Source organism: Uloborus diversus, unplaced genomic scaffold (assembly GCF_026930045.1).
Source record: "Uloborus diversus isolate 005 unplaced genomic scaffold, Udiv.v.3.1 scaffold_13, whole genome shotgun sequence".
In the NCBI taxonomy this organism is placed as follows: domain Eukaryota; kingdom Metazoa; phylum Arthropoda; class Arachnida; order Araneae; family Uloboridae; genus Uloborus; species Uloborus diversus.
The window spans coordinates 1,597,997-1,719,898 of NW_026557987.1; the positions used below are offsets into that span (position 1 = coordinate 1,597,997).

General features: G+C 35.0%; 2 protein-coding genes across 2 annotated transcripts; both read left to right on the forward strand.

Moving 5' to 3' along the window:
- Nucleotides 1–19,368: 19,368 nt before the first annotated feature.
- On the forward strand, nucleotides 19,369–84,894 carry LOC129232592 (lysosomal acid phosphatase-like). The gene is made up of 9 exons (XM_054866725.1): nucleotides 19,369–19,759; nucleotides 30,753–30,848; nucleotides 32,139–32,219; nucleotides 45,200–45,352; nucleotides 54,387–54,482; nucleotides 58,453–58,542; nucleotides 62,677–62,797; nucleotides 71,855–71,937; nucleotides 82,317–84,894. The coding sequence occupies exons 1-9, from the start codon at nucleotides 19,586–19,588 to the stop codon at nucleotides 82,593–82,595; spliced, it is 1,173 nt and encodes a 390-aa protein (XP_054722700.1). The 5' UTR covers nucleotides 19,369–19,585; the 3' UTR covers nucleotides 82,596–84,894.
- Nucleotides 84,895–103,387: 18,493 nt separating this feature from the next.
- LOC129232616 (testicular acid phosphatase homolog) lies at nucleotides 103,388–121,482 on the forward strand. Its single transcript, XM_054866748.1, has 4 exons — nucleotides 103,388–103,466; nucleotides 115,105–115,200; nucleotides 116,497–116,577; nucleotides 121,315–121,482. The coding sequence occupies exons 2-4, from the start codon at nucleotides 115,105–115,107 to the stop codon at nucleotides 121,480–121,482; spliced, it is 345 nt and encodes a 114-aa protein (XP_054722723.1). The 5' UTR covers nucleotides 103,388–103,466.
- Nucleotides 121,483–121,902: the final 420 nt, after the last annotated feature.

The window sequence follows — 121,902 nt, forward strand, 5'->3', positions numbered from 1 at the left end:
TAAGTATGGGAAAGCTAGTGTCATTTTTGATGGGTACAAAGAAGGAGAAAGCACCACAGAAATATCTACGTCCTATTACAACAGCCAAGCCTGCTCTAGAAGACTTTCTGCGTCTCAGATCTGTGCTTGCTCTGAGGGGTTCATTGGATATAGTGAGTGTTTGAAAAGTCTGAAAGTGGACTGAAGTGCGCAACTATATGCGCAAACTGTGTTAGACATAGCTGCAACAATTACGATTTTGCCGAGATCTTGATAACGAAGACTTTTTGTTACAGGCTTAGGAGAAATCATTTGAAAACTCCAGTTCTGATGGACATTTTCCCTCAATCTGATGACGTATTTGAGGCATGCATGTTGTAACGCAAACTAAAAATTTTTATTTTTAATGCTGGTAAAAAGGAAAAAAAAAAACAGTTCAGCTTAACTTTTCCGACTATTTAATCGAATGTGCCATCAGAGGGGGGGGGGGAAGGATCTTGAAGTATATTATTTCGTTTTGGGAGGTGAGCTACTGTTCTTGTGGTGTGGACAGTCCTGATTTAATGCATTTTAAATTTACATGGAATAATACTTCTACTTGAAATGGAAAGGAGGGGAGATGGGATTGTTGTATTATTTTATTTCGGGGGGAGGGGGGGTGCAGCTTTGGGAAGAGCGGCACCATCGCACTTGGAGGATGAACACACTTGATTACTAACTTTAACTTTGCATAAAATAATATTTCCACTGGAAATGTATGGAGGGGGGGGGGAGGAGGTACTGCCTTGTTTTACGGGGATAGGAGGACTCTGTAGCATTGGGGTGTGGGTGGGAAGTGTCAACCCTCTTGGGAGGTAAACACCTTTTTTTTTCATGCTTTTAAATTTAGTATGACATAATTTCTTTCTTGAAATTTACTCTAAAAATTCCGAAAAAATGCTCAAAACAGCAATTTTTTAGATGCCCCCCATTGCGAAACCCGACGCACAATGGGGTGGGACCTGTTCTTATTGGGAGGGTAATAAACAATTTGCAACGGGTTTAAACTTTTTTTTTTTTGGATGTTTGGGTCCAACCCCTATTTTTACTGTACTATACAGTTGTGGGGTTATTTTATATTTAAAAGCTACTGTTAATGTAATTTAAATTTTGTATTCATTTGGTGAAATATTTTAACCTGCAAAGAGCTGTCTTTAGGTTTTTTAAAAGGTGTTTACGCATTTTATGAAAGAAAATGATTATTTTACCTCAGAAAGGAGGGGAGGGGTCGGGATTATCTTCTGTTCAAGGGACTGTTTTATTTTCTTTTTCCTTTACTCAAACGACAGCTTTTCGACAGCTAAATTATTTTTCATGCCAGGGACTGGGGAGCGGGATTTCCCTTTCGTTCTAGATATTGTTTTAAATAACGTGTTTTTTCTGCTGGGGGAGGAGAAAGAGCTGGAAATTTGTTTGAACGTTCGGTTCACGTCAAAAATGTCGTAGTCGCTTGGCGATTAAAAAAAAATCGATCTGCAAGACATTTTTACGTTTCAAAGCAACTGTGAATTTTCAATTTCATGTTTTGTCGAATTATTTTTAATTTAAAAGAAACTTTATGCTTTTTTAAAGAGTATATACGCGTTTTAGTAAAGAAAAATGATTATTTTACATCAGAGGGGTTTTGGATTTTTATTTATTCAACGGACTTCTTTTAAATGCACAGCACGGGCATCGCTGTGTAGGTACTGTTAGTTATGCAAAATATAATTGAAAAAAAAAAAACCTCTCATATTTTTGTGTGCGGTGTTTTTTTTTTTTTTTTTTTTTTTTTTTTTTGAGCAATCACGAGTGCTGATTGTTCTTATTTGACTGTTTTTGACGTTCCTATCATTTTATTTTCCCACCGCCACCCTCCGCACCATCACCGTCGACGGGCTCCTCACGATGCTGCTCCTATAGCGAAAGCCGTCTCCAGGTTACATCCATGTCCTACACACACGCACACACACACACAAACACATACACACACGCATACATACAGACATCCACACATACACACACAAAACATCAAAACATACACACACATACACACAACTACCCACACATTCATGCCTGCACACAGACACAAACACATATGCCTATACACACATACACATACCCCCCACCCCACACACACACATTCATACACACAACTACCCACACACTTATACCAGCACACAGACACAAACACACATGCCTACACACACATACACATAACCCGTACACACAAACACATACCCCCACACACAAAAACACACGCCTACATACACACACTCGTGATTGCGAAAAACATAATTTGAATTCAAGATGTCAAAATTCAAATTATTTTTTTTTCTTTCTTTCTTTTACAATTTGTAATTTCGGTTTCATTATGATGCTCAATTATCCCCCCCCCTTCCAAAAAGGAACTCAGCTACTGCTATAATCATGATGCAGCCCGACACTATAGAACTCTGTTTTTAATTGTGTGGCCCTTAGACACTTAGTAGTTGGAAACCCCTCCTTTAAATGAACGGGACTTCCAGATTCAACTTGAAACAGTAAAGACATTTTTTACTCGTATTTACTCACTCTACATCTTTGAAGGTTGCTTCAGACATTTCCTACGTCGGGGGAAAAAAGTTTTTAAAGCGGTCTCTCAAAATGTGTCCGATTACCAAATACCTGTTAGTAGAAACTTCGCAGTTTTGGATTAATATTTGAAACGTACTTCGACAAGAGCGTACTCGGCAGAACATGCTATTTGCAGTTCGCAGATGCTAGAGATTACGTAAGGAGAAGAAGCTTGCACAAACTGAAATTGACACATAAGTCCAGATAATTCGTTTACTTTTTCGATACTTGAAGTTACTACCCAAGCTGCGTAAACACATTGCTCAAATACATAGAAACATGCGAAGGACTTTTCTCAAAGGGCTAGCTTATGGATTGTTTGGCGAAAGGAACTTTGACAGTTGAGAATTCTCTTGAAAAAGCAAGGGCTACCATAAGCGATATCCTGATGTTTTTCTGTTATCGGGATCGCATCAGCCGCCAAAGTCGTCATTCGGCTGTCTCCAAATGATGACGACTTTGCGATATTTGAATTTGTTCCCTATTTACAGAGCTTATAATCTTTTCTTTATCTTTACTAATAATAATGCTGAAAGTCTCTCTGTCCGGAGGATGTCTGGATGTCTGTGACGCGCATAGCGTCTAAACCGTTCGGCCGATTTTAATGAAATTTGGCACAAAATTAGTATGTAGCATGGGAGTGTGCACCTCGAAGCGATTTTTTGAAAATTCCATGTGGTTCTTTTCTATTCCAATTTTGAGAAAAACAAATCATAAGATGGACGAGTAAATTACGAAATTATCATAACGTGGAACCGTAACATGGGCACAAGTCAATTGGCGAGATACGAAATTATCATAACGTGGAATCGTAAGATGGGTACAAGCCAACTGCCGAGAAAACTCACCATACATTATTTGTAAATATACAGGCGAACCAAAAGACCTTTTGATTTTTCTATTACGGGCAAAGCCGTATCGTTATCACTAGTGCTTTTATAAAGCTGTTTCGTTTACATCGGCCAACACAAATACAACACAATGTCGATCGTGTTACTTTTTGTCCAGGGGTACCCACCTCCCCTAGGTGCAAGGGCGCAACCCCCCCCCCTTGTAGATATCACAAAGACCCCCCAAAACAAGAGCTCCCCAAATGAGAAAAATGCCCCTCAAAACACCTCCCAACTAAAAATTTCAATGGCGCAGTCTGCGCCATGACCTCCCCCCCCCCTAAGTGGGCACCCCTGCATTTGTTATCAACATAGGGTAATCAATCATGAAACCGGCGATGTTGCGACCTGAGATCATTGAGACAATGGTCTAAGGTTGCGACAGCTAGATATTAAACATTAACCGCATACTAAGTCGCATATACACTATATGATCAAAAGTATTGGGACACTTTCAAAAATTCACATTTTAAAGGATTTCTCGAGAAAGATTTTTACCAATTCACTTTGCTTCAAATTGCAACAAGCAGAACAATTGTGATGAGTAATGAATAATTTTTTTTAAAAAAAAGTCTTAGTTAGAAAGCTTAGCTGATGTAGCTTCATACACTATATGACCAAAAGTATTGGGACACTTTCAAAAATTCACATTTTAAAGGATTTCTCGAGAAGGATTTTTACCAATCCACTTTGCTTCAAATTGCAACAAGCAGAACAATTGTGATGAATAATGAATAATTTTTTTTTAAAAAAGTCTTAGTTAGAAAGCTTAGCTGATGTAGCTTCATACACTATATGACCAAAAGTATTGGGACACTTTCAAAAATTCACATTTTAAAGGATTTCTCGAGAAAGATTTTTACCAATCCACTTTGCTTCAAATTGCAACAAGCAGAACAATTGTGATGAGTAATGAATAATTTTTTTTTAAAAAAGTCTTAGTTAGAAAGCTTAGCTGATGTAGCTTCATACACTATATGACCAAAAGTATTGGGACACTTTCAAAAATTCACATTTTAAAGGATTTCTCGAGAAAGATTTTTACCAATCCACTTTGCTTCAAATTGCAACAAGCAGAACAATTGTGATGAGTAATGAATAATTTTTTTTTAAAAAAGTCTTAGTTAGAAAGCTTAGCTGATGTAGCTTCATACACTATATGACCAAAAGTATTGGGACACTTTCAAAAATTCACATTTTAAAGGATTTCTCGAGAAAGATTTTTACCAATCCACTTTGCTTCAAATTGCAACAAGCAGAACAATTGTGATGAGTAATGAATAATTTTTTTTTAAAAAAGTCTTAGTTAGAAAGCTTAGCTGATGTAGCTTCATACACTATATGACCAAAAGTATTGGGACACTTTCAAAAATTCACATTTTAAAGGATTTCTCGAGAAAGATTTTTACCAATCCACTTTGCTTCAAATTGCAACAAGCAGAACAATTGTGATGAGTAATGAATAATTTTTTTTAAAAAAAGTCTTAGTTAGAAAGCTTAGCTGATGTAGCTTCATACACTATATGACCAAAAGTATTGGGACACTTTCAAAAATTCACATTTTAAAGGATTTCTCGAGAAAGATTTTTACCAATCCACTTTGCTTCAAATTGCAACAAGCAGAACAATTGTGATGAGTAATGAATAATTTTTTTTTAAAAAAGTCTTAGTTAGAAAGCTTAGCTGATGTAGCTTCATACACTATATGACCAAAAGTATTGGGACACTTTCAAAAATTCACATTTTAAAGGATTTCTCGAGAAAGATTTTTACCAATCCACTTTGCTTCAAATTGCAACAAGCAGAACAATTGTGATGAGTAATGAATAATTTTTTTTTAAAAAAGTCTTAGTTAGAAAGCTTAGCTGATGTAGCTTCATACACTATATGACCAAAAGTATTGGGACACTTTCAAAAATTCACATTTTAAAGGATTTCTCGAGAAAGATTTTTACCAATCCACTTTGCTTCAAATTGCAACAAGCAGAACAATTGTGATGAGTAATGAATAATTTTTTTTTAAAAAAGTCTTAGTTAGAAAGCTTAGCTGATGTAGCTTCATACACTATATGACCAAAAGTATTGGGACACTTTCAAAAATTCACATTTTAAAGGATTTCTCGAGAAAGATTTTTACCAATCCACTTTGCTTCAAATTGCAACAAGCAGAACAATTGTGATGAGTAATGAATAATTTTTTTTTAAAAAAGTCTTAGTTAGAAAGCTTAGCTGATGTAGCTTCATACACTATATGACCAAAAGTATTGGGACACTTTCAAAAATTCACATTTTAAAGGATTTCTCGAGAAAGATTTTTACCAATCCACTTTGCTTCAAATTGCAACAAGCAGAACAATTGTGATGAGTAATGAATAATTTTTTTTTAAAAAAGTCTTAGTTAGAAAGCTTAGCTGATGTAGCTTCATACACTATATGACCAAAAGTATTGGGACACTTTCAAAAATTCACATTTTAAAGGATTTTCTCGAGAAAGATTTTTACCAATCCACTTTGCTTCAAATTGCAACAAGCAGAACAATTGTGATGAGTAATGAATAATTTTTTTTTTAAAAAAGTCTTAGTTAGAAAGCTTAGCTGATGTAGCTTCATACACTATATGACCAAAAGTATTGGGACACTTTCAAAAATTCACATTTTAAAGGATTTCTCGAGAAAGATTTTTACCAATCCACTTTGCTTCAAATTGCAACAAGCAGAACAATTGTGATGAGTAATGAATAATTTTTTTTTAAAAAGTCTTAGTTAGAAAGCTTAGCTGATGTAGCTTCATACACTATATGACCAAAAGTATTGGGACACTTTCAAAAATTCACATTTTAAAGGATTTCTCGAGAAAGATTTTTACCAATCCACTTTGCTTCAAATTGCAACAAGCAGAACAATTGTGATGAGTAATGAATAATTTTTTTTAAAAAAAGTCTTAGTTAGAAAGCTTAGCTGATGTAGCTTCATACACTATATGACCAAAAGTATTGGGACACTTTCAAAAATTCACATTTTAAAGGATTTCTCGAGAAAGATTTTTACCAATCCACTTTGCTTCAAATTGCAACAAGCAGAACAATTGTGATGAGTAATGAATAATTTTTTTTTAAAAAAGTCTTAGTTAGAAAGCTTAGCTGATGTAGCTTCATACACTATATGACCAAAAGTATTGGGACACTTTCAAAAATTCACATTTTAAAGGATTTCTCGAGAAAGATTTTTTACCAATCCACTTTGCTTCAAATTGCAACAAGCAGAACAATTGTGATGAGTAATGAATAATTTATTTTTTAAAAAGTCTTAGTTAGAAAGCTCAGCTGATGTAGCTTCATACACTATATGACCAAAAAGTATTGGGACACTTTCAAAAATTCACATTTTAAAGGGTTTTTCGAGAAATAAAAGACCAATTGCGTTGTAATTTTCTGCCACATAAAAGGTATGTTCTAGCTGTTATTTTCCATTGAAAATTATATCACCATGCACTTAGGGGATCAGCAACAAATTGCGGAAAACAAAAATGTTTTTTGATCATTGTTCATCGCAAACAGCTGAGAATAAGCTGTAAATTACAGAAATTAGTTACCTTACTATGTACAATTATTTTACGTGCTTTCGGGAAAATATCACTGATATTCATGAAGATATACGCATTTTTCTCAGAACTACGAATTTTATTTGAAGGTTTTTGCTCATAACACGTAAAGTTTTCCATCAAAGCTCACCAAACTGTCAGAAACCTTGACAGCACACAAGAGAAGTATAACATTGAAATTTGAAAGTAAAATGTTGAAAATTTCATGAAATATGAACGTTTTGAAACAATTGATTTTTCTCTGCGCATGCGAGAAAGATAGCAAATTATAACTTTCATAATATAAACCCCAACTAGATTTTCCAACTCATAATAAAATTTCAGTTCAATATCTTTAAAAATCAAAAAGTTATCAGCGTTCTAATAAGCTGTATTTGAATAGCTCTTGAGCAGACTACAAATCGTGAGGAATCGTTTGCAAATAATCCGTTTTTACGCTGCTCGACATTGAAAATGCAACACCAAGAAGGAGTGGTCATAAAAGTGATGAAATTTGAAAAAAAGACAGAGACAGCAAGGAATAATAAATGATCTTAATTTCAAAATGATAGGCAGGATACAGAGCAAGAACGGCGTCGTCGGCTCAGTAGGATGTGGGACCATCGCGGACAGCGATACACGAAGAAACACGTCTAGGCATAGAGTCAATAAGGGTGCGGAATGGTGTCCATCTCCATTCCCTTTCAACCATTTGCCACAGTTCCTCTTTTGAACGAGGCAGGGACAGAGTCTGCAAACGGAGTCCAATCACATCCCACACATGTTCGATTGGTGACAGGTGAGGAGAGTATGGTGACCAGAGAAGCATCTGTGTGCCTTGGAGAGCATGTTGGCAGATACGAGCACTGCATGGTAGGGCGTCATCCTGCTGAAAAATTGCATTAGGTAGCCCTTGAAGGTAAGGAATTGCCACCGGCCGCAGCACATTATAAAAGTATCTTTGGGCCGTCATAGTGCCCTGAATACGAACTAGAGGTGATATGGAATTGTACGCAATTGCGCCCCAAACCCTTATGCCGCGTTGTCGTGCGGTGGGACGTTCCACAGTTACTGCCGGATTAGATCTGTCTCCACGTCGACGCCACGCACGTATGCGGCAACTATCACTGGATAAACGGAAGCGGGACTCATCTGAGAACAAGACATTTCGCTATTCTGTCATCCACGTCGCTCAAGTCCGGCACCATACTAAACGTTGCTGTCTATGTTGTGGGGTCAATGGCAGTCTTCTTAGCGGACGCCGTGATTGCAGACCACGTGCGACCAAACGACGGGAAATGGTTCTGGTTGACACTGGAACAGTCAGGATACCTTGCACCTGCTGCAGAATCGAGGAACAAGTGACTTGTGGGTCTGCTACAGCTTGTTGGTGGATGCGTCGATCCACGCGTTCTGACGTCACTCTGGCTGCCCCTGCACCCCTCAGTCTTACCACAATTCTCTGTTCCAACCATCTTCGGCACAGCCGATGCACCGTGCTCGCATCCATGTGGGTATCAGCTCGATTTGACGTACGAACCAACCTCCCCTACTCAGTCCGATCACCATACCCCTCGTAAAATCGTCTGTCTGCTGGAAGTGCCTTCGTTGACGGCGGCCTGGCATTCTCTCGTGTTAAACGTATCCTCCAAGACAAAAACAAAATTTCTTCGACAATTCTCCAGTCAGAAATAACGACACGAATATTGCCCATTCTGCAAGTTCCTTCCCTTATATCTTACTTCACGTGCGGAGGAGAGCTGCGCATTTCACATCATTTACATAACTCAGTGATGTACGTCTGCTCTAAAATTTACATAAATTTCTGAACACTCCTTCTTGGTGTTGCATTTTCAATGTCGAGCAGTGTATCATGAATAACACCGAGCGATTGCAAGCAAATGTTGCGAACTTGCGAATGACCCCTAACGTGTCATCACTTATCCAAGATCCATTCAAATTCGGCTCATTATATCACTGATAATTTTCTGATTTTTTAAGATATTGAACTAGAATTTTATTATGAGTGGGAGAATCTAGTTGGGCTTTAGATTATGAAAGTTATAAATTGCTATCTTTTACGCATGCGCAGAGAAAAACCAATTGCTTTCAGGGGCGGATCCAGACAGAATTTTCGGAGGGGGCCATTTGGAAAAATATGATGCTTTGGAATTTTTTTGAATTTTTCAAATATTAATAAAGCCTACCTTTTAAACTAGAGCAATTTTTTTAAGGAATTTTCACTAGGCGACGCAAGTTTAATCTAGAGGCTGTAATCTTCCCAATAATTTTCCGCTTTTCATAATAAACGTGTGCATAGAAATTTTTCGAATTTGTAGTCTTAAAAAAGCATTTGAGACGATCTTTGATAATGTTAGGGAAGAAGAGATTCGGTGGCGCTCCCCTGTCTATTTTTTGAAATAATAGCTCTAAGAATGAAGTTTTAGGCGATCTTTGATGATGTTAGAGGGAGGAGAGATTTGAGGGTCCATCTAAGGAAATTTTTCTTATTTGTAATCTTAGAAAAGCATTTTAACTGTCTTTCGTAATACTAAGCGGTCGGGTGCGACCCCCCCCCCTCCAACAATTTTTCGAAATTGAAACTTTAGAAACGCAAACATTATCTCCAATAATGTTAAGAGGGAGGTTCGGGGTTTCTCCGGCGGATTTTTTTGCAGCCGAAAACGCATTTTAATAAGATTTTTTCGTGATGATACGTGGAGGAGAAATTCGAGGGCCCACACCAAGAAATTTTTGCAGTCTTAAAGGTGCATTCTAATTATCTTTGGTAATGGTAAGGGAGAATAGGTTTAGAGCGCTAGCCCCCCCCCCCCCCCAGAAATTGTAGCTTTAAAAAGGCTGTTTTAGACGATTTTTGGTGATGTTATAGGGAAGAAAGATTAAAAGGTCCATCCCAGGAAAATTTACTAATTTATAGACTTAAAAACTCATTCTAGATTATGTTTGGTAAGGTTAGGAGTTGAAGAGATTCTGAGCTCTACTCCCAAAAATTTTTTTAAATTGAACTCTTTAAATTGCAAATGTAGGCAATCCATGATTCACGAGTAACTTTTAGAGGACAAGCAATTTTTCGAAACTGAAGCTCCGGAAACACAATTCTTGAAGACTTTCAATGATGTGTTAGGGAGGGAGGACCCCCCTAACATCAAATGTGTCCCCCGGAAACATTTTGAAACTCAAGCGCTTGAAACAAAATTTAGGCCAATTTTAAACGATGAAAGGAGAGGTAGGGGATCCTCCCCTAGAAACTTTTACAAATTATTTTTTGAAACGTGGTTTGTAGAGGATCCTTTGGTAATATTAACAAGAGGGAGGAACAGGAGTGTTTTAGAATGGGGTTTGGTCCCATATATTAAAAAGGGAGTGAAGAATAATTACACAGCACTGAATAAAGCCAGATTAAAACTTAAAAATCTAATTTTAACTTAATGCGCAATCATTAAATGTATAACTTTTTATCGGACACTTACTAACACATATTCCTTTTCTTTTCCCCAGGGGGGAAGTAAACTCATCTAACAAGACGAACCCATTATGCTAAATGAACCCAAATATTTGGTATACACTTGATATTGTTACAAATCCTGTAAATAGTAATTATTGTAGTAACGTAACCTGTAAATAGTTTCCCGTAATGAATATACAACCCCTTTTTCATATGGCTAAAGTATACGACCCCTATTTCCTTTTTGTTCATTGATAAAATTTGATAACGGTCTACTACTTTACAGAAGCGTGTGGAATATTTGAGAAATTTCTTTTCGGTGTCTATATAAGCCGTTAGCGATGGATAAACAGTGAGTTTCGATTGATATTTCGAACTGAGAGCGTATTTGCTCTGTTTATAGCGAGGCATTTCGCTGTGTTGTTTTCGTATTTGGAAGTAAATACGTGTGTAAACGTTGAGTTTACGGTGTTGTGTGATAATTGCTTAATTGCTGATGAATAATTTAGCAGTTGTTGACGATATTTCCTGTACATAGTGTGAATAAATTTCCTGTGTTTTTATCAAGAACTGTGTCTTCATTTCAAGAAAGTGGAAGTCGCACCGAATCCGTCACAATATTTTTGAAAGTTTCGTGGGGTGGCTATGCCTTCCTTCTTGCATTGTTTCGATTCTTGTTAGACTTCACGTGAATTACAATGTTTTTTTTTTTTTTCAATTAAGACTAGGAAAGAGGATTTAAAAAACTAGACTTGTAACCAGTGATGTTTCCATCAATTTTTCTGAATGTATACTCCCATTAATCCATTACGCACAATTTGTGTATGTAATCATATACCTAGTATGTCATAATATGAAAATTTATGAAGCTTGAGAGTATACGCTATATGTGTAAAAAATGTTTGAGAGTATACGGCGTATGTGCAGAGGAACACCACTGCTTGAAACTTCCTCAGTGTTGTTATATGGTTTCCCGGCGTCTTTTTTTATTCTTGTAAGACTTCTAGGAATAATAAGGATTTTTTAATATTTAGCTCTAAAAAAGGTTTTTTAATATTTTTGAATCTTTCTCAGTGTGGCCATGGCTCCATTCTCATTGTTTTCCTTATTGTTAGACTTTGTATGTATTATAAGGGTAATTTTTTGCATTTTTGCTCAAAACATGAAGATTTTAGCTATTCTTGAAATTTTCTCGGCCGTGGCCCGCATGGCCCCCTCCCTGTATCCGCCGATAATTGCTTAAATGTCCATATTTTTTCAAATTTTCAACATTTTACTTTCAAATTTCAATGTTATACTTCTCTTGTGTGCTGTCAAGTTTTCTGACAGTTTGGTAAGCTTTGATGGAAAACTCTACGCGTTATGAGCCAAAAACCTTCAAATAAAATTCGTAGTTTTGAGATAAATGCTTATATCTTCATGAATATCGGTGATATTTTCCCGAAAGTACGTAAAATAATTGTACATAGTAAGGTAACTAATTTCTGAAATTTACAGCTTATTCTCAGCTGTTTAAGATGAACAATGATCAAAGAACATTTTTGTTTTCCGCAATTTGTTGCTGGTCCCCTAAATGCATGAGTGATATAACTTTCAATGGAAAATAACAGCTAGAACATACCTTTTATGTGGCAGAAATTACAAAGCACTTGGTCTTTTATTTCTTGAGAAATACTTTAAAATGTGAATTTTTGAAAGTGTCCCAATACTTTTGGTCATATAGTGTATGAAGCTACATCAGCAACGCTTTCTAACTAAGACTTTTTAAAAAATGAATTATTCATTACTCATCACAATTATTCTGCTTGTTGCAATTTGAAGTAAAGTGGATTGGTAAAAATTGCACAGCCAAATTTTCGATTTTTCCTTTTCAGGGAGATCTTGAAACTGACGCCTTTACCAGTACCTTCTCTTAAGTTTTTATGTCGAGTTTCAACGAATAAATAGATAAATAATGCAAATTTACTCCCCCCCCCCCCACAAAAAGTTTTTAATTGGAACAAATGCTTCGGCTGGCTCCCAACTACATCAGGCACTGGGAAACTGATAGATACTAACTGGCTTGAAACATTTTTTATTTTATTTTTTATTTTTATGATTTAAACAAAACTTTGAAATTTTGTTGTGTGCTTAATAAGCAAAATACTCATTGTGAGTACTCATTTCATACAGGGTTTCAAGCTCTACTTGTTTTCCACATTTTCATGAGCATTGTCAAAAGATGTTTTTTAGACATTGTTGCATTAATGAATGCATAATTTAAATATTGTTGCATTGCTTTATCTTTACTAATAATAACGCTGAAAGTCTGTGTGTTTGGATGTCTGTTTGGCGCATAGCGCCTAGACCGTTGGGCCGATTTTCACGAAATTTGGTACAAAATTAGTTCGTAGCATAGGGGTGATCACCTCAAAGCGATTTTGTTCTTTTTCTATCATTTTATTTTTACCACCATTGGTGGATTTAATTCCTCTGCACCGAGCGAATTACCATAACATGAACAAGTAAATTACCATGAAATGAACGAGCAAATCATCATAACATGGACGAGCAAATTACCGTAACATGGGCGAGCAAATAGCCATTGCAAATTGGCGAGAAATTCACTATCCATTATTTGTAAATATACACTTCACTTCACACCCGAGGGTCCCCTGTTCGTATCACAATATACAGGCGAACCAAATGACCTTTTAATTTTCTACTAAGGGCAAAGCCGTGCGGGCCGCTAGTTACCAATAAATCTTTATTACGCTGTGACTAAGGCTCTCACGCACGATCGGGGCCCGATTAACCTCTAAAGTTAGGGGAAGCTAGGTCTCATTTCAGGCCCCCCCCCCACTTTTTGTTTCCAGTACATATTTTCTAAACATTCTACGCATATTGAAACAAAACTCCCTAATGCTATGGGTATTATATCCAAAAACGGCCAAGCACACTTCCAATTAAAATTTATCCCCCCCCCTCCCCGCATATTGAACTTTTGTACATCATGGTTAGTTGTTTCAGATTTATCACTTTATAAAATTTATCAAGCGTCATAAAAGTACATTGCAGCACGTTGGGGAAAATTCCACAGACAAAAATAGTTTGCTACCACATTTTATGAACTGTGTCCTCGCTTTTTAAAATTCTTCCAAAATTTTTATTAAGCGAGATCTAATGTTTGAGTACTTTTAAAAATACATTCAAAAGCAGAAACTGAAAATTTTAAGTCATTTTTGGGCCCCCCGTTAATTTTGAAGGGAAGCTCAAGCTTCTGAGCCTTTTGGGTGATCAGGCCCTGCGCACGATCTTGCTCTCCCTCTCGTAGAAGATTGAGCATAATTAAAGAGTTCATCGCAATTGGAACAACAAGTAAATCCCGCTCTTACCCAAAGAGAAAAGAACTTAAATAAAATACGCTAAACAAAATCAAAATATATGTATTTTTTGTTAAATTTTAGCTTAAAAATTAATTAGAAATAAAAACTAATTGGAAGTTTCATATACCCCCCCCCCCCCCTCCTGGTGCAAACTCCCGGGGATAAAATTTGTACAAAATTTGAAGGCTGTATACACTATATGACTAAAAGTATTGGGACACTTTCAAAAATTAACATTTTTACGTATTTCTCGGGAAATAAAAAACCAATTGCTCTGTAATTTTTTTTAACGTAAAAAGTATACTCTAGCTGTCATTTTCCAAAAACAGTTAAGTCTGCTTTTCAATTAAGGGGCCAGCAACAAATTGAGGAAACAAAAAAAAAGGTTTTCGATCATTTGGGATCATCAGCTGGGAATAAGCTTTAAATTCCAGAAATAAGTTAAAAACCTATCTAGAATTTATTTTTATATTTTCGTCAGTTTCTCTTATACCCACGGAGATATAAGCATTTCTTTCAAAAATGCAAATTTTTTTAAATTTTTTGAAGGTTTTCGGCTCATATCACGCAGAGTTTTCCGTAAAACGTTACTAAACTTTCAGAATATTTGACAGTATATTAGAGAGACATAGTAATAAAATTTGAAGTTAAAATATTGAAAATTTAATGAAATATGAACGTTTAAAGCAATTAATTTTTCACTGCGTTTGCGCGAAAGATAGCAATTTATAACCGTCATAATCGAAAGCCCAGATATATCTTACATCTCATAAAAAAATTCCACCTTGATATCTTTAAAATCTAAAAAGTTATCAGCGATCTAATGACAGCTCATTAGATCGCCGATAACTTTTTCGATAATTCTTGGATGGGCGACGAATGGTAAGGGGTCTTTCGCAAACTGGCAACACTTTCCTGCTATCCTTGCAGAGTAATTCATGATAAGAACGGATTATTTGGGAACGATCCCTCACGATTCGTCGTTTAACCAAGAATTATTAAAACTCGGCTCATTAGATCGCTGATAACTTTTTAGATTTTGAAGATATCAAGGTAGAATTTTTTTATCAGATGTAAGGTATATCTGGGATTCCGATTATGAAGGTTGCTATCTTTCGCGCAGGCGCATTGAAAAATTAATTGCTTTAAACGTTCATATTTCATTAAATTTTCAATATTTTAACTTCAAACTTGATTACTATGTTTCTCTAATATACTGTCAAATATTCTGAAAGTTTAGTAACATTTGACGGGAAACTCTGCGTGATATGAACCGAAAACCTTCAAATAAAAAAAATTGCATTTTTGAAAAAAATGCTTATATCTCCGTAGGTATAAAAGATACTTTCATGAAAATTTAAAAATAAATTCTAGACAGGTTTTTAACTTATTTCTGGAATTTATAGCTTATTCCCAGCTATTTACAATAAAAAATGATCAAAAATCTTTTTTTGTTTCCTCAATTTGTTGCTGGTCCCCTAAATACAGTGACTCCCAAAAGTGTTCGTACACCTACGACTCTCAATGAAATAGGCCAGTATCCATTGGTTAGAACTAATATTTCGGAATAGGTATTTAATTATAAGATCTAAGATCAATTTTTAACAAAACTACATGAAATTTTTTTTTAAAAATATTAAAACTTAATTTTTAAAAAATCAAAAACCAAAAAGTGCCGGAAATTTTATTTCACAAAAGTCTTCGTACACTTTGAAAAAGTCTATATATTATTGAATAATCTAACCTTTTATTCAGTTATGAATAAGTAGAATATCATGCAGTATCAACAACACCTTTTAAACGTCTGGGAATAGATTTCATTCTTTTTTCTTTCTTTCTTTTTTTTTTTTTTTTTTTTGCGTAATTTCTAAGTAAGTGTTCAACCACTCTTCGAGTCTTACTGTTTCTAGCTCTATTTTCGTTTCAAAGCCATTGTTTCGTAATCTAGCTTCCAGATATCTCTAAATATGTTACATTAAGTTCAAATTTGGAGATTGAGGGCGTATTTTCTTAACTTTAGAACAATTTTCAAGGGCCTAGACGCAAACGTTGAACACCGTGTGCTTCTTATCGTTATATTCATAAAAAAACAAAATTGTTTCCGATAACCAAATATTTGGCTAAGAGTTTAAAATTGGTTTTCAAAATAATTAAAGGAACAGCATGATTCATTATTTCGTCAAAAAATTCCTAACTACCAAGTCCTGATGCTGATATGCACCCTCACACAAGATGAGAACACCTTCACCGTCCTGATTAACTGAGCCAACTGAGTTCTTAAGATTAAGTTCCTAATTTTTTTCTTCTATTTACAATTATACAACAATTCAACCAAAAATGTTAAATCTATATTTATCTCTAAGTAAGACTTAATTTCAAAACGTTTTGAGCTTTGATTTTGCTTTTTGTTTTTCGCACGACCAAGAAAATTCCTGCTGGAAGAGGTCCCATTTAATCCAGCTAATCAGAGAACTTGGCGAGCAATTTTAGGTGAAAATTAAATGTAAAATATTTCATTTAACTCTGAAGAAACTTTTACATCACTCAAATGTGTATTTTTCATAAATTTTTTAACTTTAAATCTCCGATCATGCTTTGTCAACTTTGCCGGTTGACCTTTTACTGCCTTGTTTTCGGTCCGATTCTTTTCTTTAACGCATTTTATCAATCACTTTGCTATAGAATGGAATAAATTATCTAATTTAGAGACATTTCAAACCAATTTACCGCTACTGTCTACTGTGAGGAAAAAAATTCAAATTTCGAATGGTGTTTGTTGTTTTTTACGAATACCAGAAATTTCAAAGTGATAAGCGCAATATTAAGGAATAAATAAACAAAAAATTAAAGCCAAATGACATTTAAGGGTCAACACAAGGCAAAAATGATTTAAAAAAAAAGACGTATGATAATTTTAATCATTAATTTATTCGAAAATACTTGAGCGTATGATAACTTTTGTGACGCGTTATTTCTCTGTATCTTCGTTTTTTGACCCATTTCAAAAAGAAGAGCCATCAATATTTTGAAAAAACTACTGGGTTGTATTTAAAATGACATAGGAATGATATGGAAAAATATTGGACGTCATATTCGAATTCAGTTTTGCGTTATTCTGGTTTTACTAAAAAAATTCAAAGTGTACGAACACTTTCAGGAGCCACTGTAAATAGCAGACTTAACTGTTATTGGGAGATGACAGCTAGAATATACTTTTTATGTGAAAACAATTACAGAGCAATTGGTCTTTTATTTTTTGAGAAATCCGTAAAAAGTGAATTTTTGAAAATATCCCAACTTTTGGTCATATAGTATAGATGTTATGTGGTCTCTTGGGTGCAAGCGCGCCACAGACTTCCTGCCACACTCCGCCTATCCTGCCAGTGGCCTAAAACTATGTCGAGGTGACTAATTCTTTCAAACAAGAATCTTTCAGAAACCATGTTACACTGAATTTTCCTATATACTCTAAGAAGAAATTGTCTGGCGACGCCGGAAAAAAAAAAAATTTGAATTTTGTCATTTTTAATTCAAATTATGTTTTTCGCAATCACGAGTATGAGTTTGTATGTGTGTGTGTGTGGGGGGGGGTATGTGTATGTGTGTAGGCATGTGTGTTTGTGTCTGTGTGCAGTCATGAGTGTGTGGGTAGTTGTGTGTATGAGTGTTTGTGTGCGTGGGGGCGGGGTATGTGTATGTAAGCATATGTGTTTGTGTCTGTGTGCAGGCATGAATGTGTGGGCAGTTGTGTGTATTTGTGTGTATGTGTAGGTGTCTGTATGCATGCGTGTGTGTATGTGTGTAGAAGTATGTGTGTGTATGGTGGCGTTTGTGTATGTGTTGTTGCGTGTATATATGCGTGTGTGTGTTGGATATGGACGCAACCTGGATACGGTTTTCGCTAGAGGAGCAGCATCGTGAGGCCGGCCGACGCGACGGGTGGTGCTGGCAGAGGGTGGCGCCGCGCCGGTGGGAAAAACGATAGCACGCCAAAAACAGTCAAATGAAAGCAATAAGCAATCGTGATTGCTCAAAAAAAAATCTGGCTCCTAAAATTTGGGAATTTTTGTCCCACAAATCGACTAGTTCTTAAAGCACATCACACTGAATTTTCTTTTCAACTACAGGAAATAATTTCACCTGATGACTAAAAACTTCTCGCGGTCTCAAAGATCTTTCAATTTTTATCGGACCCTGTTGCTGTGAAAGTCCGTAATCTAGTAAACGGCGACGCTAGTCAGCATGGGGGCAGCCAGAGGGGGTTGTTCTACCAGAAGAGGTCTGTTCTAGGGAGAAGCAATCGCCCCTCCCTAAAACAGAACCTCAGACTCCCTCATTCTTTCCAAATGTCACCAAAGATAATTTGAAATTGCAATTTTAAGACTTCAATTTCGAAAATTTCCGGGGGAGAGCCACATAACGTTTTTTCTGCTCTCATCTGGCCACAAAGCGAAAAATAAAATGCTTTTTTAGGGTCAGAATCAGTGGCGCACACAAGGGGAGGGTCCAGGGGGTCCGGACCCCTCCCATAGCTCTTGAGTTTTTAATTGACTATAATCTTACGAATGTAGTGCATAAAATAATTCCTAGCAAATGTAGCAATAATTTCAAATTTAATCAGAAAAAAATAAAATTTATATCTCTCTTTGTTCTACTACAAAATAGAACTGTATGTGAGCATAAATTGTTCTAGAATAATGATTTTATTCCCCTGTTTCTTTTTAACTATGTAAAAAGTAAATACATTCATTCTTGTGCTTTCTGGTATTGTAATTAAGTGTTTGTTATTCATAAATTAATAATTTTATTAACTAATGATGAGTAATTGTTCAAAATATTTTTTTTAATGTTTTTTTGTCCCTGAGAATCAATAAAATCAAAGAATATTTTTATATGCATGTTAGAGTAAGATACGAGAATGATGGGCTTTCGATCTTGGACCCTCCCCTTGAGAAATTCCTGTGTGCGCCACTGGACTATAATTTCAAGCAATTTCCGAGGTCTGCACTAGGGGGGAGGGGGACTAAAATCCACTATCTTGTTGCGCTTATGATTATACCCCTCTCTAACAGGAATCCTGGCTACGCTCATGCTAGCCGATGAATATCAACATATCCTTCAATTTCAGACTCTCACTGTAACACACACCCAGGTGTCACGCTCCCAGCGTCTCACGTTTCTTTACACGCGAGTTTTATTCCCGTTCGTCCGAGATCAGCGCAACTCTTTTGTCACAGTTGTCATAATCCTTTTATGAATGTGTTCCAGAAGAACACATGGATCAGGAGGCAGTTAATCGCGAACGTTGTGTTACGATATTGGTTGCCTCATGTTTGCTTTACTTCAGTCGGCCATGCCAACCGAAACTGAAGAGCAGCTCAGTAAACATATACCCTTAAGCTGAATATTCCACTATCTGTTACTCCTCTGAAATTGATATTGGGGTTGGGAAATTCTTCCCGGCGTAAAGATTTGAGCTAATCTACTCCTCTGAAATTGATATTGGGGTTAGGAAATTCTTCCCGGCGTAAAGATTTGAGCTAATCTAATTTGTAGTTATTTTATTCAGTTCGTGATATTTTTTACTTGAACAATCATAGATGACTGGTGGTGAAGAATTTAAAAAACCTTTGAATGAAAAGTGTTGAGGTTGTTTTGATGGTGTTTTAGAATGGTGATTAACAAATGGGCTGTAATAATTTGTGTGATAGCTTTCTCTGCAAGTGATTTTGTGGTGTTTGCTGCCGTGGAGAAATCTGTAGCAGCTGATACTTTACAACAAGAAACGGAACGTTCTGAGGAATCTGGTTCGGAGGAAGGAAGGGAGCTGGTGCAACTGCAAATTGTAAGTGTTGAATTTTTTCAGAAATGTAAATATTACAATAAAGATATTTAATCCGGTGATTTTGCAAAATCAATACTAAAACAATTAAATGATAAATTTTTGAATATTTATCAGACCTATACCGGTTTATTAATCTAATCCGTAACTTGTTTCGGGGAATGTAAAAAAAGTCCATGATTTTACCAGAAATCAGTTCCCAATTTGGAGAAGAAAAAAAAAAAAATTCTTGACGATGCTCCACATCAAGAGTTAAGCTAACTTCGAGAATGTGTTAGAAAGTCATCTCATTCTTGAGGTTAGGAATAGCAACGTATTTGCAAGGGACAGAAAGGCAAATTTGAAAAAAAAAAAAAAAAAGTGGAGAATTTAGAAATTCAAAATGTCGTAACAGAATGAGTTGAAATAAATAAACTTATGAATAAAAATAAGTAGGGAAAGCTGCTGTACCCATGGACAAAATTTACTTTTCAATTTTTGCTGGTCTCTGGGAACAGATAATCGATCGGTAAATTTTTCTAGCAGAATCTACAACTTATTAGCTAATTTGCCAAATTTTGTCAGGTTTAAAATCTCAAAGATTTCAACTTAAAAAATATTTTCTTAAAATCCGTCTTTTTTGTCCGTGGGTACAACACCCCCGTTCACCCCGCGGACAGGTGCCTTTGTACCCATGGACATATAAAAAAAATAACACATAAATAGGTCTGAGGAACTCAATTATACTCAATACATTTTCATAAGTCATTTTATATTGAAATACTACAAACATCCGTTGAAAATAACATTAAACAAAATATCCAACAAAAATTAAACTTTGAAAATTAACCGAAGGTTTTTCCCCCTTTTTTTAGTTTTCCTTAATTTTTTAACGTCAGTGAACTTTTTTAAAAATATATTACTCTTAAGAGAGTTCATGATGCTATGAATAATTAATATGTTTTTAAACAAAATATTAACTAGATTCATGATAGTATGGCTCTCTATGTACCTAATATAGTAACTTCAATTTATATGCAAATTGAACACTTTAACAAAATTAACACATTACATAAAACTCAGTTTAGATTAAACCAACAAAAATCTAGAAACGTCGACTTCAAATGAAAACAGGTGAGTTTGACGGTCTGTAGATCTTACAACAGGTGGAGGTTACTTCAACACTAGATCTTCAAGCCCTACTTCAAATTCATCATCATTGTTGTTGAAAGCAAATTTCGGACGTTGATGACAAGGCACCATTTTGAGGAACTTCACTTTGTAAGAAGACTCAGGTCTGACCCAAGGAGACTAAAAATTGCCGTCCGTAGGTACGCACGGTTATGCGTCCTTGGGTACAAAGGTACGCCATTTTGGTTTTGCAAGCCAGTCACATTGACAAGCAGGGTTGGTAAAAAAAACCGGTTTTTTCAAAAAAAAAACCCGTTTTTTTTTGGTTTAAACCAGGTTTTTTTGGTTTAAACCGGGGTTTTTTTTTGGTTTAAATACTATTTGCGAGAAAAACAATTAATTTTCGGAAGGTAATTAAGGTTCCATGTAATTAACAGTTATTCAATAGTCACATTATACCTAATTTCTTGATTAATTAAAGAGATAAGAACAAAACCTTGTAACTAAATTAAATAATTAAAATAGCTTTCTGCGGGGAAATATTGATTGAAATGTTTGACTTGATTAACATATTAGTATGCATGTATATATAGACCCTTTATGATACGAAATACTGGCTTCATTTTTGATTTCATCAAATGAAAGCCAGATTAGGTCTTTTTTTCTACCAGAATTAGACATTCTTTTTAAAACAATATGAGTAAGTAACTTTTGTAAACTGCACAGGTTAGCTAAGGCAAAGCAAATACCAAAATCCCAATTCCAATGAACAAAAGGGGGGAAAAAAACTAAGAATTATCTGCACCCAATAGTCATAAAGCAGCATAGGTGTATAGCCAATCAAAATCTTTTGAGCACACAGAATCCAAAAAAAAAAAAAAAAAAAAAAACACCAATGGAGAGTGTAGTTTATATGTGAAAATTTATATATTTCTCAATCAATTTTTACGCATACATTTGCATTTTGTTCTGGGAATTTAAAAATTTATCTTTTAATCTTCCTACATTATAATATAAGGAACTATTATGTATCATAATATGAAGTATAAACTTTTTTTAAAAATTTGATTCAAAAAATATTATTTGTGTTCACCTGCAGAACAAATCTTAGTTTTTAGGTGCAAACAATTAAGTTGGACTGTTGATTACCTTACAAGCCGAAGTTAAAATTCCAGGAAAGTGCAAATAAATGGGCAAAAATGTCGCACCCCTGCAACAGGAGTGAGCAATATAATGAATTGCATCTACAATAAAAGATTCAATCCTTAGTAAATCTTAACTAATCATGCAAATTAAGCATAATGATGGAAGTTGACTGAAATCTGCTTTATGGCACATATATAAAATAAAAAATATATTAATTTTTTTTTTTTTCGATTAAAGCTTGTAATACATTTTGAAGAAGCAACTTTGCAATTTTAGTATTTATCTCTGCAACTTGGCATAAATGGAATTTCACATTTTTCAATATGTGTGGGAAAATCAATGTAAACCTGTAAAATGGATTTTTTTTTTTTGGCTTTTTTAAAAAAAAACATTTTTTAAAAAAACCGCATGTTTTTTTTTTAAAAACCAATTGGTTTAAACCATGGTTAAACCATAGTTTAAACCAACGTGGTTTAAACCAAACAACCCTGTCGACAAGACCACAGTTTCACAACATTAAAAATCAGAAACAAAACCTTCAAAATATAGGGAAACATGATACCTACAACAAAAATGAATAATACAATCCACGACGGGCGAAAAAAAAAGAAATTGTTCATGTTTTTTTTAAAGATCCTACTAAAACCGAAAAATTGTGACAGAATCTTAAAGGTTCGTTTCATGGCGTTGAAACTTCCTGGGGTACTTTTCTCCGCACACACCCCACCACACTGGAAAGGGCTGTGACACACACGTTGAACCCCAATTAGGACCTCCCTAGACGATACCCGGAATTTCCCAACCAACGTCCGTGGGTCAGCAGCTTCCCTTACATGCTTTTTACTCAAGAAGAATTTGGGCTCAGTTTGTGATGTGGAACTGTTCAAATGATAAAATTTTTACCTTCATTATTCAAGTCTTTGTTTCGACTAGACATAAAAGTTTCTAGAAACACTAGTTATTACGTTACTAGCTGCGTCGCCCGACTTTGCACGGTCCACCTCGAAAATAAAAGTTAATGTGACGCGAGTTCAACACTCAGGCTTGAACCAAAAAAAAAAGTCAGTGAACTTTTGCGGCAGATGCGGAAAACCCCCCCAAAAAGTAAAAATTTTAAATCCCCTGATTACAGGAAAAACCTCAAAACAAAAACAAGAATTTTACCTGTTCATAATAGAGAAAAGAAAATGGCAACAGATCTTTTATCTCAGTGATTTTCTTTACGCTATAAATTTTAGTAAAAGCATTGTTGCGGAAAGTTGAGATGAAGCACTGAATAATAATTTGAATGGAGGAAAGCCTTCGAAAAATAGGGATTTTATGTCGAAATCTTAAGTGTCGTGATTAATAGTTTTTTATTGATATCTCCGCTAATCATTATCGGAGGTTCATGTTAAATAGCCAAACATGAAGATGGGAAGATGACGAATCCATCGATACCTGGTTCGATGGTCAGTTCACTGTCGTTCGGGAGAAGAAGGTTGGACATACATAGATACATAGGTACATACGCTCAGTTTTTAATTAAATACTAGCTGCGTCGCCCGGCTTTGCACGGTCCACCTCGAAAATAAAAGTTATGTCAAGTGACGCGAGTTCAACACTCAGGCTTGAACCAAAAAAAAAAAAAGTCAGTGAAATTTTGTGGCAGATTGCGGAAAACCCCCATAAAGTAAACATTTTAAACCCCCTGATTACAGGAAAAGCCTCAAAACAAAAACAAGAATTTTACCTGTTCATATTCGAGAAAAAGAAATGGCAACAGATCTTTCATCTCAATGATTTTCTTCACGCTGTAAATTTTAATAAAAGCGTTCATCCGGAAAGTTGAGTTGAAGCACTGAATAATAATTTGAATGGAGGAAAGCCTTCGAAAAATATGGATTTTATTTTGAAATCTAAGAGTCATAATTAATAATTTTTAATTGATATCTCCGCTAATTATTATCGGAGGATTATGTTAAATAGCCAAACATGAAGACGGGAAGATGACGAATTCATCGATACCTAATTCGATGGTCAGTTCACTGTCGTTCGGGAGAAGAAGCTTGGACATAGATAGATAGATAGATAGATACTCAGATTTTATATGTATAAGACTAGCTGCGTGCCCGGCGTTGCACGGGCTACCTAAAAAATGTAAGAGCAGTCCAGTTGATGCTTTTGTAGTACACTGACACTAGTTTCTAACGCGTTAAGGAATAAATAAATGCGCGTAAAGCAAGGTTTGCAAAACACCAGTAAAACATATTTTTGCCAAAACACCTCATCAACGTTAATAATCGTTATCAATGATACAAGTTATGAGTACATTTTCAGTCAGCACAAAAGGGGAAAATATATGCATTATCAACTATAATCTTTACTCACGTTAAACTGAATTACATCTGATAGACTATATCGGAAATATTTATGCACAATAACAATCCGCTTTTTACATAAAATAGTCTACTACCCGGCGTTGCCCGGGTGTTTATTAATGCAACATACCACTCAGATAAATATTTGGATGGATTCTATCCACATGGTCGTACAAGAATTACATCAATCCGTTTTCCAGGTACAAACCCTCAAAGAACTCAAATAACTTGTAAATCACTCATTTACTTTACGACGTGCACGGTCCTCCTCGAAAATGAAAGTTATGTCATGTGACGCGTATTTAACAATCAGGCTTGAACAAAAAAAAAAACAGCAAAATTTTGCTGCAGATTACGGCAAAATAATCGAAAAGTAAACAACTTAAACACCCTGATTACAGGAAAAGCCTTAAAACAAAAGCCTAATTTTATTTCTTTATATTCGAGAAAAAAAATGGCAACAGATGTTTCTTTTCAATGATTTTCAAACGCTATAAATTTTAATAAAAGCATGGTTGCGGAAAGTTGAGTTGAAGCACTGAATAATAATTTGAATGGAGGAAAGCCTTCGAAAAATATGGATTTGATTTTGAAATCTAAGAGTCATAATTAATAGTTTTTAATTGATATCTCCGCTAATTATTATCGGAGGATTATGTTAAATAGCCAAACATGAAGACGGGAAGATGACGAATCCATCGATACCTGGTTCGATGGTCAGTTCACTGTCGTTCGGGAGAAGAAGCTTGGACATAGATAGATAGATAGATAGATAGATACTCAGATTTTATATGTATAAGATGATTTAAAATTGCTTTGTTTAAATAAAAGTGAAGCATTAATTAAGCTTGGCCTCGTTTTATTTTCAGCAGTTTTGAATATTTAGTATTTTGCAATGCATTTTACAACTTTATATTTGTATCATTATTTATGCTATTATCTCATTTATTTGTTCTAGACTAGAATATGCAATTAAAGTAAACAGAATCAGTACTATACTTTTATTAGTTTTTGTCCCCAAAATATATTGTTGTAAGTTTCAACAGTTAGCATGACATTATTTTAATTGTTGAAGAAATTTCAGAGTTTAAAATATTCATTTTTCGGAATTAAGTGCTCTTTAACCCACAAAGTAAATCGAATTTTGCACACTCCCGATCTAGTGATTGCAATACCGGTATTTTAAGCTATTTTGCAGTTCCGTAATACCGGTATTTGCTGAGGTAAAACACCGGCATTTTCGGTATTAGCTGAAAATAATAAGTTTTTGGTTAAAGATTTTTCTATTTAACTTATTTGATGTCTGCTGTTATTTTAAGCGTGCATTTCTTTTTTGATGGGATATTACGAAAATCAATCTACTGATGAAAAAAATTGACTTCAAAAACACGAATTAATAAAATATTTTATAAGTTTCGGAAAGATTACAAAATGATATTTTCATCACTGAATGATGTTATAAATTGCGAAAATGTGAACTATGTTTTTACTTCCTTTTACGAAGTAAAGGAAGTATTGTATTCACGAAAAAATTATGACACAAAAATAGGCCTTAATTTCCATTTTGCTCACCCCCGAATGAATGTTGAGTTTTTTTTTTTTTTTTTTTTTTTTTTAAACCCGACCACACGTGGATATATGTCAAACGTCGTATCGACACCCGAAATTTCCATTTTGAAGATCTCCGAATTAATTACAACGAGTTTTTTTCGTAACGTCTGTATGTACGTATGTATGTGCGTACATACGTATGTGTGTATGTATCTCGCATAACTCAAAAACGGCATGCCCCAGAAAGTTGAAATTCGGTACGTAGACTCCTAGTAGATCTAGTTGTGCACCTCCCCTTTCGGTTGCATTCGCATGTTCCTAAGGGGGTCTTTTCCACCTTTTTGGGGGGAAATCATTGATAATATCAATGCAAACTCAACAAGGCATTATAATTTGGCAAACACTTGCCGACATGTCGCCCAGCTTTTGGTCGCCAAGTTTTTTCGCCAACGTAGCGACAAAAAATTTGGCGGTTTTTTTTTTTTTTTTTTTTTGAGCAATCACGATTGCTTATTGTTCTCACTTGTCCATTCTTGATGTTGTGGTTTCTTTTTTGGTTCCTTTGGACCAGGGGCCTCTGCGGCGGCGTGGCTCCTCTGTTCCTGAGCACTGTCCCCCAGAATCCACTTCTGCCGGACGGTGGCGTCCATGTCCAGCACACGCATGCTCATACACATTCACACTCACACACGCGCGGGTCTTTACACACACACACACCTACGTGCACACACTCAACTTTACACTCTTAACCAACCAGGAGGAGGGATAAGCTTGGGGGGCGAGGGCGTTTCTAGAAACAATAACTCCAATGAGTAGGGTCTTGTCGCAACTCGTGATTGCGAAAAACATAATTTGAATTCAAAGTTTCAGAATTCAAATTAGAGTTGATTGGGGGGAAGTGAGAGTCACAGGTCTTTTTTATTTTTTTAATTTGGTTTCATTTTGGCCATTGTTGGCGATATTTAGAGAGTTAACCATTGAATCACATTAAAATGTCCAATATTGGGAAAAAGAACCTGTATAAAACGTTTTTTTTTTTTGAGCAATCACGATTGCTTATTGTTCTCATTTGACTGTTTTTGACGTTCCTTTGATTTTTCCCACCGCCACCCTCCGCACCCTGTCACCGTCGACCGGCTCCTCACGATGCCGCTCCTATAGCGAAAACAGTCTCCAGGTTGCATCCATGTCCTACACACACACGTGCACATACACACACACAAACACATACACACATACACCTATACACACATAAACCTACACACACATACATCTACACACATACACCTACACACAAACACATACACACACAAACACACACGCATACATACACACAACTACCCACACATTCATGCCTGCACACAGACACAAACACATATGCCTACACACACATACACATACCCCCCCCCCACACACATACACATACCCTCCACACTTATGCCAGCACACAGACACAAACACACATACCCCGTACACACAAACCCCCCCCCCCCCACACACAAACACACATGCCTACATACACACACTCGTGATTGCAAAAAACATAATTTGAATTCAAAATGTCAAAATTCAAATTAATTTTTTTTTTTGCTTCAGTTCGCAACAAACTTGGGGCAAAAATATTTAAAGTGTTTCTTTGCTTACTCCAAAGCACTATTATTATCATTAAATTGGCGTAAAAAGAAGTCATGCACATATCAGCTCGTTTTTTTTTTTTTTTTTTCGTATTCCTTGATCGCTCACTAGCCCTTCTGTAAAATTTAATTTGAAGTGTAATTACGAATGTATTTGTGCTATGAATAATCTGTTTCAACCATAGACTAATAATAAGAGTAGACCGAGCTTTCGCAGACTTGCTGATGAAAAAATTGGTTCATGGATACATCATGTGACTAGTGGGAGGCTTGGTGAAAACTTTGGCAGCATGGTTGCTAGATGGCAATATTATCTATAGTTTGGCACTCGACATATATTTTAAGACGTAATGTGTTTTTATTATAATTTTTTTCCAGGTGCAGAGATTGAACTGTTTTACTTTTAGTTATGCTTTATTTTGACATTAGTAATTAGTATTTGATCACAGTTTTCAGTAACTTTTATTTCATTTGGAACTGCTACGTCAGCATTGGCGTGAACGAAATGGCGTAAACGTTTTGCGTTAACGCAAAAATGTACTAATCGGTATCTTAAATTGAAATTGTAGGTAAAAATCTTACCGTTTGCCGATTCTTTTTGGGCGCTTGCATCTTTAATTGCTTAGAGAGTTATTCAAATTGACTAAAGAAAATGCACAGTACTATCTAAACGAAAAACTCACTATATTAACAAAATATTTACAGCCTAGAATAACAAATTTACAAGTCGGACTCCATAAAATATGATTCTTCCGTGTTCCATCAATTCTATTTATTTTATTTCTCGCGATCGTTGATCGTCTGCAACGATCAACGCTCGCTGTTGCTAGGATATCCACCAGTCACATGGTTTGGTTTATGAGCAGCAAAAGGGTTGCCATAGCTCGGTCTATTCTTATTATTAGTCTATGATTTCAACTATTAAGTACATTAAAACTTTATGATAGTTTTTAAAAAATATATTTTACCAAACTGTACTAAAGTTTGAGAAAAAAGCTTTTCTGGTAAGTGTAACAAATCGTAATTTTGTGTCACCGGTATTGGTGTGCTGTCCTGTCTCGCTATTTAGCTGTGCATTTGGAGAGATAATATTAAGCAAATATATACGGTACAAACATTTAGCATAGAGGAAAGGCATAATCAACTAGAAAATATTTTCAGACATTCACATGATTGCAAAGAATTTTGAAATGAAAACAGAAACGAATAAAATAAACTATCAAAGATCGAACTTAGCTAAGTTCCTCATAAATTTCAAATTAAAAAAAAATGAAAAACAAACACGCACACGCAAAAGAAATAAGAAATACTTATCTGAAACCAGCACGTAAGAGATCAAACTATTTAAAGACAAAGGACTTTCAGGCAGTTAAAGGAGGACCGACCTGAGTGAATTCAGAAAGCATATTTTTTACTTTTATTTCAAGTAGGAAATTATGAAAATGAATTCCAGACTTAGTGACAGTTCAATAGATGCATCATGTTTCTTAATATTTATTTATTTATTTATTGCGACATGTGTTATTTCATTTTATATTTATTGAAAATAAGTTGCCATAAATATTGCACTTGATGCACAAAATTATAAAAAAAAAATCTTAAAACCTAGAGAACCGTATAAAATCATGCGAACCGTAATTTGCTCATCAACTAGACTTAGTGATCAAGATCGCAAAACACAATCCAGAATTACAAAAGTTAGGAGCGTAGTATATGATCAACAATTAGGGATGAAAATATCAAAGCAGCAGACATTTTAAATTAAAAAAGGGGGAGAACAAAAATTATTGCGAGTTTCAGTTCTGCCAGTGTAAAGGCTAAAAATTTAATTTCTAGTTGAAAAGTATTTCCAGTAGTTAATTTAGTAGTTAGCGTATTTTAACTATGATTTTCATATCCTAGTACTGGTACATCCTTTCACTTTTAAATAATCCTTTTTAACCCTAAAGCAGTGTGTCTTGTCATCAGCGCCAGATCTATAAATTTTCTGATGCTTGGAAAAGGTTTGAAACTGCCGCCCTTATTATGCCGCCCCTATTATGCCGCCCCGATAGGCTGCTACATGCAATTTATTGCTTCACAAAAAGTAAATAGGAGAGTGTTGAAAGGCGGAGTTTTTTTAGATTGATGTCAAAAATCATGATTTTAGGACATTTTTGGTATTAACAGGGAAAAGTTGGGCTTCGAGTTTCCTCTCATTAAAACAACAACAAAAAAAAAAAAAAGGAAGAAGTGAAATTTAGGTGAAAATGTTGCTTGCCTTCAGCCAGGTGAGCCCATCCCCCCGCCCCAAGTTCAATGGCGCAAATCCTTCCCCCCTCCAAAAAAAAAAAAAAAAAAAAATTCTCAACCCTCTCTTTCTTTTTTATTTTTAGCTCTCTTTTTTATTTTATTTGTTGCTTTAAATATTTTTATTTATTTATTTATCTGTTTTTAATTGTTATTATTGTTATTATTTTATTAAAAAAGTTCTGTGTTACGCTAATCACACACACACAAACTAAATAAATAAATGAAATAAAAGATAAACAGAACAAAATAAAAAATAATAATAATATAAATAATTAATTAAAAATAAATCAATAAGTAAAGTCAGAAAAATAATTTTAAAAAATCCCCCCCCCCCCCAAATTTTGATGGCGCAACTTGCACCAAAATCCCCCCCCCCCCTGTGGCCTGTGCCTTCAGCTTTGAGGATGTTAGGGGAAGACGTAAAAGATTCGGGAACTTTCCCTCCTAGAAACATATTTTAAAGCTACAGGAAAAGGAGCGAGTAAGCGGGTTTTACTACGAAAAATTTTCGAAATTGAAATCTTAGAAGTTCAACTTTAAGTAAAGCTTGGATCAAATTAGAGAGGAGTATGGAGATCGAGGGCTCTGTAGTGAAAATTTTCGAAGAACCATGGCCTAAACTTTAATTTTGCGTTACATTTCTGAATTGACTTCTCAATGTCTGAATGGGTTTTTGTTAAAAGACCGTAAGTCAACGTATGCTCATCTATGACGTACGCCCTTTTGAAATAAAGTGGATAAATTGTCGAAGCTGTGGATTAATATTTCATCATTTTCACTTTTGCAGGATAGATTACCGTTGGGCTTTGAAAAAAAAAACCTTGATTGTATTATGCATCGTTGCTTGTTTTTGTATTTTTTGTCGACAAACATTTATGTAACTTTTTTTAAATTCTTTTTAAGCTCTTCCGCCATGGAATGAGAGCACCTGACCAAACATTCCCTGGGGACTTAAATCCAATAGACGTATGGAGAGAAGGAGTTGGTCGCTTAACACAAGTAAGAAAGAAAAAAAAACTGGAGTGAAAAATATTTTAAATTAATTTTTTATCTGTTTTTCCTACCTATATGATCTTCAAGTCAATCTGAAACATTATAATAATACAAACACAAATAAAAATGTGTCGACCAGCAACAGGTTCTAGGCCCAGATAGGTTGGTCCTAGTCTGTTTATTAGTCCCCAATGAAGATCAATGGCCCCTCTTATAGCTATCCATCCCCTTGATACGACCTATCCACCCCCACTGCATCAATATCAAGTAAAAAATTGGAGACCTTGGACCAAGAAGAGGAGAGACAGCTTTATCTCAGCACATAAAAATTTCAGAAATTACAAAAAAAAAAAAAAAATTAATTTGAATTTTGACATCTGGAATTCAAATTATGTTTTTCGCAAACACGAGTGTATGTATGCAGGCGTGTGTGTTTGTGTGTGGGGGTATGTGTGTTTGTGTATGTGTGTAGGCATGTGTGTGTCTGTGTGCTGGCATAAGTGTGTGGGTAGTTGTGTGTATGAATGTGTGTGTGGGGGGAGGGTATGTGTATGTAGGCATATGTGTTTGTGTCTGTGTGCAGGAATGAATGTGTGGGTAGTTGTGTGTATGTGTGTGTATGTGTAGGTGTATGTATGTATGCGTGTGTGTATGTGTAGGTGTCTGTATGTATGCGTGTGTGTATGTGCTTGTGTGTGTATGTGTTTGTAATTGGGTGTGTAGGTGAATGTGTGTGTGTATGTGTGTGTAGGTGTTTGTGTGTGTGTATGTGTGTGTAGGTATTTGTGTGTGTAGTTGTGTATGTATGTGTGTGTTTGTGTGTGTGTGTGTGTGTGTAGTTGTGTATGTATGCGCGTGTGTGTAGGACGTGGATGCAACCTGGAGACGGCTTTCGCCAGAGGAGCAGCATCGTGAGGAGCCGGTCGACGGTGATGGTGCGGAGGGTGGCGGTGAGAAAATAAAATAATAGCACGCCAAAAACAGTCAAATGAAAGCAATAAGCAATCGTGATTGCTCAAAAAAAAAAAAAACGTTTTATAATACATTTTTTAAAAAGATTTTGTGTTTACATTATGTTTGAATATGCCTCTACGAAATCTATTTCAATGACAGTTTAAAATATAATGTTATGGCTGTTCAAAAAATATCGAATCCTTCTTGAGATAATATGTATTTTAATATTTCAATTCAAAATGTAGAAAGATATGCTTAATATTGCGGCATTAAATTTGCTTAAAAAACAGTGATTTGAATTTGAAATCATTCTTTAGTAATTAATTATTTTCCTCTTTTCAGCACGGCAAGTACCAAATGTATTGTTTGGGGAGGCATTTGAGATGGCTCTACCGCAATTTTATTACAGCAAGCCCGGTCGAAGTAAGAATTTTCTTTCCGCTGATTGTCTTCGCAACTCTGTCAACAATTTTAAACCAATCTTAAACACTGCACACATACGGACCGATAACACTGCACGTATATTCGGGCATTGATTGAAGCAAATGTCGATATTGTTAATTTATATAGGGTGTCCCAAAACGACCGTATAAACTCTGCACAGCTAGATTCCTCGTTGAGGGTACATAAAAACTGCCCAAAGAAGCGGTCCAGTACGATCCATAGTTTACCGAAAAAAATACGAAAAACAAAGTGTGACGTCACTGCCGGTGCAAGAAAAAACACTTTATTAACCCGTGAGAACTCGCATCGTGCCTCTCAGGCCCGGTCATTACAAAACGACGCTACCAAAAATCACCTATTCAACGGAAATGAATGAGATCCACAGTAGCTGCATTCGAGGAGACCTACATACTGACCACATGCTTTTCAGGAATGTACATTTCCCTTTTTCCCCAGAAAACTCCGGTTCGGGCCTCAGAGGCCCGGAGCGAGCGCTCAAGCTTTTCATCAGATTGTGAATGTAAAGGAAATGGTTGTGAAATGCATCGCTATTTAAGCTACAAAGATGAAAGGAAGAGGTTGCAGACCTTGTTGGTTGAGGTTTTAACTGATGAGATCTCCCTTAATGAAGATGATGAAGAAGAAGTTGACACAGAACAGTAAAGCGATCATCAGTAATGCTCAGAAGAAGATTTAGATTTATGTATCATAAAACTTTCTTAAACCTTACTTTTTAAAACATATTATGGAGGCTGTTTATCAATTTATAATTCAGTGTTGAAAGCACATTTTTTTTTCTATTTTGCAAACTTAATTTACTGAAATAACCACTTCGGGCCTACGGAGCCCCCCGCGAGCGTTCGTGTGACGAAAAGTACCGCGAGTTCTCCCGGGTTAATCAACAGCAGTACAGTATATCCTCGTTTTACGCGGGTTCATTTTATACGGTTTCGATTATACGCGGTTTAAGATTTGAAATCTTTATTTTATTTTACTCGGATGAGTTTCGGTTTTACGCGGATGCGGCAATGCAAACAGATAAAATTTTCCCCTCTCTCAAAATCCAAACTCCTAAAGATTGCAGGTTACGCGTAATTAACTGCATTTTGGCGTGCTAATAATCGAGCTTGGGTCACTGGAGACATTTTATGCGATTGGTTCCAGAGCTCTTTCCAGAAGTAAAGCTATTAAACTCACACAGTTCAGAACTCTCTGGGAAAAGAGCTTTTAGGAGTGACAAAGGCGGTCAAAACCAACGAGGATATCGAGGTGGTTGACGCACAACCAAAAACGTTCACATTGAAAATTTTGAGCCATTCCTAGACAATAGAAATGATCCTTCTAAATTGTCAGTGAAGGAAGATTCTATCATGGAAATGACGCAAGTGATCATCGATGCGTTAATGCTCCTCAATGAAATTACAGAGAAAAATCTTTAATAACTGCCAATAAAAGACTATAATAGCAAGGGCGGTCATTCCAAGCTCGTCAGCTTGCGAGATCGTGATTTTTGCTCACATGATCGTTTGGGACGTAGAAATGTCGAGCATTTTAATCTAGCTTGCAGCTAGGTTCGAGTAGATTAGAAAACTACTTTGCGACATTTCTACATCACAAACGATCACGTGAGCGAAAATCTCGATCTCGCAAGCTGACGAGCTTGGAATGACCGCCCAGTTCCTATTTATAAACAAAACACGAAATTAATTTATGTTTTCTTTATGCATGCTGTGCATAAAAGTCGATATAAGTACACATTAAACTTATTATACAATTAGTCATCACTACAATGAAGTATTTTGTTATCTACGGAACCAATCCCCTATTTTAACATTAGTATTACGTGTCAATTTACGCGGCATTTCCGTGCATAACCCCCGCGTAAAACGAGGGTCTGCTGTATTTGCATATCTTTCCAGACGATAATGTTTAAAACGCGCATATATCGCGTCATGGAAAGATATGCAAATATTGTTGTTGATGTCCAATAAAGTGTTTTTTCTAGAATCCCTATTACTGCCCCCTCCACTACAGGGGCCTTAGTTTTTTCATTGCACCGGCAGTGACGTCATATTTTGTTTTTCGTATTTTTCTCGGTAAACTATGGATCGTACAGGAACGCTTCTTTGGGCAGTTTTTATGTACCCAACGAGGAATCTAGTTGTGCAGAGGTTACGCGGTCGTTTTGGGCAGGGCTGTGGAGTCGAAGAGTCGGAGTCAGACTGATTTGGGTTTAAAGGAGTCGGAGTCGTTCGAAAACATGCCGACTCCAACTCCGACTTCGGGTTTCTTTTAACTTCCTTTTACAAAAAAGGAAGTATTGTATTCTCGAAAAAAAATTCACTCAAAAATCGACCTTAATTTCCATTTTACTCACCCCCGAATGAATATTGAGTTTTTTTTTCGACTCGACCACACGTGGATAAGTGCCTCAGAACTTATAGACACGCGAAATATCCATAATGATGATTCCCGAGTTAATTACAGCGAATTTTCTCGTGACGTCCGTATGTACGTATGTATGTGTGTATGTATCTCGCATAACTCAAAAACGGTATGTCCTAGAAAGTTGAAATTTGGTACGTAGACTCCTAGTGCAGTCTAGTTGAGCACCTTCTCTTTTGGTTGCATTCGGATGTTCCAAAGGGGGTCTTTTGCCCCTTTTTGGGGGGAAATCGTTGTTAATTTCGATGTAAACTCAAGTGGTGATATAATTTGTCAGACACTTGACGATATATCGCCTGTCTTTTGGTCGCCAAATTTTGTCGCCAACTTGGCGACAAATTTGGCGATTTTTTTTTTAAATCTGATTTTAATTTGGCCACTGTTGGTGATATTTAGAGAGTAAACTATTGAATCACATTAAAATTGCCAGTAACGGGGAAATGACATTAAATTGGAGTAAAAGGAAGTCATGTGATGCACACATCAGCTCGTTTTCCTTTAATTTTCACTGGCTCCCATTGCATTTTCTAAACGAGCTGATGTGTGCATCACATGACTTCCTTTTACTCCAATTTAAAGATAATAGTGCTTCGGAGTGCGAATAGAAACACTTTAAATATTTTCACCCCAAGTTTGTTGCGAACCGAAACAAAGAAAACGTTTTATGCAGATAACTTTTCGCAGTATTGGCAGTTTTAATGTGATTCAATGGTTAACTCTCTAAATATGGCCAAATTGAAACCAGATTTTAAGAAAAAAGAAAAAAAAAGAACGCCAAATTCGTCGCCAAGTTGACGAAAAAACTTGGCGACCAAAAGCTGGGCGACATGTCGCCAAGTGTTTGCCAAATTATGATACCTTGTTGAGTTTGCATTGACATTAACAATGATTTCCCTCCAAAAATGTGTAAAAGACCCCCTTTGGAACATGCGAATGCAACCAAAAGGGAAGGTGCACAACTAGACCCCACTTGGAGTCTATGTACCAAATTTCAGCTTTCTAGGACATACCGTTCTTGAGTTATGCGAAATGCATACACAAATACACACATACATACGTACATACGGACGTCACGAGAAAACTCGTTGTAACTAACTCGGGGATCGTCAAAATGGATTCTTCAGGTGTCTATACGTTCTTAGGCATGTATCCACGTGTGGTCGGGTTGGAAAACAAAATCAATATTCATTCGGGGGCGAGCGAAATGGAAATTAAGGCCAATTTTTAAGTGAAATTTTTTTTTGCGAATACAATACTTTTTTTTTTTTTTTTGTAAAAGGAAGTAAAAACTGACTACCAATTAATTTGATTGCATGTATAAAAGCCTACTGATAAGGAAATAACTGTCATTGTGACAACCAGCTGGTTTGATTGTTTATCGAACTTTCTGTAACCTAAGCTGTCTACTAATTTGCTTATTTTCTCACTTTATTTAACTGATAGAAAAAGTGTCAGCAAACAATTTTCTTGCCTAGTATTTTCTAATCACCTTCAAATAAAAATAATAATATTTTTTTTTCTCGATCTCAGTTATAAAATAGTAAAAGGAGTGTATGTATCGCTTGAGCAAGTCGGAAAACATCTGAGGGTGCTTTGTAAATTCAAATAAGTGTTGGTGCGAAAGCACAAATCCAAAAGATAAATTCTTTTTTAAATCTAAAGACGTTATCTAAGAAAGCTTAGCTATCACTAAAGAGTACAAAATAAAATGAGAACATGATTTATTTGTTGCAACACTCGATAATTGTAGTTAATCCAAAAATCTTCAAATTAAGGTTAATTCTGAAGCTGCCAATAGAATTAAAATTAAAAATTGAGCCGAGAAGTGTATGTATAGTAAAAGCTATTCGTACATAACTGTATACCGCCGCATTTTGTGTAAAATTTACCCCAGACCTACATGTAGACGACCTTTCTCTGCAATATAGTGCAATTTTTTTGTTGAAATTTTTATAATGAAATTTAAGATTGATTATATTGGGGATTTTTTTAGAATTAAAGTATTTCAATTTTTATACTTTCTGAAATTAAGTTGAGGTGTCACCCACCAGATGAGAGTCCCCCCCGGATGGGAGGGGGACCGTCCCCTCTCAAGAAAAGTTTTTTGACTTTGCAAAAAGTTTTTTTTTTCCTCTCTCTCTGTCTCAAAACTCTTTCTCTAACTCTTCTCTGTGCTTTCACAAGTTGAAAGCACAGTATTTGATCAACATTTATTTTTTAAAAAATAAAGGGGAGCAAATTAATCCTTTTCATTTTTTTTAAATGGAATTTTTAAGTAATCTCACTTTAGAAATCGTAACGATTGGATAATTTGATTTTCAAATTGAATTTCTAACGCTGTATGCATCTTAGGTTTACAATAAAATACAACGCGAAAATTTCTTAAAAAGGAATTAATATTTCAATCTCTGTTTAGGGGTTTTCCCCCCTTCCCATGAGGGAGGGAGGTGATTTGAAAAAAATAAAAAATAGATAAAGAAACCGGAGTCGGAGTCGGACGTTTCAAAATCCTGGAGTCAGAGTCGGAGTCGGCCATTTTTCTTCCGACTCCGCAGTCCTGGTTTTGGGACACCCTATATATTCTAGATATTGTCACTTTATAACAAGTTACGACCATAACAAATGGCGGAAATTGCAACAGTAAAAATAAAGACTAAGAATTTGATGTAGGAGACGGAATATAAGGCAAAGTGAAATGGTAAAACATTTTCAGTTTTCAGCGGCACCTATCGAATAATATTTTAACTAATTTTGAAACCACATAGTTGATTCCAGTCAAAACAAATAGCTCTAAAGATCAAAGTAAATAATAATACAAATCATTTTCAAAATTTGATACACATATTACAGTATTTTGCGCTATATAAATGATTTTTACTGTTGCAAAATGATCAAGTTTTTGCAATTAACATTTTAAATATTAATAGGAATATACTAATATGTTACTTGTGTGCAGTACTTATGTGCAGTACTTATTTAGCAGGACTGCGGAGTCGGAAGAAAAATAGCCGACTCCGACTCCTGGATTTTTAAACGTCCGACTCCGACTCTGGCTTTTTTTATTACTATTTTTTTTCCGAAATCTTGATTCCTCATGGGAAGGGGGGAAACCCCTAAACATAAATTGAAATATTAATTCCTTTTTATGAAATTTTCGCTTTGTATTTTATTGTAAACCTAAGATCCCTACAACGTTAGAAATTCAATTTGAAAATCATATTATCCAATATTCAGTAAATTACAACCCATTAGCCAAGGCTAAAGCAGAAATACATAAAATACACCGCCAGCTCAGTCATTTCCAGCCGAGGACTGCAGTTTCGTGCTTATTAGCACTCATCAGCCCGGCATAGGAAAGTGACTGAGCTGGAGATGGAAAACCTCTGAAGGAAGCCAAGAGTGCCAAACAAACTGGTAGCTAAGATAATTAGCACAACCAGACGAGTGACCGAAGCAATGGTTCGGTTTAACTCGAAGATTGAAGGCAAGGCATGGTATATTCAGTAAATTACAACCCACGGTTAAAGCAGAAATACAGTCCGGTTGTGCTAATTATCTTAGCTACAAAATTGTTTGGCACTCTTGGCTTCCTTAAGAGGTTTTCCATCTCCAGCTCAGTCACTTTCCTATGCCGGGCTGATGAGTGCTAATAAGCACGAAACTGCAGTCCTCGGCTGGAAATGACTGAGCTGGCGGTGTATTTCATGTATATTATCCAATAGTTGCGAAAAAAAATTGAATAGTATTATTTTGCTCCTCTTTAATGTTTAACTAACAGATGTTGATCAAATCCTGTGCTTTCAATTTTTGAAAGCTGTAACTTGAGAGATTTTTTTTTTTTTTTTTTTGCTTAGTCAAAAAACTTTTCTTGAGATGGGTGTCATCCGGGAGGGCGGTCCTTCCCCCTCCCGGGTGACACCCATCTGATGGGTACCACCTCAACTTAATCTCAAAGTTTATAGAAATTGAAATACTTCAATTCTGAAAAATTTCCCCAATAATATCCCCCTAAATCTCTAAATCTTAAATTTCATCTTAAAAATTTCAGCGAAAATATTGCACTATATTGCGGGGAGAGGTCGGGTACACGTACGTCTGGAGCAATTTTTATCCTAAATGCGACAATATACAGCTTTATACGAATAGCTTTTACTATATCTACATTTCTTGGCTCAATTTTTAGTTTTAATTTTTGGCAGCTTTAGAATTAACCTTGATAAGAAGATTTTAGGATTAACTACAATTATTGAGGGTTTTAACCAAGAAATCATGTACTGATTTTATTTTGAGGTTTTTAGTGACAACCTAGCTTTCTTAGATAAAGTCTTTAGATTTAAAAAAAAAAATTGAATTTTGACATCTTGAATTCAAATTATGTTTTTCGCAATCACGAGTGTGTGTATGGAGGCGTGTGTGTTTGTGTGTGGGGGGGTATGTGTGCTGTGTGTAGGGGTATGTGTATGTGTGTGTAGGCATGTGAGTTTGTGTCTGTGTGCAGGTATGAATGTGTGGGTAGTTGTGTGGATGTGTGTTTGTATGTTTTTGTGTGTGTATGTGTGTGTGTCTGTATGTATGCGTTTGTGTATGTGTTTGTATGTGTGTTTGTGTATGTGTGTAGTTGTATGTGTTTGTGTGTGTGTAGTTGTGTATGTATGTGCGTGTGTGTAGGACATGGATGCAACCTGGAGACGGCTTTCGCTATAGGAGCAGCATCGTGAGGAGCCCGTCGACGGTGATGCTGCAGAGGGTGTCGGTGGGAAAAATCAAAAGACGCCAAAAACAGTCAAATGAGAACAATAAGCAATCGTGATTGCTCAAAAAACATTTATATTTAATCCGATCTTTTGGATTTGCCCTTCGGGCCAAACCAACACGTATTTGAATTTGTATAGAAAGCAAAAACATTTACCGACGGCCTATCTATGACAGTCAAAGACTATGATTTCTCCCTTGTTTTGCGCTCATTGGTCTGGAACAGCTGTAAACGAGTTGGATGCAAAAATTATCTCGTTGAAGCTGAGATTATCTTCATACTGGTAGCTAAAACCTGTTAAGCATGACTCATGAAAATTGCAGTTATTGCACTCACGTGTGGTAGAGGGCAACAAAGAACTCCTGAAGCATCTGTGGATTAAATAAGATGAAATTTTTGAGACATTAACAAAAGTTTGTTTTTTATATTTTTTTATTAATTTTTTTAAATTCATTTGAAGATTTAACCTTACCAATGACACAATCCTCATATATATAATAGCGAATGATCAAGTAACGCTGACGTCATCAACAATGAAACTCGCGCCACTACATGATAATTTAATAATATTTTTTTTTGGCAATGTTTGACACGCAGGGGAGTCTTTATTTTGACAGGGCTGAACTGGATCCGGTAACTTAACTATTTTACCCTACCTGCTGGAGTTTAAGGTTCATCCACTGGAGTTAGGGTTACCATTTTAACTATCAAAATGTCACCAAACAGGCAATTGGTGCGTTCAAACGTAGAAGCAATTTTTACCCGTCATACCTTGACGGGCAATTTTCTACTGCTAAAAAGAATAAAAAATATTGTTAAAAAGAAGAGCTTTCCGAAAAGCGTTTCTTCCGTTTATAAATGCGGTGAGATGCACGGGGCGTAGGTGACAAAAGAAAGATTAGGAATAAAACGTGTAAGTTCAAATCACATGAGCCCATCTCCCCCCAGGCTCAAGCTTGGTAACAGTCACCCTTAACAACTCCTACCATAAAACTGAATGCAAAACGAATAACGCGAATTGGCCATATTCATCTTCAAGTATTCATTCTTCTGTTCCTTTCGCGTGTAAAACTGAATGGAAAACTGAAATAATGTCAAAAAACTAATAACCGCTCGGCAATATATCGCTCGTTTCGAAAAAGAGTGCCACAATACGAAATTTTTAATTTTCTTTTTTGAGCAATCACGATTGCTTATTGCTTTCATTTGACTGTTTTTGGCGTTCCTTTGATTTTTCCCAACAGCACCCTCCGCAGCATCTCCGTCGACCGGGTCCTCACGATGCTGCACCTCTAGCGAAAACCGTCTCCAGGTTTCGTCAATATACTACACTTACACGCATACATACACGCACCTACACACATATTCATATATACACCTACACACACATACATACACCTACACACATACACAAACACATATACACACAAACACCTACACACTCACATACACACAACTATCCACACACTCATGCCTGCACACAGACACAAACACATATGTCTACACACACATACACATACCCCCCACACACACCTACACACATACACACAACGACCTACACACTCATGCCTGCACACAGACACAAACAAACATGCCTACACACACACACATACCTCCCACACACAAACACACACGCCTACATATACACACACTCGTGATTGCGAAAAACATAATTTGAATTCAAAATGACAAAATTCAAATTATTTTTTTTTATTTATTTATTTATTTTTTTTTTTTGAGCAATCACGATTGCTTCTTGTTCTCACTTGACTGTTTTGAATTCCTATCATTTTATTTTCCCACCAGCACCCTCTGCCAGCACCACCGTCGCGTCGACCGGCCTCACGATGCTGCCCCTCTTTCGAAAACAGTCGCCAGGTTGCGTTCATATCCTACACACATACGCATACACACACTCATGCCTGCGCACAGACTCAAACACACACTCCTACACACACACACACACACACATACACATACACACACTCATGCCTGCACACAGACACAAACACATATTCCTACATTCACACACACACACGAACGCCTACACACACACGCGCGTACACACACAGCACTGCATACACAATACGCACACACATGCATACATACACACACACACGCACCCACAAACATGCGTCTACACAAACACACACACTCATGCGCCTATACAAACACGCTCGTGATTGCGAAAAGCATAATTTGAATTCAAGATGCCAAAAATTCAAATTAATATAGATTTTGTAATTTTGCGAAAATATCGCCTATTACGTTTTCTTTTCTTTTTTTTTTTTTTGCCATAAAGGCCTTGAAATGAAGTTATCTTCTTTGGAAAACGATGACAGATTTTTTGTTCGAATATTAACCACTGGAGTGCACAGCAAACTTACGTTTCTTAATGCAAATTGCCTGAAGAGTTCCAACTTCAAACGCTTCTCCTATAAAATTTTATTTCTTTTCGTATTGTGGCACTCTTCTTCCGAATGAGCGATATTGCCATGTTTTTGTGCCACTCACTTGTTGCTAACTTCGCGATACATCTTGAAGTTGTGATACGTCACCAGATTTTGAACTGAAAAGTTAAACGTTGTTCGGTAACCGACAGGAGACCGGATGTAAACCGACTGTCCGGTTGTGCAGGGACTGATTTACGGCAGGACATTCGGGCCCCGGGCCCGGGACACCAAAGGAAAGGGGGCACCAAAATTTTTTTTTTTTTTTTTTTTTTTTTTTTAATGTCCAGTGTTCGGGGCCTCTAACAAAAGGAAACAAAAAAAATTTGTCATTTGACAATTTTTTTTATTAAATGAAAGCATATTAGCTAATTGCGGAGAACGATCATTTTCGCTATTGAAGAGAATTAAGTGTCCTTTGCGTACTCTCATTTCTGATGGTAAATTATCTTGATTAGCTCTGTTATCAATAAAAGTAAGTTTGACCTAAAACTTGATTATGAGGACATTATAGAATGATTTATTACAAGAAAACAAAGGATAAAATATGTAAAGAATCATTGATGCGCAGAAAGCACATTATGATTTACCTTTACCATTTGTATCATAGTTTTTCCATCTGCGACTGTAAAAAAATTTCTAACATGAAAACCATAAAATTATTTTAGATTTATAATAAACTAGCAAAAATACCCGGCGTTGCCCGGGTTAGCAATAATTATGAGAAGCAATCGTTACTTGCATTTGTTTTCTGTTTTAAGTGAAAGAACTTAAAACACACCTTTTTGACATGATTTAAAATCTAGTTTCTTCCTTACCCATAAAACTAAAGTAGCATTAAGTAAAAAGAGCAAAACAGTATTCATTTAGAAACGAAAACACAAAATTTAAGCGTATACAAATTTGAAGAATTTCCGAAATATGAAATTAAACTTCACATGTTTAAAAAGATTTATCAGTTAATTTTTTTTTTCTACATGGAGGCTTACCTTCTCTGTATGTCAATTGAAAAACGAAATGTTTAAAAAAAATGTAGCCGCGCGCCCGTGATCCCCTTAAACTTGCTTCAGTAATTTTGGAAATTTTCAATTATTGTGGGTTCTTGGTGCGATTTAAAATGTTACCGAATTTGCGGGAATCGTTTTGGATAATGCTCCCCCTCCTTACTTTGTAAAACGGCATGTTACTAATTTTTGTTAAACAGATATTGTCGCCATATGCTAAGATACTTTTGGTCACCATAAAATGGCGATAAACAATTTCATCCGAAATGTTTCCAAAATAAGTAGTAAAATTCGGCGATGGTTTGAATTTGTGCACTAAGTCACAGTTTTTGTGCGCTGTTTATGGATTTGCCTAATTTAGTTGCTAGATTATTTTACCGCAAAAAAAGTTTTTAAAGATTCTTTGATTGACGATATTTTGTTTACATGGTGAAAGCTGACAAACATTATTACGTAGTCTTTGACTTCAAAAACCGCGACAGTTGAAAAAACTGCCAAATGCATCCGCTACTAAAATCTTTCTGCATAAATTTTGTCGATTTTTCTGCTGTTAGATTGGATAATTATTAAAAAATCCAATCAGCACAAATAATAATAATAAAAACCCATTAATTACACTAAAGTTCCGTTTAAATGGAAAATAATCAACCAAATCTAGTTATTATTAGCCAATCTTGGGGGGGGGGGGGACGTTACTTTCAGTTTTGACTTGAGAAAAGCCTCAAACAGACAGACGAAACGCAAAAACATTCAACAATTCTAACTATGAACTGGGAGTTGAGATGATACACTAAATAATGAATTGGGTTGAAGAAAGCCTTCGAACATGGAACAAAAAAAGCTCATTACTCGTTTTTCATACAACTTAGAACTTTCTAACAGATGCCATCTTCAGCAGAAAAATAAGCGCTTTCGATGGACACATAATTTTAATATGTGCACTTATTTTTTCACCGTCATATTGGGGCATTTATGCGAAAATTTGGAAAAATTAGAATAAAAAAAGAACTATCAATCGGATTTTTTTCGAACTGATCTACAAACCTCCCCAGTACCAAAAAGAACAAACGGTGAAAGTTTCAGCCAAATCTGCCGGGTAGTTTCTGAGATCTTAGGGAACAAATTTACCAAACTCCTCTTTTATATATATAGATAATTTCTTTGCAAAACATCTTAATTATTAACTTTTTTCGTATGAAATCGATATTTTAAAGTTTTCTTTCTATCAAAATAATATCCAACACTTACCTTCATATTTTTTATGTGTGGGGGGCGGGGGGCACCATATCTGTCAGTGCCCGGGACACCCAGGTGTTTAAACCGGTCCCTGCGGTTGTGGCCTACACAGACTTCTGCTTTGTCCTCGTTATGGACTTATCAGTTTGGAATGGCGAATAACCGAGACGGAGGCTAATGTCGTATCATTGAAGCTCGGTTATTCACTATTCCAGACTGCTAAGTCATGAATCCACGACAGCGACGAAAGTGCAATCTTTGGATGTGATGACAGGGCTGTCGGTATATTGTATGTAGTTCTGCCTTAGCCCTGACTTAAGGGCGGTGACTTACTGCTTAAATCTAGTTAATTGTTGGCGACATCGGCAAACTGACAATGGATTCGGCATCTCACTTTTTGGCTCCAAATTTTTCACCACCTTGGCTATAAGTTACCAAGCTGGCGAAAATTAATTGGCGTCAAAAACCTTTTCGATACATCGCAAAGTGATCATCAGGGGTGCCCAAAGTGGGGGATTGGCGCAAGTTGCGCAATCAAAATTTTTGAGGATTTTTCAATTTTTTAATTTATTTATTAAATTTATTTATTAATTTATTTTTAATGAAAATTGTTTAGTTTATTTTGTTCTGTTTATATTTTATTTCATTTATTTATTTAGTTCGTGTGTGTGTGTGTATGTCATTCGCGTAAAACAGAATTTTTCTAACAATATAATAATAGTAGTAATTAAAAATAAATAAATAAAAATTTAAATAAATAAAATGAAAAATATTTTTTTAAAAATAAATAAAATAAAAATATTTAAAAAAATAAAAATAAAATGAAAATATTTTTAAAAAATAAATAAAATAAAAAAAAAGCTAAAAAAAAGGGGGAAAGAGGTTTGAGAAAAAATTTTGGAGGATGGGGGGGGGGGGGGGAGGGACTTCGCGCCGTTGAACTTGAGGGGAATGGGCACCCCTGGCCCCTCGTGACAGTATAACTTCAGTTTCATTTTCCTTGTACTCGCTCAGTCATGTCAGAGAACGTAAAAATGATATTTTATTGCAGTTATAAATCATTTCTTGCAGGTGGAAGTGTTGAGTTCGAAACGCAACCGGTGTTTGTTGAGCGCGTTGTGTCTCGCTTCCGCCATGTATGAGCCGACAGAAGAATGGGAATTTTTACCCAATTTTCGCTGGCAGCCCATCCCGGTGCAGTTCATAGCCCACGGAAAAGATCCGGTAAAGTATGATTTGAAATTCTTGAACAACACAAGAAAAATAAGAAGTTCCGTCTAGAACTATACAAGCCTACTTTCCCGTATACCCATATTACTTTCTAGTACCTGATCAATATCCTCAAAAATAGCTAAAATCGCAAATTGTTTCAAACATATTTTTGCTAATTTCTAGGAATAAAGTATTCCTCACACGTCTAAAAAAAAAAAAAAAAAAGCAGCACCTTTTAAACAAAGCAGCTAATACACTTTTTTCCCTTTAAAAAAATCTTTAACAGCTTTCAAAACGAAAAAATAATAATTAAAATTAATAAGCTTATTAAAATAAATACATCATATATATAAAAAAATCGTTTCTTTTTCCCCTGTTGCCAAAAATAATTTTTTAAATGAATTAATGCACTTACCAAAATAAATAAAAACAATAAAATGTCAACTTAACGAAATACTTTTCATTGTCAAAAAAAGAAAGAAATCGTCTGCGCATATCGTTATGTAGAAACATAAATGACTTCGAGTTTATTCGCCGAAAACTGAATACCTAAATTAAAACTTTAGCGTGAAAATAAAAACAAATCATATCAACAATAATTATTTCACTGTGAAAACCATAGCTGCGGAGTCGGAGTCGGAGTCAATCTCATTTTGGGATAAAGGAGTCGGAGACGAATATCCAAGAATCGGAGTCAGTCATTTGTCCTCCGTGTATAAATTTTTGCCAAAGCTACGAAGTCAGAGTCGAAGTCGGGGAGTCGGAGTCCGATTAATTGTCGGGCACAGGAGTCGGAGTCAGGTGCCCCTAAATTCTCGGAGTCGGAGTTTGAAGTTTGGCGTCAAGAGCTATTTCCAACAAAATTTGTTTGAAATAAGTCCGCCTTCAAGTACGGAATCTACATTGACTTTCAGTTTCCCCGTAGGCGCTAATGTTGAGTTTTTTTGAACTGTTCAAAATTGAACAAAAAATAGTTCAAATAAAAAAGTGAAATATGGGAATGAGGTGTCCTCGCCGAGATGTTTCGAACAAAAAAAAGTTTGTTCGAATCGGACTATTCATTCAAGAGTTATTAGGGGGGGGGGGGGACAGACAGACCGACAGACAGACATTTTTCCCCATCTCAATACCCTACTTTCCAATTTTTAATTTTTCGATATTTATTTAATTATTGAGCAATCACGATTGCTTATTGTTCTCATTTGACTGTTTTTGGCGTGCTATCATTTTATTTTCCCACCGCCACCCTCCGCACCATCACCGTCGACGGGCTCCTCACGATGCTGCTCCTATAGCGAAAGCCGTCTCCTGGTTGCATCCATGTCCTACACACGCGCATACATACACAACTACACACGCACACACATACACAAACACATACACACGCATACACACAACTACCCAAACATTTATGCCTGCACACAGACACAAACACACATGCCTACACACATAACCCCTACACACAAACACATACCCCCCACACACAAGCACACACGCCTACATACACACACTCGTGATTGCGCAAACATAATTTGAATTCAAGATGTCAAAATTCAAATTAATTATTTTATTTATTTATTTTTTTTTTCGTGATATTTTTAAGATGCATTAAGCCTTCTTTCATGCATTTTTCTTCTTTTTCTGACTTTTACTGGGAAAGTAGGCTAAAAAGTGAGAGTATCTCCGATAGGGCATAGATTATCTTAAAATAAATGCAATCTACATTTTACATTCAAGTTTCTGGAATGTATATAAATTGCTTCTGTCTTAAGCACTAAATTATGCATTTCTGTATGTAACAGTATACAGTATATTGTGTAACAGTGTATTGTGTATTATAGTATATTATTGAGTCTAAATATGGCCAGTTTGGTCATAATCTTGGAATTTTTCCTTCTGAGGTTCAAAAATATTTTTAACTGGACGTCGGCTAAATTTCTCTCTTGAAGTAACTGAACATTTGAAATGAGTATTTCGTACCGTAATAATAAAAAGGAAAGTAATTAGTTGATTGTTTAATACTTTTTTTCGCGGATGAAAAGAAAAAGTTATCCTCCAAAAAAAATTAACATTCCACTACCTAATTCATATCTAGCATTAAAGTTTCAGTTATTTTTTTTCTAAACATATACAGATTTTTATGCACCAACTACAAAAAAGAAGAAAAAGAAAAAAAGGGGGGGGGGAGGAGTCAGAATTGAATCTTGGAGTGCAATGCCGGCAAAAAAAAAAAAACTTTACACTTGGTTGGCAATTCAGAACTTTGCATGTGAACTTATTGTCATGATTTTACTTACTATGCTACCTAATGATTTGGCTGAATACCGAATATATAGCCCACAAACTATGTAGATTTTTTTTTCGTGAAAGTATCTGTTATATCCACCAAAATAGAAGAATTTCTTTCAAAAATACAAATTTTATTTGAAGGTTTTCGGCACATAACAAGCAGAGTTTTCCGCCAACCGTTACTAAACTCTCAGAATATTTGGCGGCATACAAGAGAAACATAACAATAAAACTTGAAATTAAAAGAATGAAAATTTGATGAAATATGAACGTTTAAAGCAATTTAATTTTCACAGCTCATGCGCGAAAGATCGCAATTTATAACCTTCATAATCCAAAGCCCAGGTAGATCCTGCAACTCATAATGAAATTCCAGTTCAATATCTTTAAAATTTAAAAGTAAACAGCGATCTAATGAGCCGAATTTCAATAATAATTGGATAGACGATGAATCGCGAGGGTTCGCAAATAATCCGTCTTTATCATGAATCACTTTGCACGGTAACAGTTTGGGAACGTCCCCTTACGATTCGTTGCCTATCCAAGAGTTATTGAAATTTGTCTCGTTAGATCGCTGATAACTTTTTAAATTTTAACAATATCGATCTGGAATTTTACAATGAGTTGTAGGATCTACTTGCGATTCGAAGTAGAAGGTTATAAATTGATATCTTTCGCACATGCGCAGCGAAAATTCTGCTTTAAACGATTCGTTACCTATCCAAGAATTAGTAAAATTCGGATCATTAGATGTCAGATCTCTTTCTAAATTCTTAAGAAATTGAACTGAAGTTCGATTATGAGTTTTGATATATATTTGGGTTTTAAATTATAAAAGTTATAAATTGCTATCTTTCGTGCATGCGCAGTGAATATTGAATATTGAAATATTGAAAATTTATATTTCATCAAATTTCAATATTTTAATTTCAAATTTTATTATTATATTTTTGTATGCTGTGAAATATTCTGAAAGTTTAGTAACAGCTGACGGAAAACTCTGCGTGCTATGAGCCAAAAACCTTAAAATAAAATTTGCATTTTTGAAAGAAATGCTTATATCGCCTTGGGTTTTAGAGATACTTTCACAAAAATATATTACTACTCTAGATATTTTGAGAAACCTTTCCGAAAGATATCAGTTCTTAATTTCCAGAATTTAGGAAAAAAAAGAGAGCTGTGTTAGCTGATGTTGTTTTCTCCGATATAGAAATATTTTTAACCCAAATTTACCAAAAGGATTTTAGCTGGAAAATTACAGACTGAAAAATATTACAAATCCAAAATTGTGCTTCAACTGGCAATAAATGTAATAAAAAATTGTGATTAAAATTTGAAGTTAGTTCAAACACTAAATACTGCAATGATTTAAAAAAAAAAATAAATAAATAAAAAGCTTTTAAACACTTTTTAAAGGGAACAAAAAGAAGACAAAAAATAGTCAAAAACTTAGTACAGCCCATCAAGACTCCTGACGTGGCAAACTAACTGTTTTTATTTATCATTATTAAATCATTTTGGGTATTGTTTTGCTCAATTAAGTCTTTTTAGGGCATTCCATATTTTTTCTATTATTTGAGTATTTAAAATGTTGATTACAATGTTATTAATGTAATTCCGTTTTATAGTATAATAATAGTGTATAAAAGTACATTATACAAATAGGTTTTAAACTTTATACATTATATTATTTTAATAAATTAAACGAAGATCAAAACTGTTATTTGTATAACAGTTTGGATCTATGGTAGATTAGATATTGGAATTTTCTGATTAAATTTTTTCGCTAGATATCAACTAATTTATTTTAAAAATGTACTTTTCAGTTTTGATTTAAAAAAAAAATCCATTAGTTAAAAAAATTATTATTTTTTTCATTTTAAATGTAATGTATTTTTTAAAACCTCTTCAATGAATTTCATTATGAACATGGATCATTTAGGTCGTTTTCTACATTAAAAATAGTTTAATGGATAAAATGTGATATTTTTCATTGTAAATAAAATCCTTCACTAACTCAAAATAATGTATTCAGATAATACTGCGATATGTTTTTAGTTAAAATTTTATCAGAAAATTGCTTTTTAGTACTTAGGTAGCGTTAAAGAATGCCCAGCAGCTCGAAAAGAAATAGACAAAATGCATAAGGCACCTGAAGGTGAGAGATTTTTGAAACAAAATAAGGTAAGTCATTTGCAGAAGGTAATATGAGGTCGAAACTTATCATGGCTATGTCATTATTTTATATTAAAAACCATAATAATCTCTGTTCAAATAAAAAAATTACCTCTGTAAAGCGAAAAGTACGATATACTTTTACTATTTTAACTACTATAAGAAACGCTTCCACAACTATGGTTTGAGAAATGAAAATTTGAATCAAAATAATTATTTTTGAATTAAGAGTAAAGCGGTAGAAAAAATATATTTTTAAATGTTACAATTAGTTAAAAACTGAAATTTTAACATCTGTGAGGTGACATTTTGCATTTTCTGATGTAAGAAACTATACGTACTGTAGCATCCGTAAAATACACTTCTATTTCAGGGAGTAAGATGATGTGACATCTTTTTTTCCGTTCAATTTTTAAGATCACTATTCTTTCTATATTTGTTTTGCATATACAACAGCTTTCGCTTTGCGCCGTTTAAGAACTCTGAAATTCCCTTTTAGAAAATGCTAAAAACTCTTTGCCGTTGTCACTCTAACCAGATAATCACACGATAGTACAATAATGGGAAAAATATAAATAGATAGCGATCGAAACAGCATAATTGAAACATGTTTTTGGACGCATAATTTATGTCCCGTTATCGAAATATGAGGTCTTAAAAGTCTGTCGAAATTTTAAGGAAATTACCCAATTGTAGACAGTTTCAGTGAAAAATGGTAGACATCTTTCACACGCTCTGCAGATGGATAATCTGCCATATGCAGACGGTTTCTTCCCAAGTCTTTAAAATTGGCAACTTTACCATAACTTTCGGAAGACTTCAAGATCTTATATTTTGATAACAGGAGAAGAAGAACGAGGGCATATTACTTATTTGTCAAAAAACACGTTTCGCTTTTTCCTATTATTGCTAAGCATTAAAATTTTTTTCATAAGTACAGTATTCGTTTGGTTCTGAGGAGTCATTTTGCTTTGAGACAGTTCCCGCAATCTACTAGAAACTTGTGAATGAAACCAAATCATTGAAACTTTTAACTTTTACCATGTCCCCAACAAAATTCGCCTACGCTTATAGGTCGTGACAATCGCTGAAATTCATGGCAATAAAGAGGGCGCTACAGGTGACCCCTCTTCCATTACGTTGCCATTGATTGGTGGATGTAAGGGTTCCGTTCAGCGCCTCTTGCGGTCAAAATGGGCGACGATTAATGAAAAATAAACAAAATTTGAAACATTGACATTGATTCGTGGATGCATGAGATGATCATAGTTGCATCGGTTTAACACAGAAAGGTCATAAATTGTCAAGGCCCGTTAAGCGTCAGCGCTATCTAGTGGGGCCTGAACATTTGAAAACAGAAAGAAGAAAAATTGATTATTTTATCTACATCAATAAATTTTTTTATTTGAATTTTTTCATTTTTCTTCAGCGAAGGCAATGCATTATTTTTAAACCTCTGAAAAAAGTAATTATTGTGCCCTTTCGACTCGCAACTCCAACAAACTATAGGGGGCACTGCAGCCATTGTCTAATGGCGGATGAAAAAGGTAAAACAAACGCATGCCGTAGCGTAGAAAATGCTCATAAGCCTAGTAAATTTTGTTCGTATGCATGATTTTTTCGCTTTATTCTTTTTTAATTAATTTTCAAAGTCTTGTGGATATTCTGGCCCACGTAGAAAGAAGTGAGAATTCAAGAAGCATTACTAAATGTCAAAAATTAATGCAAATTACGTAGTTCGTAGTTCTAAGCACCCATTTCCACGATGTTGAATTCGATATTTATCAATTCTTGATAAAACTAAATAATAATTGTGGCCTGACAAGAATAACAATGAATGCTAGATAATTTAATTATATGACATTACGAATTATTATCAAAAGAAGATGATACTTCTTTGCCTTGCTTGGCTAGCGCTCGTTGTTTTGCATTTGTAGCTGAGTTATTTTTCTCAAATTGCCGAATCGGTTCATTTTAAATTTTTCTGTTTCGTATGTTTCTAATTTCTTAGTTATAATTTAATTATGTCATGCTATGCAAATCATCAACAAAACTCTCACGGATATTTGGTGGTAGTTTTCTTTTCAATTGATCTACCATTATTTCTTTTTACTTATCGAATTCTGTAAGCTTTCTACCATTTTATTCCACTCATGATAAAAAATAAAAATGGTTTAACTGACATGCAAAATCTCGCCAAGGGTTCTTTGCTCGCATAATACTAAAACTATAACCCTAAATAAATTTGCCGAAACCTTTCAGCTGAGAATGTAAGCAATAAAGTAAATTCTTTCTCGGTTAAACACTTTTCATTTCGTTCAACGATAATATATTCAAGAAAATATTTTGCATACTTTCCATTCCAACTAAATGCTGCTGTAAAATATGGTTAGTTAAATTTAAGATTAAAAAAAAAAAAAAAAACATATTCTTACAAATTCACACAAAACAATAAAAAATTTTACCTGGTATAACGTTATCCAAGTTTGTTAATCCAGAGTTTTCTTGTGCTTACGCTTTCACCATTTAACAATCAACTCACCTTTTAGAAGGAAATAAGGAAAACTAACATTATTTTGAGAAGCTCGAGAATACTATTAAAGGGACGAAACAATTTCTGTAGCTGAAAGCAATCTAAGACACATCGAATGCGTTAATAAATACTCATAACAAACTACCTATGTTTACCAACAGACACACGAGGAGCGCAATGTTTTTCCTTTTTTTTAATTTTGTAACTCACCGCAAGGTAGCGTATTCGAGCGCTGGAGTTGCGAATACTAAATTTACTTCTCAAAATGCAGTTAACTCCCGATTATACGTGGAATTGGGTGGCACTAGTGTACCGGACTACTTAAATCGCGGATAAACAGCAAGAAACGTAAAATGAGGGTCAAATAAGATAAAAATTGTCCTTCCTCAAAAACCTAGCTGTATTGATGCGTTATACTTTCTGCAAAAAGTGCAAATATATACAGTACATTAAAAATGTTTTGTGTTTTGTACAACAAAACTTGACAACAATATAGAATAGACAAGTGTATAGATGATGAAGAAAGCACAAAAAATAAATAAATAAGACCAAAACAACTAAGTTTGATTTCACAATTTTTAAACAAAGAAACAGCCTTTGATTTTTTTTTTCTTTTTTGGCTGCGAAACTACGTATTCCTGATTGTTGATTGACTCGCGGATAATCCGCACCGCAGATAATTCACTCGTGGATAAGACAATCGGGAGTTTACTATACTCTCATTCTTGGTGTACAATTCTGCAATTCAAGTAATAATTTCGTTTATCATCAGAAAATCTAAAATTGAACGCATGATCGCATGTAAACTGAGACTAAATCAACTGCAATGGAAACTAAGTTTTTGCATGCATACAGGGTGTTCCGTTTTAACCTGCAAGACCTCTATTTTCGCCACCGTTAGTCCTAGATGTATACTTCCAATTGCAAAAATGTTCACAATCAGATGCAGAATTAAGATATTGAAAGTTTGAAGTGAAAAAAATTATGAGTCAAAAAATACAAAATGTAACTTTTCATACGGGCCCCGGGTCCCCTAATTTATTTTTAGGGAAATAATCTCCATTGAAAACAAAAACTGACACAAAAGTTTGAAATTAGTACGAGCAATATTCACATAAAACGCAGCGTTTTGTGATTTACACCACTTTTCACTCGCCGTCAATAACACCTTTTGGGGGTGGTTAACAAGTGTTTAAAATTACATGTGCGCATTGAGTGTTATTTTCAAATTATTCGAGGTTTTGTAGTGTGTTTCGGCGTATCACGGCATAACATTTTATTTATTTTTATTTTGCAATGAAAAATATAAATACCTTGTTTTTCTTACTTTGACGACCTGTCATTCTTCTAAAAGGGCGATAAGTTCCAATTTCATCTTCTGTATGGTCCCTTAAAACTTTGAAATGAAATATCTTCTTGAGTTTTGATCGCACAAATGTCAAGTTTTTTGCGTCAGTAATAGTTTTCAACGAAGATTATTTCTCTGAATATTAGTTAAGGGGCCTGAGGCACGTATAAAAAGTTATTTTTTGTATTTTTTGATTTATTTTCATTTTTCCTTAAACGCTCAATGTCTTAACTCTTCATCTGATTTTGAACATTTTTGCAATTGGAAGTATACATCTCGGACTAACGGTTGCGAAAATAAAAATCTTGCAGGTTAAAACGGAACACAGATTCGTTACATTTTATGTTTTACAAAATTAATCACGTAGCCATGATAAGGTGCCAAAAGTGTAATAAATTATATGCAACAGGTGACTTACCTTATGCTTTTCAAAAACTTCCAAAACAAATTATGTATTCACAATCCTCTTCTCTTAGGCTTAAACGAAGGTTCATTAATAATTATTAATTCTAAAAGTAACTTCCATCTTTTTTTAACTACATTAAATTCTAATGGAAATCGGTACGAATGTGTTTTATTTTTGAAGTTAAGTTTAAGTATTCCTATGATTTATAAACTAGTTGACTGTTTGTTTTTAAATGGAAAGGTTTAAAAGAAAAAGTTTGATTTCTCGCATTCATTTCAATTTTAACGATTTTCAGTATTTAGGTAAAGTTTTTGACTGCCCAGCAGCGCAGAGAGAAGTTGAAAAAATGCACGAGTCCCCGGAAGGCAAGAAGTTTTTGAATGAAAATAAGGTAAGTCATCTGACTTCAGTTTTATGCGTAGTACTAGTTGTACTCGCACGGCTTTGCCCGTAATAAAAAAATTAAAAGGTCATTTGGTTCGCCTGTATATTTAAAAGAAATGAATAGTGAATTTCTCGCCAATTTGCTATGTTTATTTGCTCTCCCCTGTTACTTCTTCGTTATGATAATTTGGTAATTTACTCGTTCACGTTACTGTTCCACGTTATGACAATTTGGTAATTTACTCGTCCATGTTATGATAATTTGCTCGGTAAAATGTTCTTAAAATTAGAATATTTAAAGAACAAAATCGAATTTTCGAAAAATCACTGCGGGATGCACACCCCCATGTTACAAACTAATTTTGGGCCAAATTTCAAGAAACTCGGCCGAATGGTCTAGGCACTATGCGTGTCACAGAGATCCAGACAGTTAGACTTTCAGCTTTATTATTAGTAGAGAAGAGAAGGATTTTTGTGGAAATGAAAGAATGCCATATAAGTGTTGTTTTCGCTGAAGCTGTGCACCTCGAGCCCGAATTTTCGATAAACTAAGTTTGAAAAAAAATCTTCTTTCACGCTTTTTTGAACTCTTTTTTCACCACAAATTCCAAATTAATTATACAGTAAACTCTAACTATCTGACGACCAAACGGCACGACCTTGAGGGGTCACGGATTTGGACAAAATACTAGCTATTAGGTCCATTTCCACTTGGAATGAGCCCAGGTAAAGCGGTTTGACTGCATAGGCCCTAGTTTGGCTGCAACGAGGGTCCAAAGTTGCTAGTTTGGCAACAGAAATGCAATGGTGTTTCCATTGGAACTCCATACTTCGACATTATGTTCAGTACCCCAATACCTTTGGCATTTTTTGTTTGTAAACTGAGTATTACGTATCTATTTATGGGCAATATCTAAGTTATTTGAAAAGTCGAAACGATCTTGTATTTTCGCTTTTTTGTGTGCCATGTGCAATAAATCAGAGCTTTTTCTCCTCTCCCATTTTTTTCTTATCAATGTGGAATATCCATAGACTAATAATAAGAGTAGATCGAGCTTTCCCAGACTTGCTGATGAAAAAAATTGGTTCATGGATACATCATGTGACTGGTGGGAGGCTTGGCGAAAACTTTGGCAGCATGGTTGCTAGATGGCAACATTATCTATAGTTTGGCACTCGACATGTATTTTAAGACGTAATGTGTTTTCATTATAATTTTTTTTCCCAGGTGCAGAGATTGAACTGTTTTTCTTTTAGTTATGCATTATTTTGACATTAGTAATTAGTTTTTGATCACAGTTTTCAGTAACTTTTATTTCATTTGGAACAGCTATGTCAGCGTTGGCATGAACGTAATGGCGTAAACGCAAAAATGTACTAATCGGTATCTTAAATTGAAATTGTAGGAAAAAATCTTACCGTTTGCCGATTCTATTTGGGCGCTTGCATCTTTAATTGCTTAGAGAGTTATCGAAATTGACTAAAGAAAATGCACACTAAACGAAAAACTCACTATATTAACAAAATATTTACAACTTAGAATAACAAATTTACAAATCGGACTTCATAAAAGATCATTCTTCCGTATTCTATCAATTCTATTTATTTTATTTCTTGCGGGCGTTAATCGTCTGCTACGATCAACGCTCGCTGTTGCTAGGATATCCACCAGTCACATGGTTTGGTTTATGAGCAGCAAAAGGGTTGCCATAACTCGGTCTACTCTCATTATTAGTCTATGGAATATCTTTATAATAGCAGACGATAAATATCCAGTCAAAGTAAATGTTTTTATTAGCAAACGATAAATACTTTTTATTGGCAGCAGATTAATATAAAACGAAAATAATTAGTTTTATTTGCAAACGATAAATATCTTGTAACTATGCTATTTTGGCATTCAAGTTATTGAAATTGAAAGCAATAGCCTATTTTAATTTGTGAACCGCTCATTAAAAAATAATATTCAACCTAATTAATTCAAAGTTAAGCATGCAAACGGCTCATACTGCAGCACAGTAGCAGAAAAAGGGATAACAATGGTAATTTTAAAGGAAACTACATTGCATTTCTGGGTCCTAATTATCAACTTTGGACCCCCGTTGCAGCCGAACTAGAGCCTATGCAGTCAAACCGCTTTACCTGGGCTTATACCTTGCGGGAATTGATCTATATCTAGAATTTTGTCAAAATCCGGAGACATTTGGTTGTGAGCTCCGACTATCCGACTCACTGATTATCTGAAACACTTTCAAAATTTCATTAAAAAAATTAATTTGAATTTTGACATCTTGAATTCAAATTATGTTTTTCGCAATCACGAGTGTGTGTATGTAGGCGTGTGTGTTTGTGTGTGGGGGGTATGTATGTTTGTGTGTAAGGGGTATGTGTGTGTGTGTGTGTAGGCATGTGTGTTTGTGTCTGTGTGCAGGTATGAGTGTGGGGGTAGTTGTGTGTATGAGTGTTTGTGTGCGTGGGAGCGGGTATGTGTATGTGTGTGTGGCATATGTGTTTGTATCTGTGTGCAGGCATGAATGTGTGGGTAGTTGTGTGTATGTGTGTGTGTTTATGTAGGCGTGTGTGTTTGTGTGTGGGGGGTATGTATGTTTGTGTGTAGGGGTATGTGTGTGTGTGTGTAAGCATGTGTGTTTGTGTGTGTGTGTAAGCATGTGTGTTTGTGTCTGTGTGCAGGCAATGAGTGTGTGGGGAGTTGTGTGTATGAGTGTTTGTGTGCGTGGGGGCGGGTAGTGCATGTGTGTGTAGGCATATGTGTTTGTATCTGTGTGTAGGCATGAATGTGTGGGTAGTTGCGTGTATGTGTGTGTGTTTGTGTATGTGTGTGTATGTGTATGTATGTGTTTGTGTATGTGCGTGCGTGTGTGTGTGTGTGTGTGTGTGTGTAGCTGTGTATGTATGCGCGTGTGTGTAGGACTTGGATGCAACCTGGAGACGGCTTTCGCTATAGGAACAGCATCGTGAGGAGCCGGTCGACGGTGATGGTGCGGATGGTGGCGGCGGGAAAAGAAAATGATAGGACGCTAAAAACAGTCAAATGAAAGCAATAAGCAATCGTGATTGTTCAAAAAAAAAAGGTGACAAACTTTTAAAAAGATAAGACGACGAGGCGCCTGCACCTAAAATTGTAGCCTACAACTACGACTTTAGGCCAGCGCGAGCATTACTGGGATGATGAGTCACCATCTCATGGTGCAGTTCTATTATTAGCTTCCTAATACACACACACTTAACATGTAAAAATTTCGATTGTTTTTCTAACAAATAGTTTTTCTCCAATTTTCAACACACATACAGTGATTAATTACAATGTGTTAATTAATTGAAACCCAACTATCCGAATTTTTGACTATCCGAATGGGGCCTGATCCCAAATGATTCGGATAATTGGAGTTCTACTGTATCAGGGAAATATTGACCTGATCACAGAAAATGTAATTTTTTCCAATGATGTTTTTTTCTTTGTTTTTTCTCTTTTAATTTAATTTAATTGATTTATTTATGTATTTTTTTTGAAATAAAACAGTTTGTAAATTTCTTTACATGAACTATTAAAAATTTATAAAATTTTGAAACTGGTTGACCGCAAAGTTGGTGAGACAATAACAAATTATTCCACCGAAGCCCAAGCAGCAACCGAATCTTATTGCCTAATTGGTGTATCTATTTGCTTGACAGTGGCCCGCTGAAAGATAAAGATTTCATAGTATGCCTGTAGTCTGCAGCCGTCTAAAATGGCTGCTTAGTAGACGCAGCCCGTTACTCATTAATAATTCATTTTGTTATTTATTAAAATAATTTATTCAGTAATTCTACTATTATAAAAATAGTCTATAATAAATATTGGTTGGGTATTGTTATTTTTATTATTTATTATTGTTATTTTTTACGCAACTTTTTTGAAGCGTGAGTATAAAGGAAATTTTTCGGTTTGAATCATAATTTTTCTTGTGATTTTCTAGGAATTGTTTGAATACTGGGCTATGCATAGTGGATTGAAAGTAAGGAGCTGGAAGGATGCGGCAACACTTTTTGATGCACTAAATATGGAGGTATGGTTACTCTTAAAAAATACAGTTGGCATCTCGTTTTACAAACTTTGAAGTTACACGCATTCACGATTTTAGCGAACTATTCGCTTGTCTCGAAAAATCTCCCATTAAAAACAATGTAATTTTTCCACTATTGTTTTTGTGTGCAGGCATGAGTGTGTGTGTATGTGTTTGTGTGTGTGTATGTGTGTGTGCGTGTGTGTGTGTAGTTGTATATGTATGCGCGTGTGTGTAGGACATGGATGCAACCTGGAGACGGTTTTCGCTAGAGGAGCAGCATCGTGAGGAGCCGGTCAACGGTGGTGCTGCAGAGGGTGGCGGGGGGCAAATAAAATCATAGGACCGTCAAAACAGTCAAATGAGAGCAATAAGCAATCGTGATTGCTCAAAAATCCCCGAAACCAGCATGCAATCTAAAGATGAATGTATAAACCGAAAATCTCGAGAAAACTTTATTCAATGTAGGAGATGTCACATATGAGTTTGCGAGGGGTGTACTAGAGGGTTGCCCATTTTCTTTGAATAAGAAAAATGCAATTTATGTGACGATATAAAATAGGCAAATGACCTTATGCTATGTATGCTAGGATTCACTATCATTTTATGTTATAGCCTACTAAGTGGATTATCTTTTTTTTTTTTTTTTCAAATTATTGAAGCATAAAAGCTAATATAACGTTTTTCGAAACACAAAAGTGTTTTCGTTTTTCAACATCTGCTTCTAAAATCGAATTTAAACTTTTTTTTAAATGGTGTAATACCTAATTTTAAAGAAATTACAATACTAATTTTGTTTTATTTTACTCATTGGTATAGGCTTTACTTTAATATTTAAAATATCCACGAGGCTTTGCGTCCAATATTCAAAGTCTATTTTGAGTTTTTTTCTCAATTTACTAACTTACTCCATGCTCTTCGCCAACCTACCCCGCCACGTGCAAACTTTGCACGGGTCCATGAAAAAATTATGCAAAATATATTCAAAGCATAGTAGTGTCAAAACAAAAATGTGACTTTATTGCTGATACTATACAGGTCACCCAAGTAACAAAAGAAAGTTTTTCTGCTTCATATACAGCTTGAAAAGAAAAGTTGAAAAGGTTCGCCAACATGTCTCGGTCTCCCGCACTTATCCATCAACCGTGAGATATTCACGGAAATGTGTAGGAAAATCAATTAGCTTCTAACGCCCACATTCACCAGACGATTCGGATTTCTGTCAACAGTGGTTCAAGTCAGACGCTATGTAGTTCAAATCGTAAAGTTGTGACAGTTTGTGACAAGGAGGAGTAACAAGAAGGGTGACACCACACACGATTTTTTATAGCAATATGCTTATGAGAAACGGCGGACAAGAGGAAAACAGGGAGAAAGGTGAAATATGACATTTTGTGACACAGGGGGACAGGGTCGAATTTGTTAAAACAAGTGTGATGTCATATATGGACAGCCTCATAGATAATCATTTTAATTTAATTTTGGGGTGTTGGTACCTTTAAACCTTTAAAATAAATTTCCATTTAACTTTTATGCATTAAAAATATTTAAATCAACGGCTTTCAAGCGAAACCTGAATCATGTTTCTATGTGGATTAAAGTGACTGAATTAAAATATTAATGGGGTGCATGAAAATGTACTTATGATTTTATTTGCAAACGCGATTTTCTCAAAACGTCACTTTTTAAAACTTATGTTTTTTTTTCTAGAAAACTACTTTACATATTACTTTGAAATATTCACTACATTTTACTTATATGTTCAAAATTATGCTCAAGTGAAAGTTTTGCTTTAGAACTCACACTTTTCACCTAAACGGTTGTTTTCACTGTCAAAAACGGACTTTTTTCCTTTAAAAAGTGACTATTGTTTAAAATTTAATAAGTTATGAAATTAATAGAAAACCTTAAAATTTCACTTTAGTAGACTTTTAGATATCTCTTGAAACTTGTAAGTTTATGTCATACTAGTGGTACTCTCACGGCTTTGCCCGTAATAGAAAATGAAAAGGTCTTTTGGTTCGTCTGTATATTTACAAATAATATGTGGTGAATTTTCTCGCCAATTGGCTTGTGCTCATGTTATGGTATGATAATTTCGTAATTTACTCGACCATCTTATGATAATTTTGCTCGGGAAAATGTTCTTAAAATTGGAATAGAAAAAAAAACCATATCGAATTTTCGAAAAATCGCTCCGACGTGCACACCTTCATGCTACAAACTAACTTTGTGCCAAATTTCATGAAAATCGGCCGAACGGTCTAGGCGCTATGCGCGTAACAGAGATCCTGACAGACAGAGATAGATCCGGACAGAGATACTTTCAGGTTTATTATAAGTAAATAAAAACGTTTTTAAGAAAGAGGTAAATTAATTTTAGCAATACAACATTACGCATATACAGGATACCGACTCCCCTTAAAGAAATCAAAATACAGTTACAAAAATAAATGTTTATGCTCCAGAATTCATATTGTAAACAATGCTTTGAAACGTAGCCTTCCCTCAACACCAATATTGAGATAAATCCCCATTTCCCTGGGGATCGTGGACCTTCCAAATAGCTCAAATCGGTCAAAAATATGATTTTCTTAATTCAGTGGAAGTAACAATATATGAAGTAAGCTGAATCGTATGAAAAAAATCTCTTGTTGATCAGATGTTTTATTGCGTAGTTATATGCGTTTAAAAAAGTAAACAGCGTGTTTTCGATTAATATGGCTGCAAAACATGTAAAAAAAATCGATAAACTAAGTAAAACTAAGTGTCAAACCTGTAAACTAAGTTTCAATAAATTCTTACATTGGTATTAATGTCAAATATTTAGTCATCGTGAAAATATCTTTCGGGAGGTATTAAAATACGAAGATCATGAAATGTAGGTGAAATTAGACTTAAACGTCATTTATCTCGGACTGGAAAATTTGATGCTGACACAGATTGAAAAAAGCTCCATGCGACTTGATTTTTTCTCGATATTCTTCAAATTTCAGAATATGGTACTTTGGTAGTAGTTTGATAAAACTGGGCATGCATTAAGGTTTAAGAGAACTTTATGTTGCTTAAAAATATTAAAGTTTTGATTTTTATGTAATATTCGCAACAAAAACTATTGCTTTAAGCGAAAAAAAAATACTGTGCAGTTAATAATGGACCAATTCTTAAATGGATGTCCAAAGTTCTTGGCAATGTTCTGTTCTCTGATAAAATGCAAATTGCTTGAGAAAAAAGCAAAAATTGAGTCACGTGGAGCATTTTAAAATTTTTATTTTAAATTTCAAAATTTTTAATTTTAGTTAAATTTTTATTTTGTTGCGTCTTTTTTGCTAGATATTTTGCATGCTAATAAACTTACTAACTTTTATGCCCAGTTTCATATTTCAAAATTAATAAATAAGAGAAAAAGCTTTCAAGGTCCACCGTCCCCTTACATATGACGTCTCAGGGGTGCCCACCTAGGTAGTGGGGTCATGGCTCAGGCTGCGCCATTGACATTTTTAGGGGGGAAAGGCGTTTTAAAGGGTATTTTCCTCTAACTGGGGAGGGAGGGGACTCGTACCCTTGGAGAGGTAGGCCAGTTGTGATATTTAGGGGGTTGCGCCCTTGCTCTTAGGGGGGGGGGACACCTCTGGACTTCTCATATCAAATTTGAGTTCTTGATCAAAGTTCCCCATAGTCTTCTGTTCAAAAAGGCCAGTTCACTAGTTCCAATTAGTTAACTGTCCGGATCTTGGTTTTCATTTGGAAGAAACAAGAATTTTGTAAGTAAAGTTGTACTATAAAAATTTATTTGACGGTAATTATAAATTATTATTCTTTTAATCCATACGTTACTGATGAAACGCAAAATGGTAAACTAATTATTGAACTTAAACTAACTCACCTTTTGATCATTAGGTCTCTCTTTTTTTCTGTCTGAGAGAATTTAAACTATACCAAAGAAGTATTACAGCACACAGAAGTTTTAAGCGAAGAATACTGATGCAAAATTTTGATTCGAAAAAAACTACAGAAAATTATAAGTTTATTTCATGTATTATATATGCGTTACATCTTATGCACCTAACGGGTTAAATCTTTGTATTTTTAAATCGGTAAAACTCAGTAATAATTCCTCCAAATTTTCTGTTTCAGAAAACTTACAACTTCCTTATTCCCGACTGGGCGGAAAAGCATTGGGAGGAGCTTCGCTACGTAAATGATATGTCTTATTATCTCTCTGGAAGAACGAAAAAATACCAGACTCTTCGAGCAGGTAAGAATTTTTTGGCGCAATGTATTACGAGGGACGTTTTTAAAGTAAGGTCCGTTTTGAAATAAAAAAAGAACGAGAACAGATAAAGCAAAGACATTTATTGCAAAAAAATCTACCACCCTTACGCTACATTTCGACACTGCTCCCGTGTTTTTCCAAGCATTTGTCATAGCGTGGTACAGGTTTTTGTATACCTATTCGTAGAAAATTGCCGCCTGTGTAGTCAACCATGGGGTAACATGTTCTCTGAGCGCATTATTGCTGTTGTGCCACAGACCACCTAGGAAGGACTTTAGATGCCGAAACAAATGAAAGTTGCTGCGAGCGAGGTGGGGGCAAACCAGAGGATGTTCAAAAACGTCCCAGCCAAAGCCCTGTAAGAGTTCTCATGGTCGTCTAAACAGGCGGCAAATTTGTACGAATAGGTATACAAAAACCTGTGCCACGCTATGACAAATGCTTGAAAACTCACTGGAGCAATGTCAAAATATAGCGTAAGGGTGATAGATTTTTGTGCAATAAATGTCTTTGCTACATCTATACTCGTTCTTTTTTTATTTCTAAACGGACCTTACTTTAAAAACAAGCCTCGTATATAGTTGCTCTTTAAGAAGCTATCTTGTAAGTGGGATAATAAAACGGAAATCAACTGGCGTAAATGAAAAGCATTGAAAATGGTTCATTAAAAAAAAAAAGTTTTTTTGCGCGTAGTATAATAAACGGAGGAGTAAAGTTTTACGCTTAATGTTGTTTCTTTGCGACAATTCACGTTGCTTTTACTTTTATTTTATTGTACATAGCCCGGTCAAAATAGACATTCGAGTTCGAAAAAATTCGCATAGTGTCAAAAGTCCCCTTCTATCCCGGTGGAGCTAAAATTTTATTCAAGGTCAAAGGTCAAAATTAAATTAAAAAAAAAAAAAAAAGAATGGAAACATTCGTACAGTGCTGAAAATTGGTACAAACTTTAAATGTATCACTATAAATAGGATATCAAAAATCCCCATCGATCCCTCTGAAACTAAAATTTTATGGAAGGTAAAATATCAAAATAAAAAAAAAATGATAAAATAAAAAATCGAAAAAATTCATAGATCTGAAAATTGGTACAGACACAAACTACACCATTATAAATGAAATATAGAAAATTCCCATCGACCACACTTAATAAAAACATTTTATGCAAGGTCAAAGGTTTAAAAAAAAATCTTTTTTTCTTTGCAACTATTTCACAAACGGTACGTGTTGTCATAAAAAAGTGCATATAAAGTTTGTGAATTATGCAATATATTCAAAATGTCTAGTTCAACTCTTTAGGGAACGAATTATGAGAAATTAAAGAATTTTTTTTTCTCATCATTTTACAGCTATGAGATGCCTCTGAAAGCAAGTGCAAAACATTTTTTTAGTACACTACACATTACTTTCTCTCTTTTTAGGATTCATTTTTCATTTAAAACAAATTTAAATGCATGCACACTATCTATGCACATACGACGGAGAATGACTGAGAAAATATTCTTACTTATTTCATATAAAAAAAAACATGTTTATTAAGAAGCTCATGTATTTTTGCCTCGCAGTCAAACATTACCAATTAATTGACAGTAAGATATTGGAATCCATGGAGCCATTTAAAGATGATTCTTGCACTCATTTAAAGGTATCTTTTTGCTTCGCATGGTCAAATGAAGTCGCTGCACACAAATTCAAAAAATTAAATTAATTTGAATTTTTGGCCTCTTGAATTCAAATTATGTTTTTTGCAATCACGAGCGTGTGTGTATGAATGCGCGTGTGTGTTTGTATAGGCGCATGTGTGTGGGTGTGTGTTTGTGTGTATGTATGAATGCGCGTGTGTGTTTGTATAGGCGCATGTGTGTGGGTGTGTGTTTGTGTGTATGTATGCATGTGTGTGCGTGTTAGGTATGCAGTGTTGTGTGTGTACGCGCGTGTGTGTGTATGCGTTCGTGTGTGTGTGTATGTAGGCATATGTGTTTGTGTCTGTGTGCAGGCATGAGTGTGTGTATGTGTGTGTGTGTGTAGGAATGTGATTGTGTTTGTGCGCAGGCATGAGTGTGTAGATGTGTGTGTGTAGGCGTGTGTGCGTATGTAGGATATGCACGCAACCTGGAGATGGTTTCCGCAAGCAGCATCGTGAGGCCGGTCGATGCGCCGGTGGTGCTGGCAGAGGGTGCTGGTGGGTAAATAAAATCATAAGAATTCAAAACAGTCAAATGAGAACAATAAACAGTCGTGATTGCTCAAAAAAAAAGTACTTTTGCGAGTAGTTTGAAACTAAAATATCTCTATATAAAATAGGAGTCTCATAGGAGGTGTAGACTGATGATAAGAGTTTATGACAAATATTATCATACAGTTTTCCATTTAGGTTTTAAAAAATGCGTCTTATTTTTGTTCTTCTAATTCTTGAACGGTGATATGAGCGGATCTTCGACTTATTCTTCTTCTCCTTAGTCTTGAACTTCTGAAGATTGCTCGAATTAAAAAGATGGATCATATAATGTTGATAAACAGCAGCAGATGTTGGAGGACGACGCGACGGGATAATAGGGCTCGACCGATGGCATTTTTTGGCTGATGGGCCGATGCCGATTGTTGGTTGTTGAAAGATGGCCGATTGTTTGGCTCCAAATGGCCGATGGTCAATGGCAAAAAAAAAAAAAAAAAAAATCAACAGGAAATAAATTGCTAAGATTGTCAGGGATTTGAAGGATCATTTATTCATTTCATTTTACTTCCTTTCTACGAATAGGGAATTGTAATCGCTTAATCTTCTTTACTAATAATAAAGCAGAAAGTCTCTCTGTCCGGAGGATGTCTGTAGGATGTCTGTAGGATGTCTGTGACGCGCATAGCGCCTAAACCGTTCTGCCGATTTTCATGAAATTTGGCACAAAGTTAGTATGTAGCATGGGGGTGTGCACCTCGAAGCGATTTTTCGAAAATTCGATGTGGTTCTTTTTTTATTCCAATTTTAAGAAAAAAAACTATCATAAATTACGAAATTATCATAACGTGGAACCCTAACATGGGCACAAGCCAATTGGCGAGATACGAAATTATCATAACGTGGAACTGTAACGTCGGTACAAGCCAATTGGCGAGAAAATTCACCATACATTATTTGTAAATATACAAGCGAATCAAAAGACCTTTAATTTTTCTATTACGGGCGAAGCCGTGCGGGTGCCACTAGTTGATAATATTTCGATAGTTGAAATTTTAACCCGAACACCAGTAAATGAACTTTAAACTGCAGTAGATAACGTTAATTGTTTTGGTTTCTCCGTTTATAAAATTAAAGTCTTACCAGTAAAACAGTTAAGTTACCGGATTGAGTTCAGCCTTGTCGCAATAAAGCCTTTCAATGCATGTTAAACATTATCAAAACATATTATCAAATCATCATGCCGTGGCGCGAGTTTCATTGTTGAAACACGTGGGTTACTCGATTATCGGCTATTATTTATCTGAGGATGAAGCACCCTAAACAAGTTCAAGTTACCTTTTTCAATTTAACAATAGTTTTCTGAAATTTAAAAACTTGCATAATAGAAAATCCTTGAAACTTCTCTATAACATGTAATTAAAAATATGATAACAAAAATAACTTTTTCAGTAAGTAATGACTGAGCTGACTGTGTATTTCATGTAAAAATAACTTTTATTCATTGAATTTATAAAAATGCATAAAAATAGTTACTTACAATAGAAAAAAAATATGTCGCTATAAATGATGCAAAAAAGATGACGCATTACGAAATATAGGTGAAACAAGTATGAGAAATACAACGCAAAATGATATTTCTTGAGCAAAATAAATAATCGCTAAATCTTTAAGAAATGCTTGAAAGGACGAAGGGAAGGGAAGGGGGGGATCACCCTCTGATTTTGGACTGTTGCCAGATGGTCAAATCCAGATTTCCCCAATTCCCTTTCAACTTTTCCCCAAAAAGCGATGTTTTCTATCAAAATTCCCCAAATTCAAAAATTATTTTTCCCCTAATATTTTCATAAAATGAATCGACTCCCTCTAATATTTTTGTCTCTTTAAAAAAAATTTTTTCCCCAAATAGCCAAATTTTCTTATAAAATTCCCCAAATTTTTTTTTCGTCCCATTTTCGCTTTTTTTTTTTTTTGGTCTTCTTTAGCTTTATTGAGCAATCACGATTGCTTATTGCTTTCATTGGACTGTTTTGATGTGCTATCATTTTATTTTCTCACCAGCACCCTCTGCAGCATCACCGTCGACCGGCTCCTCACGATGCTGTATAGCGAAAACCGCCTCCAGCTTGCATCCATATCCTACACACACGCGCATACATACACGCACGTACACACACACACAAACACATACATCTACATACTCCTACACACATACACAAACACATACACACACACAACTACCCACACACTCATACCTGCACACAGACACAAAAACACACGCCTACATGCACACACACACACTCGTGATTGCGAAAAACATAATTTGAATTCCGGAAGTCAAAATTCAAATTAATTTTTAATTTCTTTCTTTATCTTTACTAATAATAAAGCTGAAAGTCTCTCTGTCTGGATATCGTCAGAATCTCTGTGACGCGGATAGCGCCTAGACCGTTCGGCCGATTTTCATGAAATTTGGCAAAGAATTAGTTTGAAGCATGGGGGTGTGCGCCTTTAAGCGATGTTTCGAAAATTCGATTTTGTTCTTTTTCTATTCCAATTTTAAGAACATTTACCAGAGCAAAATTATCATAAGATGGACGTGTAAATTATCAAGTTATCATAACATGGAACCGTAACGTGGGCAAGCCAATTGTCGAAACATTCATCATGCATTATTTGTAAACATACAGGGGGAACCAAAAGACCTTTTAATTTTCTGCTACGGGCAAAGCCATTCGTTTACCACAAGTCATAAACACAAGCGCCTGACCGAGAGATAAGAAATAGCCAAGTATTTTTTGCTCTACTCGCATTTATTACTCTGCTTCTGTATGTACCTTAAAACTATGATTTTTGTATATATTTATCCAAGAACATTATTCATCACACTTATTTTTACCTTTTTCACGTACCAACTAGTTACTCACGCAGAACATTAATGCCAAATTCCGCAGCATAATATTCCACATAATACGACTTCCATAAAGTTAAGCAACACTAACCCAACGCTGTTTGATACAAACAATGTAACTATTACGTCTTGACGCGAATTTAAATACGAAAAAAAAATTCTTTTTTCCAGACATTTTTTCCCCCGGATTTCCCCAAGAAAAAAAAAATTTTCCCCATAGAATTTTCCTCAAAACCCATTTCCCCAAAATTTCCCCAGAGAGCACCAAATTTCCCCAAAATGGGGAAATTTCCCACAATCTGGCAACACTGTTTTGGAGTAACAACATTTAACTTTGGCCTCATTTTTATAGTACAGAACCGCTACCACCAACGCCTCGGAAGAGTTTCTGAATCTACTTCAGCACTTCTGAAGAAAAAATTCAAAAGTCTCTTGATTTTCGAATTATGTCACCATCCAAAACGTCTGTAATCAATTTCTTACATTTATGCTCTAAATTCTTCCTAAACATGGGATAAAGCTTGAAAAAAAAAAAAAAAAAACCCTTTAATTCTATGAATAGCGTTAGTTTTAAACAACTCGGAAGTACAACTAGAGTTCAATTTCAGAATTAGAGGGAGGGGGTAGGGGGTTGGGGCACGCAGGTGTTTTCAGAAATAAAAAAATAGTCTTAAAATATAGAGTTCAAGATAATCATAAACATTGAGCAAAAAAACCCTTTTAAAACTTGCACCCCAGTTTGTTTTGACGTGCAGTTGAGGATTTAAAATATCGCAAATGTTGCAATTGCGCGAGAGGCCCCATAGTCATAAGGGCCCCGCAGGGGTTACAAAAATGCTTATGATAAATGCTTTACAAGTTCCGTAAGAGAGAAAGAGGGCCCCAAAATGTATTTCGACGGGCCCCAAACTCCGCCGAAGCAATACAAAAAAGATTGCATTACTGTGATTCATATTACAAATATCGAAAAATTAAAAATTACTGCCAGTTCAACGGGAATCTAACAAAAAGTGACAAAAACCAGTTTCGCCATCTCATATTTAGTCTCCAATTCGTCAATATATCACCAAATGATCGTCAGTGTAAGACGCCATATTAGTTTTGCATTGAAATAAGTAATTAATAGCCACAAAAAAGAAACAAAAAAGTAAATAGGCCTTGTAGAACACCTGATTGAAAACAAAACAGGGAAGTGCACAACTCGAACGTACGCAAACCCCACATACGAAATTTTAACCTTCTACAGCTTACTATTTTTGGGTTATGACTTATGAGAGATTCATACGTACATCCAGCCGCAAAAAACAACGCAAAAATTAGCTTGTTTGTACATGTACCTGAATGCAGCATTAAAAATTCTTTCAGAGGTGACTAAAATAGAAATTCATACTGAAATTTAGGTAAAAAATTTTATATGAAAACAATAACTCCCTTTACTTTGTATTCAAAAGTAAAACAGCAAAGGTCCTTTTCTTTTCGAAAACATCGGCCAATTCCATTGGCTTTTCGATGTTTTTTAAGGCCGATAGGCCGATGTTTCCTACAAGTTAACATCGGCTGCCGATGCCGATGGCTCAATTGTTGAACCATCGGCGCCGATGCATCGGCAAGACCGATGTCGGTCTGATAGGCAATTAACCAGTAGGCCGAGTCCTACGGGTTAATTAGCACATTTATTGTTGCGCGTATTTTTCATGAAACATACCTGTGCTTGTCAAAGGAATCATTTTATTTATTTATTTATTTATTTATTCATTAGAGTTCCATACATAGCAAAAAAATGTGAATACCATTTGTGAGAATGATATTTAGAGAACAACTGATATTTTTAAATACTTCAGCAGTTAATTGAATTCTGATGTTTTTCAAATAATTTAAATACTTTTGTTTTACCTCCCTTGTAAAACACTGACGTAGTAACGTATCCAGTTATTTCATGTAAAAATAATATATGATCTTGACATTTTGGATATGAAGTTAAACTTTCTGTTGAATATAGTTTTGCTTCTTTTCCAGTTGGTACCAAGTTTTAAAAAGAAAATAATTCTGCCAGTAGGAGTTCTTGCAGTCAGTATTGTAAGCAAGTTGACATCTTCACCTACATAAATAGTTATATTTGTTAGAAATAAACAAATATCTTTGTACCGTGGAATAACAGGAAACATCCAACGTTGTTTAGCACAAATTAACAATTACTAAATACACATGTTTCGGGGTAAACCCTTTTTAGCCTACTTTCCCAGTAAAAGTCAGAGAAAGACGAAAAAAGCATGAAAGAAGGCTCAATGCAGCTTGAAAATACTACAAAAAAAACAAACAAAAAAAAAGTCAAAAATAAAAAAAAAATAATTGAATAAATATCGAAAAATTAAAAATTGGAAAGTAGGGTATTGAGATGGGGAAAAAATGTCTGTCGGTCTGTCTGACCCCCCCCCCCCCAATAACTTTGGAGTGAATTGTCCGATTCGAATAATTTTTTTTTGTTCGAAAGATCTCGGCGAGGTAACCTCATTCCTATATTTCATTTTTTGATTTGAACTATTTTTTGTTCAATTTTGAACAGTTCAAAAAAACTTAACATTAGCTCCTACGGCGAAATTCAAGGCCATTCCGAACTGTGAGGCGAATTTGCTTCAAACTTTGTAGGAAAAAGTTTTTGATGAAAAACTTGTATATAAAATATCTTTTTGATTTGATCAATTTTCTGTTCAATTTTGAACAGTTCAAACCCCTTAACATTAGCGCCTACGGGGAAACTGAAAGTCCATGCAGATTCCGAACTTGAAGGCGGATTTACTTCAAACAAATTTTGTTGGAAATAGCTCTTGACGACAAACTCCAGACTCTGACTCCGATAATTTAGGAGCACCTGACTCCGACTCCGACTCCTGTGCGCGAAAATTAGTCGGACTCTGACTCCCCGACTTCGACTCCGACTTCGTAGCTTTGGCAAAAATTTATATACGGAGGACAAATGACTGTCTCCGATTCTTGGATATTCGACTCCGACTCCTTTATCTCAAAATGACATTGACTCCCACGCCGCAGCTATGGTTTTAACTGTGAAATAATTATTGTTAATATGACTTGTTTTTTTTTTTTTTTTTTCATGCTCAAATTTTAATTTAGGTATTCAGTTTTCGGCGGATAAACTCGAAGTCATTATGTTTCTACATAAAGATATGCGCAGACGATTTTTTTTAATTTTGGACAGTGAAAATTTTTTCTTGAAGTTGACAATTTATTGTTTTTATTTATTTTGGTAAGCGCATTAAGTCGTTTAAAAAATATTTTTGGGAGCAGGGGAAAAAGAAACGACTTTTTTTTTTTTTTTTTGATATGATGAATTTATTTTAATGAGCTTATTAATTTTAATTATTATTTTTTTGTTTTGAAAGCTGTTAAAAAATTTTTTTTAATTCAAAAAAGTGTATTAGCTGCTTTGTTTAAAAGGTGCTGCTATTTTATTTGTTCGTTCATTTATTTATTTATTTTTTACGCATTTAATTTTTTAGATGAGTAAGGAATATTTTATTCCTAGAAATCAGCTTAAAATATTTAAAAAATGTTTGAAAAAATTTGCGATTTTAGCTATTTTTGAGAATATTGATCAGGTACTAGAAAGTAGTATGGATATACGAGAAAGTAGGCTCGCTTAGTTCTAGACAGAACTTCTTGTTGAATTCAAAAATGTGAGCTCACAACTTTAAATTTAAAAAAAAATTGGACTCTCCATTAATTTAAATTTATTTGTTTCCTTCATTTATCTACGCAGTGTTGTAACTATAATATGGAAAGCAAAGCAATACTTCAGTGTTATTTGTTTATTTTTCAATCGCAAAACGAATATATAATTTGCTCCTCAAAAATTAATTACTCCTGTTAGTCTATGCATGTGTAATAGACTTTTTTGTTGTAATTTTGTTCTTTTTGGTAATAATACACTTTTTTTTAGGTCCTTTGCTTGGCATGATAAGAGATAAGTTTGAAAACACAGTTAATGGAACTTTGCTGAAAAAAGTTTCTTTGTACTCAGGAGTAAGTTTTACTTGTTCATTTATCTATTTATTTTTTCTTAAATTTTCGAAAGTAAATAAAAAGCAAAACAAATATAAATCGAATTAAAAAAACAATATTGAGAAGCTCAAACTTTTCTTTAATTTGAATGCATGTTAAAAAAAAACCTGATTTTAGAGAAAGTTTTTACTCAATAAATACATGTATATTTCATAACTTGGCAAACAAAGTGTGCTTTACAATTCGCCAAAATTTTGCTTATGAGAAGTGTCATACCCTTACTGAAAGTAGGTGTAAAATTAAACTTAGTGATAAAAATTTATGTAAATATTCAACGAAAGAAATTACAATGTTTTCAAGAAATATATCACTTCTACAAATATAATTAGGCTCCTTATCAACTTTATCTCTATCGGATTTTGACAAGCGTTGAGGGAGCAGTTCTAACCGGCCAATGGTTTGTTTTATTTTCAAAGTTTTCATTCCGCTCACGCAAATAGTGTGTTGAACTGTGCACTTCGTAATATTAAGGTACATGGCCCTTTGAAGTTGATTGTAAAATTTCTTGAAGATTTAAACACTAGAATTACGTTTTCTGCCTCAACTGGCATCCTTTTTGGTTTTAAGTTAAGAATATTTTTCAGTTGAGCTATTAGTCTTCGAACGATAGAAATTGAATCTTCAAAACTTCTTTGCTTTATTTATTTATTATCCTTTTTTTTTTTTACAAAATAAGTATATTGTTAAAGTTGAATACATATCTTTGCGCTGAAAGGGTAAAAATAAGAAATTACAAAGTAAAATTGCACAAAAAAATTGCAGATTACTGCACACACACATTGTATATATATATACGTGTTTCGGGGTTACAAGGATCCCCTTTTTCAATGTAAAATATGTGTGCTTAGGAATTTTTGTGCAATTTTACGTTGCTATTTTTTTTTTTACTATGTTGTCTCGAAAAACTATAATTTAAAAAAAAAAAAATTATCCATACTCAAAAAACACACACACACACATTAGAAACTAACTCGTTATTAATTTTTATTGAAGTACAATTCTGTCGTATATCAACCACAACACAAAAGTTTTAAAAAATGAATCAATAATTTTCCGTTGTGAAGAAACTTTTGCGTTTTCGTCTCGACTTTGGAGAAAGACAGAAAGAGAATTAACGCATTGCACATTAATGTAGGAATTATCCACCAAAAATAGTTGCGTCAAGAACTATGATTGCTATAAAAATATTAGCCATTATACACGGTTCCTCTCTCTCTCTCTCTTTGCATTTGAAAGCCTATCGTCTGTCGGCATCTTGTCGCAAAAAAAAAAAAAAAAACATTAATTTAAATTTTTGGCATCTTGAATTCAAATTATGTTTTTCGCAATCACGAGCGTGTGTATGTACGAATGCGCGTGTGTGTTTGTGTAGGCGCATGTGTGTGGGTGCGTGTGTGTGTATGTATGCATGTGTGTGCGTGTTGTGTATGCAGTGCTGTGTGTATACGCGCGTGTGTGTAGGCGTTCGTGCGTGTGTATGTAGGTATATGTGTTTATGTCTGTGTGCAGGCATGAGTGTGTGGGTAGTTGTGTGTATGAGTGTTTGTGTGGGGGGATGTGTATGTGTGTGTAGGCATATGTGTTTGTGTCTGTGTGCAGACATGAGTGTTTGTGTAGGCGCATGTGTGTGGGTGCGTGTGTGTGTATGTATGCATGTGTGTGCGTGTTGTGTATGCAGTGCTGTGTGTGTACGCGCGTGTGTGTAGGCGTTCGTGTGCGTGTGTATGTAGGTATATGTGTTTATGTCTGTGTGCAGGCATGAGTGTGTGGGTAGTTGTGTGTATGAGTGTTTGTGTGGGGGGATGTGTATGTGTGTGTAGGCATATGTGTTTGTGTCTGTGTGCAGACATGAGTGTTTGTGTAGGCGCATGTGTGTGGGTGCGTGTGTGTGTATGTATGCATGTGTGTGCGTGTTGTGTATGCAGTGCTGTGTGTGTACGCGCGTGTGTGTAGGCGTTCGTGTGCGTGTGTATGTAGGTATATGTGTTTATGTCTGTGTGCAGGCATGAGTGTGTGGGTAGTTGTGTGTATGAGTGTTTGTGTGGGGGGATGTGTATGTGTGTGTAGGCATATGTGTTTGTGTCTGTGTGCAGACATGAGTGTTTGTGTAGGCGCATGTGTGTGGGTGCGTGTGTGTGTATGTATGCATGTGTGTGCGTGTTGTGTATGCAGTGCTGTGTGTGTACGCGCGTGTGTGTAGGCGTTCGTGCGTGTGTATGTAGGTATATGTGTTTATGTCTGTGTGCAGGCATGAGTGTGTGGGTAGTTGTGTGTATGAGTGTTTGTGTGGGGGGATGTGTATGTGTGTGTAGGCATATGTGTTTGTGTCTGTGTGCAGACATGAGTGTTTGTGTAGGCGCATGTGTGTGGGTGCGTGTGTGTGTATGTATGCATGTGTGTGCGTGTTGTGTATGCAGTGCTGTGTGTGTACGCGCGTGTGTGTAGGCGTTCGTGTGTATGTATGCATGTGTGTGCGTGTTGTGTATGCAGTGCTGTGTGTGTACGCGCGTGTGTGTAGGCGTTCGTGTGCGTGTGTATGTAGGTATATGTGTTTATGTCTGTGTGCAGGCATGAGTGTGTGGGTAGTTGTGTGTATGAGTGTTTGTGTGGGGGGATGTGTATGTGTGTGTAGGCATATGTGTTTGTGTCTGTGTGCAGACATGAGTGTTTGTGTAGGCGCATGTGTGTGGGTGCGTGTGTGTGTATGTATGCATGTGTGTGCGTGTTGTGTATGCAGTGCTGTGTGTGTACGCGCGTGTGTGTAGGCGTTCGTGCGTGTGTATGTAGGTATATGTGTTTATGTCTGTGTGCAGGCATGAGTGTGTGGGTAGTTGTGTGTATGAGTGTTTGTGTGGGGGGATGTGTATGTGTGTGTAGGCATATGTGTTTGTGTCTGTGTGCAGACATGAGTGTTTGTGTAGGCGCATGTGTGTGGGTGCGTGTGTGTGTATGTATGCATGTGTGTGCGTGTTGTGTATGCAGTGCTGTGTGTGTACGCGCGTGTGTGTAGGCGTTCGTGTGCGTGTGTATGTAGGTATATGTGTTTGTGTCTGTGTGCAGACATGAGTGTGTGGGTAGTTGTGTGTGTATGTGTAGGTGTCTGTGTCTGTGTTTGCGTGTGTGTGTGTATGTGTTTGTATATGTGTGTAGGCGTATGTATGTGTGTGTTGTGTGTATTTGTTTGTGTGTGTGTGTGTACGTGCGTGTATGCATGCGTGTAAGTGTAGGATATTGACACAACCTGGAGACGGTTCTCGCTAGAGGAGCAGCATCGTGAGGCGGCCGGTCGACGCACAGTGTTTCGATTAATACAGGCTAGCTGGACAAATGTCAAGTTCAGAATTCATCATTTCATCACACAGAATTAAAGTGTTCCTAAATTCATATGATTTAATTGTTCAAGATGGATATTATTTATACTGGTAAGTGCTTTTTTTTCCTGATTCAATTATTTTATCTGATAACTAGTGATACCCGCACGGCTTCGCCCGCAATAGAAAAATCAAAAGGTCTTTTGGTTCGCCTGTATATTTACAAATAATGTATGGTGAATTTTCTCGCCAACTGGCTTGTACCGACATTACGGTTCCACGTTATGATAATTTCGTATCTCGCCAATTGGCTTGTGCCCATGTTACGGTTCCACGTTACGATAATTTCGTAATTTATGATACTTTTTTTCTTAAAATTGGAATAAAAAAAGAACCACATCGAATTTTCGAAAAATCGCTTCGAGGTGCACACCCCCATGCTACATACTAACTTCGTGCCAAATTTCATGAAAATCGGCCGAACGGTTTAGGCGCTATGCGCGTCACAGACATCCTACAGACATCCTACAGATATCCTACAGACATCCAGACATCCAGACATCCTCCGGACAGAGAGACATTCAGCTTTATTATTAGTAAAGATTAAACAATATTTAAAAAAATTTGAAGATAAATGAAGGAGTTTTTACTCGTTTAAAACCTTTCAAGTGATGATAATGATTTTACGCGTTTGTACCCGGGCAAAATTTTCTGTATATAATAGCTGCACTTTTCCAATTATTAATAAGGCGTATTATAGTCAGCACACTCTAATACAACATTTTTTTTTTCTCTATAATACTTTCTTTCGAGTAGGGATTTCATTGAAGAATGATTGAAGCACCCAAAGCTTTGGGTAAAAAAAAATATGTTGACTCCAGTGTGCTGACTATAATACGTCTTATTATTAATGGGAAAGCTAAAGCTACTATATACAGAAAATTTAGGCCGGGTACAAATGGGTACAACTCATTGCCATCGCTTGAAAGTTTTGAAACAGGCAAAAAATCCGTGGTTCATCTTTAAAAAAAAATTTAATATTGTTTAACTATCATATAGATTAATTAAATTAGGAATAAAAAGCACTTACTAGTATAAATAATATCCACCTCGAACAATCAAATCATATGAAATTAGGAACACTTTAATTTTGTGTGATGAAATGATGTCTGGAACTCAACTGATTTATTCAATTCCAAATGGATACGTACCTTTGAAGCTTATTACTCACGTGACGGAAGGGAGTTAGACATAAACAAATAACTAATTATCATGTTTTGGTTTGTTGTTTGCATTATCCCAATACCAAAGTTTAGAATTTCGAACGTGACTTTTGTCCACCTAGCTTGTACTAATCGCAACACTGTGCGACGGTGGTGCTGCAGAGGGTGTTGGTGGGAAAATAAAATTATAGGAACGCCAAAAACAGACATATGAAAGCAATAAACAATCGTGATTGCTCAAAAAAATGACAACGTGTGATTAATAAGTTAAAGCATTGTTCTAAAAATTGGTTTTGCTTATGCTGACATGTCGCACGTATACTCTTTCAAGGATCTGTCCTGTTTGACCCAAATACTATCGGACCTAAAGATTAACTTCTCGTACAAGAAACTGTGGAAATCCCTCCCTATTCAACTAAGGAATCTACAAACCAGATCCACAGGGCCAAAAATACTTCATTCACTCTTGCCCCCCCCCCTGTCAAAAATTATTTATTTAGCAATGACCAGTTTGTCGATATACGCTAGTATTAGCCAGAATGTTGATATTGTGCTTACAGTAATAAAAAAACGAGCTGATGTGTGCATCACATGATTTCCTTTTACTCCAATTTAATATCATTTTCTCATTATTGGCAGTTTTAATATGATTCAATAGTTTACTCTCTAAATATCACCAACAGTGGCCAAATTGAAACCAGATTAAAAAAAAAAAAATTAAAACGCCAAATTTGTCGCCAAGTTGGCGGCAAAACTTGGCGACCAAAAGACTGGCGATATATCGCCAAGTGTCCGCCAAATTATAACACCACTTGAGTTTACATCGAAGTTAACAATAATTTCCCCCCAAAAAGGGGCAAAAGACCCCCTTTGGAGCATAGGAATGCAACCAAAAAAGAAGGTGCACAACTAGACCCCATTAGGAGTCGACGTACCAAATTTCAACTTTCTAGGACATACCGTTTTTGAGTTATACTATACACATACACACATACGCACATACATACGTACATACAGACATCACGAGAAAACTCGACGTAATTAACTCGGGGATCGTCAAAATGGATATTTCGGGTGTCTGTACTTTCCTAGGCTTATCCACGTGTGGTCGGGTTGACAAAAAAAAAACTCAACATTCATTTGGGGGTGAGTAAAATGGAAATTAAGGCGGATTTTGAGGTTGAAAATTTTTTCGCGAATACAATACTTCATTTTTTGTAAAAGGAAGTAAAAAATGCTGGTGGCTGTATTGTATAGTTGTGCGACGAAAAGATAGCGGATGAACTGGAAAGGGACACACGGTGTCACAACTATTGTAGACGTTGATGAATTCGTTCAAAAGAGTCGCAGTCTCCCACACTGAATCAGTTCAATATTTGGCAGTCTTTCCCAGAATTTGCAATATTTATGAGCTCACTTCGAAAATTTGCCTGCGGAAATTCTAAGTATGCATTCATGGTTTGCAGGAGAGCATGAAGCTGTTTAGGGTTCAGGCATTGAACCCTGAAAAAAGCCTCGCATTTTTGTGATGCTTATATTCTTTAGGTCAGGTAGGAATTAGATGTCATGGGAAAACACCAGATTGGTTAATTTTATTTTGTGTCGAAAAGAGAACAGATCAAATGGGAAGAAACACTCTTTCAACTAGAGTGAGTTTATTTAAATACATTCCACAAATTATGGTCAGATAAAAGATAAAAAAAAACAACGCGGATAATCGGCTAGCTGATAATCTGGATTTAACTGTACAATAAAGCCTAAGTAAATATACTTTCAGTACACAGTTCAGATATAAATACATTCTGTTAAAATGTTAATGCAAAATATTTGTTTTGAATGTAGTCAAAAAGTGCAGGGTGATCATAATTAAAATCCCACTTCCAAAATGCCGTAAGAAAAAGAACCACAGGTTAAAATCACTTTACGCCTGAAATGGGGGAATTCGCTTGAAGAAGGGGATAGTTGTATAAAGAAGAGAACAGTTGTAAAGTTTGTGAGTCTTTCAAAATGAAACATCACGCGCTGCTCGTCTTTAAAGAGGTCCAAGTCTTTAATAGGCATGAAAAAAAATCTATGGTGTGACATCATCCAATCCGAAGAAAATTATTAAGCTATTTAAAAACATCTTGAAGGGGTTCTTTTAACCCCTTCAGTCGGAATTATGAAATAATTGACCTAAAATGTTTATGGTAAAGGGTATCTTATAGACAAAATTTGTAGGGGATGTTTGTAGGAGAAAAATTCATCGAGATATGGCACATATTTTTGAAATTAATATTTTATATACAAAAACGATAAGATACCAAACAAACTTCATTATAAAATACTGTTTAAACAATAATAAAACATAATATAAGAGTTTGAAACGATTAATTAAAAATTATATATTTTTTTAAAAAATCAAGAAAAAAAAAACCTCGCTTTTCGGACGAGAATCCATGGTTGGAAAAATGAGCCACTCTCTATCTCCCAATCTTAATATGTCAGGGTACCGAAACGAAAAAATATTTCATAGATTATAATACGCAGAATGTAAAGAGTCAACTAGAAAAAAAAAAATTAATTTGAATTTTGACATCTTGAATTCCAATTATGTTTTTCGCAATCACGAGTGTGTGTATGTAGGCATGCGTGTATGTGTCTGTGTGCTGGCATAAATGTGTGGGTATTGTGTGTATGTTTTTGTGTGTGTGTGTGTGTGTGTGTGTGTGTATGTGTAGGTGTCTGTTTGTATGTGTGTATGTGTTTGTGTGTGCGTGTATGTGCTTGTGTATGTGTGTAGGTGTATGTGTGTGCATGCGTTTGTGTGTGCATGTAGTTGTGTATGTATGCGCGTGTGTATAGAACATGGATGCAACCTGGAGACGACTTTCGCTATAGTAGCAGCATCGTGAGGAGCCGGTCGACGGTGATGGTGCGGAGGGTGGCGGTGGGAAAATAAAATGATAGGACGCCAAAAACAGTCAAGTGAGAACAATAAGCAATCGTGATTGCTCAAAAAAAATCAAGTAATTTAATCAATTATTAAATGATTAGCAGCTGTTTAAAGTGTATGTCCGGTATACCGGACACCAGGTCTGAAGAGGTTAACGTGAAATCAGGAAGAAGGAAGAAATTAACTGCTTCGACATACGCAGATGTGGCGAAAACTCTAGATCGTAACTTAAGCAGCAACACGTCCGCCATTTTGGGGCTAAATGCCGCTTTCTTCCTATATCTGCTGTAATTAAGTATTGTGTGTTTTGCTTCTTGATCGTGGATTAACATGGAGTTAATGAGAAACCACAATCAAGGAGCAAAACACGCTACTTTACCATCGCCGACATAGGAAGAGAGCCGTATTTAGCCCCAAGATGGCGGACGTGTCGCTACTGATTCGACATTTCAGAGCTTTATGTGTGGCCACTGCATTACAAGAAGGACATACGGGTGGTCTTAAGTCAAAGTGAACTATGTGATTTTAAGTTCCGACTTCAACATGTAAACATGCAGCGAAATGTTGTTTTTTATCTTAAGTTAATCTAAAACATGTCAAGTATTACTTGTTTGGCACTCTTGGCTTCCTTAAGAGGTTCTCCACCTCCAGCTCAGTCACTTCCTATGTCGGGCTGATGAGTGCTAATGAGCACGAAACTGCAGTTCTCGGCTGGAATGACTGAGTTGGCGGTGTATTTCTGCCTTTGCCCTGGCTATTGGGCGGTAACTTACTGAAAATACATTGCCTTGCCTTCAATCTTAGAGTTGAACTGAACCATTGCTTCGGTCACTCGTCTGGTCAGTGCTAATTTTGTATGAGCTACCAGTTTGTTTGGCCCTCTTGGCTTCCTTAAGAGGTTTTCCACCTTCAGCTCAGTCACTTCCTATGCCGGGCTGATGAGTGCTAATAAGCACGAAACTGCAGTCCTTGGCTGGATTGACTGAGCTGGCGGTGTATTTCATGTATTACTTGGTAGTACTGCTTTCCAAGTTATAAAATACAAATGTGTTTACGAGTATTTTTCTACATTAATCTAACTTTGAATGCTCTCATTGAAAAATAAACATTATGGATGACGGTTCACTCTGGCATAAGACCATCTATATTTCTTGCGCTGTACTTTTCCTCTTTCTTCCAAGCTTATTACGTTCAAATTGGAAATCATCCTGACCGGTGATTCTTTTTGTTTTTTTTTACAGTATTTTGAAAGGGAGACTATAATTATAATCACCTTGTACATGACTGCAAGAAAAAACTTTATTTTAGAGCTACTGAAATATTATTATTCTATTTCTTGTAACGATCTTTACATTTAAAAAAATGTATCCAAGCTGAAACTTTTTGAAAATATGAAGTCATCAAAAGAAAAAAGCTCATTATTTATTATTTTTTTTTTTTTTGATAAAGGGGCTGTCTATAACTGATGTCCCACTTTTTTGAGCATAATTATGCCCCTCCTCCTTTTGTCGCAAATTGTTACATTTCACTTTACTCCCTCCTCACCCCCTTTATCTTAGGTTACGCCGTTTTTCATAAAAATATTTTTATTTAAAAAAAAATGCATGACGTCACATTTTCCCTTACCTTCTCCTAGAGCCGCTATATAGATGGGCCGACGCATCAGCTTAAGTTTAGCCATTTTGGATCGGATGTTTCATTGTTGCGCTGCTAGGGTTACCACAGAAAGTTTCGGATTTCGCCAAATTTGAAGAAAATAATATTATATTTTATAAACAACTCACGTGCCTCTAACGATTCTCGCAGTGAACAATCACCAACGCGATAACTCGCCAGAAAAGACAACCACTCAAATACGCGCTCCGATCCAAAAAGGCTGATCTTAAGCTGATGCGTCGGCTCGTATATATAGGGGCCTTACCTTCTCCTAGAGCCGCTATATAGATGGGCCGACGCATCAGCTTAAGTTTAGCCATTTTGGATCGGATGTTTCATTGTTGCGCTGCTAGGGTTACCACAGCAAAGTTTCGGGTTCCGCCAAATTTGTATAAAATAATACTTTATTCAATAAATAATCCATGTGCCACTAATAATCGCTCGCAGTGAAAAATCACTAAAAGTGATAACTTGCCAGAAAATACAACCACTCAAACACGCGCTCCGATCCAAAATGGCTGATCTTAAGCTGATGCGTCGGTTCGTACTGTCCAACCTAGGATTGCATGGAATTTTCAAACGTCCAGATGAGACGAATCTATGTGAATGAGGGGGAAAAGTAAAAATTGGATGAGCGTATTCCGCTCATTTGAATGAGACTCTGCTTCTGCAAAAGCTGACATCGCTACAAAAATAATAGATTCGTCCATTTCCGGCTGTAAAACGGATGTTTGTCTTTCCATACAATCCGTGGTCAGACAGTAAATAGATAGACCGACGCATCAGCTTAAGTTTAGCCATTTTGGATCGGATGCTTCATTGTTGCTCTGCTAGGTTTACCACAGCAAAGTTTCGGGTTCCGCCAAATTTGTATAAAATAATACTTTATTCAATAAATAATCCATGTGCCACTAATAATCGCTCGCAGAGAAAAATCACCAAACGTGATAATTTGCCAGAAAAGACTACCACTCAAACACGCGCTCCGATCAAAAATGGCTGATCTTAAACTGATGCGTCGGCTCGTATATATAGGGGCTTTACTTCCTCCCTTCCCCATGTCACAAACTGTCACAATTTCTTCAACCCCCTCCCCCAAAAAAGAGACATCATTCGTAGACAGCCTCTAATAAATGTTACGAACAAACTTTTATTTTAACTTTATAGTTTCAGCCTTTCGATTTTGATTTTCTTTGATTTTTTTTCTTTTTTTAGCACAGCAAAAATATGGTAGCAGTGTTAAGCGCTCTGGATGTTTTCAACATGAAAGAGCCCCCCTTTGCCGCAACAGTCATTTTCGAACTGTATAGAGAACCTGGCGGCCACAGTCACAGTGTTCGCCTCTTGTTTCTCAACTCCACCACCCCCGAAGCGGAGGATCAAACGCCGAACGTTCTAAACATTCCCAAGTGCGGAGAGTTCTGTCCGTTCGAAATGTTCAGCACTATCGTGAAAAGCTTCACTCCAGAGAACTGGGAAAAGCAGTGCAGATGAATTTGTTTTTGAGGAAGGATTTTTGAATTCATGTGGTGGCGCTCTGTGTCATGAAGTTCCTTCGAACAAAGCGTTTTTCGAAAATGGGGTCGTTTCCAAAATTTTAAAAGTAGTTTTTTCTGAAAAAGCATGCTTAAAAACATAGAATCTGACTATTTTTTAAATAATTTGTTTAAATTTTGTATTTAAAAAAAAGTTACTTAAATCGGTTTCGCTTTCATTCTTTACGCTTCTGCCGATGACATCACAAATGATGAAATACCATTATTCTGTGTTGCCATTCACAGAGCAAAATATTTAATTCACATATTTACTCACTTGTATTGGCAACGATAGGGTTGATAGCAAGCGTAGGGCGCAATTTTAACTCACTTCTTGATTATCATAACATGGAAACGTGGTAGAAAGATGCGCCAAAGAGCATCATTTGTGACGTCATCAAGACCGCGCCTTGTTTGAAAAATCAGACATTTAAAAAAATTAATTAAAAAAAAAAAACTATTGAGAATATCCAAGTATTTTCTGGGTCCATGTATTTTCTTTTATTTATTTATTTATTTATTTTTTGCTTATTCTATCAATTTCAGTGACAAAAAGTACTACTTTTGACTGAAGGAAACAGCCCCATTGTGAAGAAAGAATTTCCATTTTTCAGACTTTCATTTCATTTTCTGTGGTGGTTGAAAACGGAGAGACCCATAGTTCATACGCGGTAGCCTAAGTAATAAAATAATAGTTTAAAAAACTAAAAACAACACGCTTATGAACTAAAAAGTGAAAAATAATCTTTGGATGATAGTAGTTGACCAATCACTTAATTTTAATGTAACACAAAAAAGCGTGGGGTGCTGTCTATTTACATTTTTGCTTGGACAACAAATGAAAGAAATTCAAGACAACTGATAAGAAGCCCCCCACGCTTTTTGTATTACATTAAAATTAAGTGATTGATCAACTACTATCATCCAAAGATTATTTTTCACTTTTTAGTTCATAAGCGTGTTGTTTTTAGTTTTTTAAACTATTATTTTATTTTTCTGTTTTTTAGTCTTATATTGTTATCAGGCGACGAAATTATTTATAAAACGAGTGCGAGGTAATATCTTAAAGTTAAGACAAGGGCACCCCGATGGGAAGCTACTGTGAGTCATCGAAGTATGTTTGAGGAAATCATATTTATAATACTTTGAAAATTTGAGATGCATTTGAATAAAAGTTTTCTTCAACAATGGTCTGATCAGCAATGAATTTCCAATTGAAGGCTCACCTAAATTTTGGCATGAAATTAAATAAAGACAATTGTATTTCATATTCTAATTACCTTGGAACATTGGAACAAATTTTGTCTGATGTAGAAAAATTAAAGGTTTTTGTAGATATTTTTAAATAATTTTTGCGAGCATTTTTTAATTTATTTTTTTAATTTTTTCCTTTTTCACATTGTTGGATTTATGCCAAAATATTGATTAAAATTGGAGGAAACTAACAATTAAAATAGTTAATTAATTAATTTGATTACAGAATATTGCATTGTCATCGGGTCTGAGGTCGCGTGCCAAATTTCAAAAGAATCCGATCGCAGGAAGTTGGGGGAAATTTGAGCTGCAAGATTCCGTTACAAGATACATACATACATACATACATACATACAGGTGAAGCTAATAAAAGCGTGTTAAAAAAGATATTATGAATACAGGAATTAAAATATTTATTATCAAAACCAGCTCAACCCATTATTAAAATTTTGACAGGAGAGACGGAAAAACGCTTCACGCTCTACTTGCTTCATTGTTCCTGATTTATATAGGAGCCTTAACACAAACGGAGATGGTTTGAGGCAAGAGGTATGACGTCATATCGAAGAGGAAGACTACCGATTTTTTCTGGAATACGGCCCCGGCGCTAGTGCTTTAATTGTTTTTTTTTTCTTTAAAGAAATGATTACCACTAAAATAAACAAAGAACGCAGATGAACTATAATAGCATTTACCATTAGTATGGTTAAGTTTAACATAACATAAACGGAGATAATTATTTATTTTAAAAAATCCTCGAATTTCTTGTATTTTTTCCTCGTAGAGGTTTTTAAAATTTTCTGCAAAATAATTGTTGCGAGATTATCTCTATTTCTAAGCAGATTCTGAAGTAGAGAGATTTATTGAGTGTAAGAAAAACTTCCTACCCGTGATTGTCTACTTTTGTTTTTACAAAATGTTTATTTAAATGATGTTTTAATCATATAATTTATTTACATGTAAAAGTGTGTTTTAGTGAAATAAAATGCATTATTTTATAACACCAGAAAGTTTTGAGTTTCTCTGATTTAGTTTAGTGTAAGTTTTAAGTTTTCTCTGCTTTAGTACTGCAAAGTTTAGCATTTTTCTGAACAGGTAAAAATTCAATGCAGTAGACCTTCGTTTTACGCGGGGGTTACGTTCTACGGAAATGCCACGTAAATCGAAACCGCGTAAACTGATGCCTAATAATGGTGTCAAAATAGGGGTTTGGTTCCGTAGATAACAAAATACTTTATTCTGATGCTGACTAATTGTGTAATAAAGTTTAATACGTAATTATAATGACTTTTATGCACAAAATGCATAAAGAAAACATATTAATTTCGCGTTCTGTTTATAAAGAGGAGCTGGCTATGTTAGTCTTTTGGCAGTCATTAAGAATTTATCTCTGTAATTCTTTGCAGAGCATTAACGCATCCATGATCACTTGCGTCACATTTCCATGTTAGAATCTTCCATCACTAACAAATCAGAAAGATCATTTCTATTATCTAGGAATGGCTCAACATTTTCAATGTGGACGTTTTTGGTTGTGCGTCACTGACGTCGGTATCCTCGTTGGTTTTGGTCTTCTTTGTCGCTCCTAAAGGCTCTTCTTCCTGTGAGTTCTGAACTGTGTGAGTTTAATAACTTCACTTCTAGAAAGAGCTCTGGAACCAATCGCATAAAATGTCTCCAGTGGCCCAAGCTCGATGATTAATGCACCAAAATGCAGTTGATTACGCGTAGCCTGCAATCTTTAGGAGTTTGGATTTTGAAAGAGGGGAAAATGTTATCTGTTTGCATTGCCGCATCCGCGTAAAATAAAATAAAGGTGTCAAATCTTATGCCGCGTAAAGAAATGTTTTTGCATTTTTGCAAAGAAAAAAATACTAAAAGCAAGGACGATTTAGTTTCTAAGGGAGGGGGCTTGAGCCCCCACTTGTCCTCCCCCCATATGGGCGCCCATAGTTTCTTGTGTTAACACGTGTTTTTATAAGCTCTCAGACTTTTATGTGTTGAAGCAGTTCTATATCAGCTAAGGGTTTGTTAAGTACCTATTTATGTACAATTTAATACTTTATGTAGTAACATAGTTGTACTTCTCATTTCTGCTAAGGTTTTAAAAAAAATCACAATAACAATACATTTCTTAACCTAAAAATTACGACCTACTTTGGCCAAGTATAAAAACTTGAAAAATCCGTCAGAGAGATTTGGAAAAGAAAAGAAAAGCTAAAAGTGAACCTGTAAACAGGAAACACACACACACACACACACACACACACACACAAAAAAAAAAAAAAAAAAAAACAGGAATTTTCAGCAACGGATTAAGAGAGCGCTTACAGACCCAAATCATCAGGGCTCAGTCATAAAGCTTTTATTATTGACTAGTGGTACCCGCACGGCTTTGCCCGTAATAGAAAAATTAAAAGATCTTTTGGTTCGGCTGTATATTTACAAATAATGTATGATGAATTGTCTCGCCAATTGGCTTGTGCCCACGTTACGGTTCCACGTTATGATAATTTCGTAATTTACTGGTCCATCTTATGATAATTTTGTTCTTAAAATTGGAATAGAAAAAGAAGCACATCGAATTTTCGAAAAATCTCTTTGGGGTGCACGCCCCCCATGCTACACTCTAACTTCGTGCCAAATTTCATGAGAATTGGCCGAACGGTCTAGGCGCTATGCGCGTCACAGAGATCCAGACATCCTACAGACATCCTCCGGACATCCGGACAGAGAGACTTTCAGCTTTATTATTAGTAAAGAAGATGAAGAGGAACTGAAATTGGCAGAGCAGGTTTAGAAAACGTTGACGCAGTTGCATTTACTTCTTTAAAATTTTGTTAAATTTGCTGAAAAGTTTCCGGAATTTTATTATTGTTGAACGGAATAAGCCCAGGTTTCCAATGTTGAGAGCAAAATGGATCACACCAAAAAGTTTCGGAAGTGACCGAAAATGTAAGACCATTTGTTTTACGAATGGGTGTTATCTTAATAAATATATTCAACCTCCAAAACTCATGAAAAGATTACTGTTCTCCGTCGGTAATTTCTGACACAATAATTAGGTATGCACACACATTACATTATATTTTTTAAATTTTCCTTCAAGCAAATACATACAACAAATATATAAAACAAATACCTTAAAACAAATACTCAAGCTTCTTGTAAAATGTATTTTTCTTTTAAATAAAAAGTTTTCCCTATGAGCACACGTCTTTCTTTTGCTGTACTTAGTTCGACAATGATTTTAAATAGGGAAAACCACTTTGGGCTAAAGAAACCCAAACGTAAGGGTAACATTGGCCCAAATTAAAAAACAATTTAAAAGGGTAATAATATTTTGAAACAAAGTGACCAGTATTCAAAAACTAATTCAAGAGAGCTCTAGATGTGTAAAAAAAAAGTTTCCACAACTTGTAATATGAATAGTTGTAAAATTATTGAGAAAAGATGTGAAAAGTTCCAAAATGTGAGTCAAAGTAGCCCGCGTTTACAGTAATGTACGCATCAAATTTTTTTCTTAATTTAATAGACAGGTCATCTTTTGCACTTGCTCATGTTAATGGCCTTAAAGCAGTCTCTCCCCGTCTTTTCATTAACCTAAGAGAATAAAAATCACTAGAATAGGATGAATGAAGTCAAACTTGATTGATCATATAGATTTCTCGAGAAGTTTGTTTTTCGTAAAACCCCCCATGAAACAAAAATCTGGTTACGGCCCTGAGTAGCAAAAATTAGACTGTGAGAAGCAAAGAAACGTATGTAGAGAGTTTGAAGTTTGTAGTAAAGGGTCATTGCACGAAAATGTCAACCTGCAGGCCAAAATTTCTAACACAATCAATACTAATGTGTTATTCGAGGGTTAATCAAAAAGTCTTTGCGCCTATTTTTTATTCGCCTAAAACAGGTACAGTCGGACCTCTATATATCGAAGTAGCAAATTTCCGGAAAAAAATTCGATATATAGAAATTTCGATACATGGAAAAGATTTTATTTTATCATAAAAATCTCCTAAAACATTAAAATTTAAGCTAATTTTCGTGAATGAAACCCTATTTCTAATTTATACGAGCATCGGATTAAATGAAAATTAATAATTAAAAAATTAACAGAAATTACACTCTTGCGCCTTCATACACCTTCATTCTTCGGCAATTCAACTTGATCCGCAACATTAGGGTATTTTCGTTTTGACATTGTAATCGAGAGAAAAGTAAAAAATCAATCTACTTAACTCCAGAACGGAACAACGACCTATCTACACTCCCCTCAACCCCAGATTCCTTATGAGTTTCGTAGCAACTTTTGGTTGAACATAATTTTCTCCCATAACCTTCAGTTTTCATGAGACAAACAGTCAAAAGTGGAAAAAAAATCTACGAATGCATCGAAAGAAATTTCGATATATAGAGATTTTTTCGATATATAGAAACAATTTTTCTATGTAATGAACATAGAAATTTGCTGGGATTTCGATATATGAAAAATTTCGATATGTGGAAGTTCGATATATGGAGTTTCGACTGTACATACAGGCACAAATATACGCAGTGTACTACGTACCGTTTGACCACGGATTGTATGTAATTTGGCAATGTGCCAAGTAAAGACGATTCCATCTGAATGAATCTAGTAGGGGAGAAGGGAAAATAAGGATGGGATTTTGATGCACGCGTTATGTAATGTCACTGGTGCCCTATTCATTTATTGCATTCTCTAAAATAAAATAAGGGGAAACAAAAATAGTTACCATGGAAACAACAAAAGGAAAATACAGTATTTTCATTTCGTTCAGAAACGTAAAAGCAAAATGGTAAGCTCAAAACTTTGTTGTAAATGAATATATCAATTAATTTTTGTCGTGAGAATATAGATCGTATATGCTTTAGATTTAAAAAATGTTGCTGTGAGCAAATTTTCATTTTTACAAAACTGAGGCTAAATAATAGAGAGGCAAAAGTGCACATCTGAAATAAACCAACTAACATCTCTATAAACTAATAGATACGTCCATTTCCGCCTATAAACCGGATATTTACCGTTCCATGTAATCCATGGTCAGACAGTACCTTACATTATTTCTCCACATAGTCACCACCACACCAGTTCATTCATTTGTCCCATCGCAGCACTAAACTAGAGATCCCCCTGTGGTAAATTCTTCGGGCTGCCTGCGGAACCACCGTCGCACAGTGGGACGAAAACGCCAAAAAGCGCTTATTAATGGGGTTTTTTTCCCTATACTAAACCAATTGAGGATTAATGAATCTGCACAGGCCTACCTCTTAGGCAATCAGAACTGGAATTTTGGAGCCCTTCGTCCATTAGAAAGTTGAAGGGAGCCTTTAGAAAGTTGAAGAATCATGAGTTCGGGAACTCACAAAAATTGCTTTTAAGCAGTCTATAAATTTTTTTTCTTATTAAAGGCGGGAATATTTAATTTCTCTCGTGTCCAACGATAGTAATAGGACGAAAGAAATGAGTAATCAAATTCTCAAACCGAAAATCGGTTTTGATCAGCACCAAAAACTTCGGAATTCAAGGTTATTTTTTTCAAAACACTCTACAAAAAAATGTCTTCTAATGTAATCTTAGAAATTAATATTAATGAGTCATAAATGGTCTGTAGAAAGAGCCTGAAAAGGAATTGGCTGCGTAAACCTGCCGACTTTGAACCCTGAGCCCAAACAAATCGAGAAAAATCCATTATAACATGCCTGGATAAACAAACAAGCGAGAGAGGTTTAAAAACACTTATAAGCGCTTTTTGGCGTTTTCGCCCCACTCTGCGTCGGACCTAATTCTTGGCTTCTCGCATGTGAATCTGTGTCCTGCCAGAAACTTCTTCAGGGGAAAGAAAGCGTGAAAACCACTAGGGCAAGGTCTGGACTGTAAGTGCATTTCCATGTGAATTGCTATGGACTCCCTTGCTCCATATAAAACGGATAACACTTCGCTGCTCATAAGCTGCGAAATATGTGGATGTCTGAAAAACAACCGTCATCTTAAATGACTGATAGCAGCTCCGCTCTTCCGAGCAAAAAGCAGATACGGTTGGTACGGATCAAGGAACTGTCACTGCTGGGAATGTATATGTTTACTTTGTATTCACATCCCTATTTTGGCTAAAAAAAAATAGGCGCAAAGACTTTTTGATTTGCCCTAGTACATCATTTTAGAGATAACATTCTTAATTTTCAAACCTGGTAAAAGGTTATTCAAGATGGATGCCGTGCGTAGAGTAATTACTGCTTGATGATCTTCAACAACAACACGTAAATTTTAACTATGAAGCATTGAAGAAAAGCGATCTGTAATTTTTTAAGCATACGTTTGATGTAAATATTTTTTTCTTTCAGTCATTGCTTAGATTTTTAAATTTATGTTTCTTTAATTTCTTATTTGAAATTTGATTTTTTTTCTCATTGAGCTTTGAATTTTGTGTTGAACAGCCTGTTACGTTCGTCACAAAACGTCGTATTTTCCTTTCCGCACTTTTTATTGAACCATAAAAAGAAATGTTTGCTTTCTTCTCTTCCCAAGAGCTACCACGAGTGCATTTTAAATGTTGTTTTTTTAATTAAATTATTTAAAAACATAGTTATTAGCGTGACGAACGTAACAAATTGATTGTGACGAACGTAATCGTTTGAAACAAGCTCTGCACCTTTCGAACGTTTAGTTCAATAAGAAATTAATGACATGTATATTTTGAAATAATTTTGTTTTTTAAATTTCCCTGTATACTATTTTGTAATTTTTACAACAATCAACTCGATTTTTAGCTCATATTTGTGGAATTTACTTGGGGTTGTATTTTATGGAAACAACGGCAGCTCAAAAAAAAAAAAACAGTTAAAGCAGAGCAAGAATGGCAGGAAAACGAAGACAAAAATACAGGAAAAATTGCAGCAGAGTGCATGCAAATATTACGGCTAAATAAAAATTAAACACACTCACACAACAATATACACTGCTTTACAATTGCTAAGGAACAATTACGTTTTCTGGAATAGTTAAGAATAGACAATGAGTAAAGAAACAGAACTAAGTACATAGTTAGTAGGGAGGATGTGCCTTTATTATAAGTACAAAATAGTACAGATATTTCTGCATCAATGAAGTAAAAAGATAAAATTAAAAAAAAATCCTACTTATATGATTTTCAAACAACAAAAAACTGATCTAGGTCAAAATGATGGAGACATGAGTACTTTAGTATGACGTGTGATTACCATGGACACTAATGCACATTTTGCATCTGCTTTCCATACTCCCCATTAAATGATCGAGGAGTTCCTAGGGGATATTTTCCCACTCCTCTGTCAACGCGGATTTGTGTTCTTGTACTGTTCTGGGAGGGACGGTTCTTTGCGTAACACGCCTACAAAGACCCTCCCAGGCATGTTCAATTGGATTTAAGTCATTAGAGAACGCAGGCTACTACATACGGAGAATGTTTTCACTTTGCAGCGTGTTTGATACTTTAATGCTCCTGTGTGGCAGTGTATTTCCGGCCATAAAAAGAAAGTCTGGATCCACAGCCCCCCTAAAAAGACGAACATAATCCAGTATAACTTCTCCGCAATACCTTTGCGACGTAACGCTTTCTTATTCAAAAATGTGAAGCGCTGTTCAGCCATTGTGCAAGATGCCCGCCCGAACCATCACGCCTGAGCCGTACCGATCACGTTAACAAACAAATTTTTGTGCATAACGTGTACCACGCTCTCTCCACAGTAGTTGGTGATCAGAATCACCTGTCACACTGAAACGAGATTCGTCAGAGAACATCACTCTAGACCAATTTTGACGATCCCAACCAACATGTTCCTTACAGCAGCGTAATCTCTCTCGACGATGGCGTGGTTGAAGTGGGATGCAACGTACGGGCTTCCGTGCATACAATCCAACATTTTTCAATCGCCACGAGATAGTTCTTGCAGAAACATTTGCACCGGTAGCGGTTGTAAAACTTGCAGATGTCCCTCCAGGAGTGAATTTTCTGTTCCTTTTTGCCACGAGGGCTACATAGCGATCCTCTAAAGGTGTGGTGTTTCTACCACGACCCCCAGCATGCTTTTGCAAAGCATTTCCACCTTCAGCGGCCTTCTTTAATCGCGAGATGACACTTTTTGTTAAACCCATTTCAGCAGCCACTGTGGTGACACTTTGACCTGCTTCCAGTCGTCCAACTGCTCGTAAACGATTGTAGGTTATCAAATGATGTCCTGCTGACATTTTACTTTTAAATATTTCAAGAACCAAATAGAGTTGCAGAGAAAAAACGTTTTCAGCATCCAGCACTATTTTTGTTAAACAAAACAGCGTTAATTTTCGTACGAATCTTGAGTTTGTATGCACTAATTCTTATGCAGATAACGAGCCTTGATCATCCATGCCATCTCATTTTGAATTTAATTCCATTGGTTAGCTGTCTGAGGCACAAATTTGAGAAAATCACTTGTTTCTTAGCAATTGTCAAGCAGTGTAAAAAAATGTAAAAAAAAAATTTGAATTTTCACATTTTGAATTCAAATAATGTTTTTTTTCGCAATCACGAGGTGTGTGTGTGTGTGTTTGTGTGTATGTAGGCGTGTGTGGGTATGTGTGTGTGTGTGTAGGCGTGTGTGTTTGTCTGTGTGCAGGCAAAAGTGTGTGTAGGTGTCTGTGTGCAGGCATGAGTGTGTGGGTATATGTGTGTGTGTAGGTGTCTGTATGTATGCGTGTGTGTGTAGGATATGGACGCAAGCTGGAGACAGTTTTCGCTAGAGGAGCAGCATCGTGAGGCTGGCCGACAGCGGTGTTTCAAAGGGAGGCGAGGGGAAAATAAAATCACATAGGACGCCAAAAACAGTCAAGTGAGAACAATAAGCAATGTGATTGCTCAAAAAAAAAAAAAAAAAAAAAAAAAAAAAAAAAAAAACATCAAGAAGACTGGGGAATCAAAAATGAGAGGTCAGGAGATGAGAATCAATTGCAGGGAAGCTAGTAAGCTAATTTTGTATATAGTTGTAAACCAATGCAACTTTACTTTTCTCAACATGCCAAATTTACGGAAAGATTCAAAAAGCATGCTCTTTCAAGCAGTCTCAGGGAAAATAGGCTCTTATATGTTATCTTGCTAAATAATAGTAACATCATTGGGATTACTGTGGCAGAAATGAACGTCAAAAAGTTCCTGCAAGAAGCCTTTTTGAAAAAACAATCCTCACAATTGATTTTGTTTTCGTAAAGAATATTACATTTCTTGATAGTTTGCTGAAAAAAGAAGTTCCGTTAGTGAGTGATTAAAAAAAAGTGTGTTGTAAAAATCCACGATAGAAGTAATACTTTTATCTTTTCTTCTTTTTTGCATTCTAAACTACCATTTCATCCGTTCGTTTTCTCTCACGCCAAGCTCTTGTTCTTTTTGCGTTTGATTTAGGCATATTCACAACATGATTGTATATTTTAATGAAGAAAATAGATTGTAAACATCGAGAAAACTGAAAATTACTCGAAATCCGCTTTTTTTATTGTTGCCAAAAAACAATAAAAAAATAATAGTAATAATAAATTTTATTTTGGTAATAAAAGTTAAGAAACTAAATTCAAGGCTAAACCTTAGCAATGTGGATGACGTTCTTAAACTGATGACTCTACTTAAATCAAAGAAATCCTCGAAAACCTGCAGTATTTGAAACGTTTAAATTGACCAAAGTCCACAAATATGTGCTTACTTAAGTTTAATCTTAAAATTAAATTGATAATTTTAATAACAAAACTAAATTTATAAATACTATCACTTTACATTATTTTTGGCAGCAATTGAAAAACAACTACGTCACTTCCGTCACACAAAAAGGTTGGGGAACAGAAATTCAAAGCTCTCGCATAAAAATTTCACTTCGAAATAGAGGAGAAAAAAATGAATTTTTCAGTGTCAATGAAAAAGCGTTAATTTAATCCAAGGTGAAAATTTGTTGATAGAAGTGTTAATTTTAAGACAAAGTATCAGTGCTTACTTGTTAAATAATATTTAGATCATGGGCGGATTTATAGAGGGGCAGAGGGGGGCAATGCCCCCCCCCCCCAGTTTTGGGAGGACTTTATGTAGTAACAACACATCTTCCAAAAATTAAAAAAAAAATCATTATTTTTTCGTTTTGAATAGTTTAGAAGAGCATGGTTGGATTTATAGGGGGGGGCAAAGGGGGCAATGCCACCCAGTTTTGGGAGGAGTTTATATAGTAACAACTTATCTTCCAAAATCTTATAACAAAAAAAAAATCATGATTTTTTCTTTTTTGAATAGTTCAATTAAAATGAAGAGAATAGCGTCCTTTTCTGAAGGGCGAAAAGAAAAAGAAAAAACCGAACATTAAATACAAATTGTACAGCTGTCACTGGGGTACGGAAAATTGGTCTAAATTCACTATTTTGGACTGAAAACCATTTGGACAAGTATATGAATGAAAATATAGGCTAAACGAGCTATGCATTCAGCTGCAACACTTATAATAATAGACGTTTGGGACCTTTCCTCCCCCCTTCGTAATTTGCGCTAACAGAACGATCTACTCATTACGATTCGTTTTCTCTCTTTTCAGAATGTTTATTTTCAATTTGCGTGATTTCAAAAACTAGATGTTTTGGGTTGTTACAGACGAAAGATTTTGAAGAACCTTCTGGATTCACATGTTCAAATGAAATTGGCTGATTTGAAATGTATGCTATTGCAAAAGTACATAGCTAAAAGGTTTTTGTAGAGCAAAATACTATCAAATGTAACAGTTAACATCGTACTCAACGAATGTATGTAACAATGAAACAAAAAACTGGGAAAATTGTCCAACCATTGAACAAACAGAACGTAAAATCACTGTAAACAATGCGTTACTTTTTTAGGTGAAAAAAATAGGAATCTCAATCCCTAGCAGTTCAAAACTAAATTTCTGATTTTCCAGAATCATACATTGTAAGGAAAACGTCTGAATAAAAGAAAAAGTGAAGGAGATATATTTCCAGCACGGAAGTTTTGCACAACTCTTGTAAGATCGTATTATTACCTGATGCAATGTTTTTATAACTGTGTTTTCTTTATTTTTTAAAGGAAAAAAAATTTGTATATATGAAACTAATAGTTAGAACTGTACTTCATGCGCTTGGAAAATTTTCGGCTTGTCTTTTTTTTTTGAGAAAGAAAAGTAAATATTATAGCAAACTGAATAAACTTCAGTTATCTGAATATTCTGATTAATTGAATCTTTTTACTTAGAGGGAAAGTACCATTTTCCTTACTTTCTAAATACTGTTTAAAAATTAAGGTAAGTCATAATCATCTAAGTCTAATGGAGACAGTTATTGTCATTATTGAAATCTGAGTAATTCAGTCATCAAAAGTTTTGGAAAAATTTGCTGAAATTTGATCAAAATCGATAAAAACCTTACACAGATTGGTAAAATCTTAAAAATCCTTTAACTAAAAACTGACGAATTTTCGTTACAATTACAAAAAATCAAACAAAAATCTGCAGGTAAGAGTGAATTACATGCAGGGCCAGATTTGCCTATAAGATAAACAAGCTATAACTTAGGGCCCCTGCTTTAAAATGGACCCCTAACTCCCAAAAAATTGTGATTCGTTCCTTAAAAAAATGGAAAGTGCTTGAAAAACTAATTTTATTTTCAAGTACTTGAAAACCTTGAATATTTGAAAACGTGTGGCTACAAACCTTAAATTTTAAATTTTCTAACAAATTGTAGGGGGAGGAATGCCAAAATGTGTCAAATTCAGCTCCTTGCTACATCTTGCATCAAAAATGTAAAAATCATGGTTCTCGCTTTCGTAACATATTACTTGAAATAAATTTTTGTGACTCACATGCTTCATATCTTGCTATTTATTTATTCCCGAATGCAGAATTTTGGAAATTCTTTTGTATTGATTGCTTTTATCTTACTTTTACTGCATATTGTTAATCTGTTTAGCTCGAGAAAAAAATGATACACTGCACCTATTCCTTTTCGTTTTCTGTACTACTTATAATTAAAAAAAAGTTGTGATGAGAAATTAAAAAAAAATTATTTTTTCTTTTAAACTTAAAATAGCCGTTTCTTACAAAGAACAATACTGTACAACTGTATAATCTACTACTCAATTTTAGAGACTGGAAAGTGCAAATTATTGATAGGTTCTAAAATCGCTGAAAAGAATTAGCGCAGTATAGCCTACCAGGGCTCTTGAGCCAAAAACCCAATGTAACCAACCAAACCTTGAAAATAATTAGACAAGTCTTTGAAACTCCTAAGCAAAGTGTGCTTCAATTTTATTTCTTATCAAGTGTATAAATTAAGAATTGTTCAAATGGATAGTATGTTACTCTCTTGATACCTATTCTCTAAATGTGCGCACCATTTCTTTTAAAGTATTAACTTGCATGACAAAGCACTTTTAAAGCATAAAACTTAAAAAAAAAAATCTTTATTATTTCCAATTAACCCGTATAAGACATAAAAATGCAGAATTTTATATCCATTTTATATAATTTCCTCCGGGGAAGTAACCCCCGGGCCGCCTAAAATTAGAGATATTCTATATCCCACTTAAAAGGGAGCCCTGCGTCACTCTCTTAATACCAGCCCCCTCTCTTTTAAGGTCAATTCAAAAAGGACAGCATGATTACACACATTAATGAAAACGACACATAAAAAAGTAAAGAATATCCTTATGCATCACAGAAAACAGACAGAAACGTGGGAGAGGGGGGGGGGAGGGCAATTAAAAATGTTGCTCCAAAAAAAAAACCCTGCCCCCCCCCCCAGGAACTCAGTCCTAAATCTGCCTATGATTTAAACAAGTAACGGTCTAAAAATCTAAACGAGTCTATTTCTAAAATGGTCCATTTTCAGAGTTACGTTCGTCACCCGCACGTCATATTTTGAAGAAGTATTCATTTCTGTCACATTATACGAAATATGAGTATTATTCGGCATGAAAAATATAGTTAATGAATGAAAGCAACGCATTGCATTGTTTTTACAATAATATCTACCTAACTTTAGAGAAATGGGGAGCTGAATTTTCATGTTGCAAATTCAAGGTTGCAACAATGTTACGTTCGTCTAGTAATTTAGTTTCAAAAACCAATTTATGTCATTTATACTGTGTTTTATCGCATGAATATTGCACAGAAGTTCTATTCTTTCACAAAATTCCACAAAACCACAAGTAAAAGATCATTAGACGTTTAAAACTTATGTTATGCAACAAAACAGAATCTCTGAATGTTACGTTCGTCACGATGGAATGACCCTAAAACGCATTTAAATTTCAGACCCTAGGTAGGCTTTCATTGAAGTTTTTCTTCCAAATCGGTCTGTATGGCAGTAGCTACCAGTACTACTTGTACTATCTCTTGTTCTAAAACAGAAGCCAGATTCTCCTACCATTTGGCTCTGGTTATCTCCAAATTTTTAATTTCAGCACTTGCATCCCTTTGCTTCGCACTGCCTCGTATTATTAATTAAAATGTCAATTTACATTTTTTCCTCTGAGCATTCTTTTTGCCAACTCGGTCGCCAAAGTTGAACAGGTTTGCAGCGAGTTGTTGAACCAGCCACCGTACGCAGCGAACGGGGCTGGCGAGCGAAACGAGCGAGTGTCAGAGCCACCATTTTCTATTTAAAAATATTCCCATCATGGGCACCCGTATGCAAAATTTTAAGGGGTTCTCAGATATTTTCCCCATAGACACAGATTTTAGAACAGATTCGAGTTATTAAAGTTTGACATTTTTAATAAATTATTCATTAATGGCTGGAGAAGAAATGTTTTTACATTTTTGCAAAGAAAAAGGTACTAAAAGCAAGGAAGTTCTAATTTCTAAGGGGAGTCTTGAGCCCCCCCTCCCCTTACCCTCCTATATGGGCGCCCTTGATTCCCATCAAATTCTAGTCGTTCGAGTAATTTCCGAATTCCTAAAACACACAGGAAATTAATTCCTGCATGAATCTAATACAGAGTTTCCCAAACTGTGGTCCGCGGACCCCCGTGGGTCCGCGAATGCATGTCAGGGGGTTCATGGTGCTATCCAGCTAAAATGTTAAATATAATAGAGATTGAAAGACGAGTGACGATATTTTAATTCAAAAAGAAAGCAAATTTATGAGGAATAAAAAGTTCTTGTTTAAGTACATACAGGACCCAGCAGCCCCCCCCCCTCAGAACTCAACACACTACATATTAACTATTTTTGTGTGCATGACTTAACACACTGAAACTACTCTAACAGTGTTTTGTTCACTAACTTCAAACATTCATTTTTATTAGTAAACTTGTTGTAGAAATTTGGTGAGGACATTTTAATTCCTAGTTGAATTTCTAATAGATGTTTACTTCCATAACTCAAAATAATTATGTAAGAAATGAAAACCACACTTAAACTACTCTAACAGTAATACATGAAATACACCGCCAGCTCAGTGATTTCCAGCCGAGGACTGCAGTCTCGTGCTTATTAGCACTCATCAGCGATCAGCCCGGCATAGGAAAGTGACTGAGCTGGAGATGGAAAAAATCAATTAAGGAAGCCAAGAGTGCCAAACAAACTGGTAGCTAATATAGAATTAGCGCAGACCAGACAAGTGACCGAAACAATGGTTCGGTTCAGCTCGAATATTGAAGGCAAGGCATGGTATATTCAGTAAATTACCGCCCAATAGCCAGGGCTAAAGCAGAAATACATGAAATTTACCGCCAGTCTGCGCCATGTCTGCGCTAATTCTATATTAGCTACCAGTTTGTTTGGCGCTCTTGGCTTCCTTAAGAGGTTTTCCATCTCCAGCTCAGTCCCTTTCCTATGCCGGGCTGATGAGTGCTAATAAGCACGAAACTGCAGTCCTCGGCTGGAAATGACTGAGCTGGCGGTGTATTTCATGTATTCCTGCTTTAGCCCTGGCTATTGGGCGGTAATTTACTGAATATACTCTAACAGTGTTTTGTTAACTAACTTGAAAAGTCCATTTTTATTAGTAAACTTGTAGTAGAAATTTTGTGATAACATTTTAGTTCCTAATTGAATTTCTAATAGATTTTTACTTCCATAACTCAATGAAAGAAAGGAAAACCAGACAAGAGCTTTGAAAAATATACAGAACAATGAATCAATAAATTTAAAGGAAGAAAAGCGTAAAGAAATATTAGAAAAAAATAGATTAAACTGCGTCAAATCATTTTTTTGCGCGGTCCGGGGGGGGGGGGAGAGGGCCGCGAAGTTTGTAATTTTTCCGGAGGGGATCCGTAGAGGTCTGAAGTTTGGAAACCTCTGACCTAATAAATTAGAACACCAAACCCCGCTTGTTTATCTAACGACTATTACGTTAACTCTGCTAATACAGCTGCTGATTTTGGAGTAATAGCGGCCGAAACTTGTTAGAATTGAATAACATCCATTCCATCCCCTGACATGAGCAAATAAGAAAGTAAATTGGGCGTCTTGTGTTTGAACAAGCGCTCGACCGCGCGACGGCCCGCGCTTACGAAGTCAAATGGCGCAGTGAAGGATTATTTCAGATTTCGCGGAATGTGGTTATACTTAATTTTATTGGTGTTGTTTAATTGTGTCGTGTCGAAACATCATCGGAAATATGAATACAGCGATTCGGAGAGCAAGGAGCGGCGGTACACTGGAGATTTAATCTATTTGCAAATCGTAAGTTATCTGTTTTTCTTTGTTGTTCAGAGGAAAAGTTTACATTAGATTTTTCAGTAAAAAAAAAGATTAAAAAATTTTGATGTATTAAAGGGAAACGAATGAGGGATTATTTCATATTTTACGGAATGTGGTTATACTTAATTTTATTGGTTTGTTTAATTGTGTCGTGTCGAAACATCATCGGAAATATGAATACAGCGATTCGGAGAGCAAGGAGCGGCGGTACACTGGAGATTTAATCTATTTGCAAATCGTAAGTTATCTGTTTTGCTTTGTTGTTCAGAGGAAAAGTTTACATTAGATTTTTCAGTAAAAAAAAAAAAAAAAAAGATGAAAATATTTTGATGTATTAAAGGGAAACGAATGAGGGATTATTTCATATTTTACGGAATGTGGTTATACTTAATTTTATTGGTTTGTTTAATTGTGTCGTGTCGAAACATCATCGGAAATATGAATACAGCGATTCGGAGAGCAAGGAGCGGCGGTACACTGGAGATTTAATCTATTTGCAAATCGTAAGTTATCTGTTTTTCTTTGTTGTTCAGAGGAAAAGTTTACATTAGATTTTTCAGTAAAAAAAAAAGATTAAAAAATTTTGATGTATTAAAGGGAAACGAATGAGGGATTATTTCATATTTTACGGAATGTGGTTATACTTAATTTTATTGGTTTGTTTAATTGTGTCGTGTCGAAACATCATCGGAAATATGAATACAGCGATTCGGAGAGCAAGGAGCGGCGGTACACTGGAGATTTAATCTATTTGCAAATCGTAAGTTATCTGCTTTGCTTTGTTGTTCAGAGGAAAAGTTTCCATTAGATTTTTCAGTAAAAAAAAAGATTAAAATATTTTGATGGAGAGATTATGATGGAGAGATTTTGATGGAAAAGATTAAAATATTTTGATTTTTAATTCTATTGGTTTGTTTAATTGTGTCGTGTCGAAACATCATCGGAAATATGAATACAGCGATTCGGAGAGCAAGGAGCGGCGGTACACTGGAGATTTAATCTATTTGCAAATCGTAAGTTATCTGTTTTTCTTTGTTGTTCAGAGGAAAAGTTTACATTAGATTTTTCAGTAAAAAAAAAAGATTAAAAAATTTTGATGTATTAAAGGGAAACGAATGAGGGATTATTTCATATTTTACGGAATGTGGTTATACTTAATTTTATTGGTTTGTTTAATTGTGTCGTGTCGAAACATCATCGGAAATATGAATACAGCGATTCGGAGAGCAAGGAGCGGCGGTACACTGGAGATTTAATCTATTTGCAAATCGTAAGTTATCTGCTTTGCTTTGTTGTTCAGAGGAAAAGTTTCCATTAGATTTTTCAGTAAAAAAAAAGATTAAAATATTTTGATGGAGAGATTATGATGGAGAGATTTTGATGGAAAAGATTAAAATATTTTGATTTTTAATTCTATTGGTTTGTTTAATTGTGTCGTGTCGAAACATCATCGGAAATATGAATACAGCGATTCGGAGAGAAAGGAGCGGCGGTACACTGGAGATTTAATCTATTTGCAAATCGTAAGTTATCTGTTTTGCTTCTTTTGTTCAGTGGAAAAGTTTACATTAGATTTTTCAGTAAAAAAAAAAAAAAATGAAAATATTTTGATGTATTAAAGGGAAACGAATGAGGGATTATTTCATATTTTACGGAATGTGGTTATACTTAATTTTATTGGTTTGTTTAATTGTGTCGTGTCGAAACATCATCGGAAATATGAATACAGCGATTCGGAGAGCAAGGAGCGGCGGTACACTGGAGATTTAATCTATTTGCAAATCGTAAGTTATCTGTTTTGCTTTGTTGTTCAGAGGAAAAGTTTCCATTAGATTTTTCAGTAAAAAAAAAGATTAAAAAATTTTGATGTATTAAAGGGAAACGAATGAGGGATTATTTCATATTTTACGGAATATGGTTATACTTAATTTTATTGGTGTTGTTTAACTGTGTCGTGTCGAAACATCATCGGAAATATGAATACAGCGATTCGGAGAGCAAGGAGCGGCGGTACACTGGAGATTTAATCTATTTGCAAATCGTAAGTTATCTGTTTTGCTTCTTTTGTTCAGAGGAAAAGTTTACATTAGATTTTTCAGTAAAAAAAAAAAAAAAAAGATGAAAATATTTTGATGTATTAAAGGGAAACGAATGAGGGATTATTTCATATTTTACGGAATGTGGTTATACTTAATTTTATTGGTTTGTTTAATTGTGTCGTGTCGAAACATCATCGGAAATATGAATACAGCGATTCGGAGAGCAAGGAGCGGCGGTACACTGGAGATTTAATCTATTTGCAAATCGTAAGTTATCTGTTTTTCTTTGTTGTTCAGAGGAAAAGTTTACATTAGATTTTTCAGTAAAAAAAAAAAGATTAAAAAATTTTGATGTATTAAAGGGAAACGAATGAGGGATTATTTCATATTTTACGGAATGTGGTTATACTTAATTTTATTGGTTTGTTTAATTGTGTCGTGTCGAAACATCATCGGAAATATGAATACAGCGATTCGGAGAGCAAGGAGCGGCGGTACACTGGAGATTTAATCTATTTGCAAATCGTAAGTTATCTGCTTTGCTTTGTTGTTCAGAGGAAAAGTTTCCATTAGATTTTTCAGTAAAAAAAAAGATTAAAATATTTTGATGGAGAGATTATGATGGAGAGATTTTGATGGAAAAGATTAAAATATTTTGATTTTTAATTCTATTGGTTTGTTTAATTGTGTCGTGTCGAAACATCATCGGAAATATGAATACAGCGATTCGGAGAGAAAGGAGCGGCGGTACACTGGAGATTTAATCTATTTGCAAATCGTAAGTTATCTGTTTTGCTTCTTTTGTTCAGTGGAAAAGTTTACATTAGATTTTTCAGTAAAAAAAAAAAAATGAAAATATTTTGATGTATTAAAGGGAAACGAATGAGGGATTATTTCATATTTTACGGAATGTGGTTATACTTAATTTTATTGGTTTGTTTAATTGTGTCGTGTCGAAACATCATCGGAAATATGAATACAGCGATTCGGAGAGCAAGGAGCGGCGGTACACTGGAGATTTAATCTATTTGCAAATCGTAAGTTATCTGTTTTGCTTTGTTGTTCAGAGGAAAAGTTTCCATTAGATTTTTCAGTAAAAAAAAAGATTAAAAAATTTTGATGTATTAAAGGGAAACGAATGAGGGATTATTTCATATTTTACGGAATATGGTTATACTTAATTTTATTGGTGTTGTTTAACTGTGTCGTGTCGAAACATCATCGGAAATATGAATACAGCGATTCGGAGAGCAAGGAGCGGCGGTACACTGGAGATTTAATCTATTTGCAAATCGTAAGTTATCTGTTTTGCTTCTTTTGTTCAGAGGAAAAGTTTACATTAGATTTTTCAGTAAAAAAAAAAAAAAAAAAGATGAAAATATTTTGATGTATTAAAGGGAAACGAATGAGGGATTATTTCATATTTTACGGAATGTGGTTATACTTAATTTTATTGGTTTGTTTAATTGTGTCGTGTCGAAACATTATCGGAAATATGAATACAGCGATTCGGAGAGCAAGGAGCGGCGGTACACTGGAGATTTAATCTATTTGCAAATCGTAAGTTATCTGTTTTGCTTTTTTGTTCAGAGGAAAAGTTTCCATTAGATTTTTCAGTAAAAAAAAAAAAGATTAAAAAATTTTGATGTATTAAAGGGAAACGAATGAGGGATTATTTCATATTTTACGGAATATGGTTATACTTAATTTTATTGGTGTTGTTTAACTGTGTCGTGTCGAAACATCATCGGAAATATGAATACAGCGATTCGGAGAGCAAGGAGCGGCGGTACACTGGAGATTTAATCTATTTGCAAATCGTAAGTTATCTGCTTTGCTTTGTTGTTCAGAGGAAAAGTTTCCATTAGATTTTTCAGTAAAAAAAAAGATTAAAATATTTTGATGGAGAGATTATGATGGAGAGATTTTGATGGAAAAGATTAAAATATTTTGATTTTTAATTCTATTGGTTTGTTTAATTGTGTCGTGTCGAAACATCATCGGAAATATGAATACAGCGATTCGGAGAGAAAGGAGCGGCGGTACACTGGAGATTTAATCTATTTGCAAATCGTAAGTTATCTGTTTTGCTTTTTTGTTCAGAGGAAAAGTTTCCATTAGATTTTTCAGTAAAAAAAAAAAATTAAAACATTTTGATGTATTAAAGGGAAACGAATGAGGGATTATTTCAGATTTCACGGAATGTGGTTGTACTTAATTTTATTGGTGTTGTTTAACTGTGTCGTGTCGAAACATCAGAAATATGAATACAGCGATTCGGAGAGCAAGGAGCGGCGGTACACTGGAGATTTAATCTATTTGCAAATCGTAAGTTATCTGCTTTGCTTTGTTGTTCAGAGGAAAAGTTTCCATTAGATTTTTCAGTAAAAAAAAGATTAAAATATTTTGATGGAGAGATTATGATGGAGAGATTTTGATGGAAAAGATTAAAATATTTTGATTTTTAATTCTATTGGTTTGTTTAATTGTGTCGTGTCGAAACATCATCGGAAATATGAATACAGCGATTCGGAGAGAAAGGAGCGGCGGTACACTGGAGATTTAATCTATTTGCAAATCGTAAGTTATCTGTTTTGCTTCTTTTGTTCAGAGGAAAAGTTTACATTAGATTTTTCAGTAAAAAAAAAAAAAAGATTAAAAAATTTTGATGTATTAAAGGGAAACGAATGAGGGATTATTTCATATTTTACGGAATATGGTTATACTTAATTTTATTGGTGTTGTTTAACTGTGTCGTGTCGAAACATCATCGGAAATATGAATACAGCGATTCGGAGAGCAAGGAGCGGCGGTACACAGGAGATTTAATCTATTTGCAAATCGTAACTTATCTGTTTTGCTTCTTTTGTTCAGAGGAAAAGTTTCCATTACATTCTTCAGTAAAAAAAAATCAAAAGTTGAAAATATTTTGGTGTATTAAAGGAAAATGGATGCGTAAATACAGGTTTCAGTGTATTCACCTATGGATATGATATTGCTATCATGTATGATATCTATTGTTTCTCTTTATGTTTGAAAAACCCTTGCATTCTATAGCAGGGTTGGCAAAAACCCGGGTTTTTTTAAAAAAAAGCTTATGTACCCAGGTTTTTTTGGGGTTTTTTTTTTAAATAAAACCCAAAAGAACCCAACTAAAGCTGGGGTTTTTAAAAGAAATGTGGTTTTTTAAAATCTTTTTTTAGGGAAAATGTGGGGTACTTGTAGCATATTGTAGCGTAAGTATATGAACAAAGCAAAAAAATTGTCCAGGGCTAAAAAAAAGCTGGAAAATTCAGTGTTTTCTGAAGAAAAGTAAAAAAGACGACGAAACCCAAGAATGTTGAAGTTTCAGATCTTTTAGTTTCCATGATTACCAGCAGTTAAGGCAAAGTTACTTCTCGAGTGATAAAATCTATTGTTCGTTTTTAATTACTACATTTTTTTTTTTTTTTTTGCATTTTACTTTATTGTATTTCATTTTGTTACGCAAAACTACTGTAAAACCTTAAGTAGTTTAAATCCCTTTTTACTGAATTACAGCTTAATTAAGACATTTCTTTGAATTTTATGTTGTCTGTTTTTCTATTTCTGTGTACACAGTAAGAAATATTAAACTTTTTCGTAAGATAATGAAAATACTGTACATCCTATTCTGTTTTCTGTAGTAATTTCCAATGGAGCAAATATAAAACTTACTTTGAAACAATATTTCTTTTTTGGTTTTCAGCAGTAAATTTGTACCTAATAAAAAGAGGGGGGGGGGGAGATTTTCACTTTTATTTTTCATGGGGCAAAGTATAGAACAAAATATTTTTCAAATGACATATTTTCTACCAGATTATAAAAAATATTTTCAATCAAATGAATGAGTAAATAAAAGAATGAATGACGAAATGAATAGATAATGAAACAATAAAAGGTAAATAAATGAATAAATATTTGTTGAAAAAATTAATGAGTGAATGACGAAATGAATAGATAATGAAACAATAAAAAGTAAATAAATGAATAAATATTTGCTGAAAAAATTAATGAGTGAATGACGAAATGAATAGATAATGAAACAATAAAATGTAAATAAATGAATAAATATTTGTTGAAAAAATTAATGAGTGAATGACGAAATGAATAGATAATGAAACAAATATAAAGTAAATAAATGAATAAATATTTGCTGAAAAAATTAATGAGTGAATGACGAAATGAATAGATAATGAAACAATAAAATGTAAATAAATGAATAAATATTTGTTGAAAAAGTTAATGAGTGAATGACGAAATGAATAGATAATGGAACAATAAAAGGTAAATAAATGAATAAATACTTGTTGAAAAAATCAATGAGTGAATAAAAATAGTGAATAAATAAGAAAGTAAGTTAAAGAATGAATAAATAAGTGAATGAATGCATAAATAAAGGATTTATTCAATGACGGAAAGTAAATAAATTAATAAATGAAAACATAATCCTACCAAAAACATTCTGTAAAAAACTAGGCAAGTCTCGATGGAGCTGCTTGTTTATCTCTAAAAAAGTAATGAAATCTAGACAAAGTTATGACAAGTCTAAGGTTCCTTACTGCGATTTCTTTATTATTATAGTTAATGTTGTGTGAATTGGCCGTTAAACATTCTTTATACGTTAGTGGGTACAAGTCAATTTTGTTTACACGTTTTCCAAGTGGCCATTTTCTATCGTCAATGGGTAACGGTTCTGGCGACAGATTGGTGCAATGGTGTCATGGAGCACCTGGTTTTGTACCCTTGTGTACCCTTTAACGACCAAGTCACACAACATTAACTATAATAATAAAGAAATCGCAGTAAGGATCCTTAGACTTGTCATAACTTTGTCTAGATTTCATTACTTTTTTAGAGATAAACAAGCAGCTCCATCGAGACTTGGCTAGTTTTTTACAGAATGTTTTTGGTAGGATTTCACTTCTTTTTGTAGAAACATTTAATTTGTGTAATGTTCGAGTAGACTAAAGTTATGCTAAATAAAATTTGATGTGTCTCACTACGCTGAACTTTTGCAATGACTGTCGATTTTTTCATGCACCAATATAGAAGGGGGCATTACCATATCTCTAATACAGCTGAGACCAGCTGAGGGTTCTTTATTAGATACTCCAGACTTTCGATTTTTGACATCAAATGAAGAGGCCCACCCAATATTTTTTGTAAAGGCGGTATGTCGATCTCTAATAGTTTGGTTGAGCTCTTGTGTTTTCTAATCAGGGACACCAAGTACTCCAGATCTTCGATTATCCTAGTTTTTAGTTTTCCCTTTATGTGGCCATTAAACCCTAACTCTGTACCAAATTTCACCTCTCTGAGTTTATGAGAAGTACTAGTTCTATTCTGATGATCATGAGTGACTGAGTGTCATAAATGCGAAACTTTGCTTTCGCTTAACTTCGGAACTAAATGACCTACATACTTGAAAATTTGGATTTTAAGTATGTGATTATAGCTTACTGGATGACGAAAATTTCTGCGTTCTGGTCTCATGCAGAGGTTCTCAAATAGGGGCCTGAAAATGCGGCGAAATGGTTCCAGTAAAGGATGGTACGGCAGTGTTTGCTTCGCGCTCGACTTGGCGGGGGCACTACCGTGCCCCCCAATAGAGATAGTAAATGATTGAATAAGTAAACCTCATAGCAGCTATTCTCAACCTGTGTGATACTTCCCCTAGGTGGGATCTAGATGGTGGTGGGGGGGGGGGGATCAAACGAATTACAGCTAATATTAAAATAAAATACTACTATCTAATAAAAGCTGTGGGAAATCCATCATTTAGTTTAGAGAACAAAGCTATGTAATTTTGGTGCAGATTTTTAGTTAAGATAGTAGTACAGTTTTAGCTTCAAAATATTCAAATGAATTATAGTTTATGTTGCTATTTTATGGGGGTGGGGGGTTGGGGGGGTGATGAAAATTTGGACAAAATTTATTCCTAACAAGATATTTTTTTTTTAAATTCCTACAATTATTTCACCACTCTTTCCATATATATTTATTTATCTTGTTCAAACAATCGTTAATAAAATACTTTTTATGCGTCCACTCTAGTTTGAATACATTTTTTAAAAATGTGTAGTGGATAACGACTTGATGTTAATATAGTATTTTCAAATATTAATTCATTCATTAAATTTATTTTTATATTTTGCAATTTAATATTATGATTATGTCTTATGTATATACATATTTATATTAAATGTAATTATTCAAAATAAAAAGATATCAAGACAAACAAAAATCTGGATATCCTTAAATAAACAGGACAAACTTTTTATTCCAGCAGAAAACAACGCTTTGCAACATAGGATTGTTTCGCGCTAACACATAATCATTTATATAGTTCAGTTGTACCTTAGAGGTGGTTCAAAAATACATGTAAAAAAAAAAAGTTTCTCCTAGATACCGGGACACCCCTCAATATTTTTAAACTTGTAGATAGCTATATATTGGAAGAGTTTTAGCTTCCTATTTCAACTGAAAGAGGGTGCTCAACCCCCTCCCCCCAAACGTCATACGTATAGGGAGGGGGGTTTAAAAAATACTTCGAACTTGAAAAAACAATGCTACATATTATAATACAGTGCTGGCCAAATTATTAGACTAAAGAGGGGTTTTTTTTTTTTTTTTTTGTTTTTTTTCGTACACTATTTGTACTAAAATACTACTTATTTTACTGTTAAAATACAGTAGGGGAAACCGGGGCAACGTGAATACATTAAGCTTTTCTTGATTATTGTCGTTTAGTTATTACTTTGGAAATTGAAACAATTGTTTATAATCATTCTTCATTTAATGAACTTACGTAATGCAGTAACAGTTGTCCTTAATATTAATTACACTATTAGATATAAGGCCAGTTTTCAATAACGGCATAAATATCCACTTTGCCCAACACCCCGGGTAAAGTGGATTTGGTACCAGGGCAAAGCGAACACCATAAAACTAAACATTAAAAATAAAATAACCATCGGAAACCAAAGAAACACATCCGAAAAAACATTTTCTTTGCTACAATGCTAAGTATTGTAGTTATTACAAACAAAGAAATTGAATTTAAAAATAAAATACACGTCGAAAGTTAAAGAAGCATATTAAAAAACTTTTTTTCCTACAATACTAATTATTGTAGTTATTACAAAAAAAGCAATAGAACTTAAAAATAAAATAAGCATCGACAATTAAAGGCTCATATTAAAAAAACATTTTTTACAATACTAATTATTATAACAAACAGAGAAATTAAACTAAAAAAAGTCAATATCCAAAATTTAGGTGCATATTAAAAAAAAAAAAAAACATTTTTCTGCTACAATATTAATCATTGCAGTTATCACAACGAAAATCATTACTATTTTCGAATGCTGAACACTTTTTATGACACCACCCTGAGTACAAATACACATTGTATCCGTTGGCCGATCATCTTCCTCAATGAACATTTCATCACAGAAAATGCACCTTACATCATCAAATTTCTTTACTCCTTTCTTCCAATCATTCTCTTATGCAGTCCTATGTTTTGTACCAGAAATCTTTTTGATAGTGGTCTTTTTAAAAGTCTTTTGAGAAGCTTTAGTCGTTTTGAGAAGCTATCATCTAGTTACTTCATGACAGTCTTTTATGATTTTTCAAATTTCTGTTTTTGATTGTCCTTTACTGGAGTACTTGTCAGGAGTGTAGAACACTGTAGCTTTAGCTTACGTGTTGTTATTGGTTTAGCAGGCTGAGGAATAGGCTGTAAAACGGAAGGACTGTAGTAGTTCTTAGCACATCGAGGTTTGGGTGAAGCGGCGGAAGCATCATTGCCGTGGGCTTATTCTGTTGTTTCAGATCCCATGGGAGTGTGAGGACGGTCTTCAATGGTAGCATTGTCTTGAGATCTTTAAATTGAAGGACTTAAAGGTTCGGATGAAGTGACTTGTCACGACCGGGCATAGTGAACATGGTATCCACTTTGCCCAATCCGCTTTGCCCTTCAGGTACATTTTTGAGGTTACTAAAAACTACTAAAAAATCAGAGCATCTAAACTCGTCGTTTACGGATAGTTGAAAGCTATATAACAGTACATCAAATCCTACCCATAAAAAAGAACATGTCACAAATAGTATTAAACTTATAGATGAAACACTAACCTCTGTAAACTAATATTGTTTTCCCCAAAACATACTTTGTTCGGTCACTGCCGTCGCGTGACGCGAACTCGTCCCGACGTGTATGCCGCACACGGAGCGGCAACAGGCGACCATTGCTATGACAATACGGTTGCCAGCCAACTAATTATTTGGGAGTTATAGGCAAAATTCGGTTTGCCCGGGGTATCCACTTTAGCAGGGTTTCCCCTACATACTGTACAATGATTATTACGTTATTTTATCATAATATAATGTTTGCAGGTGGCAGCACTCTGCGCTTTGTTTAAGTTCTTTGTTTATCTACCTACCAGGAACATAACCTCAATCAACTTAAACAGTGCACTAGTTCTTTTTATTAGTGTGTTTTGTTATATTTAAAGTTAGTTTTAGGTAATTAGTAAGTATGTGTATGTGAGTATAAATAATAGTGAGTATAAAACTTTTTTACCTCCTTTTTCAAAAAGTTAAGAAATGGTGTAAACTTTGTGAAAAGTATGCTTATCAAGATCAAAGGAATGCATACTAAGTATTAGATAATTACTTCACTGTTCGTTAATGTGTCTATAGTTATGTAATCAATAAAGAATTGCTTTTAAAACATCAGTCTAATAATTTGGCCAACACTGTATACACTAGAAATATGCATATACATTGCAATAAAACAATTAGTTACAAAAAAAAAAAAAACAGCTGGGGACATTAAATATTTCTCAATTTGTGGCATTTTCTATGCTACGGCTAATGTTAAATGAAGGGATCATCGAGCACCGTCTTAAAATTTGAGTAAGAAGCTAAAACTTAGCAGTAAGAAGCTAAAACTTAGCAGTAAGAAGCTAAAACTAACAGCATAACACTGTTAGTAAGTGTAAAAAAAGTAAGGGGTATCCTGGACTCTAGCTGAAAAAAAGTTTTTTTAAACCACTCTACTGTAGTAGTGTCGGACTGACGTTTCAAATACGTCATTTTGTTCGTTAGATTACGATAATTTATTCTACAACCTATGTAGGACTTGTAATTTAATCAAAATAAAAAGCGAATGTTTGGCAAACTTACAGTTCAGCTATCATCAGTTAAAATGACTATTTTTAACTAGATAAAACTTTTAATAAACTCCACAAATTTTATTCGGATATACCGTAGTTCCAAATAAACGGGAGCCGAATAAACGAGGCTGCTCTACTGTATTTAAATTTATTGTTTGTTTGTTTGGCTCTGATCCCGATTTAAGTTTAGAGCTTTGAATTAGTTTGCTAATTTAACATTACTGTTACGAAAATTTTTCATTGACTACCAGACGCGACAAAAAAAAAAAAAAAAAAACCTCCAAAATGCTTCTGTCACAATTCCTGCTGATTCTTATTCAAAATGACCCCCTGAATTCAAGCATAAGCCCATTTTCCTTCATCATTTTCCACTTTTTGGAAATAGTGCTACCCAACTTTTTTCTGTTATACAGTTTTATAGTTATTATTTTTATTTGGATGGATATTAGCCATTACCACTCTTCCAAGGGGCTAGAGAGGTGTCGTTTTTTACTTCCTTTTACAAAAAAAGAAGTATTGTGTTCGCGAAAAAATTTTCACTCAAAAATCGACCTTAATTTCCATTTTACTCATCCCCGAATGAATGTTGAGTTTTTTTTTTTTATTCGACCACACGTGGATAAGTGCCTAAGAATGTATAGACACGCGAAATATTCATTTTGACGATTCCCGAGTCAATTACAACGAGTTTTCTCGTGTCGTCTGTTTGTACACATGCATGTATGTGCATATGTATGTCGCATAACTCAAGAACGGTATGTCCTAGGAAGTTGAAATTTGGTACGTAGACTTCTAGCAGGGTCTAGTTGTGCACCTCCTTTTTTGGTTGCATTTGGGTGTTTCTAAAAAGGTGTTTTGTCCCTTTTTGGGGGGAAATCATTGTTAATTCCGATGTAAACTCAAGTGGTGCTATAATTTGGAGGACACTTAGCAATATATCCCCAAGCTTTTGGTCACCCAGTTTTTTCGCCAACTTGGCGACAAATTTGGCGGGTTTTTTTTAAATTTTAAATTTGGTTTTATTTTGACCACTATTGGCGATGTTTAGAGAGTTAACCATTGAATCACGTTAAAATTGCCAGTAAGGGGGAAATGGCATTAAATTGGAGTAAAAGGAAGTCATGTGATGCACACATCCGCTCGTTTTTATTGAAATTTATAAGAGATATTTCATGAGAATTTTCTGCATTACCCAATATCGAAAATAGAAAAATATTTTGCTTTACAAATTTTGCTAAAAGCATCAAAAACAACATTCGTTCGAAATTTCAAACTTTTTCCCGCCAGTGGCCCCTTTTCCGCGCTACCCGTTGACGAAAGTAACGAAAAACTCTTTTTCAGCCCACCCTTCTGTAGAATGTGTTTTCAAAATAGTGTCACCTTTTCCGCGCTATCCATTGACGAAAGTAACGAAAAACTTTTTCAGCCCACCCTTCTGTAGAATGTGTTTTCAAAATAGTGTCACCTTTTCCGCGCTATCCATTGACGAAAGTAACGAAAAACTCTTTTTCAGCCCACCCTTCTGTAGAATGTGTTTTCAAAATAGTGTCACCTTTTCCGCGCTATCCATTGACGAAAGTAACGAAAAGCTCTTTTTCAGCCCACCCTTCTGTAGAATGTGTTTTCAAAATAGTGTCACCTTTTCCGCGCTATCCATTGACGAAAGTAACGAAAAGCTCTTTTTCAGCCCACCCTTCTGTAGAATGTGTTTTCAAAATAGTGTCACCTTTTCCGCGCTATCCATTGACGAAAGTAACGAAAAACTCTTTTTCAGCCCACCCTTCTGTAGAATGTGTTTTCAAAATAGTGTCACCTTTTCCGCGCTATCCATTGACGAAAGTAACGAAAAACTCTTTTTCAGCCCACCCTTCTGTAGAATGTGTTTTCAAAATAGTGTCACCTTTTCCGCGCTATCCATTGACGAAAGTAACGAAAAACTCTTTTGCAGTCCACCCTTCTGTAGAATGTGTTTTCAAAATAGGATTCGGAGAACCATTACAATCTGCTACTGATCATAAAATGGAATAAGAAGATAAACATGATTTAAATAATTGGTCCTAGGTACAGCGAGCCCCAACCCTCCCAAAATACAATGTATTTCGTGCTTATGTTTATTTGACTGCAGATAATATTTTACTTAAAAAATACACAGCAAATTAAGCGATAGATTATCGTCACAAACTAACACAAACTACAGGAAATCCTTTCAAAAATACTGCATAGTCAGTAATAGTCAAAACTCATTACAATGAAAAAAAGTTACCAAGATTAAGTCAATAAGTTTAATAGTTTCTTTTTCTCTGCGGAAATATATTGTAAAACAGGGTATTATGCAGGGCAAATCAGGATTATTTATGCTCGTCCTTAGACCAATCTAACTTTAAAATCGGATGAAAAGAAGACTAACATGGGTTGCTACAATCAAGTATTTGCGAATTTTTATCGCGAAGCGATGTTTACTTACAATTAGAACTAAATTTCAGTAGAAAACGCACGCCAAAATCCGTGATAAAGTATAGATTATGGAAGCCTTGATTCGACTATCACGTATACTGCCTTTTCCATTTCCTGTGAATTCGATGTTATTGATTCTTCCACCGAGCGCCAAATCTGTTTCCCATCCGTACTAGAGCCGCTATATAGATAGGCCGACGCATCAGCTTAAGCTTAGCCATTTTGGATCGGATTTTCATTGTTGCACTGCTAGGGTTACCACAGCAAAGTTTCGGATTTCGCCAGATTTGCCGAAAATAATATTTTATTTAATAAAAACAATTCACGTGCCGCGAATAATCGATCGCAGTGAACAATCCAAACGCGATAACTCGCCAGAAAAGGCAACCACTCAAAAACGCGCTCCGATCCAAAAAGGCTGATCTTAAGCTGATGCGTCGGCTCGTATATATAGGGGCCTTAATCCGTACTGATGCTCCAACAATCCCCGTATGTATAATAGCGAATGACGTCATGATCAATGAAAATCGCTCAACTGCATCATAATTTGATAACATATTTTGGCAATTTTTGACCTGCAGGGAAATGCTTTATGTTGACGAGGCTGGACTGGATCCGGTATCTTAACAGTTCTACTAAGACTCATTTTAGGAGAACGAAGAGACGAAAAAGTGGTCAACAATGAACGCTATCTACTGGAGTTTAGGGTTAATCCACTAGAGTTAGGGTTAAAATTTCAACTATCAAAATGTATTACCCAAGAGGTAATTCGCAACTCCAATAAACTATAAGGTGCGCTGCAGCCTCTATCTAATGGCAGATGAAAAAGGTAAAACAAACAACTGCCTTAACTTATAACTTGCTTTGACGCTTTGTGAATGACAGTAGTTTTTTTATCATGTTTGTGGGAAGCTTTCTCTTCTATTCTTCTGAAATTTTATTACACCACAAACTGTCTGAAGCCTGCAATTTACTCCAAAGAAAACACGTGAAATGGGCTGTTTTACCTTTTTTGGTAGTATTGTTAATGACCGCAAGGTAGCGTATTCGAACTCTAGAGTTGCGGATTGAAGCTATCTACTGGAGTTAAGGGTTAATCCACTGGTGTTAGGGTTAAAATTTCAACTATCAAAATATCACCAAACAGGTAATTGATTCGTTCAATTACCATAATAGCCGATGATAAAGTAACCTGCGTGTTTCAACAATGAAACTCGCACCACCTCATGATAATTTGATGATATGTTTTGGTAATGTTTAACATGCATGGAAAAGCTTTATTGTGACAAGGTTGAACTCGATCCGGCAACTTAACAGTTTTACTGGTAAGACTGTCATTTTAGGAAAACGAAGGAACCAAAACAATTCGCAACTCCAATAAACTATAGGGGGCGCTGCAGCCACTGTCTAATGGCGGATGAAAAAGGCAAAACAAACAAATGCCGTAACTTATAACTTGCTTTGACGCTTAGTGAATGACAGTAATTTTTCATCGTGTTTGTGGGAAGCTTTCTTTTCTAATCTTTTAAAATGACTTTACACCAAAAATTGTCTGAAGCCTGTAATTTACCCCAAAGAAAACACGTGGAATAGAATGTTTTACCTTTTTCTTTAGTATTATTAATCACCACAAGGTAGCGTATTCAAGCTCTGGAGTTGCAAATTGGTTCGTTCAAATGTATAAGCAATTTTCACCCGTCATACCTTGACGGGTGAAAATTTTCTAGTACATCTACAATCCTACTGTGAGTATAATTGAATGTAATGAACACGAAATGTTACCTTTTGTTTACTTTTATAGATGACAACCAATGGATTCCATGCTCCTTTGGAACTCTATCCTACTGACAAGAATTTAAAGACTGCTTGGTTCGAAGGTCTCAAAAAACTAACAATGGTATGAACCTAGAGACAAATAATTATATAGGGATCATAAATACAACGATAATCGTAGCGATTCTTATTCATTAAAAGGCATAATAAAAGGCTATGTAATAATAGAGTCTTTGAAAAAAAAAGTTGTTTAAAATATACTAATTAAATTCACTATTAAGGAAACTGTTGTTTTTTCCTCTCTTTAAAATATACATTTTCAAAACAAAAATTGAAAAAAAAATTACAAATCATTGAAATTTTCAGTTTAGTCATTGTTAATGAAAAGTTCTTTTTTATATTATTCTATGAATTATTTGGAAGGAAATGTGTTATAATTAGAGCTAAGAAAATAAACCCGGACATTAATACTAAGACGATATTTAAACAAAAACTAGCCACCAGGAAGGCTAGATTAGCCACCACGACCGCGCCGCCTACGGCGGATTGGTGTACACCGCCTAAGGCGGTGTACTTTACGGGATTCGACCCTTCGTGACAAATGCAGCGGTACATTAATTAGTGAGCAGTACATTGATTTTCGTGGCGCACCTCTAACACCATTCTATATTAGTAGCGTAAGAAAGGGGTTGTTGTCCAGATCCAGACTCCTAGTTTGAAGTTCAAAATTAATTTTATTAGATTCTGAAAAACATAAGTTTTTTTTTAAAGTAATTCCAATAAAGAAAAAGTTTTTCTCCTCTGTTTAAAAGATATTTTCTCATCTAATCAATTTTATGTATATGTATGCTGATGTAAAATTTAAGTCAAATTATGACTGCTTCTATTTACATTTTTCAGATAGCCGAAATGTAAAAATTTGAATCTTTCATTTTTTTAATCCTTTCTTGCAGCGAATATGCGCAAAAATGGTTTTAAAACGAAAAGAAAAAAAGAAAGGTTAATTATAAGTAATATTCCACGTTCAAACGAGCTAATCTGAGAAACTTTTCGACATTTTCCGTTCAATCCTCAAACGGTGTGTGTGTGAATGCTTTTTATTTATTTTTTTTTATAAAAAAGTAAGGTAAATACAGCGGTAGCGGCCTGTGCTTCCGTAGTGACCACTTCAAGGTTTATATTTGAAAAAATAGAATTCCGGGTTCCCAGTGGATTCAAACGTGTAGGTGGTTATACCTCCTGCCCGTTTAATGCACTTGTATGAAAAATAAAAAAAAACGACATTACTTTTCGATCCAACTAATATTTTGTCACTTCCATATTCAAATGTCTGTCATCTCTATAAGTTAAATAACTCTTTCTATTAAAATTCTGCTTATATATTAAAAAAAAAACCTTTAATGATATTTTCGTTGCACAGCTAGGCAAACTACAGATGTTTCAACTGGGAAAAGTTCTTCGCAAGCGTTACGATGACTTTATAACAACGGATCCCAAAGAAGTAAGTAAATACCATTATGTGCAGGGTGTTCCGTTTTAACCTGCAAGACCTTTATTTTCGCAACCGTTAATCCTAGATGTATACTTCCAGTTGCAAAAACGTTCAAAATCAGATGTAGAGAAAAGATAATGAAAGTGTGAAGAAAAAATAAAAATTATAAGTCAAAAGATACAAAATTTAACTTTTTATACGGATCCCACGTCCCGTAACTTTTATATAGGGAAATAGTCTCCATTTTAAAATAATTCCAACAAAGAAAGTTTGAAATTAGTACGACCAATATTCACCGAGATATGAAACACAACATTTGTGACATACATCACTTTTCACTCGCCGTCAATAACACCTTTTGGGGGAAAATATAGCGGTTGACAAGTGTTTAAAATTAAATGTGTCCATAGGGTGTGGTTTTTCAAATTACTCGAGGTTTTGTAGTGTGTTTTTGCGTATTACGGCATAACATTTGCATTTATTTTTGAATAGCAATGAAAAATACGAATATCTTGTGTTTCTTACTTTGACGATCTGTCATTCTTCTGAAAGAGCGATAAGTTCCAATCTCGTCGTCTGCATGGTCCCTTAAAACTTTGAACTGGAATACCTCCTTGAAATTTGGTCACACAAATGTCACGTTTTTTGTGTCAGTAATAGTTTTCAATGGAGATAATTTCTCTAAACATTAGTTAGGGGACCTAGGGCCCGTATAAAAAGTTACATTTTGTATTTTGACTCATTTTTATTTTTGCTTCAAACAATTTCACTTTCATTTTGCGTATTTTGGGCTGCATTTGGAAACAGCTCAACGGTTACACCGCGTGGCTAATCAGATTGCAGTCATGACGTCACTCGTATTTTTCTGGTGAGCCAGGTATAGCAGTTTTTTTTTTTTTTTTTTCTGAACATTTGTGGTCACAGCGCGGTTAGTTTAGTTCAGCAGCAGACGATGCTCCAATCAAAGAGAGTGTAAAACTTGACACACGACCTGATTGACCAACCTTGAAGACTTGATGAACGGCATTAAGATAAAAAATAACAATCTAAGACAAATAAAATTGATAAGAAGTTAGTTCAAACCTTGCTCAAACCTATCCGTAATAATTTTTCTCCTAATATCATTTTTAAGGCGAAAATGAAACAACGAAATTTTGTTGAAAACCTTGACTGTCGCAAAGAAAGACAAGAGAATCATGTAAGTGCCAAGTTGCGACTGCTGGTAAGTTTTATGTTTACTCTCAATGAAAAGAGTACAAATCCACATGTTGCATGTTAATCCGCCAATTTTTAAACTCAAAATCTACGCTAATCATTAAAATTGACAATTTTGATTTATGACCAGCCTTTTGGCTCAAATAACATTCTGGGTATTGATCTTATGCTTCATATCATGTTTCCATTTATTGAGACTAGCCACAAAATTTACCAGTAGTCGGAATTCAGCACTTTCATGATTCGATTGTCTTTGTTTGCGACATTAAAAATTTTCAACAAACTTTCTTTGATTTATTTTTTGTGTTAAAAGTGAGATTGAAACACATACAGGTAGTTATCAAAATAATGGAAACACTCTGTGACAAGTATGACTACTCTGCAGTAAATGTTCGGTAAATAAATGTGCCTTCTGACTGCAATCACCAACACTCGTGAATCCAGATGGTGATGGAGTTCTGTGGTCACCTTTGCTGCTGTTGTTCGCTTTTTAGCCTACTTTCCCAGTAAAAGTCAGAAAAAGAAGAAAAAAGCATGAAAGAAGGCTTAATGCATCTTAAAAATGTCGCGAAAAACGAAAAAAAAAAAAAAAAAACATAAATAAATAAAATAATGAAATAAATATCGAAAAATTAAAAATTGGAAAGTAGGGTATTGAGATGGGGAAAAATGTCTGTCGGTGTGTCTGTCTGTCTCCCCCCCCCCTAATAACTTTTGAATGAATAGTCCGATTCGAACAAACTTTTTTTTGTTCGAAAGATCTCGGCGAGGACACCTCACTTTTTGATTTGAACTTTTTTTGTTCAATTTTGAACAGTTCAAAAAAACTTAACATTAGCGCCTACGGGGAAACTGAAAGTCAATGTAGATTCCGTACTTGAAGGCGGACATTTATTATTATTTATTTATTTTTAAGTTGACATTTTATTGTTTTTATTTATTTTGGTAAGTGCATTAATTCATCAAAAAAATTATTTTTGGCAATTGGGGAAAAAGAAACGATTTTTTTTTTGATATGATGTAATTATTTTAATAAGCTTATTAATTTTAATTATTATTTTTTCCTTTTGAAAGCTCTTAAAGAATTTTTTTTAAAGGGAAAAAAGTGTATTAGCTGCTTTGTTTAAAAGGTGCTGCTTTTTTTTTACGCATTTAATTTTTTTAGATGTGTGAAGAATACTTTATTCCTAGAAATTAGCAAAAATATGTTTGAAACAATTTGCGATTTTAGCTATTTTTGAGAATATTGATCAGGTACTAGAGAGTAGTATGGGTATACGAGAAAGTAGGCTCGTATAGTTCTAGACGGAACTTCTTGTTAGACATTACAATCCGCTTCAATACCCGTCGGTTTCTTTCACTGAGCTTCTCTTTCCGCCTAATATTTTACGTTCGCCGAGCTTGTTGTACCGCGCTGTGTCACTGTGTGTATGCTGTCATGACTTCAGATACTGTACCTCTAGAAACATCAAAAAGTTGAGATATTTCAGTTATCAGCTCAGTTTACAGCTTCTATTAAGTCACTCTGTACAACCAGAATATGTACATTGCTATTTATATATATAAAAAAAGATACCTAATTTTGTTCTTCATTACTTACGAAGCACATTCAAAAATGTCACTTTTATTTATAGGTTTTTCCATTATTTTGATAACTACCTGTATTTTAGATGGTCTTAAACAATATTTTTACACTATTATTCATCTATTTATATAGATTTGTTTAGATTTTTCATATTTGCTTCGATGACATTCTTCAAATCACACACACAAAAAAAAAATCGATTTTTTTCGCAATTTTTAATGTAAGAGAATGTTTTAAAACTCCATGCACTCATTTTCTCTACTTCCAAATTATATCCTATGATACTTCTCAATGTTCATTTTGATAATGTCCAATGTCCATGTAGCAAATGCTTGCACAAATTTGCGCGAAAAAAATATCAAAGCTATAAATGTAGCAGATTATTATTTTCATTTTTTTGAGCAATCACGATTGCTTATTGCTTTCATTTGACTGTTTTTGGCGTCCTATCATTTTATTTTCCCACCTCCACCCTCCGCACCATCACCAGCGACCGGCTCCTCACGATGCTGCTCCTGTAGCGAAAGCCGTCTCCAGGTTGCATCCATGTCCTACACACACGCGCATACATACACAACTACATACACACACACGCACACACACACATACACATACACACACATACATCTACACACACATACAGAAGCACATACACACACAAACACATACACACACGCATACATACAGACACCTACACAAACACACACACAAAAACATACACACAACTACCCACACATTCATGCCTGCACACAGACACAAACACATATGCCGACACACACATACACATACCCCCCCCCCCCGCACACACATTCATACACACAACTACCCACACACTTATGCCAGCACACAGACACAAACACACATGCCTACACACATATACACATACCCCCTACACACAAACACACATACCCCACACACACAAACACACACGCCTGCATACACACACTCGTGATTGCGAAAAACATAATTTGAATTCAAGATGTCAGAATTCAAATTAATTTTATTTATTTATTTATTTATTTATTTTTTTGAACTTTGTTAAGAAATTATGTCAGAAATCATGAATTGAAAATGCGTTAGCTGTAGTTGAGCCACATCAGCTATATCTGACACATGACATTTTTAGGTGCAATCATTGTTCAATTTGCGAGCATTGCCATTCGATGTGTCGCAACGAGGCTTTTTTTTTTTTTTTTTTAGCCTCCCCGTGCCGGTTTTATATACCGGCACGGTATGTAAAAACCGGCCATACACGGCCGTTTATATACCATACACGGTATATAAACACGGTATATAAAACTGTCTGCCCATCGATTACATAGAAAGGCTAATATCCGGTTTATATGCGGAAATGGACGTATCTATTAGTTTATAGGGATGTTAGTTGGTTTGATTCAGACATGCACTTTTGCCGTTCTATTATTTAGCCTTAGTTTTGTAAAAACGAAAATTTGCTCTCAGCAACATTTTTTTATTGTAAAGTATATTAGATCTATACTCTCACGGCAAAAATTAATTGATTTATTTATTCACAACATAGTTTTGAGCTTACCATTTTGCTTTTTTCATAAAAGAATGAAAAAAAAAAAGTTTCGAGATTGAAAAATATTTGCGTTTAAAAATTACGTTTTCTGGAGAATGACCCATATAGATTTTTTGATGCATTTTAAACAATTCTATGTAATTTTGCTGAAAAATATGTTTTTTTGTCATTATGAACAGTAAGTCTGCTTATTCAAGGCTTTGCGTTGCTTAGAAGCCAAACTACCGGATTTTCGATTATCCGGTCCGAGTTAGTTTGGGATAAACGTGGTTGTTCTGTAAGTATCAAGTGTTGCGGTTTTATCTCCAACATTTACCTCATCTTTAACCTGCTTTTTTCAACCAATTTCAATCGCTGAAAAATTTAGAGCCCTGTTCGATTTGAGAACCAATTTATTCTACAGGTGGAAATCTACACTTCAGCTGAGGACCGCGCCATTTCAAGCGCCTTGTGCTTATTGGCGACCCTGTACTCGCCAACCAAGGAATGGAGATTTGCGCCCCATTTCAACTGGCAGCCCTTGCCTGTGACCTTTATCGACGGATATTATGACAAAGTAGGTAAGAGTTAATCATGTCATGTTATATTTCAATGTTGTATTTTTTTTTCTCCTGCTATTCGCAAAATAATAGATGTATTTTATTCTTTCTTTCTCTCTCTCTCTCTCTCTCTTTTGTGTTTGAAAAATTCTTAAAAAATATACACTCTTATCTTAAAAAACTAGCAAGAAACTGAAAAATTGGGCATAAAAGGAAAACGATTAAAAACAGAATAAAATTTTCACTATTTTGAACAGAAGATGATGAAATCTTTACTAATAATAAAGCTGAATATCTGGATCTCTGTCCGCAGGTCTTTTACGCGCATAGCGCCTAGACCGTTTGGCCGATTTTTTATGAAATTTTGTACAAAGTTAGTTGGTAGCATGGGGGTGTGCACCTCGAAGCGATTTTTCGAAAATCCGATTTTGTTCTTTTTCTACTCCAATTTT

What these genes read in the sequence shown, in the direction of transcription:
- LOC129232592 (XM_054866725.1), top strand. Translation starts at nt 19,586, where the DNA reads ATGGTGATTAACAAATGGGCTGTAATAATTTGTGTGATAGCTTTCTCT. An exon ending in TTACAGCAAGCCCGGTCGAA is followed by an intron (nt 32,220 to 45,199) that starts GTAAGAATTTTC and finishes CATTTCTTGCAG; the next exon opens with GTGGAAGTGTTGAGTTCGAA. An exon ending in AAGTTTCTTTGTACTCAGGA is followed by an intron (nt 71,938 to 82,316) that starts GTAAGTTTTACT and finishes TTCTTTTTTTAG; the next exon opens with CACAGCAAAAATATGGTAGC.
- LOC129232616 (XM_054866748.1), top strand. Translation starts at nt 115,105, where the DNA reads ATGACAACCAATGGATTCCATGCTCCTTTGGAACTCTATCCTACTGAC. An exon ending in GTCTCAAAAAACTAACAATG is followed by an intron (nt 115,201 to 116,496) that starts GTATGAACCTAG and finishes TTCGTTGCACAG; the next exon opens with CTAGGCAAACTACAGATGTT. An exon ending in TAACAACGGATCCCAAAGAA is followed by an intron (nt 116,578 to 121,314) that starts GTAAGTAAATAC and finishes TTTATTCTACAG; the next exon opens with GTGGAAATCTACACTTCAGC.